This window comes from Agelaius tricolor, unplaced genomic scaffold (genome assembly GCF_023055355.1).
Source record: "Agelaius tricolor isolate 1412-34295 unplaced genomic scaffold, bAgeTri1.0.p SCAF_4, whole genome shotgun sequence".
NCBI classification, from domain to species: Eukaryota; Metazoa; Chordata; class Aves; order Passeriformes; family Icteridae; genus Agelaius; species Agelaius tricolor.
The window spans coordinates 10,178,652-10,322,830 of record NW_027269264.1 but is presented as its reverse complement, the minus strand read 5'-3'; positions in this window follow the sequence as shown (position 1 = coordinate 10,322,830).

The window sequence follows — 144,179 nt, the reverse complement described above, 5'->3', positions numbered from 1 at the left end:
AGACCTCACTTGGATGACTCAAAACCTGTGCTCCCTATTTCTCCTAGTTTAAACAGAGAATGAGTGTATCTGTATACTCAGTGAATGTCCTTGTGACTATTGTCAGTGGCACTCATTCCACAGCTGCAGAAAAAGCTTGTAGGAGAATGAATCAACAATGGATCTGGAAGCAAAACTAAGAAGTCATTAGCTCTAACTTCCCAGCCACTGAGGTTTCATCTCTTCCCTGGCACTAGCTTGGTGCAGGTACATGGATATGGATGATAGATCTATTCAACTGCCCCCAAGAGACATCCAAGTATGCCCAAAATTGGCCCATCTGCAAATTACATTGCAAGGCATTCTTCAGTTGATACTGGGGTCTTTTCTCTGTTCTCTGTTTAGTAGCAGTAAGACTGAAGGATTGATGTTTGATATACCGTAGCATTTTAAATCATGGTTCATTGTGAACTCTGAATAACCTGTGAGGCATTCAGCAACAGACAAAACACTTTTGCATTAAGTGACAACTAATAATTTATTTCAATACATGGACACAGCCTGCATCAGGGGACAATCGGCACATCTCACTTAACATTTGAAACTGCATAACAAATAACACAATTACAGTTAGACATGTGGAGCTTTACTGCATTAGGAAGACTGAAAAAATTATGCTAGTTGTTTCAAACAGAAAATGTGGTAGGAGCTCGTAGAATAAATGTTTAATTTAATTTAATGTACCTACAACCATCTAACTTAGGTGGTGGGTGGAGAAAGTCTATGAACCAAATACAACCTGCATTACAACAGAAAAGTGTTTCAAGTGTTTCAAATTCTGTGCAAATGTATACTGAATCAAGATCGGAAAAGACCTTTAAAGTCACTGAGTCCAACCATCCTGTCAGCACTGCCACTGTAATGCCTAAACCACTGAACCACATCACCCAGCACCAGATCCAGGTGCACCTTGAACACCTCTACTGACTTCTTCACCTTCCTGGCCAACCTATTCCAATGCCTGACCATCCTGACAGGGAAATTTTTTTCTAATACCCAATCTGAATATACCTTCTCTCTGTTTAGGGCTATTTCCTCTGTCCTCTCACTGTAGAGGAAAATCTACACAGGACTCTTACTCTGATACTCTAGGTAACAGATTAAAGACTTGTATGCTTGAGAGTATGGACCAGATATTACAGAACAATTAGACTTTGGGCCCCTTTGTTGCTGATTACTCCTCTGAAGAAACATCAAAAACCAAAACTTCTTTTATTATAACATTTCCAAGGGGTTTTTTAAATGTTGATATTACCTGAAAGTCAGTCCAGGCTTTTGTAGGAAGATGGTGGCTACCACTTTCTTCATAAAATGTTTTTCTATGTTGTCAGCCATATGTAACTTCTTAAGGTAAAGAAGGGATACCTACCTCATTTAGCTCCCATTTTCTCTTAGGGAGTTTCTGAAATCTGCAAGAGAAATGTTTGTTATCTGTCCAAGATTCCATCTATTCCTTTGTAAAGAATGAAATATTTTAGTATGTTTAAAGTATGAAAAGCTAATAAGAGTACAAATTCATACAGAATAAGCTAAATTGTTAATGTCTTAAATTAATCTATGCCACCTAGACACAACTGACAAAACCATTTAATTTGCTTGTAAACCACAACTTTTGCAGGTAAGCATTCCTTTTCATTTTGGATTGATTATTCTTGGGATACTTCCATTATATTTTTGAATCTGGCTTCCATTTTTGAACCTATGTGCTCCCAGGAAATCTGCATTATATTCAAAGCAGAAATGGAATTAAAATTTTAGTTTTGTTTTATTTTATTTTCAAGAATCACTCGGATGTAATGAAAATTAAGAAAAAAATGGTCATGACCCAAATGGCAACAATGAAGGAGAGATAAACTGGATTTTTTTGTCTGTGGATTGAAAAATTACTTCAGTGAATACTGATTATTTGAGTCTGAACAGAATTAAATCCAGTGAAATAAATTTTCTAAGAAAAACCATGCATTACAACTTTTTATTTTCTTTCTTGTTGCTGGAAAGGTTTAAAGAGTTTATCAAGTGACAAAGCTCAGAATTTCACCATAGTGAGTTCATTTAAGTTTAAGGTATTGATTGGATTTGTAGCTCCTAGCATTTGTGGATGTAAAGCTACAACATCAGGTAAGAGATTTTTGATCTTCCTCCATGTAGTTTGGAAGTTAGTGAACATTAGGTGAATTACCCAGAGGAGAATTGCAGTTTGACATATTAGTGTTTTTCTTGATTTTGTTATAAAAATAATACATACTTTAATTTTAGTTCTTTCCTATAGACAGTGACTTCTTCAATTATCAGCCAAACTCCCAGGCAGTTTAAATTGTTGCAGCTCATCTGAAGGAGATGTGGTCTTTTCTGTCAGCTGAGAATCTGCTGCTATAGAGGAACAAAAAAATCCAAGATTTGTTCAAAATTAATCTAACCTCAGCTAAAACACTATTTTTGTTTGCAGATAAAAATAAAAAAGCATCAGCTGTGTATTAGTAATCAAATATTACTGCTGTTGACAGCCCTTAGCAAAAGATCTTTTTACTAAGGTGTTATTGGCAGGAATGCCTTACTGTATAGGAAGAGACGTGTAAATATAGTTCCTGAGTTTTAAGGTGTTATAATGAAATTTTCAGGATAGCGTGGTGAGATAGAGGTCATGAGCCTCATTCATCATGGCAGCAGTTTTTACTGTAATGTCCATGCTCAGTGGTATAAAAGTATTCCCATTGCATGCTGTGCAGTACAAAATGATAGCTTCCTCTCATATTCAGCAGGAAGAATATCTCAGGGGGAGCTCGGTCTCTGAAGGCATAGCAGTTCCAGTCAGAGGCTTTGCTTACACTAGAAAGGTTTCAGCTTCCACTAATAAGCCACATCTTATACCTACTTGGAGAAGGGGCTCCTGGGTCAGCTCACTTTCCTTGGATCAGAGTGAAATCCTGCACAGAACATGGGACTGTGTTTGGGGCTGTGTGAATCACAACTCTGTGCTCCAGGCCTTCCCTTACCCTCATGTCAAGGGCTCACCTTCACCTTTTCTTCTTTTTAAATGAAATGGGAAAGCTGCTGAAGCATTCCATGCCTCAGCAGGCTTCTATCCCTTCCATTTCTGTGACTCAAGGTCTGGGTACATGACACACTTACCAGTCTCCTGCTGGGCAGTTTGCAAACTCAAACACCCAATTTCCTCCCATAGCATGATAAGTTTTTTATTTTACCTCTTCAGGGACTTACATTCGGCTGACTTTCAGCTTCAGCAAAGAAACTCTGTAATATCTCTGTCACCCTGCAGATATTAATTTAACACCTTGTAAATGCAGTAACACTAATGCTTACCAAAGCTGGTAGAATGATCTTTGAATGCTTCATGAAGCTGCTACATCCTGCTTTGACACATAATAAGCATTTTACCAAAGTTGAAACTGCTCCTGGAAAAGGTCCAAGCAGAATAATGAAACATGGACAGTATTAATTTTTCTGAGCCCTTTTCAGGATCCTCACTACACAAGGCAAACTGTTTAGTATGTGCAATTCTTTAGCAACGGGCTAAAGAATTGCACATACTAAACAGTTTCTCTGCTATACCTACGTTGAATAAGGATGAGTTGACTTCTGTTCACTCTCTGTTTTCCAGAAAACACTATAAATATGCCATAAATCCCAGTGAGTACCATCCTGTAGTCAGTGTATTTTAACCTCTCTGTCTAAAATCAGAACTGTTTGTGTGCTGAGACCAAACCTGGACATGGTAGCATTTAAAAACAGGTAGAATCATCTAAAAATACATATATAAAGGTGGCAAGGATTAACATTAGAAATTCCAGAAGTTAGTAACACAAATGCTCATAAATTCCCATATATTAATTTTTAATAGCTCCTCTGTCTCTTATCATGTGTGTCAAGTTTTCTGATGGGTCAGGTTTTCCCCTAAGTCCTGTACCTTACTGAATCATGTAAATAAAACTACTCTTTCTTTGAAGAAATATATTAGTGAAATACTAGAGGAATTAACACCTTGCGTTTTGAAAGGCTGTGTGATGTGAAGGATCATCCTCAAAATCTCTTTTTTTTAAAGTCCACTTAATAAATTCAGAGTTCAGTTGCAAATAATATTTCATAGTAATTCTGTTAAAAGGGACTGATTCTGTGTCTCATTCTTAAAATGGGAAAAGTTAATATTAAAATGAAACTCACTGTATACATAGAAATAATTGAAATGCCTGATGCCTACATAGTTAGGCTTACCTTCTGCTTACAGTCATTCAGTACTCAACAGATAGACTGAGATTGGTTTGGTGATAGTTGACTGAATTTACTACCTGTCTGGTTGATTGAGTCCTTGATGGTTTTACCGGGGAGTTTTCTTTGCTGACTTGTAGTCTCCCACTGATGCTTCAGTGCACCAGAATCCCATAATGTTTAAGTGTTAATCCATGTACAAGTCTCTCTAACTGCAGAATTTCTAAAAGCATCAGGAGAACACACAAAGACAGAAGTAAGGGAAAGAATTTTTTTTTTTTTACCAAAGTACAGAGAAGGGGAAAAAAAAGTGGAAAAAAATGGTTTCCTACATGCATCCTAAAACATTTTAGGGTGTTTTCAGGGACTGTGATTTGAATATTATCACTTTTAGGGCCTAGAATGGAATAAAACTAAAAATCTGTCAGCAATAGATGTGGTATTTATTAGAAGGAAGGGCTGAGTCCTATTGATAAATAATTTTATCCCCAATGCTCTGTAAACAGAGCATGTGAAAGCACAACCTTTCACTCCACCCACAGAAGTGTCTGAAAAGTATGTGTTCACTTGCAATTATGCAAATAATGAAAAACTGCGCTAGACTATTAGAATGAGAAAGCAAGTAACATAAAGTCTAAGAAAACTGTCTGCAATTTTTGTCCTTAAAATTATTTTTCTAGGATGGGATAACAGTTGATCCAAAAAGAGACATCTTTTATGTCGTTTGTCATAGAGGTGGTAGAACCCACTATGTATATGTGATATTAGTCCTGAAAACAAAGAGAAAATTCTTAGGGGAAAGAAAAAACTTTGTGCTTTATGGAACTAATGCCATGTTTAAAGAATGCTATAATGTGGGGAAATAACACATTGTGATGGATTTCATATGCAGAACTCTGAGTTGTACTAGGAGATAAGAAAGAAAGCACAGATTAAACCTACAGCGTTGAGCAAAGATCCACAGAAATTGTGTTGAAGAGGATATTGTTGAGATATAAGAAGCTCCTAAAATAATAATTTTTAACTGTAAGTGACAGCAGATGTAGCGATTTGTTTCTACAAAATGGAGTCAGAAGATGTGCAGAAAGCAGTGTATATATGCTCAGCAATTGTGGTGATGCTCTACCATTCATTGTTCCCAGTAACCACTGGACAAACTACCTTGGCACATCAGAGACAGCAGGCTGGAAGGGGCTCTCAGGGGAGGATACAAGTCTCCAGGCATGAGCCTGTAGACCTTTAAGCAGCGTGGGGCCTCACTGTGACCACGGTGGGGGATGGCAGTGCTGTTGTTTTCAGGGCGCCTGTGTGGGTGCACCATGCGTGTTGCCAAATAAAACTGCTGCAGTGCTGAAGTAGAAGGGGAGCTGGAAAATAGAGAGTCAATGCTGAAGTCTGAGGCATGTCAACTTGTATGAGGAGGACCACTCCTCTTCTCTAGCTCTGTATCAACATACCAGGTAGTGTTCTGATAGCAGTGGAGGGGATAGAGGCCATGACCAACGTAGCAAAAGTGCCATCAGAGCCTGAACTAAGCAGCAGCACCAGAAAGAAGGGGTGAATGTTTGTAGGTGAAGACTAAAATTAGGGATATGCAAAACAAAACCAAAGAAATTAAGCTTAGCAATACAAAGGCTACAAAAATAAATTGATCATATCTTAATGGCTTTTTAGATGAGTCAGTTCAGAGATGTTTCTGTAAACTTGAAGCTATAGGGGTCAGATTCTACTTTCCAACATAAGTCACCATAATCTTGCTTCATTTTTTGTTTATTTACACATCTCTGTTTCCAGGCATAATTTGTATATCAAATTTCAATCAGCATGAATTCAGGGAGACTAAATATCCTGCACTGCTTTTTGTGTCTGCTTTCTACCCCTGAAAATGTTGTGTTTGGCTTCCTTGGAAGAATGATTTGCATACCCAAACAAACAAAATTGTGGGATATATAAGAGTATCTTGCAATATTTTTCTTAATCTTGTGGAACAAAGCAAGTTTATGTGGCTCTTCAAGGAAAATGCTGAGGGATTAAGCAGAAGCTCTACTTTTTCACTATTTTTTTCTATTCCCTATCTCCTAGATCCTAGCATACCCACAAGTTCTCTAGACACACATCTCAAATGGTTTTCTTTCAGCAGAAAGTCTGACTTTTCCAGGAAAAAAAAAAATTGAAAATTTTGAGGTTCTATATTTTTCTGAACAAAGAGTGCTTTCATTTCCAAAGCTTGTTCTGCATTTTGAAAGCAAGTGAGCTTTCTGATTTAGAAGAATTTGTTTCCATCTGTGTAAATATGTGTGTATAGATAAAAGCCTCCATCTTCCTCCTTTTATGCAAAATTGTGAAGCAAAAAGAAAAAAAAAAAGAATGTGACTTGAGAAAATGAAATATTCTATAGCAGATACCATAGAAATACTACTTTGAAATAATAGTATTCAAATAATAGTTCATTTCTAAAGCAGTCTTGAGTAAAATCAGTGCAACTGGTTGTACATGGCAAAGTCACCTCACACAGTAGAGAACTAAGATGTCAGGGTTAATGAGTATCAGAAATGGGAACTGATATAAGATGCTAGATCCATTAGCACCTGAAAAAGTGGCATAAGAATTTCACTAGGTGCAGGCAGCCTTTAGGGACTTCTGATATGTGACTGCAAAAGAAAAAGGACTCAGCTAAAAAGCCTTCATCATGCTTTGCCCAATGCCAGACAACAAATTTGAGAAAAAGAAAGTGTAATAAAAGAATGGAAAAATCTAGCAGTCATCTCATATCTGTCTCTCATTGGTACAAACAGTTATTTGCCTTCTATAAATTACATTGCTGGGATACTAAGCCTTATGTATGCTTGTGATGCTAGAATGGAAACAACAGAATTCCTTTGGCGCAGAAAGTTTCAGGTTTAGAGGAATTTTCCAAACTGGTTCATGAATGGCTATCCAGGCTGGTAAATGAGACAGATTGGTTCCTTCATTAAAGCGTAGGGCAGTTTTTGCACAAGGGCAGTTTTTAGGCCTCCTGAGATGAGTTCACCATTCAAACACTGCCAGAAGCTCTCTATGTGTGCAAAGGAAATGGTAGAAAAAAATGTAGGTGGAAGAAAGCTTGGGGTGACCTTATCACTCTCAACAACTACCAGAAAGGAGGTGGAAGCCAGGTGGGGGTTGATCTGTTCTCCCACATAACAAGTGACAGAGTCAGAGGAAATGACCTCAGCTGGCACCAGGGGAAGTTAATGTAGAACGGTAGGAAAATTTTTTTCACTGAAAGGATGGCCAGGCACTGGAACAGGCTACCCGGGGAAGGGGTGGAATCATCACTGCTGAATGTGTTCAAAAGGCATGTGAATGTCAGACTTGGGAGCATGGTTTAGTGGTGAACACCATGGTGCTAGGCTAGCATTTGGACTTGATGATCCTAGACGTCTTCTCCAGTGTCAATGATTCTATGATTCTAAGCTGTAAATCGATCCAATGAATGGGATCTATCAGGGATACCAAGTGTGAAACCCTGTGATTTGTATTTTATATTGCTGCATGGTAATCAGATAGTAGAAAAAAATAATAGAATAGGAAATTAATGTTATGTCCAAAAACTTCATGTTTGTCTCTGCTATCTGAACATAGTTCCAGGGGAAATACATAGGTGCTGATTTTATGCATTTTTATGTTCACATTCAATGACAGTGTTATTACTGAATATGCAGTTCTCAGCTCCGTTTTGCAGACTGCTTTTAGTACAAGGGTAGTGTTAAACCTTGGTTTAATTATCTCCTGAAAATTATCAAAGTAGGACAGGGAAATATGAATAATGCAGAAACTGGAGGCAGATTTCAATGGCTTCTCAAAAGTACTAGACACAGGAAGCTGTGTAAGAAGACAGCTCTGCCTCGGTGATGAGCTTCTCAACTTGCTCATTTCTCAGCAAGTTCACCTACAGGAGGAATGAGATGGTAGTAGAGCTGAAGGACCTCTTATATTTAAACAATCTCACGCTGAGCAAATCTTAAGATGTCTACACTGTACTGTCATGCAGTGCATGCTTTTGCATTGCTAGTCTATGGCCATATTAGGAATGAAATAAAATTCCTTCATCCACAGAGAATTTAAAAAGAAAGATATTCTAATCTACTAAATCTACTAATGTCTCTAATCGAGATTAAGAAACTTAATCTACTGTTTTCCTTCCACAACAATTCCTATTCCTTAAACAAGGATTTTAGGTGTTTATATACAGATGTAGTCCTACAATTAAGAATAATGTTTAAAGACATGATAAAAGTTTTTCAGTTTAAAAGTTGTGTTCAGTTTTATTAAGGTGCCAAGAAATGTCTTTTAAAGTGCTGGAGCACAGAGGAATTATTTGGAACAAATTCAGAAAGCCCTAAATGAATAATTCAATGCACAAAGCAAAGGAAATATGTTCTGCTTTTCTTTATACTGCCTTTGTGTGTTTACTGCTTTGTGTTCTTCTGGAAGAGAAACAACTATCACAGAGAGAACAGAAGAGAATATGTGTATGCTGTGTGTGTTTTGTGTAGATTTATATTGCTGTTGGTACTGCAGCACTGGTCCCTCAGTCATTTAAAAAATACTGCATCTAAAGAGGGAAACGGTAAGAGCTCTTGTCAAAAAATAATGGCAGACTGTGTATACTCCAGAATGTCAGGAATGTCTGGAAATTTTCAAGGTTTTGTGAGATGAGCATTTGAGTTGGTGAACTCTAGCTACATGCCAGGTGTCTGCCAAGGTATTTTCTCACTCCCTCTCCTTAAAAGCGCAGGCAGGAGAAAATGTTTCAAAAAGGGTGTGGATCAAGGTGAAAACAAAAAGATCACTCAGCAATTACTGTCATGGGCAAAATAGGATTGACTTGGGGAAACATTTAGTGTCTTTCAAATTTAAGCCAGACTCTCTTTAATTCTAGTTCTAACTTTGCCATGATTCCATGAACAGGGACGCCTTCCACAAGCCCAGGTTTCTTGTATCTCCATCCAACCAAGCTGAAACTGCATGCAGGGGTGGGACATCCACAGATTCTCTGGGCAACCTGTTTTAGTAGTAGGTTTTATTCAGAGCCAAGCATAGTAAAACTTTTAGAAGTCAAGACCTAACTGAATTTTTAAGTGAGGAAAGTAGCATTATAGTAGCAAATACAAGCAAAACATGGATTTAGCTCTTTGAGAATTTGCTGTCTTCAAAGAGTACCTTTACAAATAAGGGATGATTCACACTGAGGAGAAGTGGAATATTGTAGTAATCTCAATCAGGAGTACAGCCAGTGGCAATTTTTTTAGTGAATGTGTTGTAAAATCAGAAGAAAACAAAAAGAAAATAAAAAGAAGAATATTCTTCTTAGAATCCCTCTTTTCAAGATGGAAAGATTTTGTGGTAATAATATTCTATCAGTATAATTTCATTCAATGAGTTAGTTTGATTTTTTTTCTATCAGTAGAAAGACTCCTGCTTTTTAATTAAATTACTATTTTAATAAAGATTGAAAAATGGAAAAAAAAATAGATGAATACTGAAAAATATAAATAAAAAGTGCTCTGTTCCTGAATTTCACACTTTCAACAGAACTGTAGAGAGTTTCCATGTGAAAACAGTAATCAATAAATATAACATGATGTTTCAATGTCTGTGTTTAATGCAAAAGTCACTAGTGAGCTTTTTACTGGCACTCTTGAAGTCATGTAGAATCTCCCCTTAGGTACTTTTTCACTTGTGCTTCTCCTCTAGAAAAATGCATCTCTCTTGTGCGTCTAATTTATTCTGATCCCCCCCCCCTTTTTTTTTTTTACAGTGAATCACCAAAGCAGTTTCTCATTCTCAGAAAAATACACTTGACATCCTGTGAGTCAAACCACTACAAACAGAAAAGACCCCTCTCATGGACAAGTAATATGTAAGTAGTCATCCTGGGCCAGTATTTCCAGATGATAGTTCAGGTAATGGGAAAAAGTACAAATTCAAGCACTGCTGTTGCCTCTTTAATTGGTCCCTTTGGAACTGAAAGAAGCAGTTGTTGTAGGAGTGTTACATAAAGAAAAAAGCTGTCACTTTCCATCTAAACTACTTCAGGTTTTTAGTGTGTGGGGAGAAAAGTCTTGATGGAGAAGGTTTTATTGGTGCTTTTTCTTTAATTATAATTATTTTCATTCTGAAAATTTTATAGGCTATCTCATGCTCTTCATGTGTCTATCAAAGCAACGTAGTTCCAAGAAATTATATAAAGCACTAGACATTGTGCAACTGCATATTGTCTTATCAAGTAATGCTCTCATTCAGAGTATATTTGGACTAAGGTATGTGAGATTTTCTTTATTGGTATTCCTCAAGAAAAGATTATATATCTTTTGTGAGAGTGACTCTTTTCTGTGAATGAGGTTTGCAGCATGCCAGGGGAGTGTCAGAATATATGACACCTCAAGAAGATGTCATCTCAATTTCCAGCAGCCTCTGAGACAGTGTAGACAAGAAATATTTCTCCTTGTATTTCCAGAACTAACTTGACTTTTGCCTGCTAGAGATAACTTTCCAGTTCTCTTCATTCTTCATATCTTTTGCACATGCAACATGGGGAGCAAAAAGGACAAATTCCTGGTCTACATGTGTCTGCAGGGCCACAATCTCAATACGATCATGGAGATATAGTGGGTCAGCTCATACAGCTGGAGTGCTGCTGTGGGTGGATACAGTCTCTCCAGTGTGGGCAGGACAGGAATACGAGGAGGGAGAAGAAGGATTCCAATTGATGTGAAAGCAGCTGGTATATATGGACCTCTCTGCCTAGGGAATGGATAATGAGACAACTGACTTTGGTTGTGCATCAGGACGAGGAGGCAGACAAACATACATGATGATGTAATGGGAGTCTGCAATGCACTGTCTCATCACAAATGAAAAGCAAATGATGCCATCTTCAGACAACTGGAAGAAACATCACATTCGCAGTTACAGGGAGCTTGAACTATGGTAATATCTGCAGGAGGGACAAGAAAGCAAGACATAAGTAAACTGGGAAATTTCTGGAGTGGCTGAAGGAAAACTTCCTAGCTTTCTGCTGGAGATGCCCATGCTGACAACAGGAGTACTCTCTAGGGAGGTACAGGACCTGGGGATATCCATGGGGCTGTCCTCCTGCCCCTTTGGAACTGGAGGTGTTCTTTTGGCCCAAATGCCTCTGTTCCTCTTCACTGCACTGGTGCACAATGACATCTATGGGCCAGTGTAAGAGTATTGCTATGTGGCCTTGCAGGCTGGGCTGCAGCTCCTGGACTAAGGCTTTCTTGTTGAGTCCTAGAAGGCACAGACTGGTCATGATCAGGGTATTTGCTGTAACCATTAGTCACCACCATAGCCCTTAGATCTCCTGCAACAACTATTGCAACCAGATCAGCAGGAGTTCAAAGGTTTCTGGATAGCCTTGGAAAATGCTTGCCCAGATGTCTGGTGGGAGGCCACCCACAGCAACCCTGGGTACTGTCTCTGCTGCGTTGTGGAATGGTATCCTTTGGGAAAAAGATGGTGGGTGTCTGGGTTGTCAGAGCTATTTCTATATGGCTGCTGGCATCAAATGGCTGTGTGGTAGGCATGTTGGTTTAGTCTAAAAAGTCATCTTCCACCCATACCAGGAGCTTGATGCACTGGAGAAGGCCCACATAGAGTGGGACAGCCTGTTTTCCTACTGTCCACCGTATAATGCAGCCAAAGCAGACCTGGTGTAGACAAAGGATCATGAAGGTCAGACCGAGCTTTGCAGGAGATGGAATATGTCCAGCCTGATGCTGTGGCTGTGCTCTCAATGCATTGCAGAAGGCTGGAGAGAGCTCAGGGCAGCAGCTGCTTTCCCATGGCAACCAGGGAAGCGCAGCCAACAGCTTCAGGGACAGGCATGGAGAACTGCTGTCAAGAGCCACCAACGCACCATTCAGCACCAGCCAGAGCCTTGCTTGACTCTCCAGGCATTGTAGACACACAGCAGGAGTCCAGGCCTTAGTCAGGCTGGGACAAGCTCTGGCCACTCCTGGGCAGGCATAGTGAGAGTTTGTGACTGCCAAAATAATGAGGGTGGGATCTAGAGAGAGGGTGGAGACCAGATGCTTTTCTTGTCAGAACTCAGTCTGGCCTGGAAGCTCCTGGGCAGCAGCTGGTGTCAGTGCCTTCCTGAGACAGGACAAAAGATGTCTCACTGCCCTGTTCCTCCACTGGTGGTTTTTAGTAGGTAGACAGGCAGGAAAAATGAAGACTGAGGCTTGAGTGTTTATAAAGAGGCATATTTTCTGGTTTTGTTTCGGATTTTCTTTGGTTTTTTGTTTAGTTATGTTTGTTTGTTTGTTTGTTTGTGTTTTGTCTGTTTTTGGTTATTTTGTATTTTAGATTTCATTTTTTGTTTTGTTTTGTTTGAAATAAATTTTCTTAATTAAAGAAAGTAGTCATACCACAAGCCTGATGTCTACCCAGGCTGTATTTTGCAGAACTGTGAAGGAAGAAAAAAGAACATGGCATAGTAAGAGCAAATCTATTGTTTTAAGAATAATGAGATAGGAAAGGGCTTGTGGGCTTGTGAGACTCTGAGGTAAAAATTGTTTTTCTGCATGAATTCAGAAAAGTACTTATGTCTTTGTAAACCACCATTTCCTCAACAACATTTACACTACAGCTAATTATACTCTTTCTAAAAAGATTTTGTATCTATCTACTCAAATTCTGGAGGATGAAACATTTTTGGAAAATCTTACTATTGACATTTGAATAGGTAAATTTGCATAATGTGATATTATGCTTAGTTATAAAACTGTAGAAATATTTCAGTAAGGGTGTTTCTGTGTGACTAGTTTTTTCCATTAACAGAAAAATTCCAAGTCTCTGTTGCACCCCCAAAAACAAAATTTGCCGTATCTCAGGTAGGGTATGGACTTGCCTGTTACTCCCCTTGTTCACATCGGTCACATTAATGAGAAAACCATACATCTGAACTGATGCAGCACTTTACTCTAGGTAATTCTAATTTTAAGCTTTTAGAGCTATATGGCTTTCAGACCAAAAATTGGCTGCTTTAGATTCTAATGCCTCAGCTCATCCAAAATCATACATGTGGGTAGGAAGACCTGAGCTGATTGAGATTACCTAAAGATCCCAACAGAGGCTTAATTCTGTTGGTTTGCAAATTCAAGTAATATATTATATCAGGAATGAACAATTTTACCAAAATAGCAGGAGAAGGTCTGACATAAAGCTAAAAATGAAACCCAGAATTCTTGCTTCCCAAATGCCACAAACCAGTGTTTTTTTGTATTTCCACTTACAAGCTTTGTGACTCCTTCCATGTTCGTGATTTGAAACTCTGAATTTCCATACCATTATTGAAATGAAACTGATTAGAAAAGTGGAGTCTAATTTTCTGGGTTAGTATTTTCTTTTTCTTCTATGTTTTAAGAGACTCCTCCGTAGGGGTTTTGACATGCAGGCAGATAGGGACAGCTACTTACGAGCATGCTTAACATGCATTTGTCTGAGTAAGGCACCATGAAAACCTGATCTTAATTCCTTGTTGACAAAAGCACTGAAGTGATTCTGAACAGAGCTCCTGACTTCTGTGCTAGGCATGATCAAGAATATCTGATATATATATATGCAATGCTTTCACATGTCAGAATAATTGTCCAGCAGTGTTGCCATATGTGGCCAAGCCACATGTGAGCTGGAACAGCAGTGCAAAAAGTTATATGGAAATTGTAGTCTGGTGATTATTGTAATCAATGTCCTTGTTTTTTTTATGCTCAGATTTCAGTTGCTATTCTTGTTCCTAAGTCTTGCTATTTTTCCATTCTCTATCTTGTGTGGGTCTATTCTGTGCATGTTCTCATCATTCCTCCTAACAGTGCAGAAATTTCCTCAGAAATCTGAGCTATGTTGGTCTCTGGAGTGTATCAAACTTAGGCTTCAGGTTTCAGCTTGGGGTACTTCAAGGAAGATTGGGAGGCAAAGCAAGAAACCAGGACATGAAAAAAAAAGAGAACAGGAACTTGGGAGTTAATAAATTGGCCAGTTTAGAAAAGTGGAAGCTGTTGATTATGATCTACTTATTTGATACATTCTTCATATCTGGAAAACAAAATGAGAGCAGAGCAAGATGAAAAATTGCAAGTGGAATTTGTAGGAAGATAGTTGACCCCTGATAGCATTGTCTATATTGAAAATTCACTCTCCTTGCTTAGATGGTGGTAGAATTTCCCAGAGCGCTCAGCTGAAATCACTGTTATACATCAGTGAAATCTGATAGGTGAAACTCTACTTCAGATAAAGGAAGGACTAAATCAGAGAGTCTATTAAGAGTAAACCCTTATCTAAAAGCAATGTTTACAATTATTTTCATCTTAGGATACGTATGTATCATATCCCATTGTCAAATATGACTTTTGGTTGCTTCTAACACCTGTTGGGCTAAAAGGAATATTTTTTAAGATTTAACTCTAACAAGAACTCCTAGTGTTCTCTGCTCTCTCAGAAAAGCCAGCATATGGAGGAATATCTTAGAAACTGTTTCTCTTAAGCAGTGGCTATAGCAGTAGAAAACTGTAATTTGCCTGCTCTTCTGAAAGAATGCAAGATCATTACACAAAAGTATAGGAAAAGACAGAGTTGTACAGATTTCAGTCTTGCAATAGCATGCCTGGATGATTCTTTCCTGTTTCAGGATTACTGCTGGTATAAGTTTGCAGTGTCAGCTGGCTTGCAGATAATAGAAAAGGGAAGAAATTGGACTTTTACACTGCTGCTCGCTCCACTTTGCCTGTTGCTGGGATAAAACGAAGAGATAAGCCCTTCAACTGTTACAGAACTTTTCTGCCATGTAGCACACAGTAAGAACTGTAAGCCCTAAGAGTTTAGAGCTTCAGGAGTAGTTTTAAGTCCTGGTAAAATGAGAGCAAAAGTGGAGCCAGAAAAACCCAGTAACGCCTCGTGCTGAGCTGTTACACATGAGGGCATCTGCTCCAGGCACTCAGGGGGCTTTGCAACTGGATTTCTATCAATCATTATAAGGACTATAACTTACCACTACATGCACTTAGCCTTTTTAGTGATCCTAGCTGAAAAAGGCATACAATTACATTGCTAAGCGAATGCTGCAATAGTTAAATGAAATGGTAATGTCTTTTCTTCCTATGAAATCCTTTTTCAGAAGAAAACACAGAAAGTCAGAAAAATCTACATTATAAAAAGGCTAATAGATGAACTTTTTCTAGCTTGTTTTGAAAAACAGAGTAAAACATAAGATGCTAAACAAGAAAGTGTTTTTTTCCTATAAAAAGTTTTATCCCTTTCAAGATATCACCTTATTGGACTAAAAAAATTTAAAGCTCAAATTCTTGGTAACTCATCATTTTTCTAAAAGTGTTTTTGAGTTATATGAAATGGTTCACTCAAAGTTAAAATCTCATTTTCAACTGCAATATTTTTTTTTTGTCCTGTGTGCCTGAATTTGTCAAAAAATTGAAAAATGTGTCTATTTCTAAAATGTTGTTTAAAAAAAGAATATATTGTACTTATTGTCTCATTATCACATTTTGCCTACTAATATAAGAGTAAAATAGTTGTTTTTTCTCCCTTTTTTTCCATAGTGCAGACTCTCTTTGGGGTAAAAAACAATAATGAAACCACATTCAAGCTGTATCATGGATTAGTAACTAAATGCTGTGCATTTTTCAAAATACTATACCAGATATTCATAAATCTAGTTGGTAGATGAGTGGATGGCAGGTCTATGTCGATAGAACTTTAATGTTTTTCCTTTTTATTGATTTCCCTCATGACATTGAGCAGATATTGTTTGTACTATTGATACTTTATCTCTGACATGGACACTGAGAATGATGTTTGCAATAATGTCACTGACCTGAAATGAAAATATGAAACTAGGAGGAAAGGTCACACAGAGAAAAACAAGCCTGTTATGTTCAATCAAACGCCCTTGATCTCAGTGTAATTGCTGAAGACTAAAATTCAAATGCAAGGAATCACGTATGCCTTAAGTAGATAGTTCTGATCTCGCCAACCACTGTAACTTTCTCAAGCAGAGATGAAAAAATATTTTTTTTAGCTCATCTCCTATAGCTGTTTCCAAAGAATTTTATATAGACTTATTATTCATAAGAATGTTTCTGTCAGCCTTCAAAGTTCCTCATCTTAACCAACTAGAAGCATGCAATTTTAAGTCCGTATCATATTAACAAGGAATCTCTTTCTAGCTTTTAATACATAATATTTTTGTTGGAGTGGAGGCATGTAGCCTCTTTAAAGAACAAGTTGTCATGCAAAAACCTATTGCAATCACACTTTAGAGAACTTGTCCTCAAAAGTAAAATATTGCTGCAATTTTAAAAATGAATAAAAATTAATTAATGAAAAATTAAAAATCAACCACTGTTGATTTGACAGAATTTTTTCTGCCTCCCATTTTTTTTCCCTTTCCCCTTCCCTCTTCCAAATTACTATGATGGTACTCAGCAGCTGAACAGTATTCTGTTCACATTACTGTTTTGTGAAACCCAAGTAGCACCTTGAGTGAGCATTTTTGGCCTATAATTTCTGTAATAAAATCAGATATTTTGTAGATCAATGTTCTATGGCCTGCAAACAGCAGACTTTTTCTCTGTGTTAGAACCCATTTTATTTTCTTTCAAGATTTTGCTTGTGTACCTCCTTCTATAAGTAAAAATTTAATAATTCCCTATGTGTAGTTAGTATTTATTTTTTGCTATAACAAACAGAAATCTGGAGGAATAGGCAATGTATTCCTACAGTTAAAAACTGTCACCTAACTTCATTATCTTTTTATACTTCTCTAAATGATTTTTTCTGAATTTTTCAATGATAATCTTCAAGTTATTAACATTTGTAGTATAAAATAATTAGGTTTTCTACTAGTGTTCTTTATTAAAGAGAACATAACACAACAGCTGTAATCACATAGTTATTTGTTTAGAAGCTTCAGCAGTTGAAAGGGGACAGTAGGTACATTTATTGACTATGAAGGAATTTCTTCAAAGAGAAAAACTGTGTATGACCATTTTTTCAAGCTAAATGGGACACTGGCTAGCATGGAAAACTGATGAATCTGAGAGATGGTGGGACAATTCCATACTAGGTGCTATGAGTAAAAGGTTGAATCTGATTTTTTTAACAGCAAAATACTCCAAAATGTTCACTATTTGAAAGTTCCTTATACTGACTATAAAGAAAATTAAGATACTCAGACTTAATGTAGAAGCAGCTTTTGCAGGCTGGCCAACTATATATCAGTTAAAAAACTCCAAAAACAATGAAAAAAGAAACCTTTTTGTAGTTATATTTAATATGTTTGTGTTGAATGTTTTGAATTTAAAATAAATGTTTATTTTTAACTGGAAATATTTAGGGGAAAGCATACTAGAAAAGTGGGTTTTCAAGCTTACTTAAAAGTCTTGGATAAGTTATCAGACACCAGGCTGAGGGGTGTCATTGATGCACTTGAAGGATTAAATGCCATCCCGAGGTCTGGACAAGTACAAGAAATGGGTCCATGGGAATATATGAGGTTTAAGAAGACCAAGGGCAAGATGCTGCATCCTGGGTGGGGCAACCTCTGGTACTGATGCAGGTTGGGTATGAACAGACTGAGAGCAGCTGGGTGGGAAGGACTTGGGGATGCTGGTGGATCAGAGGCTGGACATGAATTGGCCATGCACTCCCACATGGCTACAAACTCTTTTCAGGTAGCTGTAGAGAGTGACAAGCTTGTCCCTGAGCCCCCTTTTCTCCAGGCTAAAAAACACCAGCTCAGCTGCTTTTCATAGGACCTGTGCTCCAGACCCTTCACCAGCTCCTTTGCCCTTCTCTGCACATGCTTCAGCCCCTCAACGTCCTTCTTGTAGTGAGGCACTCTCTGGACACAGGACTTGAGGTGTGGCCTCACCAGCGCTGAAGATAGAGGGACAATTACTGCCTCGGTCCTGATGAAGGTCAGGATGCCATTGGACTTCTAGGCTACCTGGGAACACTATTTGCTCATGTTCAGCTCTTGTCCAGCACCCATACATTGTTTTCTGCTGCACAGCTTTTCAGACACTCTGCACCAGCCTGCAGCACTGCTTGGAGCCAGTTTTTAACCCAGAAAATGGTGCCAAGCCATGGGCTGCCAGCTTTTCCAGGAGAATGCCATGGGAGACAGTGTCAAAGGCTCTGCTGAAGTCCTTTGCTCATCCAGCAGTCAGGTCCCTTGTTCATAAAAGGAGATCAGGTAGCTCAGGCATGACCAGCCTTTCTGAAACCTGTGTTGGCTGTTGATGACTATATTCCCTCACACTTTAAATAAAGAATGAAGGTTTTACTTGGTTCTTCTTTTGATATTAATGTATTCATAAAATCACTATGTATTATGCTTTACAGAAGAAGTGGCCACATTAAGTTCTAAATGAGATTTTACCTTCCTAATTTTCTTTCTACATGATCAAGGTTGCGGGAGGTGATTCTGCCCCTCTACTCCTGTGAAACCCCATCTGGAATGCTGCATGCAGCTCTGGGATCCCCAGCACAGGAAGGACACTCCTCTGGAGTGAGTCCAGAGGAGGCACATCAAGATGATCAGAGAGAGGCTGAGGAAACTGGGTTTGTTCAGCCTGGTAAAGAGAAGGCTTGCAGGTCATCGAATGGTGACTTCCTAGTACCTGAAGGGAGCTTGCAAGAAAAATGGAGAGAAACTATTTACAAAGGCACCCAGTTTCAAAGACAAGGGGGAATTGTTTCAAATTAAAAGAGGGCAGAAGTGAGGCACCGGAAGAGGTGGCCCAGAGAAGCTGTAAATGTCCTAGATGTGTTCAGAGCCCGGTTGAATGGGCCTTTGCACAACCTGGTCCAGTGAAAGTTGTCCCAGTCATGGCTGGGGAGTCTGGACTAGGTAATCTAAAAATTCCTTTCAGCCTAACCCATTCTGGAATTCTATGATTCTATGAAATTGGAATTCTCAACTTCTAATTTTTTTTAAATTCTTGACTGATTGCAGAAGGTTGCAGTGGTTGCAGAAGGAATGCATGTCACTAGAATTATACATGAAAACACATATATGTAACACTGGATTAAAAGAGTTTTTGAGGATCGCAGGAGAAATAGAGCAGGGAAACCTCATAATATTTAGCCTGTGCATATCTCCCTTTGTCTCAGAAAATAAATTTGACTAAGCTTGTTAATGCAGTTGTGCTCAGAACTCTTAAATGAGTGCACTTCCTTTTCTGGCTAAATCAAGAAACATGGTTTAAAAAATTCACAGACACTACTTGACCTGCAAATTTAAGCTTAAAACCTCCCACATAGATAGTTTGGAAAAGGCTACCTTGTCCTAACAAACAGAAAATGTAAATCTAGCCCAAAAATACTGCTAGCTCTAGCATACACCATCCAGATGCAAGATAGTTCATGGTAACTCCTTAATCACATTACTGAGGGACCAGGGAAAAACATATGCTTTTGGGGCTGTATGCCTTATCTGCTGCATCAGTAAATTTCTCTGTTTTTATGTAAAAGTCCAAAAGCAACCTAGTGCAAAATGTTGTACTACCATGATATAAAACTTTTGTTGATACTGCTGCTCTTTCTGCTTCTTTTTTAAAATTAAATAATTGCCTTAATTATTTTAATCTGCTCTTGAATGGTATAGGATATAAAATATGTGGCAAGTTACAAATAAACTCTCTCTTACCAGCAATTTATGTAAATGCCTCTGCATTTTTAAGGCAGGCTTAGATTTGTAGTTCATTTGTGCTTAGAATTTTCATTTTCATGATGAAATGATAAAAGATAAATGATAAAATGTAATTGCCTATGTGCTGTGGGTAGCCTTGTATCTGTTTTTGCTGACCAGGGTAACACAATTTTTTTTTCCTGTGCTTAATTTCTTAATTTATTGTTTAAATTTTTATTTTAAAGCATAAAGATTAAAACAAGAATTCTTTTATCTAAATTGTTTGAAAATAATTTCTTACTGTTAGTAACATAAAATTCCTAAAGGAGATCACCTTTGCACTTCTTACTGTTGGGTGGGGAAAAAAAAAAGATGAATTAGTAGGACAAATATTAGAGGAAAATTGTGAATATGTTCATGAGAACTATCAATTGCAGGGAAGCTGACTTCAGAGGAATATAGTGAAATTGCTGTAAACCAAAAGTATGCCAACAGTAAGCTTGAGAAGTAGAAGGCTAGAAAGGTATACATGCATTGATTCAGATGCTATATACCTTATGCTCTAAGGTAAGGCAGTGTTATCTATTTTAATTTGATTTAAGTGCTAAGAAAGGAGCTGTTCAAATGTTTTTGTGAAGTGTTTCTTGGGAAATCATTAGGCTGGACTGAAGCAGGCACGATCTGAGAGTATGACAGGTTAGAGCTTCTCACATGGCTGTAAGGAAGACAGGGAAAGAGTTTGGTCAACAGTAACATTTGAAGATAAAGATTTCCAATTTGACTCAAAGCTGAATTTATAGAAAAAGAAATGTTTTCACCCATGCTGTAATGAGACTGGCAGCAGAGTTTATTTCGTGCCTCAGGGATCAGGTTGCAACAGGCTTTGGAGAGGCCAGACAGCTGATATAAACTAATGCAGTCTCCACAGATGCACCTGAGTCTGACTGACATGAGGGATTTCAAACACATTTTCCTTCAGGCCTGTTCCCATTGCTAATGCTCCCATGGTGGAGTGATAGTTCTTGAAACATTTTCTCTCCATGGAAGCGGGAACCTTCCACCCTCAGAGAAGGGTCTGCTCCTGTGGCTGACTGTCTATGCCTGACTGCAATTGGGACACCCCTTCAAAGGAGAGAAAAACACTGCCTTCTTTGAAAGGTGAAATAGTGGGAAGAAGAATGGTACAGTGACATTGCTCACTGCAACAAGTAATGAACTCCACAACAGAGTTCACTCAGCCAAGTCTTCCAGAAATTTTTGCATCTGTATTATTCATGGCTAGTATCTGTATTGTCTGCCTGGTTTGGTCATGGGTTTGTTCATAAGACATGCATTCCTGCTACTCCTGTATCCATTGTTTTTAACTTAGTCTAATTAAGTAGCTGTCATCTCATGCTTTTGGGGCTTCCAAAACAGGAAAATGTATTAGCAATATGTGTTAGGATTATTTGAGAGATGCCTGTGGTGCAAACAAGACCATATGCCAAAGTCAATGGTATGTATTTTATTTAACCACAAATGTGTGTGACAGAGAGATAGTAAGAAACAGAAAAAAAGAAAAGGGGGGAGAGAGAAAGAGTGTGAGAGAGACACACAGATTAGGTAGAAATATATCCACCCTCTCTGTGAATCTGTGTGTCCCTTTATTTCTCTTCACTCTGAGCTTCTCAGGACTGGAAGTTCCACAAAACATTAAGTTCAATGGATTAATATATATTCAGGTATGGATTAATATATATTCCGGTATATGTGGGAACATCCATCACCTCCCTATATGTACTGGGGGTAGTTTCACCCTGTCTTTTGCTACAGGCTCTGGGTCTGCTGCAACTCTTTAGATTGCATCAGTCCTCTGGCGGTAGACCTTAGAAATGCCTTTTGGGGGTGTCTCAGTGGTCTTTGGTGGTTTGTGACCTCTTTTACTATGTCTCACATAATTATCCCATGTGAATGTGACCTCTTTAGGGGTGGGGAATTTTACAGCTGAGCCAATTTGTGTAAGGGAGGACAACTGGCATAATGAAAAACAAAATCCAGCCTCCACAGCATCTGCTTGTAGCCTCTGGTGGTGGCATTCACCCTTTTGTCTTAAGCAGATCAGAAGTTTTGCTAACATACCCCAAAATCTCCGCTGGCCAATGTGAACAAACTCAGCCTCAGTAGATGAGTTTCTGGCCTATGGCCTCCCGGTGACAGACTTAGAGCTGATTTTCTGCACAGCTGCTTGGTTTGGCTTTCTTTTGTAGATACATTCTTCTCCACCAGCCTTTACTGATCCTTAGACCTGAGATAATTGGACCGTAGTGGCTTAACTCACAGTTCAAATTTCCATCCACAGGCATTTTTAGGAGTGAGAGGAGGATGGCTTCAGTGGTCACAGGTGAGCAGTTGCTTCTTTGCACAGTTTGGTGCAGTGAACAAAGTCCTTTGGTGATTTTAACAATGTTTGAACCAACAACTTTTCAGTCTCTCACAATATGACAGTAATTCTGTTCCACCAAATAGCTAAACTGTTCATCATCTGTAACATGTTTCTTCTTCTACAGCACCACTGTTTCCCATGTAATGCAGTCCCCCAAGGCACAAAACAAAATGCTGTACTGGACCAAACATTTCATTTTCTTTATAGGATTCAAAGACATCCATTGGATTTCTTTCAAGATGGAATTTTCCTCACTAGTGGTACCCTTTCACAAATAATTGTCATATACCCTTTAAATTCATATCAACAGATGGAGGTTTTTTAGTTTTTAGCTATTATCATACATTTAGAGCTTTTAAGTGCCTCTACTAAAATACTATTTATATTCAGCAAGATCAAGACTCTTGATATTTTCCTCTACTCCAAGGTACTTGTTTGCCTAGATAAAGTAATTTGCTTTGACAAATCTGTGATACATAGAATTCAATTCTCTGACAAGACAAAAGCTTTTTTATTATTCTTAAGTTTGCTTCTTATTATTCTTAGATTTGCATACACAAAAAAAGTCAATATTGGCAGCTAAATTTAACTGTTTGTCAAATATAGTTGGCATTGCATATTAAACTTATTAACAGCACATGACATGACCTTCAGAGAAGAATTTAATTTTTTTCCTGCGGTATTTATTTTCCAGATGTTCCTATTTTGTTCTTTCTGCTTCTCCCTAGTAGGTAAGAGAACTACCAAAAAATCAGAGGAAAAGAGAAACAGAACTATAGGAAGTAAAATGAGAATTTTCATAACTTTACCCTGTGCCACTGAGATTTTTTTCATTTCTGCTTGCCAGGAATTTTCCAAAGGTTCCCATGGATGAATCACAGAGTAGTATTCCTGAAACTAGCTTTACTATCACTGTTCTGGAATCAGTTTTATTATTCATTGGGCAAAATAGCCCAGAGTTTATAATGGTCAGCATGGGTAATGGAATGGGTAAACCTAAGAGATGTGATTTTACTGATAATTTACTCACCAGTCATGGTGAGGGGAGATGCAACAAAATATTGGGATGAAATTAATTCCTGGATATGAAAACTTATTTGAAATTTCTCATCTTCAAATTTGTTTTGATTTAAATAATGATAATTTTTTTCAGCTTTTTGATCAATAGCCAAGGATATTGGTGTTGGAAATTAATATAGTTAAACACAATAAAAAGAATATTATTTATGCGTGTTTTACCACCCTCCATCAAAGCTAAGAGATAAAATTACTAATAGCAACCAGCTGTCCATAAACAAAATTTTAAAACTGATTCCTCACTAAAATATAATTGTGCATCCAGAGTCTAAACAAAACAGCTTATTATGTCATAGGCTTTGTTTATTTTGCATCTACAAGACATGCAAAGAGAGTGCACATCCCATGTTAAACCAAAGAAGTTACATCTGTCAGTACTGGGAGGAGATATGAGAATGAGTCAAGACATTTGTGGGTAACTACAGATTCTGTACCTTGAGCTTGACTGGATTAGACATCAAATCTTTTGCATTCTTTTTTCTAGCTTTGAGTTGTAAAAATTCCAAAAATTGTATAAACAAGTGTGACAATTACCTAATATATAATACTGTGCTGTTTCAAGCCAGTAAACAACTGGTATAAGATTTTGAAGTTATGTCTTCTCCCTGCTATCTCTTTTTAGACACAATTCTTGCTTACACATATATATTTTTTTTAAAATCTGAAATTTTTAAGTAAGGTTTCTGTATTTGTTGCACCTTACATTATAAATAAATTGTAGAACCTAGTAAATTCTTTAGATAGCTCTACTGAGTTATGTAAACTGTGTACACCTGAAGTGCTCAGTGTAAGTTAAGGAATCAAATTAAACCAAACTGGAACTTACAGTAATTTGAAAAAGCTGATCTCCTTTCTGACCCCAAAGCAGTTTAAATTATTTGGGAAGGAAATTAATCGTTGGGCAAAGAAAGCAATCAACAAAAACCACCACCACCAACAAAACAAAACAAAAAAATAATCCCCCATAAAATCAAACAAAGTTGAACAAAACAAAACAAAAAAAAAACAAACTTAAAAAAGTCGCAAGAGACATAGCCATTTGTGATGCATATATGTTGTAGAAGTATCAGTGTGGTATATCATAGAAAGATCTTCACAGTTCCCTGGCAGGATGTGTCACTGCACCCACAGAACCTGGACTTTTGGCTGTAGCTCTGCTGGTGCCATCTAAACTCTTCTTACTGGCTGCTTTCCTGTGACCTGTATCAAGCTTTAATAGACCTTAATTTTTCATATGTTTGGGAAAGGATATTAATCTTCTGGCAAGTAGAAGATCATATTTATTTCAGCTTTTATTCTATAAATATTAGTTGAATATAGAAGATGAATAAAGCTTGTTTAAGAAGTCCTGATGATTTTTCCTCACTGGGCATGTAATAGAAGTTCTTTGCAGACAATATTTCTCTTTTAAATTAAACTCATTCCTTATTTAATAATATATGTTATTACCTAGATTTATTTTATTTTTTAAAAAAGCTTATAATTTGCTGTATGTAGCTGATTTATTTTTCACATGAATACTTCAGCTATTTTCTCTTGGACAGCAGTATGTCCAGAAATATGGCAAGGTATAATGATATACAGTATTGCACCTCTCATGGATATGATATTTAGAGAAATAGACATAATAAAACATACTCAATAAATTGTTAAATTCAATTCATGAGCAATTCCTCACAAGACCAGAAAGATGGTGAAGGCGACATTATCTACTTACTCTTATTATATTTCCTAAGAGACAACATATTTCTAATGTCTCTGTATACAGGTTGATGAATCCAGTGGCTTTTAATTAAGTGCTTCATTCTCTGTGAATTTCATACCCGTGCCAAGCTAATACAAGGACTGATTGAGTAGTATTCAAAATTGTTGCTACCTTTAAAGGTTATGAAGATGTTACGCTTAACCTCATGCTCAGAATAAATCTGAAAGGTATTATAAAAAGTTTTAAAAATTATTCAGCCCTCATTTCTATCATGTGTTCAGAGAAAGAGTCCCTTTCTACAATGATGCTGGAGGTGGGAAGAGAGGGCTTACTGGTTATCATTCATTGACAGCTCAGTGTAGGACTGAGATATGGGTGGCAAAACAACACAGACCACTTTATTCAGTGACTTTATATTATTAAATGTATTAAAATATACCACATCTCAGGTAGTACATACCTTAATTTTTCTTTTCAGAATTCAGATTAGAAACCTTTAAAACATCTGAGGAAAATGTTTACAAGGAATGTAACCGAACCTCTTGCTAGAGGTGTCTGAATTTTTAATCCTATCCAGCAAATTTTCAGTATCTCTGACATAATGGTTTCTTCTAAATTATAATTAATTAAACTCTGTAAAATTTGGCATTTTATCTTACTCAGAAATAAAAGCATTATCTACTTTTTATTTTTCCTTTCATTTCATCTATAGTCATTCTCTTGAATTCTGTTTACTGGTTAATTTAATGACATGCTTCAATATGTTATAATAAAGTAACTAAATATGGTTATTTAGAGAACATTTGGACTCGTCACATTAGGCTGTAGAGCTACTAAATGTAATGTAAGCCATTCATCTTGAGCTGACTGCAACATTGTTTTTCCTAGTGAGAAACACCTTAATTTGTTAAGAGTAACAGTGAGATATATATTTTATTTTTGTGACTTCTACAGCATTGCATAAATTAGCTACCTCTTAAAATATTAAATTGTGATAATTTCAGATGGCATATTGACTTCTTTGAAAGCAGAGGGGACCTAGGGAGAGACCTTGACAGATTAAAGTGCTGTACAATCACCAACCATATGAAGTTGAACAAGGGCAAGTGCCAGATTCCGTACGTGGAATGGGGCAAACCTGCATTTACACACAGGCTGGGAAATTAAAGGCAGGAAAGCGACTTGGGGGTCCTGGTCAGTGTCAAGTTGAACATAAGTCAGCAGTGCCCTGGCAGCCAGAAGGGCCCACCCGTGTCCTGGGGTGCATCAGGCACAGCATCACAGCCAGGCAAGGGAGGGGATTGTCCTGCTCTGCTCTGCTCTGGGGCAGCCTCACCTCGAGTCCTGGGGGCAGGTCTAGGTGACACAGAATAAGGAAAACATTGAGCTGTTAGAGTGCATCCAAAGCAGGTCAGCAAAGGTGGAGAAGGGCCCAGAGGTGAAGCCTTAAGAGAAATGGCTGAGGTCACTTGGTGTGCTCAGCCTGCAGAAAAGGAGACCAACAGGACACCTCATTGCTTCCTCATGGAAGGGGAAGAGGAAGGCCATATACTGACCTCTTCTCTCTGGCTACCACTAATTCCAACAATCTTCATTCAAACACTGGAATAGTCTCCCAAGGGAAGTGGTCACAGCACCGAGTTTGCCAGAGTTCAAGAAATATTTGGAGAATGCTCTCATGGTGTGACTCTTGGGGCTGGTCTGTGTGGGATCAAGAGTTGGACTTTAATAATGAGCCTTTGAGTCTCTTCCATCTCAGGGTATTCACTGGTTCTGTGATTCTATGAAAGCAGACAGAAGCAGCATCATTTTGTAATAGAATAGAATAGAATAGAATAGAATAGAATAGAATACAATAATTCAGCAGGAAAAGATGTAGAATAATAATTTTGTGTAACTGATTGATCTCGTCAGGCCAGCTAAAAGAAAATGTTATTAAGGTCTCTCCAAATACCTTTTGAACACTAACAGTCTTGAAGGGTTATCTCACGGTCCAGATTTTTTCTCTTCAGTTCCAAGAGGGGTCCTCTGTTCAGCGAAACTGCTTTTTTGTCCCATTTGCTTTAGTTAATACACAGTGGAACTGCCTGCTCCTGAGCTTTTAAAATTGGTTCTTAGACTCCTAAGTCCTCAAAGGAAGATTCTCAGTGTTCAGTGCTAAGTATGTTCCCAACTACTTTAAAGTTTGCTGTCTTGAAATCCAGGGGAGCAACTCTGCTGACCTTTGTACTCATTACACTGAAAATTCTAAACTCAATCATTTCATGATAACTGTGACAAAGTCAGACACCTACCACTGCATATCTCACAAGTCCTCTATCCACAAATTTGAAATCCATGAGTGTATCTTTCCTAGTTGACTCACTGAGTACTGGTGACCAGAAGTTATCTCCTACAAACTTCACACATTTCCCAGTGTCATGGTTTGACACTGGCACAATGCCAGTGCCCCCATGAGAATACCTTCTCCCTGGTTTCTGCTGTGAGATGTGACCAGGAATAAGCAAAGCAGGCTCCCACTTAGAAATAAACAAGAATTTATTAACTAAACTACAAGGGAAAAAAAAAAAAAAAGAAACACACAAGGAAAATGAAAACTTCATAAATACATCTCCTCCTCCTCCCCACCAAATTCCCAATACAATACATCCCCCAAATCATCGACTCTTGGTCCGGCACCACCCTTCAGAATACTCAATCCTCAGTTCATCAAGAGGAGAAGGAGTCCTTCTTGTGCCAACGGTGACCTCTTCCTTTCATGTCAAGCACTCTCACCACTGAACATGGACCAGGGCTGCTTCTAGGGTCGACTTTTAAGGATGCTTTGTCCCACTCCAAAAAGGCACAGTCTCAACTTTGGGACATCTGTCCCCCCCATATTTTTTGCACCCCTTGGGGCCGAGGGGTACCCACACTGAACCCTCTTGGTCCTGAGGCACTGCCTCCCCCTAGATGCAGTCTCTGTATCACAAGGAAACATGGCTCTGTCCATGGCTACACAAAAAGAGTCCAGCATAAGCTACTCCATCATCTCTTCCACCTGAGTTCTTCTCTATTCTTTTCAGATCTGTCCCTTGCTCAGACCTCCAACTCTTACTCAGTTCCCTCTTCTTCTGCTCCATCCCCCTCCAGGACAGGTCAATGCTCTGCAGAGTTTTCATTGTCCACAAAAGGGTTAAAAGCTCTTACAAGTGACCGGACACATTGCTGCATGTGCCGCCCCCCCGCCGCTTCTCCGCCAGTGGGCTGTGCGGCCAGCACAGGATACCAAATTTCAAGATAACAGTCCCCGGCACCGGCGCTCTCCTCTCTCTCTCTCCCTCTCTCTCTCCAAGGGCAGGGGGCTGCCCGGTACAGGGCTATACAAACTCCAAGGGCTTCTCTCTCTCCTCCACCCTTGGGCCAGGCCTAGCTCATGGCCATGATGTGGCTTCCCCTCCCCCAGCCCAGCCGGCAGCTGGGACGGGGGGGAGAGATCCAAACTCTTTCCTGGGGAAGAAAGATCCAAACTCTCCCGCCAGAAACCCAAGAGAGCCTCCCAGGCTGAGAACCCTGCTTTTAACCCCGTGTTCTCAGAGGCGGACCCAATGTCCCAATGGCCACACTAGGTGCCAATATTAAAATCTGAGCACCCATTGACCTGAGCACAGCATCCCAGAAAACATATTTCCTGTCAAACCACCACACCCAGGCTTGCTTGTCGCAGCAGTGCCGTGTTCCCGTGCCGTGTATGTCTGGGAAATTTAAATCCCCCACAGGGACAAAGGTTGCTGATCTCTCTTAATTGCCTATAGAATATCTTACCAGCGCTGTCATTCAGGCAGGCCATTGGTAACAGACACCAGTACAACATTTCTTTTGTTTTTAATCCCTTTTTTTTGGTACAGTGCTACTCTTCCACCGTTCCTGCCCTGCCCATCCCTTCTGAACAGCCTGTGGCCCCCCATGCCAGCACTCCAGTTACACTGAGTCTCACTAACATCAATGATATCATAGTCCTGGGAACCAAGCAATTAGCCATTTGGCAGAGAACTTGCTGTGTGAATTCTGTAAAAATAAATGAAACAGTGATGACTAAGTTCTCTTTAAGCAGATAAATGTAACATCCAAGGCAGTTCCTCTGACTTAAGATTCTGTAAAGGTGGATAATCTTTGTTCTACTCCATCCACCAATTATGACACTAAATGCTAGTTATTATTTATATTAAATGGAGGGCTGAGATACAAATGTTGTTGGAATTTAGTGGGGTGGTCTACAGATAGTTAGGAATCCAAATGCCAAAGTCTAAGAAATCCCTGTTGATTTCAATAGGGTGTGAATTGACCTCTAAAGCCAGCATCTCATATACTTGGATAACAATTACAGTATTTTAAAGCATAATGTAAGTTAGAGGAATAGTAAAGAAATTTAGAAAAAATGGTTTTTATAAAATCTTAGAAACCATGGAACTTTGCTAAAAAATAAACAAAATCTAGGAAAAAAATATTACTTTTTCCTGCTTTTTAAGGGATTTTCTGTGGGATTTGTTTACCTATATTACTACTAAATTATCATCTGTTGTAAACTGCATTACTCATGTAATTTGGCATACACATATCTGAGCTATGGATGAGAGCTGCTGATAAGTTCAGTGTCACATAAACTGCAATTGTTAGAAGTTGCTTTGGAAAAATCAGGTGGCATGAACAGTGAAGAATATCCTGGTTATCCAGGAACACATTTCAGTGGTTGTATCAATCAGGCATGGTGAATATATTTTTACAGTGGGTCAGAATACTTCTCTCCATTTACATCTAACCTTGACAATGCAACCACATATCCAGCTTCTGTAATTTGCAATGAAAGTGCAAGGGAGTGATCTCATGCCAGGATTTTTTGTACATTCTAAGCTGAACCATCTCAAATATCATATATATTTTATCTCTTTAACTGTAGATAGACTCATGATGGTATTTCAAATTACCATCCCATTATTGTGCCTCATTCCCAAACTATCATCTTTAACCTGTCTAGGTTGTAGAATGACAGTTGTTTTCTATTTAAAACTTTGACTGCTTCCATGGATATGTGTCATTCAGACAACTCATGGCTCCTCTTCATGTGAAGATTTTAAGAACACAAACATCTGAATTTATTTTTTCTTTTGGACATATAGCCACAGCAGTACTGCTACAGGTCTTATGTTTCTGCATAATACATAGGAGCTAAAATATCTAAGCATGGGAAAATTGGTAAATTGGTCCTTGAATGATCCTTATTCCTCATTGTAGTCCTTCCTCATTCCTCACACTGGAGGGTAAAAGATTAATTGGAAGGGAAGATATATTGCTTTTGTGCTACATCTGAATTTGATGTGTGATAGACTGCTAGTTCAGGGAGCTGGGGTTAATGTTTATGTGATTACATGCTTCTAAATACCCCCAAAATAAAATGTGGCTCCACGTGCTTGTTCCAAATAATATCTGTATAGTTAAAGCAAAGTTATTTCTAAAATACCGCTTTTAAGATTACTTTTAAGATTTAATTCTGTAGACTTTCAGTACAAGAATTTTTTTTAAAAATATTTCTGTGGCTTTAATTTAATTTTACTGTATCCACTTGAATAACCCAGTATCATTCATTCTTATAGGGAGAGACAAAAATTTGCACAATAAAAATAGATACACTTCAATTTGATTTTTAAATAAGTTGAAGGGACAAAAAGAATAGGCATTGCTGCATAAATGAGTAGTACATGTTTAAACAAACTCAGTTGCTCCCAGGAGGAAACTACAGCAAATATCATCATCATTAGGCTGTTGATTTTCCTGTACATCTTACTCATATATTCACTTGGAATCTGATCTTCATCTTATTTTCTGCTGTGTGAAATGATAGATCTGTCACCTTTTTCAACCACATATAACATAGAAGAAAGAACCAAGATGCTTTTTTGAGGTATGCTTTTATGTGTAACAGAGGGGAATAAATGGCCAAAGAATAAGAAGCTCTACATGTTTTCTTTCCTGGCCATTATATTTGGCTAGGTATACAAATATGAGCAAGCTAAGATCCAAGTCAGATAAATAATCATCAAATAACAGTACTCTATAGATTATTTTTATTGATAACTTTTTTCAGTCCCAGGTTTATTTTTAAATTTCATGTTGGATGACTCAACAGTCCTTTTGTGCAATTGTTTTTGCAACAGGAAAGAGTGTATACTATCTGGAGACTCCTGTAAAGTGCAGTGGCACAGTATAAGCCAGGTGAGGTGGCTTCCTGGTTTGCATTAGTAAGAAAATTGTCAGAAGGTCAAGGAAAGTGATTTTTCCTTTTATTCAGTACTGATAAGACACATCTGAGGAACTGTGTCCGGCTCTGTGCTGCTCAGTACAAACTTAGGGACTTACTGGAGAGAAGTCCATGCCAGGAACACAAATATGATGAATGAATTTACACACTTCCATGTTTGAAGAGAAATTCAGTGACTTGGGACTGGTTCAGCCTGGAGAAGAGAAGGCTTAGATGGGATATTATAAATTTGAGTAAATAGCTAAAGGGAGGGTGCAAAAGATAAAACCAGGCTACTTCCAGTGATGTTGTGACAATGGTCACAAAATAAAAGGCTCTAAAGTCCATCTGAATAAAAAAATTATCAGAGTGGGAAAGTTTGTCAAGGTAGAGATTTTGGAATCTTCATCCTTGAAGAAATCAAAGGTGCAGCTGACAACAGACTTGAGCAAACTGCTTGTGGTTGACATTCAAAAGAGCCATTGTGTGATCCCATGAATATGAGGGTCAGGTGACAGTACCCATATAAAAGTGAGAAGCAATTGATTATCTGAGTTCGGTGTGCAGTCAGATTGCTTTTTGCTACAGAAAGTGTCACAGATATGCTAATGTTTACTGGATAGGGAGAAGATTTAAAAAAAAAAAAAACCCACATATGTAAAAAAGAACTAAAACTCTTCAAGTTTCCTAGGGAAGAATATCCACTGATAAAATATTTGCACTACAATGGCTGTTCATCTAGGGACTTTATTTAGTTTTCTTTTACTTATTTACAAGATTTAATTATGATAATAGCATGAGGAACATCTAAAAGAGAAAACAAAACAAACCATAAAGAAACCAGGAAAGATAGTCATTATGAATTTCTTTTTTCTTACATATGGAACTTGACAGTGAAGAACTCAAATATACATAACAAATACTGCAGGAGATAATGCATACTTTTTATTTTAGTTTTAGTATTTTCATTAAAAAGTCAGTGAGAGTCAAGTGAAATAGATGCTTCCTGTAAAAGTAACAAGTTTTATGATGTGTCATATAATTTTGAGAATGTCTAAGTACCTGAATGATTGGAATTGAGATACTCCTGAAAAATACAACAAAAGGTATTATATCTTTACAAATCACATTGCATTCTTGATTTTTGGGATTTTTTTAAGCAAAGGGAAGATTCTTGAACTTAGGGATTTTTTCTGAGTTTTGAGCTAAAGAAATTTTTTTTGAGGTTTGAGCTATTACGCATTTAAGTAATTATGAAATTTTTTAACCTTGCAAAACTGACTTTTTCACATTGCTTTCCCATTTAGACTTAGAAACATTAAGGGTTTTCTCAGTCAATTAGAAAACCTCCTAGGTTTGTTTTTACCTTCTCTGCCTATGGACAATGCAGTAATTGTCTAAAAAACCACTTATTCTCTTGTTTTCCTCTCCTGGATCAAATTCTTTCCTTGAACAGATTCAATACTACTGCCGGTATTGAAGCCCTGCACCAGTCAAGTCAGCAAGGTGGGGAGAGATCGCAAACGTAGGCCAAAACTTGTATTCAGTCTGTGCTCAGCTTTCCCATGTGTAACACAAAAATGTTCTCACTTTTCTCAACACATCTATGGCATTTTTAAGTTACACATCCTAATTTGCAAGGTTGCTTCTTCATGAGGTTTGGGACAGTTGTCCACAAAAAATGGCTCCAATGGTCACTACAAATTGACATACAGTGTGCTTGCTATAGACTGCTTGCATTTGATTTGCACACCTTCTTTCTGTTCTTAGAGTGGCACAGTGAGAAAATCAGACAAAATACCAATAGCATATGATACTTTTGTCAAAAAATTTTAGGCATACAGGGAAGTAGAAATGAGGATTAGCTTTTGTGAAGACGTTTATAGATATCTAAATTATTATCTCCTTCATTTTTTAGTAAGAACTAATTTTAAGTCTGGACTGCTGCTCAGACCCCATTTTCACCAAGGACAGTGGGAGGTAGGAAGCAATTTGTACAGGTATAAATTATTGTGGTCCCAAATACCCATGAAAAAGTATCAGTCTGAGAAACTTGCCCTTTTGAAGTCTCCATAAAGGAGAAAATTGTTGTGTCAGAGATAAGAGCCTCTCTGCCCCAAGGTTGTGGTCAAGTGCTAAATCTGTTCCAACACTTTGTTGTAAATGTCAAATATCAACCTAAATATATCAGCTTGCATTTTATTTTGTTCTGTTTCACACCCTTTAGGTAAAGCTTGTGGTGGCCCTTCTGAGCTGAGTTTCAGGCCTCCTCTAGACGTAGACATCACAACCATATGTAATTTGTTTGTCCTTTAACTATATACTTGTCCATTACATATGTAATTTGTTTGTCCTTCCTACCTATAGAAGGTAGAAATAAACAACTGATGCTACAGCAGGATAGGAAGAATGGGGGAAAATAATCCTGGATTTTTAAAGAGAGAGTTGCCTGATCCCAAGGGTACGAATAATCAGAGTAACCCAACTATTTTTCAGCAACAATGAGAAGATACTGCAGGCAGCTGTAGTCTTGTAATATATCTCCACATGCCAGCAGTGTGCACTCTTAAGCATGTGTTAACAAGACTTGTGTGAAGAGGTACTTAATGTTAGCATCTTCAGAGTTGGAGAGGCTAATGAAAAGAATGAAAATGTCACATATTTCGTTTGATTTGGTTATTGTTCCCTCAAAACTGCTGAAATTTACATAACTACACCACCATACTCCATCACTCTCCAAGAATGTAGATTATTTGAAAAAATGTAGAAGTAACAGCATTTTAAATAGCCAGCCCCCTCCCCACCCCCAATTTTTTGCATTCTTTAGGTTGAGCTTGAGGATTTTCAGAATTTCATGATGAAAATGCAGGAAATAGTTTTCATTTGCATTTAGTTTATTTCACTAGAATATACACTCAAGTTTAAATTACTGTGATTACAGTGCTAAGTTTAACATGTTTTTAAGTGTTGTTAGGAGAGTGATACTAGATACATGTGGTGAATAGCTATTAATGTGTGCAGTGTGTAAATCACAGGTTATTATTCGTCTGCAAAGTCATTACCTCTTTTCAATGTGAATATAAAACAATCTAAAGCAGGGAACTATAATATCATATTTTGTGAAGGATTGGTGCTGTGTCCTTTGTACATCCAGCTGGGGGTAAATCAGGTAGCTTAACTATCAGGGAGATTCACTGAAGCTAAAAAGATTAGCACAACCAGCAGATTCAGTTTCAAAAAAATACTTGCATACGCACAGATTGATTAGGGTCGTGGGATATTTCTACAGCATATGATTAATTCTAGTGTATTTCTTTTAAGGAAAGATTATACTATGTTTTCTGGCATATTCTTTCTGATTATGCATGGAAATGTATCTCAGTGACCCTCAGATTACTAGTAGACTCATTTGTCTCACAGCTAGAGATAAAAAATTATTAAGATGAAGTAGAGTGAAATATATGAATATTTGGGAGAAGTTTTGTGGTCAGTCTGAATCTGTAGCTGACAGTGAAAAGAAGTTGTCTACTAAAGTTAATTCTGTCTTTGAGTCATACTCTGTGGGGGCTACATGAGATTGACACAAGACACTGCAAATTTCTTGAAATCAATTTTGACCTTTACACCTGCAGTGCAGTGCAATGTTTGCATCACAAAGACTCCAAAGGGAGAACAGGAATATGTGAGCAGGAACTTTGAGTTTTGAGTGCAAGACTGCTTATTTTCTGAGTCAGCTAAACATTAGAGTCCTTTGGTGATGTACTATAGTATATGCATGAACCCAAATCTTTTTGATCCCCTGCAAAACATGTCACCACCCACATCTATCTAAGTGCAATGCAAAACAAATAAAAATGTCCTATCCCAAACAATCTTGAGTCTGCTAGGAAAGCTGGGAGCAAACCAGCTCTTTCTAATCATTAGTTTTCATACATACCCAGCACCTAAATCTTACATGTTGGCCTTTTTACAGACAATTGTTTTATTCAGTAAAATTTAATTTCTACTTGATGTGGCAACATTTTTTTAAACTAGCTTTTCAGTACTACAAAAATAATTATAGCTTCCAGAAAATGCCTTCATGTCCAAAGGATGGGGTTTGGATGTCATTGTCCAGTGTTAATTTGAACAGTTTTTCTGGAATGCCAGTTTGCTTCTTCAGAAATCCGAAAGTTTATTTAAGAATAAACTTAGGTACTTTTAACCCTATAATTAATAGAAATACATGTCAGCAATAAAAAAAATATGTGAAACTCTTTGTTTTCAGAGATTATTTGAACATACCACTATTGCATCTGCTGTCATTTCTAAAATAAACTTAATGCTTCATGCACTATGTGAAAACAATGGTGAGCCTCTTGGATGACAGTACTGTACACATACTGTGTAATTCCTTGGAAGGCTCTTTAGAAATCAGTTTGGTGTAAACTTATCTCTGGAAAATGAGCAAAAGCAAGTAATAAGTCATCAGATCATATGTTTATGATGTATATTTTCAATAGCTGGGTACTTGGAATAGTGTGTTTAAGAACTTGGATGCTATCTTTATATCCAGCATTAATGAAAAACATTTTTTAATTAGTTTAAGCCATGAGTAATGCAAAACATGGAGGGTAACATATGTAAATGAATTAACACTGGTTTTTTTCTCACCTTTCCTTCCCAAGTTTTCTTTCATATTTTCTCTCTCCATACAAATATAATAGAGTAATCAATCATTGATATTTTGCTTTTGACAGTTTTGGCCTCTTGAATACATTTCTATCATCAGCCAGAACCTCCTTATGCCATATTCTTTTTCTTGCTATATCTTGCTCAGTCTGCCATCTACCATTCACCTCAAACAACATTCTACAGCCACTCAAAAATGATTATCTTTCTGAGAGATCAATAAAATGGTCTATTATTAACAAACATTGTAAGGGGCATGCCAACATGACTGTCATATTCTCTTGTGTGAGAGCTGCCTTAACATAGAAAAAGCTGTCAGAAACCCATTAGAAATAAATCATTCTGACACCATCATTCTGCTTTTTTAATAGTGGGGTGTCAGCACCTCAATATTTTCCTGTTCTGATAGATGGGAGGGGTGGGGAATAAAGTCCTCTGTCAGTAGCTAAAGACTTTCAAAGCTTTAGTTCTGCTGTGGCACAGAAACACAGACTTGCTGAAGAGTCACTGTTACAGACTAGCGGTGCTAACACACTGATGTTTGGAGCATTTGAAAGTATGCCTACTTAGTTGCAGTGAGGGACTCTTGAAAATATTCACACCAGAATGTAACAAAAAATTACTGAGTGGAATCACTTCAATTTAAATTAATTCCATTCCCTGGATGTTATATGTTTGCTCATATCACACAGGATCACACTGCATCTTGTGTAAGAAAAAGTCATCTGACCTTAATGACTTTACGTCCTGATATGAGTAAAAAATCTGTTTCCTCACAATTTACACCTCTGTCATCTATTTCATGGGATGATACAACTGAAGAGTTATGATTTCCTGGTTTGCTCTGAATAATATACAAGTCTGCTCTGAATATTAAACAAGCCTCACAGTGGTCACAGCTGCGATCAAGGGTGTGGAGTTATTGAACGAAGCACTTAACAAGTGACCTAGGTTGCTCTTTAAAATAAGTAGTATAGGTAAAGAAGAATCTAGGGAAAGCAATTGTAGTATTTTCAGTCATTGTTGGGGTTATATTTCATAGTGGATTACTGTTATCAGATTTGAAGCCTGATTTTCCACTTTTTGCATTGTTTCTCAAGACTGAATGATACAATCCTTTTGGAAGAAATCCTGCCAGTCAGCAGGATCTGTTTATTTAGCTTATTATCAGACAAGTTGTACACAGAAAATAAATGATTTTCATTTGCATCCTTATGTAGTAGAAGCTTGTGCATTATTGTACAAAGCTGGTTATATGCTCTCCATTCCTGTGGGAGAAATCTCCAGAGGTCTTTCTGTGAGAGAAAGAAAAACAGGTACAGAATATGGTGCGAGATAACAACACCTACAGCTTAGGTGTCAATATGTTGTGCTAGGTAAACGAGTTTGAAAATTCCTGACCACAACCTGAAGACAGAAAACTGGTTCCAGTTTGTGCAGGTAAGTATCAAGTAACTGTGCCACATAACTTGGGCCATGGTGCTGTCCTCTCCCTACATTTGCTAAACTTCTACACAGAGTTTTCAAGGACTCAGATCAATGTGTTTGAAGATTGCAGTGGAACTCACGTTCCAAACACTGCTGGAGATTTGAGTCCAATAAGTTTTTAGTGCAATGAATAAAGTAATTTGTTTTTACTGGTAGAATTCTTTGCAGAATTATCTGCTTTTAAACTTTAACAAGTAGACAACTGACAATTTCAACTGGTACTTCTTCTGACATGGAAGAAGTGATGAAACCCCCAACTGAGACACAAGACAATTGAAACAAAGAGGAAAATGATACATTAGTATCTGTGTGCAGAAAACAGGACAATTTATATAGTAATTAGCAATCACAAATATTAGTGAAATAATAACTAGAATACTGAAAAACTCGCAAATTCAAGAGAAGGGTTTTGATAGATCATTTGGTGAAACATGGACTTTCATGGACTTTAGTTCTCTCCAAATTCTTGCCTAGCTGCCAACTAGTTGTTATCCTGTCTCTCAGTTGTGGTATGGATGAGACACAATTTCTGATTGAGGTGCTGTGGCTTCTCTCCAGTTTCTGAAGCTGATGTGTTGGATGTGGTCTCCTGTGTTGGAAGTTGGCAGTTGGGTGTACATATTTCTCAGACCATGAAGCAGAGAATACCCTATAACAATTCATAAAGGCAGGTCAAATTTACTTCTTGCTGAAATGAAAAGTAAAAGGGGGATTAGTTAATGCTATGCAAGCTTAATTTTGAATTCATAGCCAGCCTTCTCTGACGTGCATATTTGCGCTTTCTCTCTCAAGCACATGTGTGTGTGTACGTATGTGTGTATGTGTGAACATGACCATGATGACATTATTGGTCTACTATTTGTCTGAAACCTTAACTGGTAAAATTTCAGAAAAAGAAAAAAAACAAAAGTAGAATCAGTCCTTTAGTTTAGTCAGTATTCAATTTGTACAGTTTGTCAATGCATCTTTGATATGAAACTGACATTTTCTCAGTGACTCACAGTCTGTAGGGGAATGTGACCCAGGGAAGTGGTCACAGCACCAAGTCTGACAGAGGTCAAAAATCATTAGGACAAAGCTCTCAGGCACAAAGAATGATTCTTGGGGATGTCTTGTGCAGGGCCAGGAGCTGGCTTTCAATCCTTTTAGGTCTTTCCAAGTCAGAATTTCTACAACATTTTTGACAGATTCTTTTCCACCTGTAAACTGATATATTATCATTGAAATTCAATCAGATCTCAATTTTTAGAGTAGTATCCTTTGCAGATGCAGATTGGTGCAAATGCGGCCATGGGCCTGATAGGGATAAGCTTATTGTGTATTGCCTTAGAATCAGAAACAATAATCACTTTTATGGAAGTAAACTGTGTTTCAGAACTTGAAAATTGAGACCAAGTAGCCTTTTATGTCAGTACATTTCAGAAAGAAATTATAACCTCAGCATATACATGCACTAAAATGAAAACCTGGAACCAAATAAACCCTCCAAAAGCTATGGAAATTCTAAGTTAAGTCTGCCTGAAGAATTTTATTGTGGCTTCCTTCATGCATGTATGCAATTGCAAACTGGTGCATTGTCTTGTCCTCAGCCAAATGTTCACTGCTTCAGACCAAACCATAGTAAAAAGCCTTGGATTGCTATGCTGCATTTTGTTCTTTGCCCCATCAGTCAGTGTGTGCCCCAAGTCTTGTCTTCTTGTTCAGATGAATTCCTGACAACAAATTTGTTCCTCTCCTCTTCAAACCTGAGTGCCTCAGTGGTGCACATCTATTTATATTCACAGTTCCCTTGGAAGGGAATATATTGAGTACCACTCCTATGTGGAAAGGAACATCCAGGATTCATAGATGCCTGTGGTTGAAAAAGAATGGGAGAAGAGTCCAAAAAAGAGTTCACAAAGTTTTATTAGCAAACCACACATGAAAATATATTTTACACATAATAATAATAATAAAAACTAGAGAATAAAAAGAAACAGGAAAGAAGGAGGAAAAAAAGAGAGAAAAAAAAAGGGGGGAATGACACAGGAGAGGAAAGGGGATCAGCAGTTGTCGGTGTAGCCTGATTCAGCCAACAAAGTGTCCAGAATCCTGGGGTGTGCCACATGGGCTTTGTGGGAGTAACTTCCCATAGATCAGTTTTCCCTCCTGGGCTTTGCTTTCTTGCTCTTCACATAAAGGAGTTAGCAGGCACAGCCCAGTCCTCTGTATCCTTCTGGAAATAGTTCAGCTTTGAGGGCGTTTTGGTGATCCTGATCGCCCTTGTCTGCTCCTTGATCACATTTTGCACTCGCACCATACGTTGCACAGTCACCACGATCTGAAAATGAAAACTGGTTTCAGAAAGGTGCTGCCATACTTTTGTACAGCCCCCTTTATATGCACATTCTGTTCTAACCAGACTGCTTGAGTGGTCATCAGAAGAATTTTTTTCTTGGAAAGATTTGTTAAACTTTGGAATTGACTGCATGGGGAGATGATGGAGTAACCATCCTTGGAGCCATTTAAGAAATTAGTGGATGTGGCACTAGTGCCATGGTCAAGTTGAAAAGGTGGTGACCAGTCTAAGGTTGGACTCAGTGATCTCAGAGGTCTTTTCTAACCTAAAAGATTCTATGACTTCATCATTAGTGTTTGAGGAAGAGCAAAGCATTAACTCCTTACTACTCTGGCTTCTAGAGAGGAAGTACGGTATCACAGTCGTTACAGGACTTCCAGCTGAGAGAATTAAATTTTTTCTTTTTCTCTTCTAACAATATTTTTGTTTTCTTTATTTTTTTCCCAAAACCAGAAAGGCTTAACTGTCTCCAGAGGAAAGATTAATATTTTATACAAGAGAGATCAAATGTATGCTGTGGGTACAACTGACAGCTTTGTTAAAGGAAGAATATAAAATGGGTATCAGACAAAAAACCCCAACCCTTAGCCACAACCTGAGTTTGATTTTGGCTACCTTTCTTATTTTAAGAAAGTGTTGCACTGGATATTTTTTGAAGAAACATGTGGGATGATTTGTACAAAGATGTGATGTCAATCACTTGTGTGGGTGTCCAGAAGTATATGTACTGCCACCAGGGAATCTGACTAAGGCAGTGTGACCAAACCAGCACTGCTCCCTACATCAGCCAGGCTCTGTGCTCAGGGTCAGTGGGACCTCCTGAAGTGGTCTAACTTTTGATTCACAGCTTCCACAGTTCTAGGATTACATTCTCCTCCCAGACACAGGCAGACACCTTTTTTGCATTTGAATCAACAGGGCTGCATGGAGGAAAGTGTGTCAATGGAAGTGGGGCTATGTAGTTGAGCAATTATAAACTTCTTATTATCCTACAATAGAGGTTTTCAATAAGCAAACATAAAGGGAAAGGGAGTAAGAACTATTGTACCAGATAAGATTATTCTAATTAAATTTAATTAATGTATTCTTGCACTACAGTGTTTAAATTCTAACTAATTTAATAAATACATTAATTATGTTGATTAAATGGAAATTATTATGGTAATTCACTATGCCCTTCAGTTTCAAGAAAAGCGTTAAGTCTTTTACCAAATTATATGCTCAGAATAGAAGAGACTGGGGAATAATATAACTCAGCATTTTTGTCCTCTCAGAATCTTTCATGGTTAATAAGTCCTTTTGTAGAGTTGTTTTTCTTAACCTTTTATTCCAAAAGGACCACTTCATTTTTAAAAACATCCATAGATCCATAGATCTCCCCAAGTATTTTTGTCAGCTGGAAGGGAATGTAATGAAATGCTTATTTATTGTTTAGGTATTAGAAAAGTCTGGTTTGTACAAAAATGTAGTGTGTTATGATTGACACAGTTAAACGTCTGGATGGTTTAAAAAAAAAAAGAACAAAGTAACCATGTATACATCTTCAGAATCTGTTTTATATTTTCAACTTTCCATATGCATGTATTTTTTCTTCTTTTTGCATTTGTTTCCAGTTCATACATGAGCTTTTGGGAAGGAGAACTGTTGATTCATGAGACCCTGTTTGTGACTGCCAAAAGACTGAGTAGTACTGTTTTAGAGAGTTCTTCTCCAGTCATGAGAATGACTGGAGAAGAACTCTCTAAAACAGTTGTATATGGGTATGAATTTAAATATTGAATTTGCATGGATTGTTGATGCAGTAGTCTACTGGAAAGAATATGTGCTAAAGTCAATTAATCTTTCATTCAAACCAGCCTAGATATTTGGGTCTTCAGTGAGTGACTAAATCTCATTGTCTTAACAGTGTTTGTGAAGCAGATCTGGTCAATCAGACAATATCTTCTGTAGAAATCTGGCAAATCTGCTTAGTCTATGTGTGCTGTGTTTTGCATCTTTCAATCCTGACCTTTGCACAATCCAAAAGAGTGGGCATTTTGACTGGCTGTTTGTGTACTTAAGTTTCCTTGCACGGAGAGTGGGGTATATACACAACGATCTCATCCAGCCGAGCAACCAAAGTGTGGCCATGGTATCTATACTGGATATAGGACTTTAAGACACGAAAAAACCTGCACCAGTGGAAGCCTTCATCACTAAGTTAATGATTTTTGACATGCTATCTCTGACTTCTACAGTTTGAATTATTAAACCCATAGCATATTTCAGGGACTCGCAGACTGGGGACCATATTCCAGTCCTGAAAAGTGAATGTGTGTCTCATCAGGTGATCCTCACAGAGAGAGAGAAGCAAATGGGGCATATGGTTTGTACTTCTCCTGGTTATCTCCTGCCTGACAGTGAAGTGGAAGATACCAAAACACACTTCTGTACTTAATAAAGTAGTCTTCTAGTTTCCAAAATAGCTGATAAGTTGAGCAGAGCAATCACAAAGTTAAGGGGCTCTTTGAAGAATAGAAATCATTCTCTTGGATAGCCTCACTATGTCACAGCTGAGTATTAACAGTATGCTGTGGAAATGTCTGTGGTTGGAGACCCACTAAACAAAGGGACCTGGCAGTGGTGTGACATAGCAGAACAAAACTTCTTGCAGGAAAGCCAGCAGGCAGAGCTCTGCAAGTTGAAGGCTCGCAGAGTGGCCTCAGCTACAGGGATCAGAGTCAGGAAAGGGGACCAAGAGCATTCTGGTCATGTTTAATATTTGTACTGAACCTAATGAATCTAGGTTTTTTCTCCCTGTAGGATTAGAATTAAGTCAGAGAACCCAGAATGTCTGGCATGAATGAATAACAGAAAATTATTTTTTAAAAAGTCTCTGACTGTACCAGAAACAATTGTTTTACTGAGATTTTATAGAACATGTGTATGTATATATATGTGTGTGTGTGTGTGTGTTTGTTTACAGATATACATATACACATTATGGACTTATGGATTACATCTAAAATATCACAATTTTCTTGAGTTTTATATGGAGATCAAAGTTATTTCTCATATATATCTATCATTGTTTAAAAAGTAGATCATGATTTTTTTAAAGCATATTTTAAGATAAAAGAAATACTGCATACAATTCTTTACAAACGCATCACAATTTTTCTTCCCTCTACTCCCTGTGTTTTGAAAGTATCCTTTAGAAAAACTATGCATTTGAATTTAGCCTCTGTAGTGAGGAATTTTGAATCCATTTCATGAATGTGGATGAATAACATTTGACTTTCTCTATGGTTGCATGTTGTCCTAACACCTTATAAAGCCAGGCTAACTACATTACAAAAGCCACTTAAGGGAATTGCAGTATTTGTAACAAGAGTCTCATTTTGCAATAACAAGAGTTCTCATTCTTAAGCTCCCCAGTAACCAACAGACTGGTATTTTTAAGCTGCCTTTTCTAAATATTTATACTCTTAGTGCAGCCCAGATTTCCAATACAATATAAGAAATCCCAAATAAAAGGTGTACAAATATGTCTAAACTAATTACATTATGGTAAGCAATTTTGCTGTCAAATCTGTTTCTTCATCCTGCCTTTTGGAAGATAGCAAGTTACCATGGGTCACTTTGAGACTAAGAGACAATGTTGAATTAAACTACTGAGACTTTTCTGTAGTGATATTATATCATTTTAATAAATAACGCCTTACTGGCCTTAGTTAATTAAATATCAAATTTCATTTCTTTTAAAGCAGAGAACTATGAAATATATTATGACTGTTTACTACAGCAGAAAGCACACACTTATTATCTTTTATTGAGTCTTTTCTGAGTGTTTTATTGGGTTGTTGTGTTGGGTTTGTTGTTGTTGGAATGGCTCCCGAGGTATTAAAGAGTCTTTTTTGTCAGCCCTGCACTTGAAGAAGAAGTCAGGATTCCTCGGCTCTGGTTTTCAAGGTTGTTTCTTTTTTTTTGTCTATAATATTCTTTCTCCGACCCGCTGAGGTCTGTCTGGCAGGTCGGGTTCAGGCACACTGACTGCCCTCAGGGCTGTGTTATCTTTTTATGCTAAAAACTACGTGTACTTTATTTACAATAATTTTCCAATAGCTATCACCTATGTTAGACAGCTTGTCTCTACTCTAAGCCAATCCAAACTGCCACCATCACAGCAGAAGATGGAGGACAAGAAGAAGAAGGAGAAAGACAGCCCAGATTCCTCCATCTTGCCTCTTGAACCCCCATTCTAAAACCCCAAAATTCTACTTTTTCACCCTGTGATAAATTTACTAACATTCTACTCAAACCCTTGTGGCTTGTAACTCTTCGCACAAAGTTGGTAATTGTATCCATGGGCTAAAATCAAAAGCACAGGAGTCTTTGACCCCTGTGCCAGCTCTTGAGTCCTCCAGGTAGTCAGAGGAATGTCCTGGGTTCTGACAGTGTCGTATTAAAGAAATTTAAATTTAACTTCACCCTCTAACAACCTATTGTTGCTGTTGATAGATGAACATCACTAGCCCAACTATCAAAAAGATTTAAAAGTAATTTGTTCTGAGACAGTTACCTGGTGAAAGACGAAAAGGATTAGGCTTGGTCCTTACATTTTTTTCTATCTCTTCCTTTAGTTTCAGTTTGGTAGTTTTACTGCTTTCACTTTATAAGATGACAGAAAAAATCTTTTAACAATCATCTGGCATTGTTTTCTTTTAAAGGCACATGACAATTATCAGGATGATTGCTTAAAGAAGACTATTGCAGCATTCTTTTTTTTTCAAAAAATAATATAATATAACATTAATAAAAATTATATAATAATAATAATAATATATTTTTCTAAATATTATAGGTCAATATTTTAGATAATACTGTGGGGTTCATTAATAACGGGAAATATAATACTTCTTATAAATTTAATTTTTAGAGGCTATTCTGAAAATACTCATTAGTTAAACTGCTAGATTCAGGTGGCAAAACTCTTTTTCCAATTATTTTCTTTTATGTGATGATTGTTTCATAAAAGAAATATGAAAAACTGGGTCAGTAAGGACCAGAACTTAGGATTCTTTCTTTCCAAATCACTGAGTTGATGCCTTAAATAGATGGAACAGAGGCTAGATAGAGTTTAGGGGAATAAAAGGAGACTTATTGAAAGGCCTTCAAATGCCACATCCTGGCAGTACCAGAGCCATGGCTTTGACTCTGCCTGGATGGCTCCAAGATGGAAGCAAAAAGAGGGCTAGGTCACAAGATCTCACATTTTTATAAATTTTGGGCCATGACCATAATGGACCTAAGTGTCCAATTACAGCCTCAGCCCATGAAGTCCCGTCCTTCTTGTTTTTTCTCTCTTCAGTCCACATTCTTTATACTCTTGGGCCTGAGATCTGGATCAGCTGTCCTCAGGTCCCCAGCTAGAGAAGGAATTGTTGTGTCTACTACTCTGTGAAGAGAGCTTACTATCCCCCATATGAAAACCCACACCTTACTGCCCCCTTATATGAAATCTAGACCCACACACCAAAGCAGCACATAATCAAAAAAAAATAAAAGAACAAAAAGCTAAAACCCAAGGTATCAGAGTCAACTCATGTTGGTCTTTTTTCCCTATTGAAACTAATATTCTTTGCTGCACCACTGCTTCAATAGGAGGGATTTTTTATCTTTTTTCTTTTCTTTTTTTTTTTTTTTTTTTGGTGACCAATGAGTGTAGTAAATAATTTCTTTTCAGGGATGAAGAGAGAGTATATTATCATCCAGTCAAGAAAAGACCCTGGAAGATGGACAAAGAAGATCAATAAAACAGAGAATGTGTCATCTCTCTCAACAAATTGTGCAAATCTCAGAAAAAAGCAATTTGTCTTTTCCTTTCACTATCAAATTTGTGACTGGAGGCTTCTATCCTATTCTACTACTGGCTACCGGTTTAATAATTCTTCCAGGAAAATGACATCCTTTCATTTAAACAACCTTTTTCTTACTTTAAAACAATCTATTTTCTATGTGGCAATAACCAATCTTCTTTCCTATTAGTTATAGACAGTATGAAGGACAAAGGCTGGATGATGGCTCCCCTCTAGGGAAGGGTAAATTCAAGGTTTTTCAATGGTACTGCAAGTGACTCAGGATCCTTCAGTTTATTTCAAAAATGAAACTAGAAAACTTTAAAAACTAATTTTTTTCAGCTTCTCAGTGGGTTGACAGATTTGAGTCAAAAAAATTTTTATCTTCTATGGCACAACAGTTTAGTTCCCAAAAGTTACTATATTCAAGGGTATCTTAAGAGCAGAAGGGAACCTGAAATGATGTCTAAGCTTTGAGCAAATAAGTACAAATTTAAGTCTGACTCTGTGAAGCTAGAGGATGAAGCATAACTCGATTTTTTTTTCATATGGAAACAATAGTTTCTTTTCACTCATGAGAAGAATACTGTGTTTCTATGGGGTTTTGATTTGAAATTCTGGACTTGTTTCAGTTTTCAGAATTTTTCCAAAGACTGATTTTATGTCAGAAATATATGGTAGAAAGAAGACAAGTTGGCATAGAAATACTGAATTATTAAAAAAAAAAAAGAAAATAAAAGAAAAATAAATAAAATTTCAGAGATGCTCCAGTTTATTTCTTTTTTCTAAAGAACTAATAAGCAATATTTAATTTTGAAGGATAATAGTAATTACTAAATTTGTTTGTCTGGCTCATGTTCTTCCAGATTTATGTTCCTTCAAATTATGGCTACTTAGAGACAAATCAATCCAAGAATATGCATGGCAAATTGGGCCTTGCTTAGCTAGCACCAGTTCATAATTGTGCCTTTCACAGAATGTGATTGGAAGTGATGAACCAGGTAGGCCACAGGGAGTCATCTGGTCCAACCTCCCTGCTCTGCCCAAGCAGGGTCATCCTAGAGCAGATTTCATAAGGATTGTGTCCAGATGGCTCCTAAATACCTCCAGTGAGGGAGAGTCCACAAACTCTCCAGTCTCTTCAGGTGGAAATTCCTGTACATTAGTTTCTGCCCATTACCTCTTTTTCTATTGCTTGGCCTCATTGAGAAGAGCTCGGCTCTATCCTCTTAGTGTCCTCCTTTCAAATACTTACAGGCATAATTAATCAGGTCTTGGTTGTCTTTTCTCAAGACTGAAAAGCTCCAGCTCCCTCAGCCCCTTTTCATAAGAGAGATGCTCCAGTCATCTAATCATCTTTATGGCCCTCCAGAGGCCCCATTCCAAGAGTTTAATATCTCTCTTGTACTGAGGAGCCCAGAACACAAAACTCCAAATGCAGCCTCACTAGGGCTGAGAAAAGGAGCAGGATCACCTTCCTTGACCTGCTGGCAATGCCTTTCCTAAGGTACCCAGGATCGCACTGGTGTTCATGGCTCCCATGACACGCTGCTGTCTCAGGCACAGCTTGTTGTCCACCAGGACCCCCAGGTCCTTCTCTGCAGAGCTGCTTCCCAGCAGGTCACCCCAGCCTGTGCTGGGTGTTGTTCCCACAACAACACCCTGGTGCCTGGGGTTGTTCCTCCCCAGGTGCAGGATCCTGTATGTGCCTTTGCTGAATTTCAGACAGCTTTTCTCTGCCCAACTCTCCAGCCTGTCAAGTTCCTTCTGAAGAGCTGCAGAGCCCTCTGGGCTATCAGCCACTCCTCCCAGCTTTGGGTCATCAGTGAACTTGCTGAGGAGGCATCTGCCCTCCACCCAAATCATTGATGGATAGAGCAAACAAGGCTGAGCCCAGTATGGAACCTTGGGAAACAATACCAATGACAGACTTCCAGCTTGTGACCATCATTCAGCCAGTTCTCATTGTCCACCCTTTCAGTCAACACCTCCTGAGTTTGCCTATGAGGATGCTGTGAGAGAGAGTGTCAAAAGCCTTGATGAAGTCCAGGTAGACAATACCCATGCTCTCCCTGCATTTATCCTGGCTGTTTTCTTGTCATAGGAGGCAGTCAGGTCAGTCAAGCATGATTTATCTTTATTGAATCCATGTTGACTATTCACCACCTTCTTGCCATGTGTGTGGATAAAAATGGCTTCCAGAATGGGGTGCTCCATCACCTTTACAGGGACTGAGGTGACAGACCAGTAGTGCCTTAGGTCCTTCTTCTTCCTGTTTTTGAAGGCTGGAGTGACATTTGTTTTCTTCCAGTCCTCAGGCATCTCTCCTGGTCAAAAATGACCCTTCAAAGGTTTGTGAGTGGCCATTAATATGGTATCCACCAGCTCTCTCAGTTTTTCTGCTTGTCTTTATAAAGGGGCAGGCTGTAGTTCACACAGGCATCCCTCCTCATCTCTGGAGGCACAGACACTCCTGCTAGTCGCATTTGCATCTGTTTTCAGTCTGTTCCCCCCAGAAGGACCAGGTAGACAGGACTGGTCAGCAATGGCTTCTACTCATCTTGACCTTTATAGGGTGGTGATGAAAAGGTTCTTCATGCTGTCAGGTTTCTTAGTTATCTGTGTCTCATCTGGTACCAATTTAAAATATTCAAATGCCTTATTTCACTTCTGTCTCTGATTGAGGAAATTAAATTATGTACAACACCAATAGAAAAAGGTCATCCTCTCTGACACAGAATTATATAATGTTTTGTAGACAAACTTAGGACTAAACATCTTTTCCTTGTTTGTTACATTAAAAAAAAATCTTACTAATGTTTCTATTCTGACTGTACTTCAGAAGTTGAAGGAGATGTCTGCTGTGTGGCAGAATATTGTGTGTATGTGTGTGTGTTTGTGCACACAAGTGTGTGTGTGTAGGGAGAGAATTTATTGTTAAAAGGAATACAACATGAAGGAGGTGCCTGCAAAATACATAATACAAAAGGAGAAGACATATTTTAACCATGATACCTAGGAGGACTTTCCTTTTCAAGCAGCATGTAATTGGTGTGTCCATTATGGGATGAATGATGGTGTACTTCAGCCCTGGCAAAAAGAAATCCTTGTGTTTGTTCCTTTTCATAGGAATTTACAAGGGGCTGGGGACAAGGGGATGGAGTTGGATATGAAGAACATATGGGTCAACAGTCCCCACAAATGAAAATGGCTTGGGGTTTGGCTGACAACCCATTAAAACCAATTTATTTTCCAGAGATATAGGCTCTATAAAATATTAATTAATATTGTTATTTATTGAAGAAGTAATTTCTCAAGGTTATGGCAATTAGAAAGAAATCTATTATCTAAATTAGTCCTAAAAAGAGATTCAAGTTCTTCCGGTGCTTTTAGGATGCATTGTAGTTGGTGTCTGAGACTTTAGGCTAAGAAATGTTTTATGTACAACAAAGTTTGCCATTTGATGAACTCAGTAATAAATAGTCAAAAGAAGTGTTTAAGACCCACAAACATGTCAGTATTTCTCTCTTGTGTTATGCCTTGAGGACAATACCATGGTCTTTTGAAGAGTGGTATTTTATACAGCATGAGATTTCTGTTCAACAGGGTTTGAAGTTTTTGTTGTAGTATGCTTTGTGAAGTTTTCTTATACTTGTGGAAAGGCCACTTATGGTCATGTAGCACTGCTGTGCACAACTTCCCAAGGGACTGCATCAGACTATGCTGGTTGAAACCACCAGACACAGGCAGCATAGGATTATCTTCTGCATTTAAACCCTCCTGCCCACCATATAATCCTTCTCCCAGTCTCTGTGATATGAGAGACATGAAAAGTCTCATGTAGAAATTAAATGCATGGATCCTGAGATTTTGAGCAGCAGCAAAACACAATAACCGGAATATTTAGCTGTCTCATGGGGATAACATGATAATATTTTGTACAGTTTAAGAGTTACTAGGTTTCCTTAGCATCTGTTACTGAGATTTTTGGAGTGCTCCAGGATGCAAAGCCCGGAGGCAGATGAACTGCTTGGATATGTGTACACAGGTTATCATGTGCAGTAATTTGGAAGATTTCTGCAGGGTGCAGTCAGTGCCATGTGGAGAGGAGAAACCTCTGTGACATGTGAAGCTGCTCCAGAGAAGAGAAATAACTTCATATGAGTTACATTTCATAATAGTTACAAATTTCAGATGCTCTTAAGCTTTAATCCTGACTCAGATAGCAGGTCTTCTTGCAAATTTCTATTAATATGTGTCCACTTCCATCTTTCCAATGGCATAAAAACTCTTGCTGGATTCTGGCAGAGGGAAGACAAACTAGCTGATATTCTTGAATTAGTTTCCAAAGTATTATGGTTTCAGAAGAGATATCTTTTATAATCACTCAATATTCAGTGCATGCCCACATTGTTACAGCAATAGGATTATAAGTATTTGTTTCAAGGAAGCTAGGGGTAGAAATAGTTTAAAAGGTCTGTCCAGGAGGAAATTAATCAGATCTCAGTAAATTGTGCAATAACAGAAGTGCTAGTATTCATCAATTTTGTGGTGGATTTTTGCGCTGTAAAACACATCATGCTGTTTACTGAAAGAAAATAGAGGTGCTTGTCTCCAATGAGCATCTGTGTATGTCTCACTAGCAGAAGATATACTAGTGCACTGACTACTCCCTAAAGTAACAGGAGATTATTTTAGTTAGTACAGTTCATTTTTTATTAAGCACAATAATAATGAAGTACCTAGGTTAACATAACAACTCTCAACATCTGTTCCCTAACCTCTACAGAGCCGTAAAACATGAATTACACTAACGTTAAGTATTATCAGCAGCACCTGCAGTTCCCTACGCTTTTGATACAAAAATACATCAGCCAGAAAATAATTAGAAATGCAAATAGAAAACATAAAGGGTACTCTGGTAGATGAGTAATACAGGATAAATCCTCAATGAAATTCTGCTCTGGAGTCTGATTTACTCTGATTTAGGACAAATGATGGCAGAAGGTGGAAAAAGAAAGGGAAAGAAAGTAGAGAAAGATAATTAAAAAAAAAATAAATCATAGTCCTAAAATCCTCTTTTCAAAAAAAAAAAAAAAAAGTACAATGTTTATTTTAAATTACGCAGTAGCTTGCTTGCAAATTTCCAAATGGATTATCTTTTCTATAGTGATATGAGTCAGGTTTTTTTCTTGAAAATATTATTTCTTAAATTACTACTCAAATTGATCTCTGAAAAACAATGTGAAATCTGTCAACAATCAGCGGAAATTTTACTTTTATTTTCTTTTGGAAAAAGCTGCATCCTTAGGCTATAAGTCTTCTAGAAATTCATTAATTGTGACTGCAGTAAATGTCATTGGAGATGATAAAATGAATATATTTGTATACATATGTAAAAGATACTAAACGTATAGGCTTTCAAGTGTGTAAATCTATTGTCAAAACATAAAATCGAAATCATAGCTACTGTATTAAATGGAAGACAAAAACATTATTTGGATTTGAACCTGTTTGACTGTGTCACTGTATTTGGTCTTATTAAGGTGCTTGTGCATTCTATTTGTTCATATGGTCACTCTCAAAGGCATGTTCAGAATCATCAGGACATATGGATTTTTTGGAATTTTGTTTACTTTGTTTGGTCTTTTTGCTTTATCATTTTCCTGCAGTATGATCATTTCTTCTGGAACTGGTCACCACAGCTCCCATACATATCTCATATATTGGTATCCTATCTTATGCTGCTGACAATTTAGCTGAACTCCTAGTAAAAAAGCATAACATATCTGAAAAGTATGGTCTGAAAATTATTAAAAAATAATTTATTTGTTTAATTTGATCTCTATTTGGAGGCAGAAGGTGATAAAAGGCTCAAAGAGAAAGTACAGTTTGCCTGAGAGGTAGTTGATAAATAGATCCTTCCTTAGTGGAGAAATGTTTGACACAAGCTTTCTTATGCTGACAGCCAGAAGTTGCTTTGTTATTTTTATAATTTGTATTGACTTTTTTTTAGACTCATTTCCTGAATAGATAAGATATACTTTGAAAGCATTAGTCTTCCCTTGGAAGGAAACAGCTCAAAATTTTTAGGAAAAATCTACAGAAATAATGGGATTGTAATGGGAATAAAAGCAGGAACTGCATGACAGTTTTGCAAAATTATGGTATTTCTGTGGGTTTTTTTATCCAGGATATACTTCTAAAATATTTTCTTTCTAGTTGATCAAATAACATTTCATAAAAAGAGAATGCACTCACAAGCAGAGTTAAAAAGATCAAAGATATCAATCACTATTATAATGACTAGTGACATAATTTCAGTATTGGTGCCTCACTCCAAGATCTTGCCAGTTGTAAGACAGCTAACTTTTTCACCTCTGTAGTGATTAAAATAAAAAAAAAATCCATTATGTTAAAGTTTTCCAAGGTATCTTTATTTTGTTCACATCAATCATACAACAATGAACAGTATTCTGTGTTTGGATTAATATATTGCCCTAACGTGTGTGATGGCATCATATTGAAAGTTTGTGTGTGTGTGTGTGTGTGTGCTGAGATTTGTTGCATTAGTGCAACCTGTTGTATGCAGGTTGATTTTGCTTTGTTTTGTTGAGTCAGGTTTGCAATCAGAGTGTTTGAGAAGTTGTTTCTGGATGCCCCATGTTGTGAACTTTGCTGACAAGCATATGTCAAGAAGCAGCTGTTCTGGAGAACTGACATTAGACTTCCCCTGTATTTGGAAAGAAAGAGTTACTTTTCATGAGCACAAATGCCAATATAAAGAGGGAAAAACACACCAAAATTCCAACATCTGAAATGTCTCTTTTTCAGATGTTAAAAGGACATGTTACCCACTGAGAAACTAAAGTATTTCATAGCTACTGTGGAGGCAGTGAATATAAATATACTTCAAAGGAGAGAATCCCATACAACTCTAAGATTTCTCATGTATTATTAATACTCAGGTCTGGATATTATTTAATCATAGTGTGAATTTGACGTACTAAAAATACTTTTGATTTTAATATTATGCAGGCTTGCAAAGGCATTGCACTGTTCAAAACAAGCTTTTCTTATGTCAGCTCCTTAACAAAATTCTGTTCAGGGTTTTGCTGCTGGTTAAAAACTTGTGGAAATTATAGCTTTTTGCCCATGAAAGCACTACTGGATTTATTTGGATCAAGATTGTGACCCCCTCATCCAAACTTTTATAAAAAACCTACTTAATATTCTAAAATTACTCTTTTGATTACAACTATACAAATAACTTCGAAATGAATACTAAGAAGTAGACCTTTATTTGGAGATGTCCAGGATTATCTTCTGAATGGACTTTTCTGCCTGTACTTATTTCTCCATATGAGTTTAATAATGTAACTATATCTTCACATGTTGAAGTTATTAATTGAAGCAATTTAAGTTCACCCAGCCCCAAGCCATAAAAAACACTCTACGACTGACAAAATAGGTGATAGCTGAAATAGAGCACCTGGAAGCAGAACTATGCTCAATACTCCAATTTTTATTTAATTTTTTTCTACAGAGATTTTTGTGGTTGTTTTTTTTAAGCATCTTAATTTTGCAAAGATACTGAAGGTCTTTATGATAGTGACCTCCTCTTTAACTGGAGGGGAAAAAAAAAGGGAAAAGAAAATTACTTATTATCATAGCACCTATAATTCCATATAAGACATAATGCCAAAAAATATTTACCCTAATTTTAATAATATCTCCTGAAAGTACTGAGGATGTTGTTTCTCACTAGAAAAAAATTTCACAATACAAGACATGTAAAATATCTGGTGATGAAGGAGTTTAAATTATAATAATTGCATTATCAATTTTCAATTAATATGTTTTCCTCCATTTTTAAAAATAAAATTGTTTAGGATTTAAGCCTTACAAGTGAAAAAAAGGGCAAAGTGGTGCCAGTTTTTTTATTTCTTCAAAGCTAAAAGGCATGGCAGCACACAAACAGTATGGTAAAAAGAAAGGTGCTGCAAGCTTAAGACTTCAATTCAGGGATGGTCTTCCCTTTTCATGAAGATGTGCCTTTCTAGCACTGATTTTTTTTCTTTCTTTGTACTGCAGTATTAAGAGGAAGACCTAGAAGACACATGGTTGCTAGGGGCAACTCATTGCTGTAATGTTTATAGCAGACCTTGCAAAATTAATCCATATTTCAGAGTAATGTCTTTAAATGTCAAGGGCACTTTGATATGGATGTATAGTTTTTTAAGTACATAAGAATATTATATAATCATGTGGATTTCCTTTCTTTATTTTTCCTTCAAATCTCTATCAGATCTTGCTGAGATGGAGCTAATTTTCTTCATAGTAACCTGTATGGTGCTGTGGTTTGGGTTTGTGACTGAAACATGGTTCATAGCAAAATTATGTATTTATTGTTAGTGAATTGTGCATGCACAGCATAGAGATTTTGTTTTTCCACACTCTCCACCCCCAGCAAAAAGGCTGAAAAACATTGGATGTTGGTAGGGAACACAACTGAGGCAGTGGACCCCAGCTCACAACAGGAATACTCCCTGTCATATGATGTCATAAAATATATGTTAAACTAGTAAGTTAGAAGAAGAGTATATATTTTATTCAATAGCTTTTTTTGTGCAATACATTTTTTTATTGAGCCGGTTTTATTTTCTTTAAGCCTGTAAAAGTTAACTTTGGTTCTGCACCAGAAAATTTTTTTCTCCATCATAAAAGGTCAGGTAGAGGGATTAATAACTTAATACCTGATTATAACACTGTACTGGACCTGGCTAGCAAAGAAATTTTTTCCTTCATAACAGATTTTTGTTTATAACATAGGAGTTATTTTCTTCATAACATGCTAGTTTGTTTATTTTATATTCAATGACTATCTTTCATTTTCCTTAACTTACTGAGTAGGGAGGGGGACATGACTGAGTGGCTTTGGGGTGTTTAGGTGTTCACTGGTGTTTACCTACAACAGCAATTCCTAATAATTGAAATACTATATAGGAGAAATAATATGGGGCAGCTTTGACTTAAACACAAAACTGACATTTATGAAAATGAGTGACTTGTTGTTCAAACACAACTTTTCACAACAAGCAATCAAACAGAAGTATGAAAAAATAAATAATTTCTTATATTCTACATATGATTGGAGTCTTACTGACGGAAGTAATGGACCCATTTTAATAGCTTCATAGAAAAACATTTTTACAGGAAGGTAAAAATCAATTTAAAATAGAAGAAGAAACTGACTGTCCAAATGAAATGCTTTGTCTATTTCCTGCTGTAGAAAGGGTAGTTAGTAAGTGTTCCTTTCAACTTCTGAAAACTGGCTATTAAGCTGTAGGTGTAAAATATTTACATAATTTTTTAATCCTTTCCTGTAATTTGAGAATTGTAGATCCTTAAGAGTCTTGAAATATTTCAGAAATGCAGCATCTGTGGATGATATTATACTGTTCTGCATTATTCATCTATGTCATCCAGATTTTTTTTTGCTCTAGCATCTTCATTTTTGCTGTACATAGAAGAAATCCATCCAGATTTAAAAGACAACTACTTGCCACCAGAAAGCATGCTACTAGGTGGCAGAATGATAAATAGGTAATGTTTTTAGGAAAACTGTTGGGTTAGGTTAATTTTTCCTAGGAAGTGACATTTATATTAATGTTTTTAGGAAAACTCAATGTCTTGATCTTTAATAATGCTAAATTATCATTGCTGACAATGTGGATGGTATAAAAGCCTTATGAGTGTGAAATTCAGTTGGACATTACAAGCATGCCAGCATAGGCTGATGGAGCTGATGTCCAGGTTCACAGTAGGAAAAATTATTTGAGTAAACATTTATAGACAGACTTTACAAATGTCAAATAGATTTTATAATCCAATATATACAGATCTATTCAGGTCATTTTTGTCAGCTTGGGAGACAATTGCTTGGCCTACAGAATCAAGATTTTTAAAGAGCAGCTGTTTCAAATCCTTCTTATCTAAGACAATATGTTGACTGAAAAAGTAAATTGAACTGTAGGAATAGAAGGATCTGGCTCAAATTTCCCTGAAGGATCTGAAGAAACACAGAAATTACTAGGAATATTGGTATATTTTTTCAATGGCTCCCATATTGCTTTTTCAGTATTTTCCCATCGTTTTGTCACCTAGAAGAAGGACTTTCTTCCTGGAGAAGAAGCAAATTGTAAGCCCCAGAGACTCGCTAGAAATGGGAAATGTTCTGAGACCATTGAAAAGCTAGACTGTTCCGCTATGAAAAGCCCATTTCACAAATGATTTTGCCAGTACTTTTCTGCAAAATGATTACCTTTTCCTCTCATTAAGTTTTGTTATATTTTCTACTTCTTTCCTGATGACATGGGCTAACTTTGGTTTCAAGGCTTAGCGCTTGCTTAGTACACAGCTTCTTGGCCCCATAGATACAAAAACACCTTAATGATTTTCCTTGGCTGATTTTGTTTCTTCTTGTTCTGTGGAGTGCAATTCTAATTTCAGGGAATACTCCTTATGTATTCTGGCATGTAGTTACATGGGGGAGTTAGATTTCCCATGTGATATGTACAGTTTTTCTGATTTAATGGAATATTTTTTACTCTTTGCCTCTCAAAGCACTTTTTTTTCCCAATTCCATTTAAGAGAAATAGAATACATAACTCAGTGAAATTCCAAAATATTTCCTTTCAAAATGAGAATGATAAAAGAAAAATATATTTTTTTAAACCATCCAAAATCCACAAGAAAAACAAATCCTATACACTCTTTACAAATCCTATACCTTCTTTCTTTACTGCTGTGAGATTAATAATTTGCATTAAATTGAATTTTGTCTATTTTTAGGTTTAATTATGAAAGCTGTGCAGTTAGGATTTTGCATGTATTGTTCAACCTTACTTGCGAAGAAAAGGGCAAAGTGAATGAATTTTTTTACTACAAATTTTGTAGATTATCTTAAGCTTTTTTCCAGATTTTTAATTTGATCTTCTGTTTGTGACAAGATAACAATTCAAATACTCAGAGATATATACCTTTTACCTTCAAAAACACAGCACTGCTGTCCTAAAACTTGGAGTAAACAGAAGTTTACTCCAAGGAGAAGTTTTTTTGCTGACTCATTTACATTGCTAAAACCTCAAAGACCATTTTGCTTTGAAACAAAAATATGTGTTATATACCTTCAGAACTGTGTCCCAGATAATCTTACTCATGAATAACTGCTACCAGAAGAGAAAACAAAGGCAAGGTTCTTTCAATTGTTGTAAAAAAAAGGATTCATGTAGGTATGCAAACAAATGCACAAAAGTGGAAAATTGCTGCAAGATTACAGACTAGATTTGATAAAATATTGCTTACTCCCTGGAACAGAGCCACAATGACTTTAGATGTGATTCCTTATTATTCACCAAAAACCAGTACTTAAAACATTTACCTTGCCTTAATCTTTGAGTGCATTGAATAGACAGGGAACACATAAAATTATCTTTTTTTAATAAATGACTACTTGGTCTTTGAAACATCTATTTATATCTTCAATTTTCCTTACTCTTTTTGTTCAACCAGAGTTGTAGTTGCTGTCCTTCTAATTGCATTACAGTGGTTTTCTCTAACCTACTTAGTCATATACATGCCTTGTTTTGAAACCTATTAATATTGAATACTTGTAAGAACCAAAGGTTCTTTTGATGAACTAGATGCATGCATGGCTAAAGATTGTATTAAACAAATGTATGTTGCTGAGAGAAAATAAGATAAACATGAGAATATCAGAAATTTTAGCTTCTCTGTAAAATAAAATGTCTTATTCTGTAAGAGGAAAGAAATGGTCTTCAGAAGTCTTATATTACTGACAAAAAGTAGATGGATAAGTGATATAGGGAAGAAGTGAAACATGAAAGAATATTAGAGAGCTTAGAGTATTTGCACACTTTTAAAGCCTAGAGTGTTCATGGCCACAGTAGTATATTAATGGAGTATTTGAGTTCTAGAGTAGTACTAAAGATGATGACAACACGAGGGATGATCTCCTTCGGGCCTACTTATTCTTCATTGAAATGTTGACCAGGCATTGGAATAGGCTGCCCAGGGAAGCAATGGAATGACCATCCCTGCAAGTGTTAAAAAGAAATGCATGGATGTGGGATCTGAGGTGTGCTTCAGGGGTGAATATGGACATACTAGGTTAATATTTGGATTCAATCTTAGAGGATTTCCAACCTTAATGATTCTATGATTCTGTGATATCCCTTGTGTCAGCTGAGGTCAGCCACACCTTGTGTGTCCCCTCCTAACAACTTGCGTGTGCACCCTCAGTCTCCTCACTGATGGGGTGAGTGAGAAGCAGAAAGGGCCTTGGTTCTGTGTAATCCCTGCTCAGCAATAATGAAACCATCCTGTGTTATCAACATTGTTTCCAGCACAAACCAAACCGCCAGATTCATGTTAGCTACTATGGAGAAAATTAGCTTTATCTCAGTCAAAACCAGTACATTCTTCACCCCGATTCTATACCACTTACATCATCCTCAAATCCCAAACTATCCAATAACCATCATTCCCCTTGCCATTCTTTGGTAGAGTACACAGATATCATTCCCTTAATCTGTGAACCAGTCCCATGAAATATCACTGAAATGTCCATAAATGTCCATAAGTGTCCACAAAACATCCATTGAGTCAATTCAGTCCATGAGTTCAGGCCCCATCTCTGATGATGGTCACTCAGGAGGGAGAGGTAGTGTCAAGTTGAGTTACTGGGCACCAAAGCCAGCTCAGGTGAGGTCACTGCTGCACTTGCACTGGTTCTTACAACACTTCTCCTCCACTGATTCAGTTTGTTTCTATTATAGTAATTTGTATAATATATAAGTCAAACCATGGATCACAATAATTTAAAGGTACATTCACTACTATCTCCACCACTGATGATTTTTGTGTATCTGATGCATGAGCATCCAAAGCCACAGATATTTTGAGGTGTGCCTTCTTCAGCATGGACTTACCATAGAGCCAGAACTATTTCAAAGCTATATCTGCTGCCACACAAACACAATCATCACCACAAATACTTTGAGGTGTTGCTGCTCTGGTATGGACTTGTCCACAGTCACTGATGTTTCAGGGCATCCTGCTCTGCTGTAGACTCACTCACTGGTCACAGTCCCTTCAGCTGAAACTGACACTGGAATTGCAGCCTGTTCAGTACAGCAGCACAGGGACAGCAGCTCGGGCACAGCAGCGATGCCCTGGCCACCTGCCAGCCCAGGCACGGTGCCGTGGCTGCTATCAGAACATTCCCAGGCACAGCAGAGGGAGGTGATCAGCAGCGCAGCACTGCAGTGAGTGAGAACGCAAAAAGAAAGCTCAAGAGTCCAGTCTATAGTCAGTAAAGTGAGCCCCATGGCAAGCACAGGAGCTTGCTGATTTACTGCTAAATAGCAATAACAGCACACCCCAACCAAACCTGTCATTATCTTGAAGCTGTAAGCCTCATACTGGGTGCCAAAAATGATTGTTCTCAGCAAAAATACAAAAAAACATGAATTTGGTTTTGAACATTCATATGGGACTCTGAAAACTTAGTGAACAAAGCAAAAATAGTCCAGTTAATTTTCGTTTATATGATTTTGATAATCTCTTTATCTTACTGTTACTTCTTTGACATCCAGAGACAGTACTTTCTCTCTCTTACTCTTTGTCTCTATTGATTTTAGTGTTTCTTGCGGATACTGTCTTTTACAGTTTCTTTCACATATAGTTTTTAAATAAGGTTCTGGCACTAATAGTCTGTGTTCCTCTGAGTATCTTTTATCAGTGTCTGAGTATATTTTATCAGTATCTGTTCTTAATACCTCCTCTTCCATATATGTAGAGGGTGAAGAGAAGGCAGATCATTAACCATCATTCAGCTTGTCCATTAAGTAGAATATACCTGAGAAAGGTAAACAGGACGCATAGGTCATAGAGGTCACACAGGTGTTGACTATAAAACTTTTCACCACTTGCACAAAAATGATAACCAAGGGTAGACCAATATTTAACATCTCAGTCCTTTTTAGCATTTGATTTGCAGTGTGTATCAGGATTATGATGCTTGGCTTCTCTGGTACAGGGCATAGGAAACCATGGAAATACAGCAGCCACAGAGTGCCTTTGGGATAACTTACTTGCCACCCAGCTTTTGCCTTTTGTTTTTACCATCCAATTTTGTCTCTTAGTGCTGCTGAGAAACATGGATATATGCTGTTATTTTAATGATTTCTTCATGGAAGTTGGAATGTTACCACGATAGTTTTTGTTCCTGTCCATTTCTTTATTCCTGATCAGAACACCAATTGTCACTAAAATTTTTTGTTTGCAGCCCGCATTTTCTGCAACTAATCAGCTTGGCTTTTCTCTTCCCAAAGGCCTTGGTATATAGACTATAATAGAGAGTGTTTCTGGGGTTATTTCTAAGAATTTACTGCCTTATTTGGGACAACAAGCTCTGGTCTCAAACTAAGTGTTCCTTCCTTTTTTAACACCTATTCTCTCCTGTTATATCAGGCCTTTATATCTGCTTGTGCTTTTCATCTGAAAAGATCTTCAATCTATTTAAATATTCCATTCTTATAGATCTTGACTGCAATGAATTCCTCCCTTTGCTCCTAGCCTGGAGTTAGGACCATAACCTAAAGTTATGACTGTAAAGATAGAACTATAACTTAAACATGACTTAAAGTTTGCAAAGTCTTTTTTACTAACAGAAAATCATTACAGCTTACAAGAAAACTTATAAAGCAGACCACTAGAAAGATATCTTGTGGTCTCTTGTTGTCTTGCCAGATATTTATTGCTTAGCTACAAAATTTAGCAACTGTACATCAGCCTTGTCCTGATGGCTGATTAAGTCAGATCATCTCAGCTCCATTGGCTTCCACCAATGGAGGCACTGGACTACATTGTCCTCTGTCTTACTGTGTTACAGTGCTGAATCGGCATCTTATTTTTTGAACACTAACATCCCAAGGAACAGGGATTCAAACAGACATAAAAAGATGAAGAGAAAAAGAAAACACTGACTTTATTTTGTTCAAACTGAGTAGTATCTGATTTTCTGTCTTTCGAGAACATGTGGTTTTGGTCTGGAAGCACAGTGCCAAGTTTTTAGCTTTCAAATGTCAGAGACTACATTGTAAACATCTTCTTCCAGCAGACAAAATATTTTACTTAATAGAGAAATTCTCTCAATATGGAAAACTGTGCCAATATGTAAAACAAACTTTGTTTCTTGTCTTTCTTCTTCAGTGCTTTTCAGCTCCTACTTGTATCTTTCAGATCCATTGCTTTTAATATATTTAACTACCATGTTCAGTTATGAACTATATAACAAATAGCACTTGTTGAAGATAAGTTCCCCTCACACAGGGAATGCTACCTGGACACACATACATACTTCTTTTTGTAAAAAAAATCCTAATTTAAGCATTCCCTGAGTAGGGAATAGGTTTTTGGGGTTTTTGTGTGTGTGTGTGTTTTGTTTTTCATTTTTTATTTTTAATTTGGTTTGTCTGGTGTTTTTGTTTGTTTGGCTGCTTAAAAGAATTTATGGAGTTTCTTCCTTCCAGAAGTCTTCTAAATTGTAATAGTTCTGTGATTCTATTTTATAATTCTTTTCTCCTGCTTGCTTTTAGTACTTGCTGAACTTTACATCCTGCAAATGAATTCATATAGTACAATGTACGTAGCATGTGCAGCTACGTACATTGTACTATACTGTTTTTCTAAGGCCCATGTAAAACTTGCTCTCTACATGTACCTGAAGGTAAGTTACAGGAAGGATGAGAGGGCATAGCCTCAAGCTGTGCTGGGGAGGTGTTCAGTTTGGTCATCTGAAGGAACTTCTTTACACAGAGGGTTGTTAAACATTTGAATCCTCAGGAAGATGGTGGAGAACTATCCCGGGAGGTGTTCAAGAAATGACAGGATGTGGCACTTAATGCTGTGATCTAATTGACAAGGTGGTGATCTGTCAGAGATTGGACCTGATGATCTCAGAGGCCTTCATCATTATGCTTCTGTGATTATGTGATTCTGTGATCTTGAAAGGCTCTAAAGCTCAGTTAAAAATAAAGTATAAGCAGAGATACTGAAATAAAAAATAAAAGCAGAGATACTGAGGTACTCATCACTCTGACTCATTAAAAAGAAGAGATTGCTTACTCTGCTGAAAAATTTTGTAGGTACTCCAGAAGGCAGGAGGGATGCTCTCAAACTACAAGAACCAAATGTATCTCTGAAAAATGAACAATACCTTCACTCTGCAAAGGTTGTTCTTTTTGCAATTCACCACTAAATGGAATCTTTTAAAGTCTTTTATTAAAGCAGTATTAATTAGAGTCCAAAAGAATATGTAAAAATGTCAGATGTCAAAGCAGAAATATTAGCAAAACTGCTAAATTCATGAACTGAGGTAGGAATTGCTCTTAGCATACAATATTGTGTGTTTAACTTACTGACAGAAATTGCAGAAACAGGTTTATTTTTTTTAACATCTGCCTTAGAGAACTGATTTTGTTAATGAAGGCTAGAAGTCTTTCCATAAGTCCTAAGAGCAAATAGGTGTATAATTCTTACTGAATTTTTTAAGGTTTTTGGATGTATTTTTCTAAAAGAGCAGAAATTAACACCTGCAGGTAATGTAGAATACAGGCAAAGTCAAGCACTAGCTAGACATAAACATGCTGAACACCAAAGGAGCTTGGTGCTTAATATGCTTAATACATAATATCTGCACTAAACTTTTTTATAAGGATATATAAATACTTTGCTATTCCCATTTATCCCACAATGATTTCTTAAACAGACATCCTAAGCACTCTCCATGCAAAATTTCAGTATGCACTTGTCCCACTTATCTTTCCACAAAATTTAGCTGTCTGACTTGCAAAGGGATAAAAATATCCAGGGCTGCCACCATTCACAGAGATGACATAATGCATAAAAATAAGAAAAGTAGGAATGAGGCTTAGACTTCTGCTTACTTCAGAAAAGCACTGCTGTTTCAAAATCATTGGTAAGTTAGGGCTGTCCTCTCAGAGACATACCCCTGTATGAGGGTATGGCTCTCAGAAGCCCCTGTATGAGTTTACTTCATCTATAAACCTATTTCTATCAAAAAGGATGCCTACAGAGGTAAATCTTTATGAAGTCTAAATCTGAGATGTATCTTTGCAACTTAGAATAAGAATAACTAGAGGAACACTAAATCCCAGAATTTTTCATAGACTTCTTCAAAGATTTTACATGACTGTACATTGAGGTTAATAAAAACATGCCTAGTTAATGGCATTTTGTGACTGACCTTCATAAAATACCTTGTAAGGACCTGAAATACAAATTCTATCTGTGAATGTTCAGAGAATTAGAGCAGAACTGTTCACAGAATGGCTGAGATTGTAGGCACTACTGGTCATTGCACTGTCCAACCCCTGATGACCAGGGTCACTGTGATCATGCTGTCCAGGATTGTCCTCAGACAGCTTTTGCCACTCCTCCCAGCTTTGTGTCATAGTGAACTTGGTAAGGAGGCATCTGCTCTTCACCCAAGTCATTGATGGAAAAGTTAAACAATGCTGGGCCCAGAAGGCATCACCAGTGATAGGTCTCCAACTAGATTCTTGTGCCCCTTCTGACTTGTGCCACTGATCACCACCCTCTAATGATCCACAGTTCAGTAATTTCTCAATTCACCTCACTCTCCACTCATCCAGCCTGCATTTCTTGACCTTGCATATAAGGATATCATGGGAGACAGGGTTGAAAGGCTTGGTGAAATCCAGGAAGACAACATCAACTGCTCTCCTCTTATCAATTTAGTCAGCTGTCCCTTCCCAGAACACAAGCAGGTTGTTTAAGTATGATTTCTGTGATTCTTGTGGAGGGTGCTAACCCTTGGAACAAGCTACTCAGGTAGGTAGGTGGTAGAGTCAACATCCCCGGAGGTGTTCAAAAAGCAACTGGATGTGGCACTCAGTGTTATGGACTATGTAATAAGGTGGTATGGTAATCAGTCAAAGTTTGGGCTTGATGACCTTGGAGGTCTTTTCCAACCTTAGTAATTCTGTGATTTCCTTTTGGTGAATCCATGCTGAAAATTCCTGATAATCTTGTCTATCGCATGCTTAGAGATGACTTCCAGGATGTGCCATTGCATCACCTTTCCAAGAACAAATGTGAGACTGACAGCCTCTAACTCCCTGTGTCATCCTTCTGTCTCTTTTTGAAGGCTGGGGTTACATTTACATTTTTTCCAATCCCCAGGCATCTCTCCTGATGGTCATGACCTTCCATAATTTTTAATAGCCTAGAAATGGTGTCATAGTGCTGGATCAGGCTTCTCAGGGAAGTGGTTGCAGTACCAAGGATGGCAAATTTTATGAAGCATTTAGACAATGCTCTCAGGCACATGGTGTGATGTTTGGATGTTTGGTCCTGTGCAGGGCCACAAGTTGGAATTCTGTGATCCTTTTGGTCTTTTCCAAGTCAGGATATTCTATGATTCTATATTTGCCAGTTCACTCAGCACTCCCACCAAGCCCCATGGTATTGCTGATGTGAAGTTTAACTAAATAGTCTCTAGCTCAATCTGCCTCATCCAAGGAAAGTTTTCCTTTCTCCAGACCTTTTCCCTGGTTTTCCGGGTCAGAGAGAAGCTGACTGAGTCAACTGGCCTGGGCCAGTCTGATCTGGTACCTGGAATTATTTTATTTCAGGAGAAGGATTTCTCATTTCCCTTTGTTGAAAGTCAAAAGGTTACTGCCAGCCTATTTCTCCAGCCTGCGGCAGTCCCTTTGGATGACAATACTCTATCAATACTCTCATCAACTCGATCAGCAACTCCTCTCACTTTGTATGAGTCAACTTGCTGAGGGTAGGCTCTGACTCACCTCAGATTCATGCAGAGATTAGACAGTACTGGCTTCAGTATCCTCCTCTGGGATATACTAGTGACTAACCTCAGCAGGACTTTGTGGTTTTGATCATTACACTCAGAGCCCAACAGTTGCATCTAGTTAGAAGGCACCTCCGTTATCTATTCCATATGTCCTAGACTTGTAAGAAAGTTAAAATAAAGGGGAATTGTAGGAGTAAATTTTTTTCAGCTATGGATCAACTTTAAAACTCTTTCCAACTGATATCTGTTTTTTCAAAAGTCTAGAAACCAGAATAACTATTAAAATATTAATATATATAGAAATAAATCAGTTTTTAGAAGCCCTTTTTCCTGGCATTCTGAGGGATTGTGTTTCTTAACTAGGGCTCTTCTATGTAATGAACAATTTTTCAAGCCCTGTGTCTGAGTCTTGACATTTGTCTGTTTTGCAGAATGTATGATATACTTCTAGTGCAACCAATAGACACTGAGTAAAGTGTTCTCCAGAAATCACTGCTGTTTCCTAAGCCCATTGTATTGTATTAACTTATATGATAAACCTTCAATAGTTCTTACAATGGAGCTTGAAATATGAGCCTTACATTGACAGGCATGTTATGGGAGATCTGTATATAATTTAACGTTGTCTACTGTATTGAAGTCCCTTGTATATTTTCGGAATGCACTGTTAATCTATTTGGATGGAAATGAAAATTCTCCTCATTACCATGCATTTCATGGGACTATTACTATTTTTTTCTTGAAAGAATAAAGTGATAATTTTTCTGTGGTGTTATTTAGTCTATTGTACCATGGGTAGACAAGTCTTTGTATTCTCAAATTTAGATGTACAATTATTTTTCTCTCAAGTATTTACTGGGTTGAGACTGATTTGTCCATACTAATTTTCTCGTCCTGAAGCACTTATTTCTGAACAGAGCAATATGACCTTGTCAGTTCACAAGAACAGTGTTCAGCTTAGAATCTTTTAGAGCTTATTGGCTCTGAAATTGAATTACACATTGTACATGAGAGTGTTCTCATATACATTACAGTGGAAAAATTGAGAACAACAGAGATGCTTTTTATTTAAACTCTGAATTTGCAAATGTATTTCTGTTGTTATGGTGATCAGTAATGCTTCCATATGGAGGAAGCATTTTCTTCAGGTCTTATTTCTCATTTTTTCTAATAAAGACAGATCTAAAGTTATGGGAGGAAATTACTTAGGATTATATATTAAACAAGACAAAACCAACAAGACAAAACAAAACAATCTAGCCTTATAGGTTGTTAATAAAGACCAGATATACTGGGAAGCCTTAACTGAGATGTTCCAGTGGGAAGGTAAATTTGAAAGACAGAAAGGCAACATGGATCTTCAATATACTGATAAATTTTAAAACAGATATGTCGTACAGGGTCACTTGATTGAAATTTTTATGTGCTTGAAACTGACAATTCCAACTATTATTTAAAAGGAGCTTTTAAAAACTCAGTTTTTGTTGTGCAATTCTCTCACTGCAGAAAATGCATGCTTGCTAAGGTTAAGAAAAAGGAGGAGGGGCAGCTTATATAACTCTATCCTGAGGTCTGATGCAAATGTTTGGAATAGCATTGTGGAGAAAGAGACAGTTTTCCTGGATTTCCTTCATGCTAAAACTAGATGTTAGCATCTATTTAAAATGTTCTCTGCTGAAGAAGTGTAAAGAATAGCTTTTGACCAATTGTACACTTTTGCCCATCTGTGTTACCTGCAATTTTCACAAATTTCATAAATTTGTGTCTATAAAACCAGATCAAAATTATTTTATCTTACAAGTTTGATTTGTCAATTTTTGGATGCATTCAAAATTGTATGGCAAAAGTTAAGTTCTTTGTTTTGTTGCAAATACTGGAAATATCAATTTTTTCTAGCATTGATAATCTTACATCTGCATGGTATAGTGATGAGAAGTAATTTACTAAAGTACATTAAAAATATTTTTGTTTTACTGTATATTTAATATTGACCCACAGTATTTTTTAAGGATGTGGACTAGTACTTCAGGAAACAGCTGGAAAAGTGTCCACTACCATGAATATTGGATTGAACACTCATTTGAAAGGCAGCAAGTATACAGGAATGTCTGGAGTCATTATATTCTGGAATGTATATATCTGCTGCTTATTTTGTTGCAGAAATAAATCAATGCTCATTTAATGCTTGCCCCAAATTCTACCAAAGTTAATATAGCAATGATATTATCTTCAGTATTCTTTGATTGGGAGCCTGGAGCACCAAATTAACCCCAGAACTACACAGGGTGAATCTACTGTCAACTGGGATCTTTTTTTAGATGCTTAAAACATCAGATTTTTTTAATGAAGCAGTAATCTCAGGCTTTAAGGAGCCAATACAAAGAGCAACTAAGTAACTAGTAACTTTACTTTTGAAGTTGTTTACTAAAATGAGTATTTTATTTTTCCAAAGGCAGTGTTTCTAGTCCCACAGATTAATCCTCATAAGTGGCAGCTCCTCCATTTACTAGTTTTCTTGACATTGTTTTCTAGAAGATGTCTTTTAATTTTGTGAGGCTGAACCTTGGTCCATTGGATCAGTTATTATCTCATAGAGAGGGAGTCAGTTTCATTTTCAGTGCAATTAGTGAATGACAGCAAGAGTGCATGTAGTTTCCACCTACAGCAAAAGAGATTAGGCGACACCACACTTGGGCAGCTTTAGCCATTTTTTGCTTCTGACTCTGTGGAGCTAAGGGGAGTAATGGACCACGAAAGAAAGGATATGACACACCAGAAAAATGACAAGATTAACACTGTTTCCTGTATCCTGCCTCCTGGCAAATGTCTGTTAGAATAAATGAATATGTGTATGTCTTGCTAGGCTGTAAAATCACTTGCTAAGGTTTAAAAGTCTCTAAGTCAGTATCTCCTGTCTTAACTAACTTGGAGGTAAGAAAAAGTTCCTATTTAAACAATATATCAGCCAGATCTAAGGCCTGTAGTGACTGTGCAGTTCCAAGATTTCAAATTTCAGGTAGAAAATCACTGTCATCTGCCCACTGACTCAAGACAATATATGAGCAATATATGAATATTTACTTACACACAAACACACACAAATAAAAAGTTGTATTTAAATGTCAAAATCACAATTCTCTCTTTAATAAAAGTGAAGGTAGATTGATAGTACTGTGAAATTAATTTCTCTCTTTTCCAGTTGAAACATAAAAGATTATGGCATAGGCTGTAGTTACGTTGTTTTGCCATAGCACTTCAAAAATCCTGAAAGCTTGTTTGGAAGGAAATGTTCATTAGTATACTATAGATTTGCACCAAATCTGTGTGATTAAGACTAATAATCTAGCTATTAAACATATTAAACATAAAATCCTAAAAATGTGACTGCTATGGCAGCTGTTTTTCTACAAATGTCTCTCTAAAATCTGTTCCCTGTGGAAGACAAGTGTCTATCATAAAAAGGAATTATTTTTCTTCAGAAAGTCCCTTCATAATTTCCTCTAAACTCATATGCTACGTGAACAGTTTATACAGGTTTAAGTATTTGTTTTTTCATATTTATTCTGTCATTTTCACTCTTTGCACACTGCAGGCACATACTTTAAAGCATGTTTTTCTCCATATCCTTCTGATACTGTGCTGACTCATCTCAGAAACATCAACGTGAAATAGGAAACATAGGAAAATGTGAGTCGGGAAAATCAAGAAAGCCGAAAAGATTTTGGTGTCAGTATGGTACAACTTTAGTCTGTACCATCCTTGCAGCAGTTCCTCTTTCACTGTTCTAATGTATCTCCCAATCCTGGCAGCCAGAAATACAATTTCATTGCAATATATTTGTTAAAAGTGATAGTAGAAAGATGGACTAGGGAGGCATGTGCTATATCTACTTGATTCCACAAAGAAAACAACTTACATGACTAAACCTACATCTTAAGGTAGGGATGCGATAAGTGAAGGGGAAAACTAAATATGAAGATTTCTGTTTACTATAATTCAAGAGTTCATTAGTTTAATTTCAAATTAAATAAAATTTATTTTAAATGTGTAAGGGGATATTGTTATTCTTTGGGGATCATGCTATATAGAGGAAGTGTAACCAGTGACTCCATCAATCTCTGACCAACTTACTATCCTATTATAAAACAGCTGCTTTCAGTGTTAATATAAGTCTGGATCCTGAAACAGTGGTGTTGTCAAAAGTAGCCATATTTGCAGGGGCAAGACAAAGAATAGCAAAGTTTATTCCTGCAGCACCTCTAAAAGCTGGGAAAAAATGTTCATTATCAATGGCCCTTTTGTTGATTCTCTAAAGGGGAAATCCTGTCGAGAGAGGGTCAACTCCAAAAATATGAATTTTTGATATCGAAGATGGAGTTTTATTTCTCTTAAGCAGGTAGTGTAACAAAATGCTTCAGGATTAGCAGCCCTTGTTCTTGTAGGTGTTCCGAGACATCTACTGGGAACTTAATACAGTGAAAAGAGGTAGTCCAGGAGGTTCTTAGAGTGTGTGGAGAACTTTTTTCACAGCTGATGAGTGAGCCCACCAGGGAAGGGGCTATGTTAGATCTGCTGTTTGCAAATAGGGATTGGCTGGTGGGAGATATGGTGGCTGGAGGCTGCTGGGGCACAGTGATCATGAAATAATAGAGTTCTCAATATTTTATGAAATGAGGAAAAGCATCAATAAGACTGTTACATTGGACTAGTGGAAGGCAGACTTTGGCCTATTTAGGACACTTGTTCAGAGAGTTCCTTGGGAAGCAGCCCTTAAAAACAAAGGAGTCCAGGAAAGGTGGGTGTGCTTCAAAACAGACATCTTGAGGGCACAGGAACAGACTGTCCCTGAGTGCCAAAAGATGAGTCAGCGAGGCAAAGGCCCAGCCTGGATGGGCAACAAGGTTTTGAAGGAACTTAGGAATAAAAAGAGGAAGTATCATCTTTGGAAGGAGGGTCAGGTGTCTCAGAAAATATTTAAGGGGGTTTCTGCAGCATGTAGGAAAAAAATTAGGGAGACCAAAGCTCAGTTCAAACCTAAATTGGCAACTTTTGTAAAGGATAAAAAAAATGCTTTTACAGATATACTAATGTAAAAGGAAGGATAAGACCCAACCTTTGTCCTCTACCGGTTGTAAGAGAGAACCTACTAACTGCAGGTGAGGAGAAGGCAGAAGTGCCTAACACCTTCTTTCCCTCAGTCTTTAGTGGGAAGATGGCTTGTCCCCAGGACAGTTGTCCTCCTAGGCTGGTAGATGGTGTCAAGGAGCAGGATAACAGGTCCCCCTGTTATCTAGGAGGACACCATCAGAAAACTGCTGAGCCACTAATGTTCATAAATCTATGGGCCCAGATGGGATCCATCCCAGGGTGATGAGGGAACTGGCAGATGAGCTCTTGAAGCTGCTCTCCATCATTTACCAACAGTCCTGGCTCACTGGTGAGGTTCCAGATGACTGGAGGCTGGCCAGTGTGACTCCCATTCACAAAAAGGGTGGGAAGGAGGATGCTGGTAATTACAGGCCAGTTAGCCTGACCTCAGTACCCAGAAAGGTAACGGGACAATTTATACTGAGTGTCATCACACAGCACTTACAGGATGGCCAGAGTATCAGACCCAGCCAGCATGGGTTTAGGAGTGACAGGTCCCATCTGACCAGCCTAATCTCCTTTTATAACCAGGTGACTCATCAGGTGGATGTGGGAAAGGCTGTGAATGTTGTCTATTTGGACTTCAGCAAGGCCTTTGACATGGTCTCCCACAGCCCACTTCTGGAAAAGCTGGCAGCCCATGGCTTGGACAGGAGGACTCCTTGCTGGGTTCAAAACTGGCTGGATGGCTGGGCCCAGAGTGGTGTTGAATGGTGCTGCATCCAGCTGGTGACTGCTCACCAGTGGTGTCCCTCAGGGGTCTATGCTGGGGCCAGTTCTGTTCAATACTTTTACTGACAACATGGATGAGGGTATTGAGTCTTTCATTAGTAAATTTGCAGATGACATTAAGCTGGGAGTGTGTGTGGATCCACTGGAAGGTGGGAGGGTTCTGCAAAGGGACCTGGAATGGTTGGATGGAAGGGCAGAGTCCAGTAAGATGGAGTTTAATAAGTCCAAGTGCCAAGTCCTGCATTTTTGCCACAATAACCCCCTGCAGCGTTATAGGCTGGGGACGGTGTGGCTGGACAGTGCCCAGACAGAAAGAGACCCAGGGGTGCTGGTCCACAGCTGGCTGAACATGAGCCAGCAGTGTGCCCCGGGGGCCAAGAAGGCCCATGGCATCCTGGCCTGTGTCAGGAATAGTGTGGCCAGCAGGAGCAGGGAGGTGATTCTTCCCCTGTACTCGGCACTGGTGAGGGCACACCTTGAGTGCTGTGTCCAGTTCTGGCCCCTCAGTTTGGGAAGGATGTTGAGATGCTGAGGGGCTTGGAAGACAACCCCTGTGAGGAACGACTGAGGGATCTGGCCTTTTTTAGCCTGGAGAAAATGAGGCTCAGAGGTGACCTTATCACTCTCTACAACTCCCTGAAAGGTGGCTGTAATCAGGTGGGGGTTAGTCTCTTTTTCTGGGCAACAATTTACAGAATGGGAGGACACAGTTTAATCTGCATCAAGGGAAATAGAGTTTGGATATTAGGAACATGTTTTTATGGAATGAGTGATAAAGTACTGGAATGATCTGCCTGGGGAGGTGGTGGAGTCACCATCCCTGGGTGTGTTTAAAAGAAGATTGGATGTGGCACTCGGTGCCATGGTTTAGTTAAGGTGTTAGGGCATGGGTTGGACTTGATGATCTTGAAGGTCTCTTCCAACCTAGTGATTCTATGATTATGGGAAAAGGAAAGTGAAAGATTGTTCAATCTCAAAGAAGTCATGTGAAGGAAAAATGACATTTTGTTACTTTCCTTAAGGGCCTTTTGGCTATATTCACTCACCTATATCAATTAACATTGAATCAAATCAAGAAGGTCAATAGAATGGGTGCATCAAGCTCAAATGTAAAGATTCCACTGCTACATTCAGTGCCTTGAGACCCAGGTCAGATCCCTGGCTCCCTATGGCACATTTCCTGGTGGCACCCATGGGAGAGGAAGAAAGCAGAAATTTGCACAATGCCACTTGGTAGTGAACACTGCAAAGTTGTCTCCGCTAGCGCAGCAAAAGAGTGTGCCAGATGGATCCATAAATCCGTATCTCCTGTGCTTAGGTCCTGAAATCCACACTGGTCTTCCATACTAAAAGTTCCCATTATGCCTTTACTCATCACTTGAGAAGCATTTTATTCATGACTGGAGAAGACAACTTCAGAAATTTCCTGAGAGCAATAATTAGTGTTATTATGTGGCAGTGCTGTGAGTTTGGAGTGACTAAACCTTTCACCAAAGGAAACTGACCTCAAATCCTCATAAGTTCATCATGGTGCTGCTCTTTTCTTCCCACATACTAGAACATATTAGATTTTCTCTGAGTAATAGTTATGTGATTTCAAAGTTAGAAATGCTACAGCTTCTTCAAAACTGAAGTCTGTTGATATAAATTAAGGCTTTGTTTTCTCTAATTGTTGATGTTAAATATGTGTGGCATAGCTGAAGATGTGTGAATGCAATGATCCTGTTTTTTGTTTTAGTCAAGATCAAAGTGTCCTGTATAGTCTGTTGATCCTCAAAACTTGTCCTGGATAAAGTATGGAAAATAAGGAGAGACAAAACAGGACCACACTAATTTCTTGCTTAAAAGTCTAAAATTGTGACCAAAATAGTGCAAACTATTACTTAAAATGGCTCATTGCTTAAATCAATGGATAGGTTAGATGTGATGGTTATTTTTTTGCTAATCACTGGGGGAAAAATAAACCCCAAGAAAATGGAAATACAGTGGAAATATGCATAAGAATAAAAAGTCTTATATAAGGCCTTCAACATGCAATAGATATATTAAACATGTGTCAAACATCTTCTTTACACACCCTGAAATTTCTCAATCTGATGAAATTCTGTGAGAGTAATGTTAAGGATGGTGAGAAACCCAGATGCTCTAGTGATGAATGTAAATGGAATAAATAGAATATTTGGGTTACAATTAAGGAAAAAAAAAAAAAGAAAAATTCTGATGCATAATAACACCTTTCCCACAGTTCAGCTGATGATGCCAGTATTTATGAATATTAACTTACCACATGTTTTTCGAATACTATGTTCTCAATCAAAAAATGGTTTGCATGCTGAAGGAGTGGAAGTCTATTAAGTCCACAAATATTAATGTAGATTTGTAATTTTGGTGCAAGTGGGATACAAGCAAGAGGGCAACTGGTGCCAACAATAAACAGATGATGGTGTGCAACTGAAATCATTCAGTGTTTAGGATCCATATTATATGCTTCCTGGGAACACCACATGGACCAGCAGGACTTTTTATAGCAGGACTTTTTTTTCTGGGAAACAGAGTAACTGCTACCTCCTCAATAAAATGTGCTTCTATTTTTTGAAATCCTGCAGGTGCCAGTAATATGTTGTAATTCTATCTTAGGAAAAGCAATGACTGTACTCATCTGCATAGATATGTAGCTTGTGACAGGTTAGGATATCATCGCCAGCATGGAAGACCTAAAAATGTTTTTCTTATGACGTTAAGTAAACATTTCCTATCTGTCACTGGGGTCTTAGCATATTCTAACATATTCTTGGCAGAAAAGTACTTCTGAGGATCTAATCTAGTGACTCTGTCTGAAAATTAACATCAAGTTTCTTTCATTGCTTTTTATTTACAATAATCAATATTTGGGGTGTTGTTTGGGTTTTGTGTTTGTTTGGTTGTTTTTTGTGTTTTCTGGTATTTTTTTTGTTTTTTGTTCTTTTATTTGTTTGTTTGATTGGTTGGTTTGGGCTTTTGGGTTGTTTTTTTTGTTTGTTTGTTTGTTTGCTTTGGGTTTTTTTGCCTTTTTTTGTGAATTAATCCGTTTTTCTAGACAGGGCTCAATATAGCATTTTTAATATTGGATTTTAAGTAAATTTTTGAATTTCCTGAATAAGATTGATTTCAGCCACTTTTAACTTTCCTAGCTTTCACCATTTCTTTGGTAGCTTTCTGGATTTGATTTATATACAGAAAGATGCTATATGGAGTTAATGTAAAAATGTAAATGCTTTGAAATCAGTGCAGATCCACACAGAATGCACAGGATCTGCTTAATTTTGCATGAGTAAATACTGTGAAGTCTTAGTCTAAAAAGGAGGAGTGCACTTAGTCTTGTAGGAGAAGTGCAAATAAAGCTACTGTCACGTTCTACAGAGTCATCTTCAAATGTCAGCTTGAATACAACCTTCAAGTATTAAAGAAAATACTAGATACATTATGAACACCTTTGGACAGTTCTTGTTTCTTTTATTTCACCAAAATCACCTTTCTTTTCCAATGCCAAAGTCCCATTGCAGCCAACAAAACCCAGGGTAAATGTTATGATATCACTGATTCTCCACAGAGCCTCCTGTGATTCATTTGCATGTTATATCTTGTTTTACACGTCTATATTGTAATACAAGTAGTTATTATTTGTATTTTAATTTATTTAAAGGGTTTTAAAGTATCAATAGCTTATTAATTAATTTTTATTAACTGTGTTGGTTATTTTCTTCACATTCCTTCACTTTTCATTTCTAATTTAATCAGACTGTTGATGAGGTTAACAGAAACCTGTTCAGTAGTTTTGATGGGGTTTTTGAAACAGTTCATACCTTTACCTTAGGTCAGTATAATTTTAATATAGACATATCACAAAGTTTCTTTTGAAGTAAGTATATTTTCCATTTGTAAGTATGCTGACATTGAGATAAAGTTGTTCTGTTCACTGCAGCTACAGGAATACAGGAGGCTCCTGAAAGAAATATTCTGAGAGGGAAATAACATATGCTGTGTCTAAGTCATTAGGCTGACAATGCTGTCTTAGAAGGGAACTATTAATGAGAAAATTTTACACAGGAGAAAAAAATAATTTTTCTGAAAGTTTAGTAAGGACAGCAGATCTTTACATAACAAGCGGTCAAGAAATAGAGAAGAAATTGAATTATCAGTGATGTGACAAACACTGGAATCAAATTTTTAAGTTCCTGCCTGTAAAATTTTGACATTCAGCTGATTTTCCACATTTCTGTGAACCCAGACTCTTCTTCCAGTTGTCTAAGTTATGCTGGTGTGTTTGACACATTTATTGTCCATTTTTTTCAAGGGGTTTACTGCCCAAAATCGAAATACACATGTCATGCACTTCAAATCTGTGATTTCAACAGGTTTCTCTGTCTGCTAGAGGTTGTGTGAGTTACTGTTTCTGTGCAGCATGTCCCTTAAAGGACAGTTGCTAAAAAGGACATAGGCAGCACTTTCCCTGCAGTATTCTGAATAGAACACAACAGTTCTGGCATTGGTAATACTTTTGTGATGATTATCATTCTGCATGTGTGTGATATCATGTCGCATTGAATTGTCAAAGTTTTTGGAAGAAATCAATTGATTTTCACTTATGTGGCAGAAAGATTTACTAAGCAAAAAAAAAAAAAAAGGAAAAATGAATAAGAAAATTAAAAGTTTTCTCGATTTCTTCATCTCCTTCTGGTGGTCTGATAAATGGCATTTCCAGCAGTGCTCTTTTGATTGCCATAAAAGCCTTGTTTGATTTATGATTAATGTTAATTGCCTTCATATAGCTTCCAGCCTGTCCAAGTAAGTGTTCTAAGACAATAAATGCCATGCTTATTTAAGCACACTGTGTACAGAATATTATCTATTAAAGCCACTGAGGATTAAATGAAGCAGATAATATGTGATGAAATGTTTATTTCCTTCTTTTTGCTCACAAGACAAGTATGTATTACTACATAGCTAGATATCTTGCTTGAAGGAAGAGTTTTCCTTTGCAACTGTGGCTCTAATGCACTGCTTTGTTTCTTTGCACTGCTTTTTTTCATTACACTGCATGTACATTACTTTTTTGCTGGTGGAGCAGGAAAGCACATGCTTAGCTGGAAAAGAAACATATTTTCTTGGGGCAAAATATTATTGCAACCTGAGGTGAAGCAAACTGGGAAGGCAATAAATTCAAATTAAGAATGCTCTTTTAAAAAGCACCAGCAGTGCCTCTAAAACAGATATTATATTGTCAATGTATTTTTTCACCCAGTATGGAAGAATGAGAAAGTTTACTGTATTTGACTTAAATACACTCAATATCCTCTTAGAATTGTGAAAACTCATACTATATTCCTTTCATGTCCATTTTTTTTAAGACACTTTGCCTTGAGGCACTTGGCATCAAGTAAATCCATCACAGGAAAATATCTGCAGTGACACCTCTATGGCTGCATTACATGATGAAAGATTATAGGTTGTGATCACTGCAGCTTCTTCACAGTATTCTTACCAACCTTTCTCAACCTCAGGCAAACTCTGAAATACCATTTAACCTCACAATTCCCTACAACGTTTACTTAGAATATTTTAATTATCTTTGTTCTAAGGTAGACACAGGATTTCTGTCTGCATCTGTACCTGTATTTGCATGCTACCTGTATTACCTCCATTCCTCTCTGTCTCTCTCTATCCTCATCTAATCTTGCCTCCATCTAATCTGTATCTAAATCTATACAATCTCCATCTCATCTATATGTATAATAATAGAATCATTAAGTTTGGGAAAAGCCTCTAAATCACTTAATCCAATCATTAACACTGCCAAGTTTACCACAAAACAATGTCCTTAAGTGCCATATCAAAATGTTTTTTGAATGCTGTAGGGATGGTGATCCCACCCCTTCCCTGGGCAGCTTGTTCTAATGCTCATGATTCTCTCCTGACACATATTAAATATCTTAGGAGTTATGGAGAATCCACAGCCTCTCTAGGCATCTGTTCCTGTCCTCAGTCATCCTCACTATGAATTTTTTCCTTTTGTTCACTTCCCATGTTTCAGCTTCTGCTCATTGTTCCTTGTTCTATTGTTTGGCACCACCAAAAAAGTCTGAATCTATCCTTTTGACATGCTCCCTTCACATACTTATAGATATTAATGACATCCCCTCTTAGTCATATGTTCTTAAGAGATCCCCCAGCCTTTTCTCATGAGGGAGATTCTCCAGTCCAATATACATCCTTGCAGACCTGCAATGGACCGTCTCCAGTGGTACCCTGTCTATCTGGAACTGGCGAGACAATGCTGCATACAGCACTCTGGGTGTGGCATTAGGTAATACTTTTGTATTAGGGAGGGGAAGAGGAGCAGGTTCACCTCCCTCAGCCTGCTGGCCCAAATACTGAGCCTTGGGAATTCAGCAGCCACCTGCTTATGTCCATATTCACCACCACTCTTCAGGCCTGACCATCCAACCAGCTTTTAACTCAGCAAGGAGTGCACTATTCCAAACCATGGGCTTCCTGCTTTTCTGGGAGAATCTGTGGGAGATGGTGTCAAAGGTTTTACAAAGTTCTAGGTATACAGGTACATGTACAAATATAAATATTACTGCATGCATTCATGTGTTGATGTATAACTGTATCAACTCTATCTCAAACTCTGCCATTATCTCTATCTGTATCTCTCTCTTTATAATCTATATCTAATCTATGTCATCTTTTTTATATTTTTATCTCCATCATCCTTATCTCTATCATGTCTGTCTCTACCTCCATCTCCATCTCCATCTCATCTATATATGCTGATATATATATATATTTGTTTATGTACACACACATATGTACCTTTAGCATTTATTATTATACCTATATATCTCTCTATATAGAGATTATATTATAGATATATTATATATCTATATATAATCTATATGTATCTATTTACATCTATCAATCTATATATTTCTGTATATTGTACCTTCTTTTTAATTTTTGAAATATGTTCACATGTTAAGTAATCTGGCATTGGTGGAATTTAGAGGTATTGGCAGAGAGAACAGGCAAGCCAGTTTGGCAAGTATCTGTATGAGAGATTATAGCACAACAAGTATTTTTTATTTCTAGGTAAGGGATTAAGATTGGCCCTCTTTTTAATCTCCCCGTTATTTCTTCAGAACAGGCATGTTGGGTAGAAATCAGTGCATTTCCACCGTTCAATATAATTTAGTTTGGGGTTCACCATGGCTGTTAACAAATAAGGAATGCTGAAAAATGAGATATATAATGAGGTCTACATTTGAAAAATATTTTAAGTAAATGGAAATAAAATGCACATGTAGAACAAATGTTAGTAGTCTGGATTGCTATATGTGTAAGAACAGGAGTCCTGGAATTAGTGGGAGCAACTTAATTGAGAAGCAACTTGATTTTTGCTTGCGGAATAAATGCATCTTTTTGTTGCATTTATGTTTTAATATATTTTCTGTTATCCTCTTCAGCCTGATGGCAACCCCCTCAAAAACCCTCAGACTCAATCCTTAAAGACTGTGGTATATTCCATGTATTTCATGAAAAAATTCATTAGAAGTTTTTTCTTCTAGCTACTTAAAAACTTCTGGCTACATAGACAATGATGTGGTTGTTAGTGTTTTTTAATTCAGGGGGGAATTAACTGCCACATTGAAGCGTATGTGGTTTGAAAATGGGCTTATATCTGCGTTTACATTTTTTACAACATGTTTGTGATATCTTTGGTCTTTATACCCAACTTTTTGCCACGTTCCCTTTGTAGACTGAAGTGTTTGTACTAGTATTCTTAATTCCTATATTTCGGTATTTAATGATACAGACTTCTCCATGATCTTTTCGTTTGGTGCATGTTCTTCTTTCTGTAAGAAAATGCAAATGTGTTAACAAATTTATACCAAAAAGAAGTACCAGGGTTTTTTTCCAGAAAGTGTCTTGCTGTATGCAAAATTTCCTCTTGTGAGAATTTAACACTGCAGTCTGTGCTCAGAGGTTCAAAATATTATAGAAGTTACAATGACAGATTTCAGTCTATACCATGATCACTACAGAACATGCTTGAGTACTTTGACCCTAAATGTACCAGGTAAGTACCTTGAAAGCAAAATCTGCCCCACACTTTCTTTTCCACAGTCAGATAAAATATCATTTGACTCAATCTTTCATAGGAAAATAATGCTGTATATTTTTTAGACAGACACATAGCAGTTTTTGCCTTCTACTTTAGCAGTGTGCCTACTAACATCATAAGATTCCCTTCTTTGTAAAACCACATTTTACAAAGAAAAAACCATTTTATTATAAGGCTTGTGAGTTTGTCCATTTCCCACTTTTTTTTTTTGAGTGAAAATGTATTTTGCAGAACTTATAATTTTCAGATGAAGAGGATATATCATATAGCTCAAAAATGCAGTTTTTTCTGCGGTCCACTGACCTTGCAATAGGTGTTAATGACAGAAGAAACCCCTGTAAGGCTTTGACTGATGTGTTTTGTCAATTTTCTCTTAAGATTTGCTGTGTAAGATTTTCCAGTGTTGACATCCTGGTGTTCAAAACTTGGTGAATCAAGATTTCTTTATTAAGTCAATTCAGTTCTCAGGTGTAGTCTATAGATTTAGAGAGCTACTGCTGTTTTTGAGCTTTGGGTCCCATGCCTTATTGTACAACAAATGTATTCCCGATAAATCAAACTTTTTTCTAAGTCTTTAAAAAAGATACATTGTTTTTGCAAAAACTTGATAGTTATTGGGCCAAAAGTATTTTCATAGAATTTTTCGAGCATTTTTAGAATGTGTGCATAATGACATATGCACACATAACTGATAACATAAACATAACTGATTCTTGGTTTTGAAATCTGGTCTTCTAAACAGATTATATAGCAAACTTATTTACCTATGCTCAGTTTTAATCATGCTGTGGTAGATACACTTGAAGACAAGCTCACATTTGGGATTTGAATGCCTCCTGATGGGTAAACTAAAAGAAAAAATAATGTTTTTCATTTTTAATACTATCTCAAAAGATAAAGCGTAAAATGAATATGCATAAAATCTCTTTTTATTAACTTGTTCATTAGGATTTTTAAAATTTTTGAGACCTTAATAATCTGGGGCTATTTTTGTTGGGGTTTTATATTTGTTTGGTTTTTTTTGGTTTGAGGTTTTTTGGGGGGGCATGGGGTTTTTTGAGGTTTTTTTTTTGGTGGCACATGACTATTGTAAATGCAGACAACCCTGATGAGGGGAGAGAATGATACATCTGACTCCTTGTTCCTAGAAGGCTAATTTGTTATTTTATGATACTATATTGTATTAAAGAATACTATACTATACTAAAAAATACAGAAAAGATACTGAATGCTAAAAAGATAGCAATTGAAAACTCCTGACTCTTTCCAGAGTCCTGACACAGCTTGGCACTGATTGGCCAGTGAGTCAAAACAACTCACACCAGAGTCCAATCAGGCAATCACCTTTGGGTAAACAATCTCCAAACACATTCCACACAAGCACAACACAGGAGAAGCGAATGAGACAAGAATTGATTTTCTTTTCTCTGAAGCCTCTCTCTGCCTTTCAGCTTCCCAGGAGAATAAACCTGGATGAAGGAATCATGTTCAGGGAATGTGAATGCCACACATGAGAATAGAACCATTATATGTTTTTAATTTCTCATGCAAAAATAAGAGTTAGAAATGCACTTTGCCCCCAGTTCTGCCTCTTGATTTGAGTTTGTCACTCAACCCAGACAGTACAAATCTGTGTTCTAGACACTAGAACAAAGGTTCTTCTAGTCTCCTTACAGCCAGAAAACATTTTCATACTGAGTTTAATAGAAAAGCTGTGAAGTCTTGGCAAAAAACACGTAATATGATGAGGACAAAAAATAACTCTTGTGAAAAGTTCCCAGCAGGCATAGTAGTACTGTTCCTTAGACCAAATTGTGCTGATTACTTTTGTGCACTTTGGTTTAAGAGAGTGGTTATAAAGATTTTAAATGTTAATAGCCAAAGAGAACATTTAAAATGTAGAGATATCTTGAAGGAACTTGAAGCTGTGAATGGAAAACATTTTGTAACCAATGCTTGTCACAGGCTCTGTATGGAATTTTAAACAAATAAGCTAGTTTCTGTCTGAGTCTTTCTGTCTGAATCCAGCAACTGCAATATTTGTTATATTATCCTTCTCTTATAGACAGTGTGATTGAATCTATATATATTTGTGAACTATATATGTTTCAGCACTATATGAAGGACGTGAAAAACATGTAGTGCAAAGTCCTACTAAGCAGAACAAAGAAATGGCAGAAATTTCTTACCTGCCATGAGCTCTGAAGTATACAGTCTTTTTGGAAAAGTGTCTCTCAATCTCAAAAAACCAAATTTACCTACATGAATTTATTTTCCTTCATGTGTGTGTATGTAATTCCCAGAGTGTGATATAAAGAAAAAGCTATCTGTTCTCTTCCAGCAGTAGCTGACTGGTACTGAGGGGTGAGCTAATCCAGTAATCTCTGTTGACTAGTGAGTAGTTTAAAAGTGAAGTAGCTATGCTTGCTCATGCACAAACAATGATCTCAAATACAGCTAGTGGTCTCCAGGGCTGAACAGCTTTGGAAAATCAAGATTTTGGTGAATTGACTCTTCACAATAGCACTCTTTATTTCATTCTTACTCTATGCTATAAATAATCAGGACATTTTTTAAACTTTATTATTTGATAATTTTCTTCCTCGCAATTGATTTGTACACTACCATGACTCTACAAAGGACAATGTTTCTCAATGTAATCAGGAAGGATTTGTGTATATCTTACATTAGCACTGTCAATGGAAATCCATTTATACCCCTAGTTACTCCTCCTGGAATGTACTTAATTTCCTATACACACATATCTACATCCTATTTGTATCTGCCTGGAGGTCTTGGGATATGCACTAGGGACATACATAAGAAAATAAAGTGGGAGATTACTTCAACAAACATGGGCTATGGTCCATAAACTAGACAAGGTGTGAAATATACCTGGCCTGGTAATGTTCCCATTAAGATATCTGAAAGAAGAGAATGGAGCCAGGCTCTTCATGGTGGTGCCAAGCAGTGGGATGAGAGGAAACAGGCAGAAATGATATACAGGAAGTTCTACGTAAAATATGAGGAAAAACTATACTGTAAGGATGAGAGAGCGCTGGAGCAGAGTGCGCAGAGAGGCTATGGAGTCTCCTTCCTTGGGCAGACTGAAAACTTACCTAGAAGGCAATCTTGTGCAACCTGTTCTAGGTGAACCTGCTTTAGCAGGAACTTGGGCTACATCATCCCCAGTCTTTTCTGTATTGAGTACTTGTGTCATCAGAAAATTTAATTGACACGTTACTTATCAAAATACTAATAAAATTAGTCTGGGCTGGTTTCAAAGCAGGTCTGGAGGAGCTCTAATGTTGATGCTGCTTCACTCTTCTCACTCCATTAATTTTATGCTCTGTCCTTTTATTCAGACCCCTACCCACGCTTTGATTCCTTAACTAATGTCTTCTAATATTTTCTTTATCTATTTCAGTGAAGATATTGAAAATTCACCTTATGCATGACGTCTTAGGCATATGCAGATGCTGTATACCTGAGACTTAAAAAAAATGGGTCTGTGAGAGCACTAAGTACAGAGGAGAATAGATACACCTTGACCACTGTCAGATCAAAGAGGTACTTAGCAACTGAGATTCTGAAAGAACAGCTCTAATCCCACCTAGAAAGTTCCTTGCTTGGGAATTTTTTTCTCAGTGGAGAGAGTGCTCTCTCATCAAGTCACCCAGCAGAAATGGAAAAGAAGAAAACTCAGCCCTTACTAGCTGAATAAGAGAGAATTTTCAGAGTTTTAAGAGAAGAATAAGTGGAAATGTAAAGGTGATAATTGGGAGCTAATTATTCCCAGAAACACTTTCTGTACTCCCTAAGATGCATGCATGGCAAAAGACTGGAAACAAAAGATATGCTTACTTCAGTTTGACCCTTAAGTAAATGTGTAAATAAAAATATCCCAAAGGGAATATAAATCCCAGTTTAATGCTGTATTCCCAAAGGAATATTAGTTAACTTTGGAGTCAAAAGTATAAGGTTGATCTTTGTGTATCGGTGTTTTTTTTTACCTTTCTATTGAAAAGAAAAAAAGAAAATAATTTCTCCAGTGCTTTGAAACATATTTTTTAATGTTGCACTCATGCATTTGGTATTGCATGAGTTGATAAACCAAAAGAATCCACATAGTGCATAGTGCAAATAATGACTATAAATAAACCAGGATTTATTATGGTAGAGGAACCCAGTATTCATCTGTAAGCATGTCTGTTATGTTACATGAAGCCCTGACAAAAATAGCTGTTTTCTAAATAATTTTCTTGCTATTCTATGCACAACACCTACAGTTGACTGATGGTTTGATTTCTTCATGGTGTACTGGTTTTGGCTAGGGAGGAGTTAACTTCCTTCAGTGTTGAGTATGAGGCTGTATTTTGGATTTCTACTGAACATGGGGTTGGTAATATAGAGTTATTTTAGTTATTGATGAGCAGGATCTACTAAGAGGCAAGTCTTTTCTGCTTTTTATATTGCCAAGCTGCTAAGGAAGTTGGGGATACTAATATTTATCAGTAGTTATTGCCACTGATTTTCTATTTAATATTACAAAGCAAGAAGTAATGCTGAACTGAGAAACGCATAGGTCCACTACAGAATTCTTTGATATAATCCCAACTGGGAAGACTAGAATGTGTGAGGTACCATTCTGAAAAGTTAGGCATGTAAATCAGGAAAAGGCAGCTATTTAAGGCTGTGTGATATATTCATACTGTGCAGTGCATCTCCAAGATCTGGTTTTTTTCCTATTCTCTGGATATTTTCACTGACCTTTTTCTCTAATAGAATTCAACAAAGTATTTTTTCTGTTGTCTGCTGAAGGAGATATATTTTTATTGTGTTGCTTTCTGATGCAAAATTCTTTATCAGGGAAAGAATATTTTAAGCCCAAATTTAGCCTTAGAGACAAAGAAACAATGGGAGGCTAATGATTGATGTTTCAAGGTGGTGGTAATCACAGAAGTCAAGGTGAGACAGGACTTCATTTTTTACAGAGTAATATGGATGCATCTTAAAGGAATATGGACTCACATGATATAAAAAATAACCTATTATTCTTTGAAAAGTGGTTGAACCCCTCTGTCTTTCTGATATGGCAAATCTGTTCAGGTGCTCTGCATTTCGTTTATGGGCCAAGCATAATGCAAAAATTGAATAATTAACTGGGGTTTTTTTTCCTAGAATATTGAAGAGAAAGGATGACAGATGCAAAAAAAAATGAACAGAGCAGCAAAAGAAATTAATGGGAAAAAATTGTTCAAATAATTTTTATATTTAGCTAAATGTCAATTTAATGAGTATTTAGCCCAATAATTTAGGCCATCATCAGGGAGGGGAATGCACATTTACAAGAGAACACATCTGACCCTCTGGATAATATCACATTTTCTTTCACTGTATATACATATGCCAAAAATAAATCTACTTCAAATTATATATTTTATAATGAGCCATGAGATTTTTTTTACTTTACAGAAATATAATGCTATAATAACTCATGCATCTGTAATTTCAAAAATGTTGATATTGGTGGTTTTATTTGTTTTGCTGTTTATTTTTAAAAATGCCTCCCTTAAACTTGGGAGTTTAATCATTAGGAGGAACACATCTGCTCAAACTCTACTTTCAGAATTGAGGAGCACAATTTTGGTTGACTTTAACTTTAGTAAAGATCATTTTTTTCTAACTCCTTTGACTAGACTGAAATTAGTTAAGTTAGAAAAGAATAATTCATAATCCTCAGTAGAAAAGACTGAACAAAACAAAACCAATTAAATTGTGATAAGAATTTATAGACAGTATTAAATGTCAAAATTTAATTTATCTGAGCTTCTAACAAAAAGCTTAAGTATTAGTTTGTAAGAGAAATCTATCTGCTGCAACCCTGAGTAGAATACAAGAGTTCAGTCTAGAACATTTCTATCAGTTTTCAGTGACTTCATGAAGCTCACTACTGTTCAGAATAAGTTTCTATATTGCCATGGATATGAATGTAAAAGCCACTTAATTATGGGCAAATAGCCTAATGCTGCTTCTTGTCTAACTTGTTCTCCTAAAAACTGTTGATGAACTGTTCAAAAACTGAGACAATGTACACTTACATATGTAAGATCCTAAATATGTGATTGGATTTTTATGCATGGGCTTCATAGAGAAAACTAACTTCCAGTACTGAAGTGATTCCATTTCCTTTTTATTTTATTCTTCTTTTTCCTTCCCAAAATAGAAAGATTCAGAAAAGCCGTGTTTCATCAAAGAAAAGTTTTGATGACCTCCTCTGCTGAAGAAAGCAGCATGTTTTTCCTAAGGAAATAATTCTCTATCCATATTTTGTACAAGTTTTAATTTGTGCAGAATAACTGACTGAAATTATGAGAAACTGATTAGATTTGTACCCTAGCTTTTTGGTGGTATTGTGTGTGTGGAATAGTAGGGACAGAAAAGAAAAATTTCAAAAATGTCAAGATTTGAACTAGGGTTCCACTCTGCACAATTTTAAAGAGATTTGAAATATTAAATTGTATTATGCCTTTCAGACACCTGCATGGAGATCAGCCTTCTATTCTAGGATCAGGTCACCAGTCTTAGCTGTATTTGCATTTCTGTAGGCTTCATTTACAGATATTTAAATATTTTTACTTATTCCTTGTACAGTGGTATTCTTCAAGTACAAACACAATAATTTTTGCTGCACAGACCCTAGGGTTCTGTCTGCCCTGGGTCCTGTCCTGTCCTTATTAATGACTTGAAAAGGTGACCAAATGTATTCCATGAATTTCTCAGTTGACACCAGGCTTTCAGAGTGGGATTTGCTGGGAGAAGGGGCAGCTTTGGGACACTTAACACCGGCCTATAAGGTGTCTACAAAGAGGGAATAGAGAGGACAGGGATAGAGAGTTGTGTGAGACTGCTGCCTGGACTGGTAATGTTCGGACTGCACATGTTGAGATCAACACGTCACCTTGAGGAGAACTAAGTGGTGGAACAGAAGCCTCATCTTTGGAGACTTCTGTACGCCCTTGGGACAAACCCTGTGCTTCCCCATCTGAGCTCCCTGTTGGCCCTGCTTGAAGCAGGGGATCACAGCTGAGACCTTCCGATGACCTCTCCAACCTGGATGATCCAGCGGTTCTGCGTACAAAACAGAGACGCTGAAAACTGTTTATGCCTTTCAACAGCAGTTTTGAGATGTCACTTATAGGCTGTATAATGAGTAAAAAGTACTCTGTCAGTGAAGCAGAATTCTAATCACCATTTCTGTTTTGGGGCTTCCTTTGCTGTTTTTAGTATTCATGTAGGCACCTGTGCTGAACAGATGGGCTTCCTCATAAGTGATTTGTGAGTGACCTTTTAGTTTCATCAACTTCCTATACATTTTCTATTATATTTCTTCCTTTTTTCCTCTGCAGTTTGCTCTTCTCTCAGGTGCAGAGGTTTCAATTGTGAATGGAAGTCATTAACAGACAAAGAGAGATGAATTTTGTCTTCCTAGTCCTGGTACATAGCATTCTCTGAAACATACATTTTCAGTAAATATTCTTGCTGTCTCTGCCTTGTAATTATCACAAAAAGTTAGAATTTTACTTTATTAAGAATAATTTTTATACTCTTAAAAAAAAAAGTATTTTATTGTATTTTTGTTATTTACTGCAAAGGAAAAATAAAACTTCTGAAAAAGATTTTTTTCAACGTATGAACAATCATTTAAAGGAAGACAGGAGGTCCTCTCCTTCACCATTCTATTTCTGGGACTGCTCAGTTACAAAGCTCTAAGAAAAGTACAGACATAGAGCTGATTTGTCTTACTGTGTCAGTCATGCAAAACTTGGCATACTGGTGCACTTTGAGCTGAAGAGTGGTATACTGAGCTGGTGAAATGGATGCGTGTGAGAGAGGACAGCTTCTAGTAACACCTATTAAATCTGAGAATGAGCTCTTCCTGTCTATAACAAAAGCTGCCTGTATCCAAGCCATGCATGAGTGACCTCAAACACTTGTTCATAACAGACCTCCACGTCCCTTTCCATAGCACTTCTCTCCAGCCTCTTATTCACCTACGTCCAGGGTTGCCCTGCCCCATGAGCAGAATCTAGCACTCTCCATTGTTAAACTTTATACAGGTGGTGATTGCCCAGCCCTCTAATTTGTCTAGGCTGAACTTGAACTTTATGAACTTGAACTTTAGGTTTATGAATTTGAACTTTACCTTTATGAACTAGAAGTTTATGAATTTTAGCTTTAATTTACCTTTAAGTCCCTTGTCCTATATGTAATTCCTATTCCTATTCCTACTAAAAATGTAACCACATGAAAAGATATCTTATTTGGAAGATAACTTCTTTATATGTTTTAAAAAGATCAAACCAAACCGAACCTCTTCTTGCTGGTAATGTATTAATAGGTTATTAGGTATGTATTAACATGCATTAATACATACATAGTCACATTATTGATCATCTTCTGTCTGCCCCACAGGTAGTTTGAAGCACTCTGAAGTATTTGGCCCTGGTTCATACACTTTTTTGTCCAACAGGAGTTGGAACAGGTAGTCTGTGTCTATAGTGTTTTACAGTACAGTTTCCTATAAAAGAAATCTAATATTTTCTTTTTCTTCCTTGTCATTTTTTTTTCAAAGAAAAAGCAGTCCTTAGGAAAGGGTGTGAGGACTATACATTCTCTTCTAATTTACAGTGCCAAATGACTTTTAAGAGAATCATAGCAAAATTTTAAAATTTTATTCCTTTCTAATAATTCTTTGCATTTGATTTTCTTTTCTGCTGCTATTCTGTGATGAGATGGTATTTCCAGTGATCTATCCTTAGTGACACCAGTACCTTTTCACAGAGTGACAATAATTCAGCAGCATATATTTGTGGATAGCTTGATTTTTTTTCCTCTTCTTTTTGCTTTACTTTGAACCTAAGGACATTAAGTCCATGTGTCATTTTCTGGCCAAACCTTCGGCACAGTAGGAATCTTCAGCATGACTTCACATCAATTTTCATTTTGCCTGTCTTGTAGATGTTATTTCACTTAGAAGCTTTGTCATGGTAAAATTGGTCTCATTCTCAGGACTTTAAGAATAATTTGACATTGTACTGTAAGGGAGATAAAAACAATCCTTCTTCCTGGTTGTGATACATGGCCATATATTACTACAGAATAGTAAAAATAACAGGAATGATACTAACCTAACTTTTTGGGGCAAGATTGATTCCTTTTTCTTCTTAGTGTTTCTAAGGTCTCTTGTTGGGAAAGTTTTCTAAAAAATTCAGGTATATTTTTGTCAGACAGATTCCTATAGTCTCTTACCTTTCTAAGTCCTATGAGGTACACCAGCATAGTTATGTGACACGACTTCTTTCTATAAAAACCATGTTAACCATTTCCCAATACATCATACTTGTGCATGTCTATTATGCATGTCTATATCTGTTCTGCAATGACTTAAAAGTGTCAAAGAAAGTTTCCTGATGGACCATCCAGGAACCACTCAGCAAGTCAAACTTGCATGACCTGAGCTGGAACCGAAGTCCCTTCTCAGCTGCACCCCTGACTCTCACACAGTCAGACCAGGATTCCTTACCACCTCAACCCCAGGTTTCTCATATCAGAGTCTCAGTGGTCTGGATCCTTCAAATAATTAAATCATGGTGCAACAATGAAATAACAGCTCAAGCTGGTGCCTCCAAGAGGGACCCTGAGCAAAGTAAAACCTGGCCTTTTATACCCTCACAGTCTAAGCCTGTGATTTTCTGGGATTTTCCAGCTGAGTCACTGTCTCCTGCCCTATTTCAGTGTGTGCTCACCTGGCTGGGCCACAGGGCCCTGTGCCTTTTGTCATGCAAAATGCTGGTGCCAGCTCCTGGCCTCTTGCCTTGAGCTCCTGTGATCCAGACCTTTGGATTTTGCATCTCACTGCAGCTGCACGCTGAGCTACCTGCATGAAATGTTCTCCTCAACAAAATGTTGGGATAATTTTCAGCATTAATAAATCACTGAGTTTCCCCCACTCAAATGTTTAATTTTCTGTAATGTCTTTATCTTCATTTAGATCAAAATTTCCAGAATGGAAAGTATTAGTACTTCCAAAATGGAAGTATTAATTTTTGCTTAAGAAGGTCAATTTTTTAAAGTTTAATAATAGGATCCGGGAATAAAAAAGTTTATAAGTAGGATCCGGGAATAACTACCATACTGCCAATATTAGTAAGGTAGGTTAACACTTCCTAACTTGAGTATCTTCTTCTTTGTCTTAGAGAAAAGTAAGAGGAAATACTTAGCTTTAGAGTACAATACTCCAGCATGTACAGAGAAATGTTGTCTCTCGTTCTAGATAAGTTTAATATACTAAAGCAATTGAAACATTCAGGTGTTTGCAGCTAGTTTTAAAGATCTGACTTCAGTTAAGAAGCTAAAAATTAATGTTTTTTTGCATATATTGCCCTAATAAGAAATTTAATAATAACCAGTAAACTCAGTTTTTCTACTGAAGTCAACTGCCATATGATCAAATCTGCTTTGGAAAGAGACAAAGTTCTGCCATGAATAGGAAAATCAGAAAGCGCTTGTGATCTGGTTGTAACCCAAAAAAAAATTTGCTTTGCTGTTTTTTAAAACTTGTCTGTTTTCGTGAATGTTAAATATTCATGACCAGATTTATTCATTACAGAAATGCTCACTCATATCATTAAGTCATATAATGAATTGCTTCCCCTGTTGAAAGTAGTCATTAAAACTTGTATCTCATCCAATCTCATATTAAATTTTCCCTCTTCTCCACTTTCATAACTCCTTCTGTTTGCTGTGGTGCTCTTTTTAATTTTTTTCTTTTAATTTTTTTTTTTTAAGAAATAACTCTAGGACTGATATCTTACAGGATTAATTACAACCTGCACCATGTAGCTATAGGCACCTGTTAGGCTTTCTGAAATAAAACAGCTACATAAGAGATTACAGATTGTGTGTGAAAATCTGCCTTCTCAAATGGAAATGAGCAATAGTTTCCAAATATCCTTTATACAGACTCTCTCGTTACAATTTATTTCTAAATTTGGACCTTGGACTTTCTTCTGATGAGATCTCTTTTGTGTCCCCAGCATACACTAATTCCTCTGCATTCTCAGAAAACAAAAAACATATATTATATTTTTTGATTCAGTGACATGATATTGCAGCAGGAAACAGAGTAGAAAGCAGAAGGAATAGAAGTCCAGACTCAGGTGAATTCTCCCTTTTTCCTCCATTCTCAGGACCAGGGCTCCAAGGCTCCAACCTCTACCATATTCATTTTATGTGAAGATTTTTTGTCAAAAGTATCAACTAAAGCCATCTCAGTGATTTCAGTATGGCTTCTGCTTTTCTGCTACTCACTTATAAAGCTATTATGTTATTTGTAGTCAAGATTTACTCCAAGATTTGCGTTATACACAGCACTGCAGTGCTTTTAGGTGAGGTTCATGGCTTTCCTGTTTTTTGTCCTATCACTAATTTTTATGATCTGAAAAAGTGGCTAAGTTTTGCTGATATCATATTGTGGGCAAAACTGTTATGAAATACAGAGGTCAAAGGCTGAGATGTACATGTGTAATTCTGACTGTGTACATGGAATCAATCTCCAAGAATTTGCCAAACTTGTGTATTGGTTTACATGACAAAATCAACAATCTTAGGAAATTCAATAATAAGCCTGAAAATTAGGCTCTTTGAGGCTCTCCTTTCTCTAATATCACACGGAATTCAGAGAAAACTATGGGAATTTTTAGGAAAAAAATTTTTTTGCTGAAAAAATGTACTCCACAGAGTACAAAACATAGACTTTAGACCTGAGTAATAATGTTCTTCTTTGGAATCAGAGAGCAGTAGTAGCACTGAACTTCTATCACTGCAAGGACCTGAAAGGAGAAGTACTCAGCACAAACACAGTCCTCTCAGATTCCAGTGGAGTATCTGACACCAGGGGTGACGTGGTGTTAGGATGACTTGTGAATAGCCCTCATGCCTTTTTGTGTGTGTGACTGATGATCTGACACAAACTGACTTGGATACCAAATTATGCTATGTATTGAAGGCTCTCAAGCTTACTTCTTCCATGCTACTAACCAGACTTATGAACTTCAGAGACAGAATAACATATAAGAATTTGAAAAATGTTGTTTAGTTCTACATTTAAAGCAGAGCAGGATTTTTTTATAAATATATTTATGAACAATTTATAAATACAATTATAAGGAATTTATGAAGAAATAATAAAAAGGACTTTTTTTTTGCTTTTAGGTGCATCAGTTCACCAATTTGTAAAATCTACTGACAATTTCTACTGTAATGAAATTTTTCATTTACTATGATACTGGAATCAGTGGATCTGTGAAATAATTATAGAGTAGAAAAACTGTTTAAACACTGCTTACCAGTGTTATCTTATTTACAGGGGCTTAGGCAGAAATTCTTACACCTTTATTGATGTAATTAAGGGGAAATTTTCTGATCATGTGCTCTCACCTTCTGATATCCCCTTCCTTTAATTTTGCCTGTATGCAGAAAATAAAATTAAGATATTTCTACATGATTGTAGGTTAAATCCATTACATATTGTTAAATCTTATTGAATATTGTTTTTCAAATGACATCTGGCAAGGCTCTGAATTCTTAATAGCCTAGGAGGAAACTGTGCTCTATGATTTATTCATTCTGAATATTTAAAGTGTATGTAAAATTATAATTAAAAATTTGCAAGGAATAAATTATTCTACTCATATTATTGTATTCATTAGACTGAGAATTAGTGCTGGAAATAGTTGCCATAATAACCAAAAATTCTCTCTTCCAGAATTTTCTATTACTGTATTATTGATATTACTTAATTTAATCTCTGTTTAATGTTAAATGAAACAAAACAACTGCCATGAAAGAAGATTTTAACTAGTCTTTGCTAATGCATGTCTTCAAGATGGTGAGATTTTTCCTCATTTAACTCAGTAGGTATTTGAAACGTAAACCCTCTGTTCCAAAATAAGTAACAGAATTTATGGAAGTCAAGAATGACCTGGGTTATGCAAAAGCTTGGTGATCTCCTCATGGCACACCAAATGATAGCTTTTTGTTAACTCTTGCTACTCCCCTAAAGTAATAAATGGTGCTGATTTTCCTAAATATCCACTATTAAAGATACAGTCTATGAGAGTGGAGTTTGGGTTTTTTTTTTAGATAATATAAGGATATACTGAATGCTTCATTGCATGTACTAAGTGTTGCTATGTTCATTTGGATGACAAAGACAATTTAATTATCAACAATTTCTTCATAAATTATTGAAGCAACAGAGCATCCAGTCCAGGTTGCACAGTTGCTGGTACTAAATGCTATCAGTCCAATAAAAGTAATCTATTGAGAAATTATTTGCATATAAAAGAGAAGTAGCTGCAATCCAGTCTTTTCAATACACATTATCTTTAAGCAAAGCTGGTTGGAGAGCGAGGACCCAAATGGCTAACTTCGGATTTTGAAACAGGTAGCTTTGCTGGATATAAAATTAGCAACATTATACTGTATCATTGCTCCATAGTGAGCTAGTGTAAATTAAATTATTTTTCCCTGAAGAGTGAAGTAAATAAGGAGTTTGTGTATACTGCTGGTTTAAATTTTTTACTAAAACTTTCAGCAGAATTAAAATATTGAAATCTCATACTTTGCAGTTCTGCTGAGATGAAACTATTTTTATCCAAACTCAGGATCTCGTTATGGGAGTAATATTACTTTTAATTCGTAAAAAAATGAAATCTTGCAAAATTAGAGTATTTTCAAAACCAGAACTTAAAATGTGAAGCTTATATTGTAAAGTATTGAATCACTCGAAAATAAAAAATTCTGTGTATTGTTAAAACCAACCAATCTTATTAACTATTAAGAATACACAGTGTACATAAACACAAATATGAATATTAATGTAAACATAAAAGTAAGTGTGATTTCCTTAGACTAAAAAAACTCAAAAAAATTGGTTTAAATGCCTACTGGAATATCACTTTGTTGTTTTATATATTTTGGGGGCAGTGGGAGGATGATGGTTGTGGTATTTTTTTTTTTGGGAGGGGTGGTGTTTTGTTTCCCATTTTGTTTTCACTGTCTGTACAGAAATTAAAGAGCATTAATAAAATTAAACAAATTAAAAGCATTAACAAAGATAGACAGTTGAAACCTCAAAGACATCTGTGGTTACCGTCAGCAAAATTTCTATCAATGCATTTCTTTACAAAAATTAATGACTGTCTAGGAGATAAAAACTTTTTTCATTATGACAAATGTTAACTTTCCTTTGCCACTTAAGAAGGCATGTGTCTTGATTCCTGTCAGACAACTATGAAGAAAAAATAACTTTAAAATACATTTATTACTTCAGAAGAAGTAAAAACATTAGGTTATTCTATTCAACTTTGCCATTCAGTTATTTTTCTTCTTAGAATTTCTGTACAAAATTACTTTTCTTCTCAAAATAAACTAAAATGTTAATATTGTAATTTTTTCAAGTATTAGTTCATTATACTAGAAGTAAAAAAAAAACCAAAAAACAACAGAATGGATGGTAATGAGTGAGAAAGAGGTCAAAGATTTCTTCTCAATTATTTTGATTCCTAATATATTTATTGAGAAGAATTTATGTTTTGAAGAATATTTGTATTTCTTCCAGACAAAGAGAACTAAGAAATTGGCTTCTTAATAGATGGCTATAAAATTTTAAAATCTGAAGAGACAAGATAACTGCATACTTGCCACACTTCTAATAATTAAATAAAAAAAGAAGTTAATATACTGACACAGAGCTATCTGTGTGTAGTCTTATGCAATAGTTTTGATTTTTTTTTTGGAAGGAAAGCATCTGTTCATGATTGTGGAGCAAAACCAAAAGCATAAGGAAAGACAAAAACAATGAAAAAAACAAAAGCAAGAGAAAACTATGAATTAAAACAAAGCATAAAATGAAAATTAAGAAAGTGGGAAAAAAAGAAACCAAATAAAAGAAAACTTAAAGAAAAGAAAATTAAATGGAAAAGAAAATTGTAAAAGAAGAAGAGAATGAACATATGAAAAAGAGTTAAAATAGAAAAATGAATAGAATAATAAAAAAATAAACAGAAGGGGAGAAAGAAAAGAGAGAAAGGAAATGAGAAAGAAAAATGCAAAAGATAAATAAAAAAGAGAATAGTTGGTCTCTGATTTCTCTGTTTAAATTTTTTGGTTTTAGATCAAGTCCTTGTGACATTTTTCAACCCAATTTTACAAAAAAAAAAGAAAACTGAATTCATACAAAATAATAATCAAAAAGTAGGAGCTTGCATATTTTTTCATGCTGCAGTGTGGCTTCCTTTTCGTGGAATAGAAGAAGAAGAAGAAAATCTGCCAATGAGTGGAGCAAATGGCTGTTGCAACATAGACAGGAAGTGTAAGAGCAGACTCACTCCCATGAAATATGCATATTATCACAAAGCTCAATTTCAAGAATAACAAAAAGTCAGTTGCTGTTTTAATATATGATTCTTGTGTAAAGAGATATTCTCACTTTCATGTGAGTGTTGAATATGTTTTCTTTCTTCATAAGTGAAATAAATTATTTTGTCTGAGTTTTTAGAATTAGCACTATTTTGGGCAGGAGAAATAGATTTATTAAAAACATCATTAAGCTGATTAAAGTTCTAGGATTCACTGTCTTCCTAATTGAGTTATATACTACTGATCTGCCTTGTCTTTAAATGTTTCATTGCCTGAACAATCCTCAAAGGAACATTTCTTCTTTCTCTCAATGTAAAATAATTCAGTAGGAATAATAAGCTTTTAATGAGGGAAGAAGACAGTCTGATTTTTTTTACATTCCTTCTTGATCTCTAACATGCCAGACTTGTGTAGCTTACTGAATTAGTCTACTAAACTAGCTGAGGAAACTTAGGTTTGAAAGATTGGCAGGAGTTTCAAAGGCTGAATTCATAAGAGTTGAAACAGTGACATGTGTAAATATAACGTTTAGATTCTCATAAGAACCCAGTAAATGCTACACAAATGTCAGTCCACAAAATAGAGTGTTCATCCGTACCATCCCTCTGTCTGCTTCAACATTCTGTAGCAGACACACAGAGAACTGCATAACCTCATCTGTGTGGAACAGATTCACTCTTGCTCATGTCCACATGTTGCCTGACTATTTGTGTGTGGGGTTTCATCTGGTAAAAGTGCAAACTGCAGCTCTCTCCCAAGGTTTATTTTTGAAAATCAAGCAGGGCTTGCCTGAGAAACTGTCACTTACCTGCTCAAGAGACATCCCAAATCGTCATCAGTCGGGTATTTATTGTACTATTTCATGATGTGAAGATTTGGACATTTTCTACAGATTTTGTCTGCTCCTTCCCTCAAAGGATGCATGAGTTCCTCACTGGGGTGGTGGCACCAAAACTTAACCAAATGGTTCCCTGGTGCACGTGTTGTCAAAAAAAAAAAAATTCTAACTTGTCAATATTCTGCTTGAAATCTCTGTACATACAACAGATGAAGTTCAAACAAACGTGTACCCATTTCTGTAATATATTCTCCACTTAGAATCTGCTAGCTTTGATCTTTTTATTTAACCTTTTCTCACAAAACGAGGTAAGCTGCCACAAAATGAGCCTATTGCCAGCTAAACAATCCACTGTTAATCACTCAGCCTTCGTGTGCTTATTACATGTCCACAGTCCATCTCACTTCCCAACTATTGTTAAAAAAAAATTTACTAACAGGTCTTGCCAGCCATCAAGGCTCCTGATAATTTCATACATTTTCTTGAATCAAGTAATTTTTGAAACATCCTATTTATCTTAAACTTGCTTGGTTTGTCAGCAAAATTGTTGTTAGTACGTCTTTGTTAGACCACAGCATGGGAAGCACAGTGTGTTACAAACTCCTTGCAAGAGGTTTTTCTTACAAAAAGAAGTTTATATCTAGATAATTATATTTCCTTCACTGTGGGTAGACTAATGATTTTTCAGTTACTTGCAGATTATTTCAAAACATTAACCTCTCTATAGTGCATCCTCTTTTTATTTTTTGTTTCACAGAACTCATCCACTACTCTTAGCCATTTTGTAATGAACAAAATTTTAACTAATTGTTAAGTCACAAAAAATATCTGAAATCCCAGCTATGTAATTTCCAGATGGATTATTTTTGAAACATAACACTATCAATGTATGTCAGCTACTCTTATGACATTGATTGCATTCCTTTCTTGTCCTGGGTTGGATGAGGCAGAGCTCTACTTAAGGCTAAAAAAACCTCCCACAACCAAAAAACCAGAAAACCTGCCTTTTATTAACAAATGAATCTGTATCCTTGTATTTATTTTAGGATTATTTTTTAAGAGTAAAATCAAGTGATTTAGTGATTTTACTACTGTCTTGAGAACTTACATCTCAAAGAAGTTTGAAGCAGTACTCTGTTCTTAATCTACATGGTACACAGAATTATCTTTGCAAACTTAGTATTCATATGTTCAGATTCTTTCTAATGTCCCTCTAATATTTTGCTCTAAAAACCAGAATATTACAGTATTGGAAGATACAGCAAAATTAAAGTATGATGTATGTCTCTGGATTTCCCCTTTTTTTCAGTCAGAGGAAAACCATAAAGAAATCTCCAGTTTAGCCCATAGATGTCATTTGCATATCTCTAAATTACTTTGCCATTAGGCCTAAAACCCCAATATGCTAGACAAAGCGATTCTCATAAAAAATATTTGATGTCAGTATTTGGCATACATATGTATGAAAAGTCTTACTGAAGTCTTATCGGGCATTTGCTTTATTCTTTTGAAATCAACTCCACAAAGCCCCTCTACAAAAATGCTGTGGAAACCCTGGGGGGCATCTCCTAGGTTAGGAAGCCACAAGAAGCTTCCCTCAAGAAGCTGTTAAGACCTCATTGGCTCCTTCCCCTGTTCCTGTGTCCCTGAGCCACTCCCTCCCTGTTCCCTGATTGGGGGTCACCTTTGTACTGCCCCGAGACCAGGGTCACCCCCTGCCCCTCCGGAGAGAGAAAGAACCTGGAGTCTCCCCGTGGGTGTGCCTTGGACCCTGAACATCTCACCATGTGGCTGAATTAAACATCTGTAGGTACCGGGCAAAGGCCCTTTTTGCTTCCTTGCCCTGGACTTTATTAGCAACTATTCTGGCTGCAAAAAACGGCAACATTCAGGCCATTCTTTTTAAGTGATACATAGAATGATATTTTACAATAAAACCATACAGTCTTTTTTGATACCATAATTATTGAAGCCACAGGGTGTGACATTATAATTAATAGTTAGTATAGGTTATATTTCACTCATCTCAACAATAAATTGCATTTTTCTATATGTGTCTACTACAATGTTTTAAGGAAAACACTTTCACTTCACTCATTTTATTAGTGAAACAATACATTAACTTAAGTCATATTTGCTTTGTTCTTTCAAAAAATCTGCCATAATTTACTTTTAATTTTCTCAGAGCATTCAATCCAAATATACAAACAGTGAAAAATTATGCATGTAAGTGAATTACCTGTACTCTGAAAAACTAATGCAATAGTATCCTTCCTTTTTTCTCCAGAAAACTACCCTATAATTCAGTTAACAACATATAAAGCATCCAGGAGAGTTTATCAATTATGTTTTCCTAAAACCAAGCCAACCTAAACCAAAATGAAACAAACTAAACAAGACCATCAAAAAACTCCACAACCCTGATTGTTTTTCAAACTATTTAACATTCAAAATATTTAATTAAAACTTAACAGCAGCATAGGTTTCTCAAAAATTCCAAGGCTCAAACTAAATTTAGGTTAGGAGTTACATCATTTGCAATACTGTTGTAAAAGGGTTTGTAACATTAAAGCTCTTCTTTAGGGCTCTTCTGAGTGAACTTGGTAGAGGTGTCTACTTCTCCTGTTCCAGTTGTACTTGTGCTTGTCAGAAGCACACATTAAGCCTTTGATTTGTGAGAGTTTGAACTACAAGTGCAGAAAACCCCCTAATTGAGAAGGCTGACATTTAGGCTTTTTTTCTTTATCCATTTCCAAAATCAGAGGCCTTTGAAACATCTCATTGGAAACAGATCATGGTGGGCAGTCTGTCACCTACGTTCAGATAGTATTGCACTAGTAAAGGATAGATAACTTAGTTGGTAATGCACTGGATTAATATTTTGGTATTCCGAGTGTGATTTATTTCCCTGCTTGTTTCTATTCTCTCATGGAAATAATCTATCTCATTTCCCTTTCTGTAAAATAGCAATAATATTGCGTTATGCAATTGGATGGAGGGGATGTTCACAGTTGCGTAGTACACAGATATTGGTAGTGATTAGGTAGGAAATGTTTCACATGTGTTGCAGGCTTAACTGTGCATACTTGGAAAAAGTATTATTTTTGTTATTTTTCCCATGGGGACATTGATCTCTCTTATGGTTTTGACAGAAAATTAATCCCTGCTGATGCACATTATTTCTTGTCTAATTATTTAGAATTCTGTAGGATTGTATAACCAAGGAAAAAAAGGAGATTAAATTCAGAGAGAAGGCTTTTCTCTTTCCAAACTTCGGAAGCTGCAACACAAAATATCTTTTCAATGCACAAATGGTTTCTGACTTTATTTATGCGGCATGAGAGAAACAAAAGTTTTAATCTGATCAGAGGTACTGCTCATACAGAATGAGACAGCAATTTTATAACCCATCAAAAGCAGGGAACTATTTAATCAAATAACCCAGATTTTAAATTTTCACAATAAGTGATAAAGCAAATATTCAAACTCTTTTTTCCTTCATCTACAGATTTATCCTAACTTGATCTCTACAAAGAAAAGTGATATTATCTTCCATCTCTCTCATCCTGATATAAAAACAAACAAGCACACATAGCCTGTAAATTCTGAATGGAGCAAGACATCTGGATGTAACCATGTCAGAGGAGACAACCTACTGGGCCAGAAATTTATCTGGGAAAGAAGTAACACTCCTGTAATAGCACCAGTAGTGCACTGCTGTGGCATATGTTTTCTCAGAAATACTCACCAAAATACTAACCACTAACTTTGTGGTTAGCAGTGATTACAGCCCACTTATTTCCTTTCAGCAAAGACTGCACTTTTTGAAGCTTTCCACATTGGTGTGCGAAGACAAATAAGACAAGTATCTTTATCTTACAGATCCTGCTCTCATTCCATTAGTATATTATTCTATTACACAGCTATTAGACTAGAATCCAGCCCTTCAGGGCTTTAATGTCTCATTGGGCCAAAATAATGGAATAGCTATTTCCTGTGGCTAAATAAAAAAGAAAACTGATATTTTGTACCTTACTTGAGTTTTGTGCCTTTTCATCTTTGTAGGGAATTTTTGTTTTTCTTTCCCTCTACAGAATAAATATAAATGTGTTTCTAAAAAGCAAAAGAAGGGATTTCACTACCACTTGAAAATTAGGAAAAGTGAAAAGATCTTCCCTATTAAAGCCTCTGTGTACTGTATCTGTATTTTTGGGTGATTTCTAATTTACCAAATGATCAGAAGACATTACATTTAAGCATTTGCGGGTATTTTTGTTTTTGTGGCTTTTTGTGATTGTTATTATTGTTGTTATTGTATTGTTTTGGTTTGGTTTGGTTTGGTTTTTGTTTTGTGTTTTGTTTTGTTTTGGTTTGTTTTACGTTGCTTTGTTTTGGTTTGTTTTTTTTGGTTGTTTTTTTTTGTTTGTTTGTTTGGGGTTGGGGTTTTGGTTTTTTTTGGTTTTTTTTTTTTTTTTTTTTTTTTTTTTTTTTTTTGTGTTTTTTTTTGTTTAGGGTGTTTTTTGTGCAGCATTGCTTGTTTATTGTGGGGGTTGGTTCCCAGAAGAAAACTTATTAGTTCTTTAACCTTTCTTTGTTCTACTTTACCTGCAACTTGGACTATGAGGATTTAGCTTTCTTTCTGAAAGGATGTAAGACCTTTAGAGAAAGAGATTGTATTGCCTCTGCATTATGTTTTTTTAACCTATTCTTACAACAGTACTATTTAAATAGTAAGCTCTTGGTAAAAGTAAGTGATATCTGGCTTTGATTAAAACATCTTTTACATCTTTATGATAACAAAAATTATTAAAATGGTGCATTTATCCAAGTAATATATTCAAGTGTTAAAAACTGATGAAACAAATTAATAGTAACAGATTATACAAGTGATAGTTACTAAAATGGGTTACAGAAAAATGAAAATATATTAATTCTTCAACACAATCTCAAACTAAAAGCTGGCAAGGGCATGTCAGATTGATTTTATTTTTACTTACTAAGTTCAGTCTGCACTTCCCATACATTATTAAAACACAAAGCTGATTGTCCATATCACCTAGAAGCTAAAAATGCAGCTCATACGTTTCAAGGCTAGGATGAAGCAATGCATCCAAATAGTAGAACTAAATCCTTTTTTGATGATGACAAGTTATGGAGACTGATGATTGGGAATAGGCGTTAAGTCTTGTTCTCAAAACTTTAATTATTTTCTATGAAAATGAAAATTTACTACCTACTATTGCAAAGCCTGAATGGTTTGCTGTGGTCCATATATACATGCACATGTGACTGTTTTCATACTTCCTAGGGAGGAATCCATTACACAACTCAGTATGTATTTCACTCTGTCTGTGTGAAATTCAGACTTTTAATTAGGTATTGCTGATAAGGAAAGAGCGCAAAAAATATAAACAAAATATTTCTGTTCCTTTTATTTCTTAATCTTCCTCATATTACTGCCAGTATTATGCTAATCTCAAGGCATTTATAAATGCTGCAACTGTCACTGATTTCTCCAGCAATCACTTTGAAGTAGCACTGGTTTTGATCAACTATTTCAATCATAATCAGAGGATAAATCAATAGGCCACAGCAGTGGACAATTGTTTAGGAGTATTGCCCAGGTAGCTCTGTTGGAGAAGTAATATTGAAAGTGTAAAGGGCTAGTCAATTTCTTTTTGTTTTTGTCATTGGTTTTTTAAATTAGGATTCTTTGCGATATAAGATTATCAGGCTATGCTAATGATTGAGAGGGATGATGTACCAGGATTTGAAAATTTTCCTAAGCTTTTCATAAACTGAAATGAGCAGTAATCTGTATTACACCTGACATGTGGACATGTTGTGTTAAATGCCATTAATGTGATTTTTTTTCTACAGAAGAAATATGGAGAATAACTTGCTGGGGCATTATTAAATGGCCTTTGATCCTTTGAAAAAAAGGATAAAATACAAGCTATAAGATGTTTAAATGGAACATCAGTAATTTACTACAGCTGAGGATATAGATCTATAACTCTAAAATGTTATTATCTGTTAGATGCATAATGTAGAAATTATAGTAGACTTGTAAGATTTCAGAAGACAGATAAATAAAGTTTATAAAAGAAAAAAAAAAACATTATCTCATCTGTCAGGTCATCAAGAGATACCTACATTGTGTAAGAGATCAGTAACTGATGGACAAATGGCAAACTTGCGGTCTAACCTCTGTCTAGAAGAGCCTGGATATGCTTTTGTTGAGTCAAACTTGAAGCGTGCCACTGTCTGAACCCTACTTCCGCTTGGCTTCTAGCTGATATTTTTTGAAAGAGAAGGAAAGAAAGAACAGGGTGATCTTAGTTTTTCCTCTTCTATTTGTGATTCCTGAGTTCTAGATCAAAAGCAGGTTACCTAATTCTAGATGACAGTATAAATGTCACATCAGAGTCAGGGAAGAAAACCAGTGTCCTTTTAAGCAGGGGAAAAAAAGCCTCAAAGAATCCAACAAAACAAATCTGGTTGTCTTTGATTACAAATGAGATAATTACTGTCTTCAGGACAACACATCTCCACCGATCCCACTTAGGTGCATTTTAAATGTGTTCATGAAGGAAGGGATATGCAATATTCTGCCTTCCAGAACATTTAGTACTTCCAAAAAATAACAAATTTCTGTCCATGCAGACCATTTAATTATGGATTTTTCTTCATTATGTTGTTTTTTTTTTCATCTTGTCACAGAGATGATTATGGTAGGATCTGATTTTACTGTTATGTAGTCTAGTATAATTGAATAGAATTTTTTTTTTTACCTGCATCATTTTATAGTACTGGAGTTTATATCATGTGCTATTTAGTGTAAGTTTCTTAATTCATTTTGCAATTTTCCATTTTATCAAAATTGGAAGAGAAATCTAATCTTTCCCAAAAATTCCTAGAATTATCTGATTCACTGCTGATCCATGCTTACAAACACTGATTACATTCCATCTGTGACCCTTGCATCCTCAAACAGAGCATGCTGGAAGGAAAAGATTTAATTTCTTCAGTTAGTGGAATTTGGTTGGACTGAAAACATGATTATAAAAAGTTCGTATAACCTATTAATTATGTCTGTGCTCTTTATAAGCCTGCAGCACTTAACATTCACCCTGACCCTTAACAAATAAAATCAGTAGGTATAATTTACCAAGAAATCAGAATCTGATATTTCTTGTTGTTTTCATAATAGCTCATGATATCTGTCCGTATAAAATTCCAAATTTATTGAGTAGCAATTTCAAGAGATGGCTATTCTACTGTCCTGTAATAAAAGCAAATATTTATGTGTTATACAGTCAAAAGAAACCTCTGAAGAACTTCATGTTGTAGTAGTAAAGAAAAGAAAAAGAAAGGGAAAAATCCCAGTCAGCTTTGGTGGTGTTCCTAACACCAAGAGGATGAAAACTCTGTCTCAAGCTTGAAATTTTATTTATTCTTGTCCACCATTGACCATATGTCCTCTCAGGCAGGCTTTTGTCCTGAGATCTGCAAACTTTGCCTTGCAAGTTAGTGGAGATTAATTTAATGTTTATTAAGATTTTTATTTTTTTTTTGTTATGTAATGTCTTACATATTATTTTTCACTCTAAAGCCTGACTGGTGCCTCCAGTCTTTTGCCATAGTCAGGGTAGTCCTGAAAGTGGTTTCATGACTGTGGAAAGTAGTCCTGCCAGTAGGCAAGACACCAATAATATTTCCTCTCCTGTACCTAGCTGCATGTCTCACTGCAGTGGGTGCTGAAGGAGGAAGGCAGCTGCAGGTTAAAACTTCAGCAACTCTGGGAGAGTTAAGGAGTCCTTACTTCAGGTTTGAACATCAAAAAATGTTTAAAAAGAAAGGGCATAGCTTTTGAATTTTCAAAGGAAAAAAAAAGAAAAAAGAAAGAAACTGACTTTTCCTTGTTACCCTTTCTCCTGTATTCTTGAAATTCACTGCCCATAAGCTTGAAAAAATTGTAAGAAACAGTGGTACTATACTTATTAGGGTTGTCTGATACAGTCATCAAGCAATTATTTAGGCTTGATAATCTTTCTTTTGATTGTCATTAGTGTGGAAACACTAATGACAGTGGAAGTATGTAGTGATAATCTAGCCATCAAATATTTTGTAGTGATAATCTAGCCATCAAACATTTTTTGAGTTTCCATACAGAAGTTCAGTGAGAAGTCTACTAACTATTTTAGCTGCTGCTTTCTTTCCCCATCTTTATGCTATGTTCAGAGACTATAAGGCTTTTAATGTTTCTTGTTACTGATGTTATAGCTGGTACAAGAAAGTATAATCCAAATTAAAACAAATTCCTTCCCCTCAGCAAGCTCTCTGAAATTAGAAGATGCACGTGGTTTTGCATCTTCAGACTCCTTTTACTTTGTGTTTTAATACTTCATGTGAGGCTTCAAGATGCCCTATTTTAGCTAATGAGTTTTGCAGGCTACATTCAACATTGCAGATTTACATAAATTGTACTTTGTCGATATTTGAGTAAAGGTTGAATGTTCTTATCTCATCTATGTTTATATCATTATTAAAAGACATAAACCCAGACAGAATAACCTACCTTATTGCTGTTTGTTTAAGTGTTCACTAATTACCATTAATTTGATTAGTACAGCAAATTAAAGCAGAAAACAGACAGAGTTTATTCATGGTTAAATTGCAGAAATCAGTGGGTTATGCAGTATTTGCATTTTAATTATGTAGTGAGCATTTAAGGCTATGTGCTGGAAATACAAATGGATTCTGTGGCTTCATTGAACTTTAACATTCATCTCATATTATTTATTTTGTGTATCTGTGTGTCTGATATCCAAAGGTAGAAGAATACAGTTCTGTTACTAATACATGCCCATCACATACCAAAATTAACAAACAATCCATTTTTATAGACCATCAAGACAATCCTACATCTGCACTACAGGTAATTCCATAATTTGGTTTTATTATAAAAAAATTGCAGAATATGCTGTGTTGGAAGGGACTCAGAATGATCATCAAGTCCAACTCTTAGCCAGCACAGGACTATCCCCACAGTCACACCATGTGCCTGAGAATATTGTCCAAATTATTCTTTATCTCTTCCAGGCTTGGTGCTTCCCTGGGGAGGCTGTAGAATAGCCCTGTATCCTTGGCTTTTGGGGGATACATATTATGTGTTGAAAGAACCTTAGATTTGCAACACCAGAGAATATTAAATTCTGCTAAACTGCAAACCAGAAAAGTTTTCCACATTAGGACCTGTGCAACGTTAGAGCATAGTAACACATAGACATCTGCTCTGCATTCAGAAATGCAGTACAAAATTCTTCTTCTGTTTTTATGCATACAAGGTAGGTTAAGAATCTCCTGGGTTAGTTCACAGTTACCAGACCAGACTGTAGAGAGAGAACCCCTTCGGTGCATATGGCAAACCCTCTGTGAGCTTGATACTTCCAACCAAAGACATTTCAAGCCAAACAGAAAGTAAGGGCCTGCAGTCTATCTTCAAAATAACTTTTTACTTTTTCCTTAATGGCTTTTGAGAGATTTAAGGAGGATTTTATACCACTTACTCTCATCTGTAGAACAGCCAGGATGAAGTATTCTCCAAAAGGAAGGGGGATATGCAGGTTTCACTGTCTCTGAAGGTAATCCAAACCATACTCTCCCATTTTTAAAACATATTCACTGGGTAATGATATTTCAGATGAGGAGAGTGCTCTTACTCATTAAATTCTGCTGAAGTCAAAGCTAGTACAGGCAAGCAAGTGTTTCATCAGGGTTCATTTTATCAAGATTTTGTCCTAAAATCTTATTTATTACATAGGTCAAGGAATAAATCTTGTTACTCCGTGAAGATTGGAAAACAGAGATTGAAGAAGTTAAGTCATTCTTTAGGCAAGCACTTGTAAGTCTCTTCTGATAGAAGGAAAGATCTAGTCTAAACCACAGCCATGAATTGGCTACCAAGAAGATGCTGGTTTGTTACTCACACAAGTTGGAGCTGAGACAACAGGGCCTAGAGAGACTTGAGCCTCTCATTCACCCAAGTGAGAAAAGGTTTCCTGAAGACCACTTTTGTCTCGGCTCCTTTAGCTGCTTGTTGAATCTGGGAGTTCTGGAGCTGTGAGAAGATACCAGGAGATTCAGAGTTATGCATAGCAGTGCTTCATCCAGTCTAAAATCTAACATCAAATTACAAAAACAGTAAAAAAAAAAAAGATGTCAAGGGATTTTGCTGTACAGCTCCCATGGGCATTAGTGGCAGTTCTATGACTAAATCACTGTGGTGAGCAAAAAATTCTTTCTTTTAAAGGAACAGATTAGGAGAAATAAGGAACTAATTCAATGGCTGAATACAACTTCTGAAAGCTTAAGGTACAGTGATTTCCTTCTCCACTCTATAAGAAAACTACTTAAAACCTACAGAAAATTGTGAATGGAGGAATTACTGAATGTTATACAGCTTCAGTCCAAGCTCTGTCTGCTGTTCTCATTGGTATGTAGCACAAACACCATACAGAGTCCTAGCTTTAAAAGAGTTGAATAGAATAAATGTCAACACTAAATAAATTCTATTGCCAACAAGCTGCCAGGAAATGTCACACTTCTGGTAATGTGCAAAACAGTTACTACACAATGATGAATCATCCCTTATATCACACACATGTTGATCATAAACATTTATCAGACTTGAGCAATTTTCAGAATGTTGTAGAGACACTATAGTTTCTTGACGAGAAGGTCTGTCTTCTCAGTAAGCTGACTTCTTTAATTTAAGTATAAGCAAAATGTGTTTAGCTAGTGTTAGATGGTTTTACCAGAGATAAAGGAAAGAAGGATCTCTTTTTGATGTAGTGTATAAACATATCTATCAAGAGATATTTGTTTTACAGTCTTCTGATAACCTTCTTTTGTTTTCCGCCAGTTATTTTATATATAATTCTATCTTATTATTTTAAGATGTAATATTTTCTGAGAAAGTTGAAAGATTTTTGTGGTATCAAGGTCACAATAAATGTTACTCCATTTCTGTAGGTCTCGATTAGGAAACTTCAAATTTAGTAAAGACTTGATTATGGTTTATTTGGGTACAGATACAGGCTGTAGTTTCTACTGTTATAGGAGATACATGCTTCAGTCACAAATTTTAAAACATGCATACCGAATCCACCACACAAAGACACATAACATTATGCTGCTGATGGGAACTGAGAGAGCAACTTAGTGGCCTATGACAGAAGAAAATAAATTTTATCTATTTTTATATCCAGACTCATGCCCTAAATGTCACATCATTCTTTCATTTAGACCTTCCCATCAGATCCAATGCTTACTGCAATATTGCTGTGATCAATCAAGGACAGGGAGAATTCAAAAGCATCATCCTTTGAGGGTAAAGTGAGACTAGTACTCTGAATTTTCTTCAGTCTGAGAAGAATGACAAAGCCTCCTCCACTATTTTCTGTTTTGATTAGAGCAGTGATTTCAAAATGCTTTTTCCTTTAAATATATCTCTCTTTTTCCCTGCATTTGCATTCTATAAAAAGAGAATGGATCTAAGAAAAGGATTATGTTAGCACAAAAAAAAAGTCCCAACAGGCTGTTGTCACACAATAAAGAACTAATAAATGCACAGTCTTTTATTTAGGACAGAAATCAGAGAGTTTTAATGTACTTCACTGGAACATTTAAATTGCTGCATCATAATTAATTCCATTATTATCCAAGAATTTCCAACTGGCAATGAAGTTATGCATACCTTAGCATTCCTTTAAATATGATTCTGAGACTTTCTCCCTCCTTTTGAAATAAGGGCCAATTTTAGGGCCTCAGAAATAAAAATTTCAAATCACATAAAGGTTTTGAGGGTTTTTGCTTTTGTTTTGGGTTTTTTTTGTTCAGTAGCTGCTAAGTTTTTTTGCTTTAGGAATGCTTTGGGCTGTTATAGAGAAGTCCTTTTTAATGAGGTATGTGCTTGAAATAAGATCAAAGGAATTTTGAGAAATAAAATGAAAATGAGGTCTCATAAAGAATAAGTACTAAAAAAAAACCCAAAACACCTCTAAAGTGTGATATTCACTTACTGAATAACTTTTGAATTACCTCTGAAATCAGAGCATCCTTTATGATGTGATTTATGGAACCAAGACTGACATAGGGCAATGCAAAGCATTATGCAACTATGTATTTAAAGCCTTTAGGCTCAAAATAACTACCTTTTGCCAGAGGGGTTTCCTGTAGCAGTAAGGTAAGAGTACTGTGTTCCTTAAAATTTTTCTAGTCTAAAAAGAAAAGTATGATTTAGTAATGGCTCTGGTAATGAGCCTAAATGCATTTTAGAAAGATACAAAAATACAGGGTAGAATATGCCTGTGACAGCTGAAAAGTGTAAGCTAATGGAACCTAAACTGATTCAGTGTGGAAAGAACTCGATCTTCCTTTTCACTGGGATGAAAGAGAGAAGAGAGAAGGTTGTATTTTAGGATGGAGATTGTACATGTCTTTAAGGGTTTCATTTTCCATATGAAGTGTTGGTGTATGCTGAATTGGGTTTACATGGCAAGAAGTTGGTAGAGGGCGGCAGGGGGTGGTTACAGAGGTAGCGTCTGTGAGGAGATGCTAGAAGCTTCTGCTACGTCCAGTGAAGCAGTGCCAGGTAACTCCCAGACAGATCCATCACAGTCCATGGTGGAGCCCATCAGGCACAGTGGTAACACCTGTAGGATAACATATCTAAGAGTGTTGGAGAAGTTAATGGAGGACTGTGTCCCAGGGGAGAGACCCCACACTAGAGCATGGGAAGGATGTGAGTAGAGTTCCCTCTGGAGAGGATGGAGCAGCAGAGGCCATGTGGGGTGAACTGACTGTAACTCCCACTCCCCATTCCCCAGCAGCACTGAGAGGAAAAAGGTAGAAAAAATTCTTTGTGGAGCTGTGTCCAGGAAGAAGGAAGGAGCAAGGGAAAGGAGTATTACTGTAAATTCTCTTCCTCATCACTCTACTATTTGATTGTTAATGGACTAATTTCCCTGAGCTGTGTTTTTTCCATGATAGTAACTGGTGAGTGATCCTTTCCTGCCCTTACTTTGGCCCACAAATTTATTATTTCTTCCCTGTCCAGCTAAGGAAGGGAGTAATAGAACAGGTTTGGTGGACATCTATTCAGCCAAAGTCAAACCACCACACATACTTCCTTTGTAGTTTTTAAACATTTTTTTTATTGCCATAGCCAGACTAAATATATAGAGTAAAGAATAAGTCATGCTGCAAAGGGCTTACAAGCTGGAAAGCACAAGATGAACGACAAAGAGAAACGACTGATGTCTATTTTCACAAATGAGGAAAGACAGTCTAGAGAAATTAGGGGAAGGCCTTACAAGTTGCCTAAATAATAATTTGTGAGAATTAATTGACTTGAGCAGAAATTGAACAATCCTGCTACATTTTTTTCCTGCACCCAAAGAATTCTGGGTTCTATCACCAGTTGTCTTGCTAGGACTTTACAGTGTCAGCATAGAGAACTATCAAAAAAGTAAAGACTTCTGATACATGCCACAAAAGTCACGTGCAAAATTACATGAAGTGTAGGATGATTACTAATCATGTTCAATTCAATCCCTAGTTGCATAACAAATGTAGGGTAGAAGTCTTCACAAGGACATTTATAGACATCCTGAAAAATTAGTGTAGAATATAAGAACTAGATTTACAAGTAATTTCTAAAGTGGGATTTCAGCCATCATCAAGACTGTGTAAGATAAATTATCTTGCACTGAAAATCAGCATTCTGTTTTCACCTTTATTCAGAATATTAAGCACCACTTGAAACTTCTAGTTTCTTTGTTTCTTCTTTTCTTCATTGACTTCTTCATATCTCTGTATTTATTCCACATAACCTAGCTGTACTCACTGTGTATCATTAAGCATCACTCTCTAAATATTTCTTTTTTGCTTTATTTTAGTAACTACTCTTGGATTCTGCATCATAAAGCAGTTCATGAGTGAGTTGCCATGATGATTTGAGGTGGCTGGAAAATGTCAAGATACAACATGTTGTGCATGCAAACCTACAAATATGAAAAAAAATGGAAAAGTTTTTTTTTTACCACAATGGGATAGAAAACTAACTGCATCAAAATCTAGATGAAACTGAAAATGTTAACTACTGTGTAACCAAAAAAAGATGTTACATTACCTTTCAGTCACAAAACATTGAACATACAGAAAATATTTGTCAAGAAAAAAAAATATATGTATGTATGTATATATATATATATATATATATATATATGTATGTATGTATGTATGTATATAAATTTTTACATGTGACACTGTCAGATTTTACAGACTGTTGCCTTTGCCATTTCACCCTCTGGATATAATTTTTCCTTTTTTTGTAGAACACTGCTGACGTGGACAAAATCTTAGTAAAAAACCTCAGATACTTTAAGTGCTACCTGTGGTGTTTTAATTTGTTCTTGCATGTACAGCATCACCAACATGTACAATAACTCAATGGATACTTTTGCTCTGCACAATGTGTCATAAAGTGAGATACAAGGAAGAACAGGGAAATTGGAAACTAAATGAAAACTCAGCCTTAAAACTGGAGATCAACAGAGCTGATAGAGATGCACTTGGGCCTTTGATAGTGTGTTAAGTGATTTTGAAGACTAAAAAGTTAGTTATTTCTGGGGGAGAAGAATTTTGAATTGTTTAACTCTTTCTGAATATATCTTTACATATTCTTTATTTATCTTTATATATTTTACATCTATATAGGTAAACCTGAAGAATAAAGTAAGCTGGTTACACGAGAAAGTGATTTTCAGAACAATCTTTCAGGAAAAGAAATTCCAACAGCAAATGAGCATCATTTGAAGCACAATCTATATTTCCAGGAAGCATAAACATGATTCTGTTTTTAAATTTAAACTTGTATTATTATATTAGAAAATATTTTTTATTTGTGATTTACTGCATATTTCTATTAAATTTACAACAATGCAATGTTTTATCTCAATTATATGAGTCAAAGAATGAGCCCAAGTCCCCCAGACAGTAATTTCATTTTACTGTGCCTGTACTGGAAAGAGAATAGACCGAAGGTAATCTGTTAATCTAGTATTTTTCACTCTTCCCATCTTTCCCTATATCTTAGGGAGAAAATACCAAGAAGGAAATTACCAATCTTGCCCTTTTAGTATACACAGCATGGCTGCAATTGCTTCCTAACCCCAAGGTTCATCCGCATTTACCTGCTGTGTGCTATAAATGGGGCCAAAACTCTAACTTATACTGATTGCAGGTTACATAGCTGTTTCCCAGGCATGGGAGTGGCTTGGGAGACTAGATAGTCTTATTTTCTCATGTCTGTGATTTAAAAAATAGATGAAATATCTGAAAGGCTCGCCATGACTGTGTTGGAGAGCTATTTGTGGTAATAGGAACTAAGTTTGAAAGAGTCAAAGTTTCTACTGTCTGCACAGAAGACACCCAAGAAAAAACCCATTCTTTATCATGCCCAAATCTTAGAAAACTACTTATTGGATTTCAGTAAAAATATAAAATGAATCAGAATCGAGTGTTCTCTGGTGAAGTTATTTTAAAAATTTCACACATCACACACAGAGATGTAATATTTAATACAGTATTTACTTGTTTGATTAGATATTTGATGTTACACAGAATTTCTGACCTACTCTTGTTTTGCAAAGAGTAAAACACACTAAAAAATTAACTTGTGCTTGGCAAAAAAACCCAGTTATTGTAATACACAGCTTAATCACAATACCTGTGAGATTCCCACTACTGGTCTCTGTAGCATGCTCACTGTCATGAGACTGGCTAGCTCCAGCTTCCAGGAAACCAGATGTAGGTGGAATCCAGGTCAAGCCCATTGTTCTTTATCAAATCCTGCTGTTTTTTCAATTCTTATATTCTTTGATGGGCTGGGACACAAATTCAGTTCCCACATGCTGTTCTGGTTAACCCAGGGAGACACATTTGAATGAACTTTTTGAGAAACACTTAGATCACCAATTGATCCGCTCAGCTGTAGACAGCTATTTATCTAAAACATGGGTCACTCTCCAGTCCCCTTCGTGTTGAAGTAAATTCAGCTTCTTTGCAGTAGCTGTGGTGAGTCACAACCTGCATTATTGAATGAGCACATTCATGGGCACAACAATGCTGCTCATCTGCTTTAATCCTTCTTGCATTTGAAGGGTTTATTGATCAGTCCAAATATGAAGACCATGCACTCAAATATATATATATATATATGTATAATGAAGGAGGATCAGCAACATTCAAAACAGTAAGAAGAAAGTCAAATTGAAGCACGGCCAGCAGGATAAGGGAGGTGATGCTGTCCCTCTACTCTTTTCTCGTGAGATCCCACCTGGAAAACCACATCCAGCTCTGGAGTCCCCAGCAAAACAAGGACATCGACCTGTTAAAATGAGTCCAGAAGAGGGCCACCAAGCTGATTGGAGGGACAGATTATAACCTCTACTATGAGGAAAGCCTGAGTGAATTGCATTTGTTCAGCCTGGAAAAGGGTAGGCTTGCAGGTTTTTTTGTGTGAGGGTGGTGAGAAACTGTAACAGGTTGCACAGAAGTTGTAAATGCCCCTTGCTTGGAAGTGTTTGAGGACAGGCTGGAACACTGAACAACCTGATCTAGTGAAAGATGTCCCTGTCCTTGGCAGAGGAGTTGGAACTAGATGATCTCTGGGATCCATTCCAATCCAAATGATACTATTCTATAAAATGGATAGTGTGGAGTAACACATAAACACTACAGAAAATGTTTCAGATGAGATGTAATAACATGTTTTTAAAGGGCTGTGTCACAAGACATTGTTTACATACATGCTTATGTCCTATTTCTAATAAACAAGATGACAAGCTCAATACTTCTTTCATGGTGCCTTAACTGCTGTGCTTCTAATACAAAAATGTTTGGAAGAGGAGTCTGGTTCTTACTCAAAGCATAAAACGGTGGGTGTGGGGAAAATGTTCCCTTTTATGTTTCTGAAGAACAGTTTTTGCTAAATGTCATGTTGACCTATCTGGGAAACTTTCTTCATCTCTGATATAATTCTTTAAAATGTAACCATGGAGCTAGCTAAAAAATAAATCAAGGAAAAGAATGTAAGAAACTATTGCTAATGCTGAATTACTATCTAATTATATGTTTCAAAATAGTAGTTTTCAGTGTGAGCAATACAACTAAAGGTCTTCAAGTTTTTTGTGCTTGTAAGTAGTACAAAGAAGGTGAAGGTTAAAACTTTTTAGTGGGGCCTATTGCAATAAGAAGAGATGTATGGGTTTTTTAAACATTGATTCAGACTAGATATTAGGAAGAAAATACTAGATATAGTATTCAGATATATATCTGAATATATATCTAATACTAGATATATATTCAGACTAGATATTAGGAAGAAAACTTTTATGATGACAGTGGTGGTGAAACCCCAGCACAGGTTGCCCAAAGGTGTGGCAGATGCCCCATGCCAGGAAACATTCTAGATCAGGTGGGTGCAACCTCTGTGCAACCTGATTTAGTTGAAGATGTCTCTACTCATTGCTGGGGAGTTGGACTGGATGACTTTTAAAGATCCCTTCCAAATCAAGTTATTTTTCTCCAGCAAGGTTCTTGGGTCATGCTACTAACCTCTTAAAGCTCTTATTGTCTGTGTTTTGCTATTGCCTTCTATCTACCACCTGCATGCTGTTACAAGGCGTTTTCTTAATCAATACATAGCAGATTTTCTTAATCAATAATACTCAATTATTTATATTTCAAATTATTATACTTTATGGAAACATATTTTAATTTTTACTCAGTTCCCCCATCTGGTTCTGTTGAATGAAAAGGCTTGTAACATTCACCAAGGATAAAAATAAAAGCAATTGCAACATAGCTGATTATATTTTTTCAGCCTGTGTCTTAGAGCTTTTATTTTCATTTGGTTTTCATTCCAAACTCCATTTGTTAATAACTTTCAACATAGGAAGAAAATAGCTTTAATATCTGTCCTTAGCTGCAGGAATGAGTGGTAATCAGCTATAAATTAGTTCTAGTCATTCACAAGCAGTTAGAGTAGGCTCATGAGGTGGAAAATAATAATTAAAAAGCTACTCTTCTTGCAGAATTTAATTTCACTAGCAGAAACTAGCATGGATGATTTGCTATAAAAAGCTGAGATAGTCTACTGTACAAAATATTTTGATTTTTTTCTCCTTTTAATATTGTAATATCTGATGATCTCAGGTGCCATACCAGAGGTATCTTAAGACACACGATTTTTAAGAAAGAGCTTGTCATTAAAAAGCTTCCTATTTTCTAAATAATAATTCCGTAAGTTCATTATGGAATTTCAGACTTTCATGGAAATTCGGAGATACAATTATAAATGACTCCTAAATACTTTGTTTTGACAGACTGCATTTCATACTTCAAAATGTAGTGTGTGAAGTCTTGTAAAGTACCTCCAAAATATGAAATCTAAGTGTAAGCACTCTGCCCACAGAAAGAAAAACAATATCAGGTTTCCATGATTTTACTAACATTTTTTCACAGGGCTTTACATTTCTATTTTTGAGGAAATCAAAGAAAAATGATTTTATCCTTATTTAAATATATTTTTCATCTGAACTAGTAAGTGAAGCATTAATTTTAGAGCTTTTTCTAAAAATTTAGCACTCTGATTTTTAAGTTAGAGCTTTAGCTACTCAAGTATCAGAAGATGCCCAGAATTTTAAATTAAAAATATTCAGTATCCCTTTTCAGATGGAAGAGTATGTTTAAAATTCAGTATAGAGGAAAATTAGGATATTTTGTTCAAATATAAATCAGACAACCATGCATTGTAATACTGATTTTTATATGTATCAAAGTATAATTTTCCACTATTGACAATGTCATATGAATGTATCCAGCTATAAATACAAATGATATTCATGCACAAAAAGTGTCATTTGATCACATTCAGTTTTGGCCTCTGTAGTGCAAGAAAGGTGCTGACACAAACCAACTCACCAGAGGAGTTTTCAGATTGCTCAGGGCTGGAGCACTGAATGTAAAAGTGGAAGTTTAGAAAGCATGGTTTCTTCAGTCTGGAGAAAAAAAGGAGGAAGAGATGTTTAGCAATCTGATGGGAAAATATAGAGAGAGCACAGATCAGACTTGGAGAAATACCACAGAAGAGCAAAATGCAATGGGGACAGGTTGCTAGAATGAATTCAAGTATTACCTTTTCTCTATGAGGGCAAAATAACACCAGAACAGGCTCTCAGGAGATGATGGAACCTCTTGGAGATATTGGATGAAACCTGTGCAACACAATCTCTCTGGACTTTCACAGTACAGGAGGTTGTAAGAGACACCTTCATGAGGTTCTTCCCAATCTTTGGTACTGTGATTCCATGTATCTACTTCATGAAGGTTACTCAAAGATTTTACAAGAATTTTTAGACTATTATGGTGAATTATTGTAGCTTGGCATTTTTTTTCTTAATATGAACTGGATTATAAAATATATCTTAAAATATATCCGTGTGTCTTTGTCTATCTATCTATCATATATCTATCTATCTATCTGTCTGTCTATCTATCTATCTATCTATCTATCTATCTATCTATCTATTCATAAGATAATAAATACATATCATGTTGCAGGCTCTTGGGCACATGGTGTGACTCTTAGGGATGGTGTGATGCAGGCCCAGGAGCTGGAGATGATGATCCTTGAGGGTCTCTACCAATTCAGCTAATTCTGTGATTCTGCTATACTGACTGTTAAATAATATTGCCTTTTTGTCATCAAAGTAATTAGGAACACTTCATGATAGTCCAAGTCTTTTAGAATTGTGACTGCTATCTATTTTCCCTGGTTGACAAGGAGAAGGAAAGTAGAAGAGGGGCTTTTACACAAAGCCATGTAGTAATTTGAAGAAGGGAGAGTGGCATTTAAGTGAAGAGTAGACATAGATTAAATATTAGCAAGAAAATCTTTATAGCCAGAGTGCTTAAGCACTGGAACTGGTTGCCTAGAGAGATTGTTAAGCCCCTGTATCAAGGTGTTCAAAGCCAGTCTGGATGGGGTTCTGAGTCACCTGGTCTAGCCAAGGATACCCTGCCAAGGGAGAGGGGGTAGAGACAGAAAATCTTTAAGGTCTGTTCCAATTCTAACCGTTCTAGGATTCTAACTGAAATAGCATCCCAGTTTAATCCATGAGTTTGTGTAGTCTTAGCTTTGATTTGCAGTGTTTAAGCTTTCTGAGTAACAGATAATTAAGCCATGAGAATCTAGGCATACTAATTCAGAAATAGTATTTTGAATTTAATGGGAATAATTGCATCTCATTTTTAACGTATGCAAATGAAAATGGTTGTGGCATACCACAGAACACTGTTCCTCCTTAGGATTAGACTCTCCATGGACAAATTCTTTTAATATGCAAGTTACCATTCCAGTATGTGTCAATCATAAAAATTAAAAATCAATGTTTCAAATAGCATGACACCAAGTAACATACAAATGGCTCAACAATTCCTCACTGACAGCAGAGGCATATTTGAGTGATATTGATATCAGCAGTATTTGGAAAGTTTAATGTGCCAATATAAAATCTTTCAGTCAGTGTAAAGGTATATCTGTTTAGAAAAGAAAGAAAATATTATTTTTCTTCCTAATATATTGTGTGCTATGTTGGCCAATAACATCCACATGTGATTCGTCAAAAATTGTCTAGAAAAATGTCTTACTGCATTAGAATCTTACTAGAGATCCGTAGTGAACTTGAAAAGTTAATTATCGTTGTGCTACCATCTATTTATTTTGGAACTATAATCTCAGATTTCAACAGGAAATCACTGCAAAATTCTGTTTTATTAAAGCCCACATAAACAAGACTGGAAGTTTCACCTTGCAGGGAAAAATAAAATCAAATTCCATCTGCATTTCCTTCATTACCTATGCACCAAGTGACTTAATTTCCAGAATGATTCTTTAAACTAGTAATTTCCCTCTGTTCTGATTTTCATTTGAATTATACATGGCCAAAAGAGAAGGACCAAGGCACTACACTCTGACACACGTGACACTACTCTTCATGTACTGTTTAAGTCCCATGCAATTTAGAGGAAGGATTTCTTCTTAATCCAAATTTCTCAACCTAGTCCCTGGAGCTGACAAATCAACATTGTTTAAAATTAATTGTGATGTACCAGAAGTAAATAAGTCCTTCATTTAGAAGATCCAGATCAAGGCTGCCATAACAAGCCTCACAGGAATTGCTCTCTGTTGGAGTCATTGGTATTCAAGAACTTTGTGTCCTTCTGGATGGCTTTGAGACAGAAATCAATGTATCATTTTTGATATTTTAAGGCTGGATACATTCTTCCCCAATTCACACCCATTATTTTGTTGACCATTTCTGCCACGCTGTCAGTGCAATGATACTGGGTTAATTTAAAAACAGATTTTGATCTGTCATCTTCAGGATGTGCTACAAAAAACAGCAAAGAATTTCCAGGCTCTTGTACCCTTCCTGAGGAATAATAGAGCATTTCTATTTTAGACCTGTAGTTTTTACTTAGAAAAGCAACCTCTTGAAGTCTATTTTACCTAATTATTTTCATTATCTTTGAGCATATGGACAAAGATATTTTCTTCTCTTAATAAACAAAGGAATGAATACAAGCCAATTACAACTAGAAAAAAGAAACTTATTAAAAAAAAGAGTTTAGTAGCAAACTCAATGTTTTTAAAAACAGGACACAGTGCTAGCAGAATTTCACTTTTTTGGATTTCCTTTATGGTTTCAGGTATTTCAAGAACATGACAGTTGATTTAGTCCCTGATAACTCATGTGAATAGAACTCAGAATACATGGAAGTAACTTCACCTCTAAAAAGAAATCTGATCTTCACATATACATTTTTATATGGCCTTTTTAACTAGGTTTTGGGCACTCTGTTCCTGGCCAGTGTTCAAGGGTGGGTTGGATGGCATCATGAGCAACCTGATCTAGAGGGTGGCATCACTGTCAATGGCAAGGTTGTTGCTACAAGGTGATCTTTGAGGTCTGTGCTGGGTGGAGTTAGTTTTCTTTAAATGGCTGGTATTGGGCTGTATTCTGGATTTGTGCTGAGTTCAGTGTTCGCATGAAAGATGTTTTTGTTACTGCTGAGCAGGCTTTACACAGACCCAAGGCCTTTTCTGCTTTATCTACTGCCACACTGGGGAGAAGGCTGGAGGTGCATGAAAAGGTGGAATGGGCCACAGCCAAGAAAAGTTGTTCAAACTGACCAAAGAGATATTCCATACCATATAGCATCATACTCAACATATAAAGTGTGGGCAATAAAGAGGAAAAAGACGATATTTGGCACAACTGTGTTTGTCTTCTCAAATAACCATTACATGTAATGATCACAGATGGGAAGTGTGAATTAATTCCTGCTTGTCCATGTGAAGCAGCAAAATAATTCCTTGTTTTGCTTTACTTTTCTATGCATTTTTTGCTTTCCCTATTAAACTGTTTTAATATGAACCCATGCCTTCTCTAGCTTTTACCCTTCAATGTTCTCTATGAACAAGTGTCTGCATGGTACTTGGCTGCTGACTTGGGCTAAACTACAACAGGTCCCAAAGCACAGTATGATATACAAAAGCTTGCAGGAAAGATCTTTGACTCTAACAATATGTATATATTCTGCCATTTTAATTATTCTATTTTATTGACTTTTTTTGTAAAACTATCAGAACAGACACATATGTCATATTTTATGCTACATGGCTTATGTATTTAGCATACAGCGTTTGCTATTATCTCCATGTATAGATTCATAAGTCTTCAGGCATCTTTTTTATGACTTGAAGAAGAGAAAGAAAATTGTTACTTGCAAAGTCATTGAGATGATGTTGGAGCACACTAAAAGATGCAGGGGTAATCACCTGTCACTGAGTGTGGAATATAAATGTGGTAATAAGATGAAATGAAGAATGTGGAAATGGAAGATGAAGAACAGAGTTTCCTATTATGAAATATAATTCAGATTAAAGCTTCTTACAGCAACAGTCAAGTAGGACCTGTCTAAATTTTGTAGTAGAGTTTGGCTAAGTAAAGGTTTCTTCAGAACCTTTGAGATGGAGAGGTTTCTGCAAAAAAAAAAGAAAAGAAATTAAAAAAATGAAGAAAAGTAAAAAGGGATTTCTACATCCTTATGCTGTCTCTTCCTCCTATGCACTTCATAGGCATTGTAATAAAAGAAAGCAGAACCCACACAGTAGATTTTTAGGCCACAAGATTTTTGAGTGGTGTGTGTACCACTAGCTTAACTACCAGTCAAGCTACCCTTGACTGATCAAAGGGAGTACTGTTTGCAGTTCAGTTCCTTTATTAGATACAAAGTGACTGAATCCTCCTCTTAATACTCATAGGCAGCCAGCTGAGGTCAATGGCTCATGAATACCCTTAAAGCAGACTGAACAAAATACTGACATGTACACCAGAAATAATTTGGCATTACTCTGGGGGCAAAACAGAAGAAGGAGTGAAATAAGAGGTTTCTGGAACCAGGGATATCTGAGAGAGCATGGAGAAACTGAGCAGGACCAGGCCTGAGCTGTCAAGGGCATTGCAGCAGCAGCAATTAGAGATTTAAACACCTCCAGGTAGCCAAGCCGCCCCAAGTGAGGAGAACTGGGTAGACAAACAGAGGGGACAAACAGGACATGGCACATCAGAAGGACATGGCATGGGTGTTTGCAAACAGTGTGCACATAGGAGGGCAGAGTGACCTTCCTGGCTCCTGAGGTGAGCTCACCTGGTGGTTTTTTTTTACCCAACTAGCAAAGACCCAGCTGTGGTTTCTACATGGTCAAAAGCCCTTGCTAGAAGGACTGTGTTGACCCACAGGGAGCTTCCTCACAATTATGCAACTGTCTGTGTTTCTGGCCACAGAGAGTGTGAGCTTTTGTACTGGAGAGCAACAGATCAAGGGGCAGCATGCAGAATTGGGAGTGCAATGGACAGCCCCGCTGAAGTGCACCTATACCAATGCATGTGGTATGGATAACAAACAGGAGGAGCTTGAAACAATCGTGCAAGAAAGCTATGATATACTTGCTGTGATGGAAATGTGGTGGGATGACTCCCATGCCTGGAGTGCTGCAATGATGGTCATGAGCTATTCCGAAGGGACAGTGGGCAAGCAGAGGCAGTGGAGTGGCTCTGTACATGAGGGAGAGTTTTGACTTACAGAGTTCAAGGGCAGGGATGATAAGGTTGGGTGCCTGTGGGTATGGGTCGGGGAAAGGCCAACAAGACAACGTGACCAACCTGATCTCCTTGTATATCAGGTGACCCACCTAGGGGATGAATGAAAGACTGTGGATATAGTCTACCAGGACTTCAGCAAAGCCTTTGACATCATCTCCCATGGCATGGGGAGCTTTCAGCCTGTGGCCTGGACAGGTGTACTTTTTGCTGCGTTAAAAAATGCCTGGCTGTACCCAGAGAATAGAGGTGAATGCTGTCCCATTCTGTTGGCATCCAGACTGTAAGAATGTCCTCAGGCTCAATACTGGAGCCAGTTGTGCTCTATATCTTTATAGATGATCTGCTTGAGGGGATTGAGTGTACTGTGAGTAAATTCACAGATGATATCAAGATGAGTGGGAGTGTTGACCTGGTGGAGGGCAGGAAGGCTCTGCAGAAAGATCTGGACGGGCTGGATTGATGGGCCAAGGCTAAGGGTATGAGGTTTTGCAAGGAGGATTCTGCACTTGGGTCACAACAACTCCCATACAGTGCTGCAGGCCGGGGACAGACTGGCTGAAAAGTGGCCCAATGGAAAAAGACCTCCTAGGGTGAGGGTCAACAGTATCTGAACATAAGCCAGAAGTGTGTCCTGGTAAGGCCAGTGGCATCCTGGCCTGTACCTGTATCAGGAACACTGTGGCCAGCAGGACCAGGGAAGAGATTTTCTGTTCTTATCACTGCAGTGGCTGAACCTTGAGAGTCCTATGAGTGGCTGAGCAAGGTGGAGGGGTTTATTCTGGAGAAAAGGAGGCTCAGGAGTGACTTTATCACTCTCCACAGCTACTTGGAAGGAGGTTGCAGCAAGGTGACGGTGTCTTCTCCCAGGCAAGCAATAACAGGGGGAACGGACACGGTCTTAGGTTGAAGGAAGGGAAGTTGATGTTTTAGATCAGGAAGAATTTCTTCACTGAATTTCTTTGCTGAAGAATGAATTTCTTCACTTCTTCACTGGAAGAATTTCTTCACTGATAAGTTTTGGAGGAGGCTGTACGGGGAGGTGGTAGAGTAACTATCCTTGGAAGTGTTCACAAAATGACTGGACATGGCATTTTAAGTTACCATTTTGTTGCTCTGCTGGTGTTAGGTCAAAGGTTGGACTAGATTATCTTGGAGGTCTCTTCCAACATAAATAATCCTATGATTCTGTGATTAGATCTTTCCTCTAAGGAATGTAAGTAAGGACATGTCCTCTGACACTTACCTACAATAACTATTTCTCATTACTTATTTTTCCAAATTTATCTGTTATATTTTTTTCTTAGTATTTCTAATTGCTACTCTGATTTGAGCTATCATACCAAAAATTAAATATTTGTCACTTTTATATATTTTTCTTTGGTTTAGTTTTAAGAAATGACTGATTTTAATTCGGCATATCCTCATGCAGTTATTTTCTAGATTTTCTCACTATACATTCTTGCTGTCCATCGTGTCTTATCAAATACAAGGGCCATAGTTTCCACCAGAAAGTCTGTATATTTTAGGAGACCAGATGCTACAGTCTAATTAAAGACAAAATTCCAAAAATATTTTAATCACCAGCTGCACAAGTACAGCCTACTCTTTATAGAGTCGTGCCACAAATTAGCAAATTAGATTTCTGCACATGTTCTTTCCTGTTGATATTGATGATGCATCAGATATTTAAACAATAATCAGGTGAGTAACAGATGCACAGTTCCTATTCTAATGGTGAAGGTGTGACATAAAGATAACAAGCTGTCCAGTTTCATACCTCTGCAAATGGTGATTGCTTACTTGTTCTTTTAATAAGGTTGTGGAATTGATAAATCAGTGTCACAGGAGATGGTCTGCTTTTTTTGTTTTGCTTTGTTTTTTGCTTTGTTTTTTACTATTGTCCTGTCTATATAGCTAATTCTTATCTTTTCCTGTTATGAAATGACATTTATTTATTCCTCACTTAATTCACATGGCACTCACATTAACAAAGATAGCATCTTACTGTGTTTTGAGGCTTTTTCCCGTTCTCATTTTCATGTGGATGACTGGATATCACACTGAAGTGAAAGCTGCCTCCTACTACTAATGCAACAAAAACATGATAGTAAGGATATAATGTTAGAGAAGTAAATGTAGGGAACTAAACTTATTTTCCTTAAAACATCCAGTCATAGGGAGGTAGTGTTGCAAAATTAACTTTTTCTCAAATTTAAGCATGGAGTAAATCTTACACTTAAATCTAAAATGAACTTTAGAGTCAGCTGAGTATTATTCCAGAATATTTGTCCTTACTTTTTATTTCATGCCATTGAAATTTGGTGTAAATGTGCTGGCATATACATATTATTAGACATTCTGAATTGGTAATGAGACCAAAACTTTCTCTCCTTGATGTCGAAGTGAGGCTCTCCCTCCAAAGACACACAGAGCACTCAGCTACACTTTAGAAAATCCCCACCATGAAACCTTTACATCATCATTATTCAAACCTTTAATTAAAACATGTTTTAGCCTTTGTAACATCATAATACTTCTACTAAGGTGGATGGTCAGTATCAGACTATTATACCAAATATCCTTTTATTTCCCCTTCTTCATTAACTTTGCTGTCTTCAGAGCTGTTCCTCTCACATTTTTTACTCCTCCTTACCATGCTCCTGTGCAGCATTTTTCACCCTTTCTTAAACATAGGTTTGCAGTCACCAGCAGCATGACTGGTAGGCTCAATTGTCCCCTGTCCTATGTCTGTTTTGGAACCTATTAGGAGCTGGCTGTGTCCGACATGTACAGATCCTGGCCTCTCCTCACGGAGTCAAGCCCTGCAGCTGCCTACATTTTGGCACCAATATTCATTACAGATCAATTGGCCATACAATAAATTAAAAAAAAAATAGTAGAAAATTGATGGTCATAATTTTTAAAAATAGAGATATCATGGCAAGTTTTGTTATTTTTATATTGAAAAAATAATATATTTATAGCATAATTTTAGGAAGATGGTAGTATAATTTTTAGGATTAATAGTGATTAGAATAGCTAAAATGCCAAAATAGCATGCAACAGGTAATCAGCATTGTTCATTATGCAATATTTAGAAAAAACTCAGAAACTTAAGACAGTGTTTCACAAATTGAAAAAATGTTTCATTAATTGCCAAAAGCTTAAAAGTCTTGGCAACGTTTTCCTTTTGATTTGTGCCAGAGCTGATGCAAACTGCCACATCAGAGGATGTCACTGTCAGTGAAGGCATGCATACTGGGCAGTTTATTGCCCCCTTTGGCAGTGTGGAGCTTGTCCCATTCCTGTTTGTTAAATAATGTAATACAATCTTCTAGAAATCAACTGACTGCAAGTTGAATGGTCTTCCTCATTCTCCCCTTCCCTTTACATGGCTGTACTTGTACACACTCAAACTCCCAAAATATAAATTTCTGTGCAACTCCAACCCAAATACATAGCATTTATTACATGGACATTACTACCAAAGATTTTGTAGGAAATAGACCTGAAACACCGAAGAAAAACTCAAGTTCTTGTTCACTGGGACATGCTTTAGCTGCTTTTATTTATTTTTAATATCTAGAAGTGATCTACACTAAAGGATCTAAGAAATTTTTTTTACTTGAGAGGAAAATTTTGTAGCAGGTACAATTTTCATACTGCTATATGTGGACAGTGTATTTGCTGTGAATCAGAGAAAAGTATGACTTTTTTTTCTTGTTTGATTTCATAAGGCTTTAAAAGCATGAGATTCTATTTTTTCCCCCCCAATCATTCCTCGTGAGGTAGTTCCAAATGTCTGCTTCCAGTCTGAAGTGAGTCCACCCCCAAGCTATGCCACATGAGAAAGGAAGGCATATTCTCATTTTATTTATTTTCAAGATCTTTCTAATTTTTTTAATCTTAGTTTCATTCTAGAAAATGCAAAACCATAGATATGTAGGCTGCAGGTAGCACAGTAAAATATGGTCAGCTGTTTTCTACCATACATACAAACATACATACCATTGAGAAGGGGAAAAAAAATGCATGGAGAGGAATAACTGATAGCTTCTCTCAGCTACTGATACTCTCTTCATCTAATAAGGTCAAATTCATTCATCAGCCAAAGCTTAATGTATGGAACTGTGACTTCAGCACTACCCTTTAATTTCATTCAATTGGAACCAGCTCATAAGAATCTATAAATGTGTTCTTATCAGCCAGGACTCTGTTGGAAAAGTTCCTAACAGAAACAAGGAGAAATGAAAAGTTCTTACTGCATTTTGTTATTCTGCCAGCAGACAAAAATTTTGGCAAATTCTGCTCCATTTTATAAAATTTCAAATCTGCCCAGTAGTCTGTGGTTTTGAGAGCAAAGCTTACTAGTCCTGTCCACATGTTCTCAATGAACACTCAGGACAGATATTAGCAAACAGCAGGTGAGAAGTGACAAAATCTTACCCTATAAATCCCAAAAATTCCAATAATCTTTAAATGAAAACATTTCAATTTTTTGACAAAATGATACATTCTTCTATGCTTATGAGTGCTAAATTACAGCTTGATTCTACAGGGAGACTTATTTTTATGACAATAATTAGTTTCAATTGTTATCTTTTATCTTTGATGAATGTCATTGAGCCATATAATGGAAAGGTAAGTGAAATATTTGAGTCTAAAGATGTGGAACAAGTTTATATTTTCAACAAAAAACTATTCATAACAAGAATCAGAATAGTTCTTTGGGTTTAGTCAGAGCAAGAGGAGATAAATGCCCTCATCCTATACAGTTAGTAAAAGAGAAAAGCAGCAGAACCATATGCATAGTGCATAAACTAGTATTTCCTAATCCATCTGCCTTATTTTTCTACTCTATCTAGATAATAAAGCATATACAGATCCTACATTAAGTATCCTAAAGGAGCAATTGCAAGCAGCTATATTTTTTAAGCATTGTGGATTTCTTTTTTCTAATTACTTAAATAATTAAGAAGTTGTGACGGTTATGTTCCAAATTGATGGCAAAGAAATGAGCTGTAACACACAGAATGCTCTGTTCCATTGCTTACGGCATGATTTGGGAATATTATTTGTATTATGCTTATGCTGATTTCCTCAAATAGCACAAGTCTGACTGGATGCAGTGATAATTAAAAAGTGAACAAGCTTACCTACTTGGTTTATGTGAGAAGCAAAGGGACTCTAAATTGCTCTGCTCAGAAGTGGGTATACTTCATTTGCTGGCACATGATGTTGGTGAGACACTGCACGTTGCTAGCAGGATTGATTTTAATGAAAACCACCTTTCTGGAAAAAGACTAAATACATTGTGTAAGATAAGCAAGAGAGAAAGAAAAATGATTGTTGTTTATAATTATTTGGGATTAGAATTTTTTTAAAAATAGTCAAAAGATCAGTTGCTTAAAAGAAGTTGCTGGCACTTTACAATTCCTGCCTACTCCTTTGCAATTTCTTTGGTGGAAAAAAATTGCAATGAAGTAAATTCCTGCAAAAACATCTCTACCATTTTCTGAATGAGGCATACTTTCTTGTCAGATGCTAAAGATAGATATCCATACTGGTTGTTTTGAGGATGTTGGAAACAGAAGGGAAGCAGAGTTCTCTCTTGGAAGATACATATATTTCTGTTATAAGACCTCCCAAGTTGTCTAGGAATGTATTCTTCCCCTTGCTGAAGTGAAAGAGGAAATTTATGAAGTCAGCACCTATTTTTCATTCTATATGTTAAAACTGACAGAAAGAAAGCTTATGTAATTGAAAAAAAAATTAGAAGTGCTAAACATTAATCACATGAGCATAAATAAATACCTTCAAAATGAGGATGAACTGTCAACTGCTAAAAAGAAAATGATATATTAGTGGAGAAATGTTACAAACTAAGGCGGACATTTTTGCCATTTACTGCTATACAACTGGAAAGCAATTCATGAAGATGAATTCACTGCCCTTGAAGTTCAGAAATATTTCTGTTTTCTTCTGTCAGAATGAAAATTTAAGTTTCATTTGAGACATTAATTATTTGTGATACCATAAGAAGCATCCTATCCACAAAGAATGCAAAATTCTTCATACAGTAAAATAGAGATTTCATTTAGAAGTGTCAGTCTGGGAAATCACCTGCAACATGAAACATAAGAGGTGAGGACCAGCCAACTGGCATTGTCAAGGATCAATGGCTCTTGAAAATATATTGTCCAAATGTTTACTTTCATTATGAGAAATAATAGAAAATTCTTGTCTCAAAAGGTCACAGCTAATTGGCAAAATGAAATAATTTCAGAAGAGTCAAGGATCTTGCTGACCAGAATATTTCATTGTTGTATTTTGGTGTACTGACCCTAGCTCTCATTTGCACTGGAGGCCCATTAGATGTACTTATGCTTTTGTCTACATCACACTTCCAAGCTAGTGAAGACAGAATTCATTTCAGGTTTACAAAACTCCTAGGATTTTGGCAATGTAATTGTCTTTGACTGTTATACTTACTACTGATTCTAAATATAAGCACAGGAATGTATCTGGACTGCAATCTTTCTTCCACTGAGGGAAAAAAAACAACAAAACAAAATGCACTTTAAACCTCAAGATAAAGATTTGGGAAGAACTAATTGCTTTAATCCATCTCAATCCAACAGATTACACATAAGGGTTAATATTGCTGTTGGAGTTTTCAGCAGTAGCTTCATCTACTCATTACACATATTAATATTAGTGGAAGTATATTGTCCTAGCTTTTCCTAGCATAAATACACTTTTACAGTTTCTAGCAAATTAATTTTTTTCACGCTAAATCTGCCAGCACTTTCATTCTATTAGGGAGAAAAATGAAAATTAAGTGTATTCTGACTGGGGGCTTTGATGACAGAGACAGCATGTTTTGAGTTTTGGGTACTTTATTTGATATCTATAATTTCATTAGAGGAACATTTTCATTTATAAATTCTTCAAGTTTGATTTTTCAGAAGCTCAATATTCATTTACAAGTAGAAATTCATCATTACACAGGAAAAAACCCAAACACTTATCGTTCTTCATACTAGAGGATGAATTGCACAATAAAATATGGAAGAAATGCAAAATTGTGATCTACCTTCCAAGATATCAACACCTGATTTACAGGAAAACATCTTGTTGTCTAATCTGGTTTAGTACTGCTCTTTCTATTTTGTACCTCTGCAAGCAATGCTGAGGATTAGCATAAAGAAGCCAAATAAAACAACAACAACAACAAAAGAGAAAAAATTTAATATATGGTATTTCTATGAAAAAAATTGCAAATTCAAACCAAAACAGAACAAAACTAAAACTCCATTGTTCCTGAAGGAAGTAGGAAGAGAAAATGGGGTCTCAACTCACTACTATTTGCTGAGGTACAGAAAATTACTTCCTGTATCTCCAGTTAATCACCAGAGCTGAAACCACAGCACTCTGCAGTATTGATGCTACATATCCATGTCACGAGTTTGCTGGTGGAGAATTCAAAAATTGTGATGAAATATGTCAAGGCATCTTTTTGTTTGGGACACAGAATAATCAATTCATAGAACAGCTGGAGGACTGTAGAGTACAGTCTTTTGGCTGAATGCTGATGGCTATGATGCTTATGAATGCTGGTAATGCACCAGCATATATCTTGGTGCACAATGCTCAAGTGAATATGGAATGACTTCTAATGACTATAAAACTTGCATTGCAATTTCTAAAATGCAACAAAATACCCTTCCCACTCCCCATACCCCCAAAACCTCAAACACACAAAAATAAAATTAAAAAAACCCACCAAAATCAAACTGTAAGCAGGATGTGGCTTCTCTGTTTTATGATAGTAGGGAAATTTAGTAATTTAAATTTACTTCAAATACTGGACTTTGACTGATGGCTTCCAGCAGAAAAAAAAAATGATTGACAGTAGCTGTCACTGCTAACAGAAGAATTTAAAAACAAACAAGGAAGAGTTAGGAAAGATGTCAAGAGCATAATCTCTAGGGTAACAGTTTGATCATTTATCCTAGAGACAAAACAGTGTCACAGATTCACCTTTTAACATAAGAATAAGCAGCACTGAGATATGAGGATGAAAAATCTAAAAGCAAACTGCATATTCAAGCTTTTCAATTGTGTTAGTGAAATATATGAATTTTTTAAATTACTGCAAATGACTTCCATCCCTGTTTTAATTTCCTGCACCACTTTTTCTTGGACATTCTATTAACATTTATGACAGTATTCCCAGATAATGAGAGATCTGTGTTTACCATTCCAGCCTAAGAGTAATAATTTTTTAGCTGTCATATTTCTTATATATTTCCACTTTTTGACCCTAGAATACAACAGTTAAGAAACTGGACTTCATCAGAAAATTTAGATATTCAGAAGAGACAAAACTCCAGTAACTATTCCATATTTATTTTAAGACCATTATCATTTCAAACTGAAATTAACTTGTATCTAAAAAGACTGTTCAGATCTTGTTTAATGTCACTCACATTAACTATTAACTATTTTCTGCAGCCAAACTAAATGAGAGAAAAAATAATGAAACCATTTGGTGAATTACTTATGTGTAACTTCATATGTTACCCCAATCCCCAGATATATGATAGTACTTTAAAAAAAAGAAAAGTGTCAAAGCTTTAAAAGAAAGGTTTTTGATTTTGTTGGGGTTTATTTTGTATTGGTTTTGTTTTTTGGGGTTTTTTTAACTTTTCTTTTTTTGGCAGATACCTCTTGAAAGAAAGACTTTTTGTATTTAATTTGTATGCTTGCTTATATTTCATATTTTCTTTTGCTTTTCAAAAATTCACTAATTCTTTTAACAAATTGTCCAACTGAAATGTGAAAATCCACCTCATTTATGCCTTTCATTTAAATATTGTTGACAAATATCTGTTATTTTTATGTTTGCGTCTTTCACTGGTCTGTATCTATATTAATTTATTCCAGTCAATATCTCCTCCATTTAGTGTCCTCTAGTTCCTAAAATGTCAGTAATCTGTATCAATGGGCTGGTAGTAAAGATTTTAATTATAGTTAGCATAACACCTAAAATGTTATGGAAATAATTAAAAATAAAGCAGCTTAATTATCTACTGGTCTTATGTTATCTTTGCACACTTAGGTATTAGAATTTTCTAAATATCTGAACCTTGCTTTAAGTGTTTATTTCATCCATCCATCCATCCATCCATCCATCCATCCATCCTCCCATCTAAGTGACATATTTGTGTAGTGATTCTGCAAGAATTTATACATGAAACTCAGAAAGCAAACAATGTATGCCTTTTCTGATTACTTAAGTTTTCTCATTGTCTTTTTTGACAATATTTTAAATGTTCTATTTATTTGAGTCTGTACAGAACATAGGTATCAGAAATAACACAGGACTATAAAAATGTGAGTAAATGCTGCAGTGTTACAAAAGCAAATTATTGACATGTTGTTTACCACTAACTTCAGTAGTTTATTTTTGCCAACAGAACAATGACAATAATACTGTATGAAGTGCACCCAGGCTTAAAATGTATCTGTATCAGGATCTGACCATCATTTAAATGTATCCACTGCTAACTTACTCTAAAAAATATACCACTTAGAAGCATAAAAGAAAGAAAAAGTATTCTCTAAAACCTGCATACAGCAATATAATATGATATGTAGAATATGATGATATCTTCTAGAGGTGGTGACTTCACAGAATACAGCACTGGCTTGTGGCAGATAAAGACAATGAGCATCTGCTGTGCGCAGGAGGGGACATGCTACCAAAATTTGCTCAGAAAAAAACATGTATTTTCATGTTTAAGGTTGAGCACATTTTAATTCAAGAATGTTCTTGCAACTCTCCATAAACCAATGGATTCTATAAACAATCAATGAGTCACAAGCAAAAATATAAAACCAGGCATAAAATCAGGCATAAATGGAATATTAGCAAGAGGGGATGTAGTTTAAAATGGCCTGAGAATGTAAGTCCAGCTTTTGTGCAGTGTGTGCTTGCCTATATCCAGTCAATCCTCTCCAACGTTACCAGAGAGTAAAACACTGGTTCTGTTCAGAAAATGGGTGTTTAGCATTAAATTTTTCCAGGCCAGATTTTCAACTCAAGCAAGCCGTGTAATACTAACAGTATTAATTTTGCACATGACAGTAATAATTTTTCACGTTTCATCTTTTTTGTTTTTCTATTCATTGTGCACACGCATCTCTGTGAAGCAAACATCCAGAAGGATGACCTAATCAATCTGATTTTCTAACCTTAATTTGAAATGAAGAGTGTGCCAAAATGCACATAGACAAATAAGGTCTGAGAAAAGTTATTGGAGAAATTGCAATAGGTTTTCTGGCTTGCAAGATAATGAGCCTAATAAAGTCTTATGAAACACTGAAAATATATTTTAAGGAAGTGTGGGGAAAATAACCTAAAATATTGGTAAGGACAGGGAATGAAAGAAATTGAAAGGAAAGAAATTATTTGAAAGGAAAGAAATTATTTCAGGAAAACACAACACTTCATTTTAAATTAGATGACTCATTCTCTTTAAAGACTGTGTTCCTATATTGCATTAGAGCTTTTCAGAAGAAGAAACAGTGCCTCAGAGTACTTCTGTTAATGCCATGAAGAGGCATTTTATTTCAGCCAGACACATTTGCCTCATCATAATCACTGAAACTTGGAAGAACTAAACTAGTATAACATGATAGAGCAGTTAGAAATAGTGTTTGGAGGCTACTGCTTTAGTGAGGAGACTTGAAGACTGATGTCATTATTGTCTACAATTTCCTTATGAGAGGTCACAGAGAGAGATCTCTCTGGTGTCTGGTAATTGGATGTGAGCTAATGTCATAAACCTATGTCAGGGAAAGTTCAGATTGGGTATTAGGAAAAAGTTCTGCGTGGAAGGTTGGTCAAACACTGGAAAAAGCTTCCCAGGAGGTGGTCATGACCCCATGCTTATTTCTGTTAAATATAAGAGTGCCACAATATATAGGGGCCTTTCAGGATATAAGGGCCAAGTCAGGATATTTTATAAACTTTTAATCCAATTGTTTTTTAAGGAATAAGATTACTGTATAAAGTTGATTTTCATGAATTAATAATTAAAATTGTACTTATAGCAAATTTAATATATAAATTTATTTTGATTTGTAATTTGAGTAAATTAACAAAAATAAGATTTAGGTTTTTCTTTTTTTTTTTTTTTTTTTTGACATGTGTGTATATATATATATTTTTTTTTTAGGAAAAAAGATAGTCCAGCAAAGACATTACAGATATACTCAATTTCAGAAGGAAAATATAATCCTTGGAGTTTTCAAAGTTTCAGGGCTTTGGAACACTCTTGTTTTTTTGTAGGGGAACCTGCTTTCTGACTCTTGAAGGATAAAAGGACTATATCACACAGCTGTATACCTGTTATATGTGTGGAGGATACCATTAAGGAGGATTTCCTTAATATGTCAGAAGTTGTAAAGGATAATTACCCTTTTAGTATGACTTTCATAACTGCAGTATATACATGGGCAATGTTGTATTATGGGGCAGAAAGTTGTTAAGCAGAATTATTTTACTAAAGTTTTTGCCTTCTTATCTGCTACAGAGTAACAGATTGTAGTCCTCAATTTATTATTTTTAGAAAGCATTTTTTTCTGGATCAAAAAATGAAACTTCCAATTCATTTTAATCAGTGTTATTCAAAATAAGAGCGGGTGTAATAATATATCTAGAAAGCAAAAAATTGAATGGAAACAACTATTTTAAATAGCACAAAATGTAAACATTGCAGTTCATGAAAAGTTCTTTGTTCTCCTGTCATGAAATGGGAGATAATTTTTTTTTTTGAGTTTATAAGGTATTTAAGATTCTATGTAAAATCCCATGTGGGCCACAGTGTGCTCTGGTGGTTGCTGTGCTATCACATTGGTGTGGGCTCCTAAATCAAGAGCCCACACCAATGTGACAGCATAGCTATCAACAGAGCACACTTTCAAAAAGCAAGAGCAAAAGTATAAGAAAAATTTCAAATTTCATATTATTACACTTCATTACAAAGTCTGACAGGGAGCTTGTTCCACTTTCAGATACAGAAAGAACAGATAAAAAGATGGCATTTTTGAAGGTGCTGCTAGATGTTTTTTAGTAAGATTTGCTTATCAGGTGAATTTTGAATAATATGAATGAACCTGGTTGGTTGTAACAAGCTTCTTGCAGCTAGATCAGAAATGTACCAATTACCAAGCTGAACAAAATAAGCACATTTAAACGCATAAATCTTCATTTTAGGAAGAGGATATTCTCAAACATAATAAGATGAAATAGACATACTAGAGGGTCTAAAACCCATGAAAACACACTCTTAATAGCAAAAAGCATTTAGATTATGAATAAAGTTTTGGTGGTTCAGGTACCACCTAACTGATGGATACAAACACTAATTTTAGTATTCTGATTTTTCAAGAGAAATGCTCTAATCCTATATGACTATGCAAGCACCTGATATTTGCATTTCTAGACTGAACACACACCCCTGAAATTTCCTGATATATTAAAACGGAGCTAGCTATTAAAATGGGATTGTCTATTTGATCATGGCACTTCAATACAGTCAAACAAAGTAGCCTAGACTGCTATAGCTGATGTCATGAGTACTGTTCATGAAATTGAGAGTTGCAGCTAAGTTTTGAAAACAAATTGTTTTTTGAAAGATATAGATTTTTAAGGATTTTTTTGAAGCATAAATATCTTAACTAGACAAATTTTATGGACAGTCATCTTAGGAAGTAAATAAAAGCTAATCTCAACTTCATTTGAAATCCAGTCTCAAAGGGTTTTGTAAATTTACAGCTTATTTATACTGCTGAGAGGTATTGCATAGTGCCTCTTACAATTATTATGATTAAACTTATGACCAAAATGCTTCTGTCATATTTAAAACTTTATGCATTAATGCTATACATCAACTTTCCTCTTGCCCATGAAGTATAGGATATACATTGGCAACAAACACACTGATGATTTTTGCTTGAATTCTAACATAACTAAGATAATTATAATAGACCAATACTTGCAGACAAGACTAAATGGATGAGTAATAGACAAAGACTTAAGACCTTTTCTCATGCATATTTGCATTTCTTCTGTGCTAAATGAAACTACTATACTTGTCATTATTCATGAAACTACAATAAAAACTATGGCAGAAGAAAAAAAAGGAAACAGATAAAATGCTGAAAAGAAAAAAAGTTTAAAAAGAATAAAAAAATCAAAACCTCAAAACCCACTGCCACCACAAATATTTGTCTGTTTAAACATAAAAATTTTGTCCAAAATAATGTTGGTTCTAAATTTACTTCTCATATACTTCTATCTGCCCCATTTCTTTCTTTCTTCAGAATGTATCTGTGTGTATAAACAAAGATATCTTAAAAAAACAAGTAAGTATTCTTCAGAGATACTGAATCTTGGTTAAACTACTATTTATATTAATAAAATACTAATATGGTTTTATAGTCAGAGTCCAGAATAACCCAATTTTCTATGACATGGATGAAATTCTGGCACTCAAATGTTGTCTAGGACCGCAGTTTCTGGCTTTTTTTTTAGCTTCCTAGCCCACCCCACCTTCTACCTCCTGTCCAAGAAAATTTAAGATCTTCCAGTGCCTCAAACTCACAGTATTAAGAAGTACTTTAGTGAATTGCCACTTACGACAGGTAAAAAAATCAGTCAATTTTCATGCAACCATTCTTCCTGTAACAGGTGAGTTTTAGGGAAATCATAAATGGACTTTTTAGAGTATTTTTCTCTATGATTGTAAAAGACTGAAGTGCCTTTACAAGACTTGTTTTGACTTGACTGTACATTTGGAGATTGAACTGAACTCAGAAATTTAAAATAAAAAAGATCTTGAAGTGTTTTCATTTTTTTTCTGAAGCACTGCATTAATTTAAGAAAAATAAAATTCAACCATGTTCCATTCTGAAGTAATCATGCTAGTTGCATCTTTTTAACATAAACTTTGTCAAAAGAAAGTCCCAGACAAAATGTCCACAAGTGTAAGTTCAGATTTCAGATGTGGGTAACACCACAATGCACACAATTAAATCCTATATTCAGTGAAGATATTGCTTCATGTTAAAAGTACAGATAAGCCTTTGTTAGTATTTTGGCTTTTTAATAGGGTTGTTGGTTTTTTTTTCCCCGATCAATAATCAAAAAATCTTTGTTTCTAGTGCTAAAAATAAATAATTTTCTCTCTTTTTAAATTATCTTTCAATTCTGACTTCTGGAATAACCAAACTAGGGCAGTTATTTCCAACATGAATAGAACATTAAACTATATATAGTCTCAGTAAAAAAAGGTTTTTGGGCAGAAAAAGAAGCAAACCTTCCATGCACAGATGTAAAATAATGAGATGAATACTGATATGTATGAAAATAATTTGCAATTGCTTAAAGTAAAATAAAATGCTTTAGAATAGATTTTGGATAGATAGGTTTCCATAATAGCTAATGGTGGGACTTCCAAAAATATGCAGCACTCTCATATAGTCAGATATTCATAAAAGTCATGAATCAAAATGGGTGCTTTAATTTTATTTACATAGTCTGGTATTTTAAGTAATTTTCTGTGACACCAGTTGGTTACCCATACAGTTAGTGTATGGGTAAGTGCAATTGGCCAGGAAAAATAACTTACAGCTGCTTTGAATTCCCAGGGACTAAAATTTGCCAAAAATTGCTGGATAATATAACCTTCAGTTTCTAAATATGGAAGAGTATCGCTTTCATTTTGAAAAGATATATAGATTCATGTACATTGTGAATACATATTCTGAAAGAAATGTCGCATTCAAATTATTTGGCCTAAAATATAAAGAAAAAATATGCAAGAACAGGACAAAGTACTATAAATACTAGTGAATTTTTTATTTTCAAAACCTAAAATCCACCCATAAAATGAAAAAGGAATGCTGAAGTGCCAGAGAGAATTAATTATTGAAATAAACAGTAGATAGTCTGATTTTTATATCATGCAAAAATGAAACTGATACACAGTGGAAAATCACATAAATTTTGAATGTAGATTATACAGAAAAATTGCTAGATGAAATGACATATTTGGAATCCAAATGCATCTTCTCAAATAAAAAGAACAACAACAACAAAAGTTATGATGAAAACTGCTCTTCTTCATAGGGATGTTGGAATAATTAAGATTCAGATCACAAAAATATGTGAGATAAATCTGTTCATCTGGGTTTTTGCATGTAAGTTTCAATAATTATTAATGTTGTGCTGTCTCTAAACTTTTCACTCCTTAAGAAACTTCTTGGATAGTAACTTTCAAAGAGGTAGATATGTACTATGATGAAAATAAAACCTTGCTGTTTCATTGACAAAGTTGTTTTGTTAGTACTTTTCCCCATAACACCTGATGGGAGAGACCTATGTATGATTGAGTTAAAATTGAGAGTGATTGGCTTTCAAGAGTTTATGGAGACCAGATTTCTTGCTGGAAGAATTGTTCAATGAACTTCAAATGAATTGTCTTTATCCAAATTCTTTAAGGAAGAGTTTAAAGAGTACCTTTAAACTAAAGGGGGGTGCTATTATTTCTGTTTCAATGAGTAAAATGAAAAATTTTTAGAGCTTAATTCTTCAGTTAAGAGGTAGTTTTTGTAGTTTCTTCCTTTTTTTTTTTCTGTAAAATGCCCCCTATCACTTCTCTGATGTGTGGATTTAATTTATACATCACACAGATTTAACCAGAAATCTTGGCAATGGACACTAGTCAATTGGAGAATTTTCTTTCTCATCCATACATGAAATGAATAAAATGCTGCACATTGTTTTCACTAGTGAATCTTTGAATTTTTAATGTATTTTACTTTTCAATATATATTTTTCTCAATGAAACTTCTGTGACAGGAGGTGAAGTTGCAGATGACTTAATTATGATAGCCTAGTTGGAAAGGACAGAATGAGCTCAAGCCTATTTCAGTTCGTAAAGGAAGCAGCACTACTTGTTTAAACTGTCACAGTCATTATGATCACCATTTATATGGAAGAAAAACCCAATGTAGTTTCAATATTACTGCCCAATTGTATTTCAGGGTGGCAAAAACACTTTTAACACACAAAAATGAAAAATTGGATGTTTAACATACTCATGTTTAACTTTGCTCATTTGAGCAACGATATTTCTTTAAAATAAATTATAAAACCTAGCAAACTATGAACTTCTGGATTTTGCTAACCACTCAGATGTTCCTAGTCATTTGTCCCACCAACAATCAAAATTGTAGGCAATTACATGGGAATAGTTCTAACAGATAACACCGATAAAAGAACATGGATAACTTGGTTAAAAGGGACTGTTAGCTGTGAGGTTGTTCATTTTTTCTTACATGAATCTCATGCTAAATATGAGCTTCAGACAAAGTTTGTTGGAGAAGCCATTCTGTTGAGTCACAAGGTACAGGAAGGGCCCTTTTACTTTCTAATTTCCTTAGAGAGGAGACTGTGTCTGGGTCCAGTCTTAGACTCAGTTTTAATCATTGGCTTCTGTCTAAAAATTCGTATGGCAGTAACTGAACCTTTATGCAATTTTGTCCTTCAGGATTAAAGATAGCAAACAAAATGGCATTCATTATGATAATGAATAGACTAAAATACCTTAATAAGAATTGTTTACTACACAGTATACACAGCTATAACTACTATTTTTGAAGCAATATTGAAGAGATTATATTGAAGCTTGCAAAACCAATTATTAAGTAGAGATTGGGTTCACCCATCCATACCAATGACTGTGGGCAGATCTGTTTCTCTCAGCCTTGACAAGTAATGTTAAGGAGCATCTCCACTGAAAGAAGGAAGGGGGGAATCTCCACACCAAAAAGAGGTGTGTTAGAAGACCCTTCATTTAGAAGAGGGATATTGGGCTTCTACAGAATAAAGTGGTTGACTACCCATCAGATATCTCCAGGATGCCAGCTTTAGATCAGTCATTGGTACTATCACTTGTTGGTTCCTTTATCAGGTACATTGTTCATATTCAGGATTTTAACTGTGCGTTTGATGAGTCTGGTTGTCTTCAACACCACCAGCAGTAATCCATCCACCACTGATAGTTTTGCAAACAGAGCATTGATCAAGATATTTTACCCTGACTATTGGCAGAATATGTTGCTATAATGTGCTTTAGGGTTTTATTTTATTTTATTTTATTTTATTTTATTTTATTTTATTTTATTTTATGATTTTTTTTGTCCTAGTTCAGTTGCTGATACCATATTAGATATGCAGGAATGGCTTGTTATGATTAAGAAAAACTAACCTGATCTCTTTCAAGGCTCTGTTAGTCTCATTGGAAATGAGTCATGTATAGTAAGGCCACTTAAAATTCAGTTTTCAAGGAAGGAATTTGATGTTGGTCTTCAAACTCAGTTTTCATTAGTGAAAATATGCATTAATTCAAATGTTATTCCTGAATAATCTCTCTAGCATTTTTTAAGTGCTTTCCAACTTCTACATTTCCTTTCAATCATTTTCCAACACCCCCATTTTCACTAGTTTCTGTATTTGTGTTAAACATTTGTTTAAATGAAATATTTAGTTAAAATGAAATATTTAAATAAATATTTAGTTCAAAATACTGTTTCATTTTAACCTCAAAAATATGAAAAGAATAAATAGGGGATTTGAAGAGTAGTCTCATGTAAGCTTTCCCATGTGGCTGATGTAGGTTAATCTCACTGTTTGTCAGTTTTAGAAGTTCAGCCTGATGTAATTTTTTTTTGTGGTTAAAATACAACATATTACTGTGTAATCATTAAATGTTTGTTTTTCTTAACAAAGCCTAATTTATGTTAATTAATTTTATTTTGAATTTTAGTTCTTTTGAATAAAGTGAGTACTGATTATTAGTTTCATTTTTTGATGTTCTAGTTCTTAAATGTGTGATTTTCTATTTCTTTTGTGCCACTCCTTACCATTAGAAATTGTGGTCTGAGTGTGTATGAAAGATTAGGTAGGCTAGAATGTTAAATGGTCTGGTGGCATTCACTCTATAGGAGAGAAAATTTCTCCAAAATTATTTTTTTACATTGCTTGTTATATCTGAGTAGAAATTTGGAATTTAACTAGATTTGAATGCAATTAGGTAACCTTCACAGAAAAAACAACACATGAAAGGTTGTAAAGGTGATTTTGCATTTGTAAGATGCTTTATGAATATGAACATTAATCATATGGATCGATGGAGGATCACAGCTTACAACTGCAAAAATAACTCTACTTTACATAAAACTAAAATCACACCCTAGTTACTGTGCTGTAACATGTTCTTTAAAAAAAAGGGCAGCAAAACAATTATTGGAAGCTTGTAAAAACTCCTTTTGACACATCTCTCTGAAGAGATGATAAGAAAGTCGAAATGATACTAAAGCTAACCTACTCAATGGTGTTATTATGCACCAGCAGATACCTTTCCTAAGCAACTGAGTTAACTAAACATAATTTACCTTCATTTACTGTATTAAAGGAAATTTACTATGCAGATCACAAAGATCAAACTGCTAGCTTAGTACTGGAAAAAAAAAAAAGCCAGAGGGACTGAGATGTATAAAAATGAGTGTTCAGGGACAGTTGACATGTCCCATTTATATCAAAAGCTGACATACATAGACAACTTAAAGCACTCCTCCTTTGTAAAGCTGGTGGGGAGGTTGTGTAGTGTATACACTATGCCTACTATAAAAAATATATTACTGTTTGATCAAGTGAGTCATGCACAGATTACTCAAGAGCTTCAGGGAATGAAAACCGGAATAAATATAATGGGTGTATCTGACACAAACATTGGCTTCATAATCAGCACATTATTAGCTAGTTACTAGCTTATGGATGTGGTTTCTGTGATATGCATATATGATATTATCAAAATAAGGTTTTCAACAGAAATAAAACCAGACATCTGGTTCACCTAGGTTTTCAAGTTAGATTTGAAATACAACACAAACTAAGGATCATACACATGTAGATAACAAGTCAACAAAGGCATACAGTAATATCAGTTAGAAGTATCAGAATTTTGCACATTTGTGTGAATATTCTTTTCTTCTTAAAGGGAATAGAATGGGATATTACAGCAAACACTAAAACCCTGATAAGAGTCTCCTCACATAATGGAAAATAAAACTGTTTTGGGGATATTTTTTGAAGGCCTTATTATGTTTTGAATGCTTCTGAACCTTGTTAGCTGAAGGCTGCTGTTTTCTCTCTCATGAAGAGGGTGCAGCTTCTCCTGGTTTGACTTCCCAGAAATTATTTTAATTTCATTCTTATAGGGATTACAAATAGTTGGTTTATGAAATCTGTATTGGTGAAATGCCATCTGAACACTGATCTGAGAAATTATTGTTTCTGATTTGATTAGAAGGGTACAATTTGCCTTGTCTCATATATTCATTTGATAGGACAAAAGGAACTGTTTGAACCCCTTTAGGTGTCAACATGAATGTTATTGCAAGCACTAGATAAATTATGTAAATGTTCTGGCTCTAAGCTGGAAGGAAATATTAAGAAGCTAAGCACTACCTGCCAGTGTATGGGAAAGTCTTTACATATAAATGTTTAGCTACCATAATTTCATTGGTGCTCATGCACTAGTCTCATGATTTTCGTCACAGAGAGTCAAGTTTTGAAGCTGTCCTTTATTTTATCTAATAGGATAGCCTTTGTCACGAGAAAGTCTAGAGAGATCAAATGAGGAATGAGTACTGATCTGAACATAAGTGCTAGCTTGTACTGTGATGAAGCAGACCAAATGTGTTTCAAGAAAACCCCACATCAGACATAGACAGCCGGATTAGTTTTTACAGACTTTAAAAAGTTGCACTGGAGGTTGCCAAAAGTATGATATTAATCACTTCAATCACATATTTCAAGAAACTAAAATAGGAGTCACATTTGAAAGGGTATAAATTTAAAAATAAAAATGGAAACAGAGTTAGCAGCTGCAATTAGCCTTTGAGAAAGAGCAATGCCTCTCAAAACAAAAAGAAGCCACAAAAAATGCTTTTCTTTATATGGTTATTGAAAAACTCAATCCTTGATGAAATCTCTTATCTTTACCACTTCTACCTCAGTAGGAGTTCCTAAACTGATGCTTCAATGATTTCAGTTAATGTCATTGTCCATATGCAAGGTTGATATTCCAAATACTCAAGGAGAGAGGGCTGAGAATGTCTCGAATAATGAATTAATCCTTTAAATTCCTTTTATTTCTATGCCTTTAAATTAACCAGCTGGTATGAACCTGTTAGTCTATACGTAATTTTGTGTTTCTCTACTCTTAAAGAAGAAAAAATTTCCAAGTATGCTCTATAAGTAGAGCAGTTAGTTATTCCTCATCAACATGTAACTCAATTAGCTTTTGTTCATTTTTACATTATCTTCTTCTTCTGCATAGGTGAAAGAACAAAAGAAAAATTTGTTTGGTTTTTTAAATTTCTTTCTTTCTTTGTTCGGTAACCTGAAGCTCATACACAGTTTAATTGTTTGCCATTTGCCAGACACAGAACTTTTTCTTACATGGTAATTTTTATTGATACACTTAAATGTTTTCCTGAAGGAACATGCTCAAATGGATTCCTTGTGACTCTAGACTGATAATGGATTGAGAATAACTGAGCAAATGCTGGTGATAAACTGTAGAGGTTAAAACATGATTAAGTAATTTCTTGAAATAATATTAGGAAATGGGGTTCATAAGTGACCCCTTAGTAATGAGATCCATTATTTTAATTACAGTTTAAAAGATGACTAATGAGGAAATTGTAAAAGCTCTTTAGAGAGTCATTATAACCAAAGGGAGAAAAGAGAGGCAAGGGGAAACAGCTATAATAATTAAATGTCAATACTATGCCCTGAGAAAACTCTTACTGTGTTCATCCTCTGGCATTCATTGCTTTTGTTTGGCAGAGACCTCCCAATTTCTAAACTAATTCTTGCCAATATACAGATTTGTAATTTTGGTTTAATGATTTTTTCAAAACATACAATATAGCACTGGATCACATAATAAAATACCTCTTTTGAAGGCTGTGAAGTCAATTAGGCAGTTGAACCACATACCCAGGGATGATCTCAAGATGAAAAGGTAAAATATTAGGGTATCTATTTATTCTTAGCAAAATTTTGTTCTATAAACAAGAGAAGTTACTTCACCTTTCTGCATTTTTGTTTCCAGGATCCTGTAAGCATTAAATTTCTACTGCATTTTTTGGGGCAGAAACAGCATTCTAGGTCAAGATCATACTCCCTGAAACACAGCAAGATTTGTCTAGGTGGGTTCAACACACACATAAAAGCAATAGAGAGATCTGTCCCAGACTGAGCTAAGAAGATGCTGTGTTTGAATATTCAGTCCCTAGGTATCTATACATGATGCAGGTAGAGTGTGCACATATCCCTCAATTTATTGTAAAATTTATTTGCTGCAATAATGATAGAATCTGGTGAATTAGTCTGTGTGTTGATTTGAGTTTTAATGTTAACAGATTATTCACTTTGATTTATCATTTTGTATTTCAGGATGTGTTGAGGTTGCTTTCTGTCTTCCTGAGACCTCTTCAGGTTTTTAGTATTGTAAAGTTTGCTCTCAAGGTTAAAAATCTGCATCTCAGATGTTGTGATTGCACATGTGTTGCCTTTATGTGAATTTTGGATTGGTATGTGTTTGGGTTTTTAAAAACTTCCTGGTTTATAGTCTAATATGATTGTAAATATCATTGGAACTTTAAATGAAAATTGGCCCATGCCAGAATGCAATATATTGATTGAATAAAAAATAAGCAATTACAATATATAAATTTAATGAATGCTAGAGATTAGTTGTCATTATGCATAATTCTAGGGAATATTCACTCAAGGGAATACAACGGTATTACATTTCATGATATTTTCAGCTTGAAAGCTACTCTGTATCTGTCACTGCACTCCTGCCCCATTAGGTCCTCTCTATATCCAGCTTCTTCTATAAGGGGACTGTTGATACTCCTTTGTTTTCCACAATTAGCCTGACAATTTAATTATTTAGAAAACTTACTTAATTACCATTTCTTCCTTGCCTTCTCCATTCATTATGACAAACTACATGATATAGCCTGCATTTATAGTCATGAGGAGACTGAAGCTCTGAGAAATCTTAATAATTTATACTGATGTGCATCTTAATTAGATCAAATCAAGCTTTGGAATATTTAAGTGAAGGAGAAATGAATACCCATGCTCAAAGTTCCGCATCCTTTCTCTCCATACACTTCACTAAACTGATATACAGCACCACCACCACCAAAGGTTAGTCATGACCTTAGATGTACAGAGTACTCTCCTATAAAGTTGGCTAAGAATTTGAGGTGGAAGCTTAAGTGTAATTGATATATGTAGGAATGGAGAAAAGACCTTTGAAAAACCATCACATTCGTATGAAGGTAATGGATGGTCTTACTAGAACCAGACCTGTAGCTTATTTCTGAAGGAGGTGAAATAAAAGAGAAGAAAGGAGGTAAATTTTCAATAGAGTACTAACTAATTAAAAGCCTTCAAAGAGACTTGAAATATGGTCTTTTTAAGGTCCAGCTGTATTTTTCTCCATGTAATTCCTCCACCAGATAGGAAGCAGCTTTCTGACCAGCAGCTGTTCTTGGCTGGGTGCATGAAGGGGATCTTCTTGAGCCCACTGACTGGTCCTTAAGGAGCAGAGCGATAGCACTGAATTATGTGTCTAGACTGACAGATCAGTCTATGGTGTGCTTGACCACCAAGTTTGGACACCTTGGTTGGAGTATAGGTAACTTCTTTTTGGGTTTTGTGCTCAGATAATCCTCTATGATTTCCCACATTGTGGGAAAGGACAAGAAGACAAGAAGACAATTTTGTGTGCCAGCACTGAGCCAAGACCATTCACGTGTATAGAGTCTTGAGAAAATGGAATCTGTCCTGGGCTTAATCTTGGGGTTTAGTTTAAATGAAGTGGCACTGTTTTGGAGGTCAGGTAGAATTTGCAAGGAATTCAGTTATGAATAAGTTATTTTAATATAACTTACATTTTTAAAAGAAGGAAGCTGAAGCAACTTTTAACTGAGAAAAACATAATTTGGCTATTTCATAGCAAACTTATATCAAAATGAGCCTCAGCCAAGGAGTTGATGAACAGCCAGAGGTTTACTCAATAGCAGTAATGTCATGATGGTATTAACAAAGTTTGTGGTAAGAGTGAGGCAGGCTGCAGATTGCTCATGTAATAGCAGTGAAAGCAGCCATAGTAACATCTGGAGTACAGTGTGCTGCTCCTGATTGTGGCGTCACAAGCTTGATTATGTCTTCATGGATTTTGGGCACTCCTTAACTATCTACATCTTCTAGACAGAAAGATTCCCTTCTTACTCTCTTTATCTAACAGACATTTACCTAAAATATATTTATCTAAAAAAATGTGTTGAGTGTGCTCTGCATATGCTGTTTTTCATTTCCAAAACAAACCTTGAGAATTCTAGCAAGCCTGAAGTGAGAGGACAAGAGAAAATGGCCCTCAGCTGATACAGGGAAGGTTCAGATTAGATATGAGAAAAGTTTTTTCACTATCAGGGTGGTCAGATATTTGAATATGTTTCCCAGGGAAGTGGGGGAATGACCAGCCCTGGAGATGTTTAAGAGGCTTCTAAATATCACTGGGTGATGTGGTCGAGTGGTTTAGGGGTTTACCATGGCAGTGTTGGATGTGTAGCTGGATTGGAAAGTCTTAAAGGTCTCTTGCAACGTTGATAATTCTTTGATTCTATGATTCTGTAATTATGACTCTGAGATCACAGCTTTTTCTTTTTTTTAACCCCCAAATATTCACATATTCTCATCAGTCCATGTAGAAAACATTTTGCACATCCATGGTAGTTTTCTATTCTCATTTGCATAGAGACTGAGCAAGGTGAAAAAAGCATCCTTCAGGCCATAAGATAAGTTATCCCCTTGTAAAACATGATTTAGGCTATCAACCCCTGTATAAACCTTGCTAGAGAGTTTTAGTATGAAAACCTTGAGGCTTATGATACAGCATTTATCACATTTTCAAAGTTAGCTCTCTGGAAATACAGGTGTATTGTTTTGGTCTATCACCTCTTCTCTTCCTCTTTTCTTCCTTTGCATTTTTCATAAACTCTAGTAATATTCAAGCTCCAAGAGAGTGTATATATCATGCTAGCCAAACAGAAGGTCCCCATTTATTCTGACGTAGTTCATTGAAAGTATTTTTGTGCTTGAAGATATTCTTTTCCTTGTATGTACACACCCTGTACATTATTAAATATTTCTCCATAAGTGTTGGAACATCACAAGAAGAATTTCATTTTCATCAAGGAAAGAAGAGGAATTTATCTTTGGCCAACACCACATTATAAACAAACAAGATAAATATTAGTCAAGGAGATGCAGTCCAATTTTACTTTATTTAATATAAGGTCTATAGCTCTTTTTATCACAACTCTATGAGGAATAAACTGTAGTTGGTTTTGCAACATTCATGCTAACTATGAGTGATCTAAAAAACAGCTACAACAATAATAAGAATAATTCAAATATCACATTTTCATTATTTTCACATTTTGCTGTAAATGTTTCTTAAATTAACAGCATGCGAAACACTTCAAAATGTACACCTGATGTACACAAAGGTTTTTAGAGGGGTTTTTGCATACGTTAGGTA